General features: G+C 35.3%; 2 protein-coding genes across 3 annotated transcripts in view; one reads left to right on the top strand and one right to left on the bottom strand.

The window, feature by feature from the left end:
• Nucleotides 1-13,705: 13,705 nt before the first annotated feature.
• Nucleotides 13,706-117,666, top strand: LOC134528643 (lachesin-like). Its single transcript, XM_063362440.1, has 8 exons — nucleotides 13,706-13,760; nucleotides 17,160-17,284; nucleotides 31,757-31,964; nucleotides 74,187-74,357; nucleotides 103,139-103,267; nucleotides 107,318-107,456; nucleotides 112,381-112,529; nucleotides 117,588-117,666. The coding sequence occupies exons 1-8, from the start codon at nucleotides 13,706-13,708 to the stop codon at nucleotides 117,656-117,658; spliced, it is 1,047 nt and encodes a 348-aa protein (XP_063218510.1). The 3' UTR covers nucleotides 117,659-117,666.
• An 18,689-nt stretch (nucleotides 117,667-136,355) lies between these two features.
• Nucleotides 136,356-144,179, bottom strand: part of LOC134532737 (small conductance calcium-activated potassium channel protein) — a 768,096-nt gene continuing 760,272 nt past the window's right edge. For both annotated transcript variants that reach the window (XM_063369557.1, XM_063369548.1), the window contains 2 exons: nucleotides 142,450-142,519; nucleotides 136,356-140,701 (listed from right to left, as the gene is read on the bottom strand). In XM_063369557.1, the coding sequence (XP_063225627.1) occupies nucleotides 140,315-140,701; nucleotides 142,450-142,519 (457 nt within the window). In that variant the 3' untranslated portion in view covers nucleotides 136,356-140,314. The remainder of the gene's footprint in view (nucleotides 140,702-142,449; nucleotides 142,520-144,179) is intronic.

Here is a 144,179-nt window from a genome sequence, read left to right on the forward strand (position 1 = left end):
AGACACTCAGTCGAGACGACTCACAAGTCAGCAGCCAATGAACAGTGTCCTGAGTGTGTAGAGTGTAGTAGAGTCTATCCTGGAGGTCACTGAATCCGCGAATTCTGCAGGTCTCTAGTCATGGCGCATGCGAGGTATCGGTGAAAGGCCGGGGTAACTGGGTGCGAGATGAAATACCGGACGCGACCATCTCTTCGCCGATGAGACAAGGTCATCACGGTCAGCTGGCGATGCTATGTGGCCACAGATAACGCTCGATGGTCGGGCTCGAACATCGCTGCTGTTAAACACTCCCCTTTCTCCTCTCTCTCTCTCTCTCGGTATCTTCCGCCCCCTTTGACGGTCATTCCGGAGGGAGGCTTTCGGCACGTCCCAAACCCATCCTCGGCCGAGATGAAGAGGAGCGTAAACAGTTTCAAAATGGCATATCCAGTAATTAGCTGCGGAGGAGCTGCTGACTCATCCAACCCCTCCCTTGGCCGAGGTGGCCCGGACCGCCTGTAATTAGGGCCCGCTGATCAGACACGCTGTCCGCACCCGAGCTACGTGAACAGATTATGGGGGTCCGTCGCCCCTCCGATCACCCCCGCCCCTACCTCTGGACGGGCCCCATCCCTCTCCGCCGACGCCATCCCGAGACCCGGCGCTTCCTTGACGTGACTGCTGCTGCCCCCCATCCGTCCCCCGACCGCCATGCGTCTCCGTCAGCGGCCCCTATTCCCGCGGGGGAGCCAATTAACACCCGCGTCGCGCTCTCGAGGTGCCTCGTCTCGGCGATCGAGGTGCCTTGTCTCTGCGATCTAGATTCCTTGTCACGGTGGTCGAGGTGCCTCGTCTCGGCGGTCGAGGTGTTTCGTTCCGGCGATTGAGATGCCTTGTCCCGGTGGTCGAGGTGCCTCGTCTCGGCGGTCGAGGTGTTTCGTTCCGGCGATTGAGATGCCTTGTCCCGGTGGTCGAGGTGCCTCGTCTCGGCGGTCGAGGTGTTTCGTTCCGGCGATTGAGATGCCTTGTCCCGGTGGTCGAGGTGCCTCGTCTCGGCGGTCGAGGTGTTTCGTTCCGGCGATTGAGATGCCTTGTCCCGGTGGTCGAGGTGCCTCGTCTCGGCGGTCGAGGTGTTTCGTTCCGGCGATTGAGATGCCTTGTCCCGGTGGTCGAGGTACCTCGTCTCGGCGATCGAGGTGCCTAGTCTCGGCGATCGAGATGCCTTGTCTCGGCGATCGAGATGCCTTGTCTCGGCGATAGATTTTCCCCGTCCCAACGAACTAGATGCCTTGTCTCGGCGATCTAGATGCCCCGTCCCAGCGATCTAGATGCCTTGTCTCGGCGATCGAGATGCCTTGTCTCGGCGATCGAGATGCCTTGTCTCGGCGATCGAGATGCCTTGTCTCGGCGATCGAGGTGCTTTGTCTCGGCGATCGAGCCGATCCGAACTGGAGATGCCAACTGTCCTTTAGTTACGTTTTACAAGCTTTTGTGTCTGTTTACAACGTTCTGTCGTCAAACTGGTGTTTCACTTTCGTCGCCTTCAACAAGTTTTTTGGTTTTTTCAAATAACACTGTTTTAATTTAATTATTTCAACAAAACAAGGATTTGTTTCACATACTAAGCGTATACAGAAAAGAAACCTTTAATTCCTGAAGAACAGTTTTGTCAAAATCACAAATTTTTGGATACTTATGCCTCATAATAAGGAAAAAATAAGTAAATATTTAGAACCTAGGTTTAAAACCAATTAAAACGTTTCAATGTTTTTTTGTGGTTTTATGAATAGATATTTAAAGTTTTTAAATAACTTATTTATGTATAACAAGTATTTGTTTCATATACTAGGATAAAGAGAAAAGCCATTAATTATTGAGAACAGTTTTGTCAAAATTACAAATACTAGAACATTTTGTGATAATTTTTTTAGGAACTAAGTTAAAATCCATTAAAAATATTTTACTATTTTGTTGTTATTATTATCAGCAGTTATTTAAAATTGTTAATTTACTTACATGTATATCATGTGCTATCTTCAGTGCGAATAAACGATCTGCAAATATCTTATCTAAATTCTTAAATGCTAAAAATATTTATGTTGCAGAAAAGAAATGTTTCAATTGTTTTACGTGTATATGTTACTGACACGATACTTGATGTTTTTTTTTTTATTTACATATTTTACTTACAAACAAGGTGTTTCAAATCCTGAAGCTACAAGTATATCTTAAAGATTTATGTGACAGATATTAACGTGTTAAAGCTTATTTTATCTTTGCATTCAAAATTTTTAATTTTCCTTTTATACGGTGTACAAGTTTACTAAGAATTGCAGCAATGGATAAATGAACAACCAGTAACTTGTTAAAACGTTTTTACAATATCACGTCAGGTTTTGAATGTTAAATGTCTTGCCTGAAAAAGTAGCAAGAATAAATTAAAGTATTTTAAACTGGCGTTGAGGTATATATATATATACACATATATACATATATAGGTATATATAATTTACCCTGAGGTTATTACGTTTTAAATGGCGTACATTAACATAACTACCACACAATTAAAGGTAAAATTCTACTTAAAAAGCATGTTTTGTGAAATATGAGTCAAGAACGAGATACGTGGTTTTCTTTGTGAAATGCGATGCGGGTAGCTTCGGGAGCCAAGAAAACAAAGAAAGTTCAGCCCTGTTATTCCATCTGACGGCGAAGTATGAGTCAGAGGAAGTTGTTTAATAATTGCGACCGCGCGGCAGACGATGTCGGCCAGAGAGAGAGAGAGAGAGAGAGAGAGAGAGAGTTTCTAGCCCTGCAGCCCACTAAATGATGAGGTAATATCACCAGGGATACAAATGTCTGCGAAGTATATACATAGCGCGCGAGGCATCCCACCCAAGAGGGATTCATGGGCTGCGGCCGAAAGCTCATAATGCGCGGCCATTCTCCGAGGATCATAGCTGAACTCCCCTCCCCTTCACCATTTCACTTTTCCACTTTCTTCAGGAAAAAGCTTTATTATACCTATGTTACACAACACATTCGTGGAAGATACGAGTGTGTGGAGCATGGATTACAACTAATTGTTTTAAATTCTTAAAAATCTCACATCGCTACTACCAATTCAAAATGCCTTGCAGAATCTTACGTATGCAACAAAATTTACAGTGATGACATTTTGTTTTGTACCCAAAAGCTAATTTTTAACAGCTCAGAATTTTTTAATGATGTTCTCAGCATTAATTTATTTTACAAAATCTGAAAACTAAAGGTTCTCAGTTACAAATGTACAAGTGGATTCCCAGTTACGAAGAAAATACTAAATCCAGAATTGACCAACATTCATTCTACTGTGCCCAAATGATGTCCGGAATGGACTTCCCAGCACGTGTTCCTCGGCGGAGGAGGAACGCTACAAGGTGTTCCAACTGATCTGAGTGCATCTGGCCGCATCCGGACGCCACAGGGAGACACGCGTTCATGAGCGCCGCGTGTGTTGATTGAGTGGTTCTGAGCCTTCTGGTTCGTTACCACAACGCCGAAATACCACAACGCCGAACGTACAATAACGCCGAATACCAAATTGACCGCAACGCCGACAGCTAGAAAACTGCTGTGTACCACATCGCCGAAATACAGCAACGCCGAGAAATGTACCACAACCTAGCCTAACCTAGGCTAGCCTAACCTAGCCTAACCTAACCTAACCTGACCTTACCTAACCTAACCTTTGTGGCAGTCCTGCAATGACAGTTTTCGGCGTTATTGTACGTTCGGCGTTGTGGTGCGTGCCCGTTCGGACCCTACTGCGACGTTGGAGGCTGGGAGCGTGCCCAACACAGATCTCCACACTGTCATTTTTTCATGTAATTGGAATTGAAATTATGGTTGTAAAGTTACAGATATTAGTAAATTTTATACATTTACAGGAAATAAACTGTATTGCTAAAAAAAAAAATCTGCATTGCTACTGGGTTCGGATTCTTGCCCGGTAATTTATGGTTTGTGTTGTCCCAGTTCCTTCATTGGTTAAAGTTATATGCAAATCGTTCCCTGAATAGCTTTCCAGTATAAACGTTAGGGCCAATGGTATGGCATGCGATTATCATTCTTGTTTAAAAATGTATAATTATATTTGAAATTAATCGTAATCAACAAATTTTCGTAAGCGCGACTATATACGTGTATTAAGTATTGTTTCCAGAAAAAAGTATTAAGTACTTGTTAATATAACCATAGCAATGTGTTGTACAGCTTAGTTGTCAATTTTTTTTTTGGTAAACCAATCTGACTCCTCACCGCTGATTTGTAATTTTTTTTTTTGGTAAACGAAACTAAATAATAACGTAAAGTTACAGATATTTGTAAATTTGTTCATTTACTTGAAAATAACTCTAAGGCTACAAAAATGTTCGCAGTAAAACAGGGTTCTTATTATTGGTCGGGCAGTTATGGTTTGTGTCGTCCCAGTTCCTACTTTAAAGTTATTCTCAAACCGTGATAACTGGTAACATTAATAAGCATAAAAAAGCATAATAAAGTCCAATTGTTAAATATTCGATTTTTGTTTAAAAATATTATTCTTGTACAAAACATTAATCAAAATTTCAAATTGTGTGACAATTTAGTAAGTCCGACAAGAAATAATCATATTTCAAAAATATATTTAATGTATAGAAAAATAACCATACCTTTATCTTGTACAGATTTACAATATCTTTTCTTTTATTATTAAGGAACTATTTAATTGGCAACAGGTTTCAAATAAATGTTTAAACTATTTTTTTGTAGGACATACCAAATTTACAATATAACGCTTTCAATGGTACATAAGACATACCGATTAGGCTAACGCTAAGAAGAGTTAACAACATTATCTATCTGACTTCGTCGTTGCAGGTATGATCGCTTTATGACTATGGACATAACCGTGCGACCTTATAAAATCTACCAATCTGAGCAAAATTGTTGCAAATTTTCAATGTAAATTATTCTTTTGTAAAACGTTAAGTAGGGGAAGTAATTTAGTTAATATTTTTCCAACATATTTAAATGTAAATCGTTTGAAATGAACAAATTAGCTTCCTTCCAGTTTATGAACAGTAAGTTTATTTCAACGTTCATTTTTCAAGGCTCAAAATAAATGAAGACTGGTTTGTAAATGTACTGCACAGCAGAGTTTTATTACAATAAAAATTTAAAAACGAAGTAAAAAAAAAATCTTGAGGATTCTATTTTTCGTATGTTACTTCCATCGCCAATATTTTAAGTAGTGAATCTTTTCTACATTTAAAAAATAAATATCTTAATTGAATTTCAAGAATATGCTCCAAATGGGTTAAAAATAATTTAATGAAATTTGTATGACACGAACATTCCGTCACGTTCATACACGTAACAGTAATAAATAACATCTCTATTAAATTTAAATTTATTATATAAACTGAAAGCTTAAAGCTATCATTTTTCGTTTGGATTAAAAAAAATTCTTTTAATTAATTAATTAAAAATTACTTTAATTAAGTTGTAAAAAATCCATATCAAGTGTTATTTAATATGTTCTTAATTCAGTGAAATAGGGTTGTTAAAACAAAAGTTATGCCATAAACCCTAATGATAAGAATTTTTAATCGATTAAAAAATGAATTAACAAAAAATAGAAACAATTAAGTTTATTAAAAAATGAACAGATAATTCAATATCTATGAAAATTTATTTTTCTTTTAAATAGTTTTTTTAAATCGTTTTCCCTAGCAGATTTATAAGTTTATAATTAGTTTACTTTTTTAAAAGGATTTTAAATAAAAAAATATTATTTAATTATATATATATATTTATATACCGCTACTGTTATTTAATTTAAATCTTGATAAATGATTTTTGATGTAATTTAAAAAAAATTCTTACAAACTAAATACCTTATTTTATGCGTACCAGGCAATTTAGTACATAATTAACCTAAAGCACAGATTTTTTTCAGATGGTTCTTTTCTTACAAAAGAGCTTAATCACTAATTTGAGTTGTTTCTTTGTGAGCTGCTGGATTTTGTGAATTTCGTTTTTTCGTAATGAAGTGAATTTTCTTTCCATGACACAAGACGTTTAATTTCTTAAAAATTACATTTCTTTTTCAAGAGAAAAAGCTATCCTATGGGTGCAATATGGTAAAATATGCATGCGTAAGCGCTTAGATGTATATAAAAAAGAAATAAAAGTTTATATTTTTTCATTTTTTTTAGATAATTAATAATAAAATCTATGAAAGTTTAAAAAATAACTTTTGATATATATATATATATATATATATATATATATATATATATATATATATATATATATATACACATAATTAGTTTACCGTATTTTCGCTAGTTAAAACTTTGCGAATGATACTGTATACTATGATTTAGCTCATGAAATTTCTTTAAGTATTGCTTGTAAATACCTGTTTAAGACATCATTTAAAGGACACTGTAAAATTAAGCTACTTAAAAGTGTTCTTTAAGAAATCCATTAATTTTTTTACTCTTTTGACCTGTTGGGTACGGTTGTTTAAACAATTTTTTTTAATTTACTATTTCTATTTCTATAGAAATCAATGTTTAAATTTTTGTACGACAAAGGATAAACACATTAATTTAAATACAACATATCTTAAAACTCATTGAAAATATTTAAATGGCCACACATTCATATTTTAACTCAAAATAGAAACATTGTGAAATATGCAGTGAAAAAGTAAAACTTGACTGAAACAAAGACTCGGTTTTAAATAAATTTAGATCAGATTAAACAGTTTTACAGCTAATTGATATATATATAGTTAGAGTTTTTAATATATTTTCAGCCAACTGCAGATTCTATATGAAATCCTCACAAACTATATATATATATATCTTAGCAATGGCGTATGTCCAAAAACTTACATCAAGTCAAACTATAGTTGCATCACGAGAGAGTGTATTCCAAGTATTATTCTTTTATTTTTTTATGGGTGGTAACAAAATGTGTTTTTTGTTTCGTTCATTTAATAGAAATTTTCAGGAATTATTCAGAAACGGACAACAAAATATGTTAATTATTTTTTTTTTTGCAATGAGGAAGATTGCTTTATGATGTTTATTTGGACTCCTGTAATTTCTGGTAACGCTGTATTTCCGTTTTCCGTTACTAAGGTTTCTTATGACATACATTAAACCAGCAATGACGTAGGTACAAACAATCTTAAAAACTTAAAAATGATAGATGACATTTGAGTTTTCAGTGAAAGCCATCGCTCAGGCCTTGCACCCTCATGATGAGCAACGGAAGTGATGACCGGAAATAACATCTGCAGTAGATTTATTGCAACCTGCTGTAAGTAGACAGTCCTCTTCCTTTAAGGCGTATGGTGCAGAATCTAAGCCTAAAATAGGCCCTTAAATATTAACGTATTTACAATGTTACCCTATAAGTACTATTGTTTTTCGTCACACATATTGTTGTACGTCCTTACCGTAACGAGACGTTAACCTTCACGAAAAAAATAAATATTAAAAGATATATTTTTCGCCCAAACACCATATTTTAAACAAAATGTTTGGTAAAAATACAAAAGTTATGAAAATTATATTTAAAATATTGCCTGTTTAATCAATAACGGTTTGGAAACCTCTCGCATAAAAACTGAACTAAATGTTTGAGGGTTTCATCAATGTTCTAATTCAATATTTTCTTTTACGCGTGGAAGATAAAGTGATAAAAAAATGCAAGTATGCCACATATTGTGTCAACAAATTCAACAAGAAATACGTTTGGTCCAATTTATTTTCAAAATAGTCCTGAAATGTTTAAAACTGCATATGAAATATATATTGTTGCGATTTACCGCGTGTTCGTAAAGGATAGCCCAATTAAAGATTTTTATCACACACAGTTTTATTGATGGCCACTACTTATGTCACTTACAAATAATTTAAAATGGCAAATAATTAAATACACTTAAATAAAGGTCTATTCCCCAGTCACTCGTTTCACACGCCTCGCTGGGCCGCACCTCTGGCGCAACTCTCGCCGCAGCACCCCTCGTGGGTCTCCGCCGCGGGACTCCGTCACCGCACTCCGCCGCCGCCGTCACACCTCCCCTTCGCCGAGATCCCACTCGACACCTCACTCGCAACTTCACTCGGGACTCCGCCACACCCGCGGCACTTTCGCCCAGAATCTTCGCCGCGGGAAAACTCCCGACTTCACTCTGAACTCTCCTTGCCCTGGAACCTTCGTCCAAGGACTTCGCCGCTCTGCCGCACCCGCGGCACTATCGCCCCGGAAGCTCCGCCGCGGGAATGCTCCTGCCTGAACTGTCTCTCTGAACTCCACTGACTCTCTCGAGGCCGCCGTCCTCGTTTTATCTATCAGCCGCAATTTCCAGAACTCGCGAGCGCGGCCGGGGCCAGTCGCGTCATTCCGCGCCGACCCGACGGCAGAAATCTCTCGAAACACGTGTCGGCGGCTCGCGTAAGGCCCAGATGTCAGGTTTCAGTTACGTGTCAAAGGCAGGGCGCCGCGCGGGGAGTTTTGGAAATGAGGGGGGAAAGCGACAATCCTGGTTATCTTCCAGGCGCGCGCGGTGCATCTCATGTTGCGGCAGCCGCCAGCCAGCTCTGCACCTGCACGTGTACCGGCCTTGCTCACGTTCGTAACAATATTTTAGCGGTGGCACAACTACACGGTAAAAATATCGGATCCATCCACACTTTCATGTACGTTTCAGTTATTTGAAAGAAATAAAGGCCAATCACTTGCATAAATATGTACTGCAATATTTCAGGTATATGAAACACAAGAATTTTTGCCACTCATTTATATTAAAGACCCTCTATCTTAAAACGAACAATATTGGAAATTAAAAACTATTCAAAAATTCCCTTCATACATCAACTTTTGAATTGTTTTACTTATAATTAATAGATAACCTTAAATTATGCGTGTAGTAAGTAATAAAATATTTTCGACATGCATCATTGCTAAACAATATATACTATAGAAATGGTCATATGATTCGTCATAAAATAACTAAAAAAAAACACTTCGAGGTTTATTTTGACAGAATATTTTGTAACTAAATGACCAAAAAAATTGAACTATAACCTTGCGCTGTTGCTAAATACGTTTCCTATAGAATATCGATAAAAAATTATCAGTTGCGTATGTGCAATATGTTTATTTAAATAAATGCTTTAATTTCATAAGTTTTATTAAGAGAATTTAAGTAATTTTTTATTTTAACTTTTACACATACACAATTTCTAAGGCGAAATATAAATATCGGCATAAAAAGCTACGATTTACTGTTATCATTTGTGGTTAGTACTTAATTTTTAATTTGTTATATATTTTATTATTTCTTAACATTTTTTTATCGTTTATTGGTGTAAGAATGTGTAATCATTCTACAAATATATGAATGTGAAAGATTTAATTTTAAGATATTTGTTAATACAATTCGTTGTACATTCTTCTTTAATAGATTCGGATATATATATATATATATATGTATGTATACATAAATATATATAAACAAAACACACTAAAGACATAGTTACCTAAAATAACAAAAATATGTTTGTAGCTTTTCTATGTTTTTTTTGTCCATATACAATATCATAATTTATCTTGAGAGGCTTTTGAAGTATTATTTTTTATTTGAAAACTAGTCACTTATTTTTCACCTCCTTTCAAAGTTTAAGAAAATTTCACTAAAGTATAAAAGATGTTAGAATATGTATTTTTTTATTCATAAATTTCTTAACCAATATTTCACCTTCAGATCGATTAACCTCAGGGGAATGATTTATTTTTATAAACTTAAATCAACCTTCTTATCATTTACCTAGTTATTGATTAAATAAACTGAAAAAATCTGATGTAACAAATAAAAATTCTGATGTAACTCATCAGATTTTTCCGTAACCCATTAGTAAATACTTTAAAACTAACTTTTAACCATAAACTTGAACCTAACCCTTTTCCCCCTGTAAGTGATGAAATTTTTGACAAGATGATAAAAGCTTTTATTTTTCTTTTATATTCCAAACTGAATACCATTAACTCTTGTGAAGCTGTGGTATAATATAAAAATGGTTGTCATTTGCTTAAAAAATTAATTAAGCATATATAAATGTAAGCTTATTTTAAAATATTTATAAATGAGCTTTTTAGTTTTCAAAACTTCATCCAAATAGGTTTAGTAGTAAAGACATGATTGCGTTGCAAACATCTGACTTCTAAACATTTTTTTCAATTTGAAAATTAGGATTATTAATGTAAGTATATAATTTTAAGTAAATTTAGAAACTACTTAAACGTCCATGTGGACCAAATATCCAACTTTAATTCTTTATAAAGTTAGTAATTTATAGAATTTACGAGATTAGTTTAACACATTTTACCTGTGTCTCATACATAACTATGACGAGTTTTTCAATTTTCTGAAGTTAAATGTATTACAACTGGGTAAAACAGATAGTTTTAAAATTTCATTTAACATTTAAAATGCTAACTTTAGGTTTTGAATTATTGAAGTAAAGCGTTGGAGTCCCTACGCATAAAAATTATACATCGAAAAATAAAGCGTACATAAAACACGTAGCTTACACTTAGCAGGTATCAAAATAATCGGATCGCTCAATGCGGGGAAATCAAATAACTTCCTGAGATTGTCTCTCTCCGTTCGGGGCGCGCGATGCGCACGAAGAATCGGAACGGTCATTAACGGAAATAAAAAAAGAAGTGGGTTTATTACATTACAGCGCGGGGAAAAAAAGGAAATATCCGAGGAGATGTCTCGCAGAATTCCAACACTTCATGAATACTTCTTCTTTTTATTTTTATTTTTTATTTTATCATCATTCGCAGTTCTTCGCCAGAAGCCTCTTCCCTCCAGAGTCGAGACACAGGCAGCCTCCGGGAGGGCGGAAAAAAAAAAAGAAAAACCCCACCCGAACCCTCAATTTCCAACCTTTTCCGCCAGGAAAACTCCCTTAGCCCACCCGCCCACGCTCTTCTTCCTGAACCGCGCCTTTCCCCCGAGTGACGAAGGAATGGGTAATCCTCTCGGAAGGGGAAGCGAAAAGCGGCTGGCCTGGGGGGGGGGGGGGGTAATCTATTCTCGGAGACATTTGCATGTTACAACTTTCAAAAACTGAATGTCGAGGCGCAGGGGCGTAGCAGATCGGGTATTAATTTGCATTATCTCCCCTCGGCCTGCTCCGAACCCTTCCCCTCGGGAGATTCGACGGCAGAGCGACTGTCCTCGGCAGAAGCGCCGAGCCGAGTGGCGCGCCCCACCCGGCTGCTCAGGTGACAAGTCATCTCGTTCCAACCTTCTGCAGCGCGAGTGTAGTCGAGTATTCTTTACTTACCATTTCGGGACTAAAATTGATGGGCATGACTCTTTTTTTTAACTGTTTATTCAAGTGTTATTACTACCGGATTACGATTAGCCTAACATAACTGATCATAAACAACTTGAATAAAAAAAAATATTGTATAAAAAAATTTATAAATTATAAATTTTGCTTAAACATCTGCAGGAACACAATCAGTGTAACGTGATGCAAACAAATACAGTCACTATTTCTATTAATTTATTTATTACAGAAGATAATTAAATAGCATATTTTCGGATTATCGTTGGGTATGAAACATTTTTAAATTTTTATTGAGATACAAAAATTTGTAAGATTTCATTTGAATAGTGTATTGCACGTATATGTCAATCATAAAAATGCAATATTTCCTTGCTCCGTGTCATGTATGTCTCGCACATTACTCTGGTTTCCACGTCACCATAGAGAAATGTCCTCGTGAAGTAAGTCGCACGACACGTTACTCTTTTCTTACACATTGTAAGATTTCTTTGATAGACCTATTCATCCGTCTTTGCAACAAAAATTACATCGTTGGGATACATTTACCTAGACTTGTTTTAAGGCACATCATCAGTATCTTCTATCAGGAGCCTGAAGTAAAGCTGGTGCATTGCCGCTGAATACCTTACTGCTTGTAGTTGTACAGTTAGTCCCGCGCTGCAAGGCGCCTCTCTACAGCCTCTGCGCCTTCCTCGCTGCTCGCCGCAGCTTTTGGAACAGCGACTGAAAGTGCAGAGTCCTGCTCGTCCCTCGCCGACGAATCATGGCACACAGAGGATAACGAAGATGATCGCAGCAACGTATATATTGTTTAAATCTCTTTGGCTGAGTATCTACCCTCTGTCCTATTCGCGTCAGAAACGTTTCACAACAAAGTTTGACGAAAATGTTTCATTAAAATTCGGCCTTGAAATTTTACTCTCTTTGTGCCCAAATAAGTTACACTTCGAAAAGTTTGCAAAATACAAAAAAAAAGAAAAACATAAATTTCAATTTCAGTAAAATGATGAATGTATTGATAAAAAAACTAACCATCTTTTGATTAATTTAACACAGCCACAACCATGGCTGCTTTTAGTCGATCTACCCATAAGCTGGTTCGGATTGCCAGTTATCGCCACGGAGTGTGGAAGACTGGGTGACCAGGACAGAATGGTCGATATGATCCTGCGGTGGTTTGATAATGCCTTCTGGCAACGAAAAACCAAGTCCTGAACCCGAGAAGAAAAAATTTACACAAAAAAAAAACCAGTCACCTTCCTGGTCGGAAATCGAACACAAGACTTTTGGTTTTTCAACGAGCAGTCCTAACCACGAGGACTGAAATAAAGGTAAGACATATGGATGGATGATTATTGTATAAGCACAGGGGAATATGGAATAGAATATTCCATCACATCATCCTTGTAGCCGAGAAATTGAATAGAAAGCAATGTTTGCTTACAATAGTAATAAAAATTGGGAAAAACAACTTTTTAAGACTTAGGATTTAACTTTTATTTTTTCCGATGCGTAATAATTATTTTGTTTTATATTTACACTTTTTGTACAAAAAACGGGATTTCAAGAGGTACACTTTCGTAACTTTTATTTTATATTTCACAAATTGTTGTATGTCACACGCTAATGAATTCAACCGTGTATATGTGTATTTCTTACAGTTCACTATTTCAGGCAACTTGCCATCCTATTATTTAGGTGTTTAAAAAACCTTCTATTATTAATGATTTCGTATTGCGTAATTGAAAGATAAGTAATGATAATGTTTGCATTGCATCATTTTCCACTGGCAGGTTTTTCCTATGTTCGAAATAACTCCATTATAAACTATTAAACAATAACTAAAGTGCCACAATTCCAAGAATTAAAAATAAAATTAATGAACTATCATAGGCTCCTAAATGAACATTTTTGATAAATCTGTGCTGTATTATTTGAACTATATATATTTTCCCTCCTATGCCAAAGACATTTTATCAACATTTTTAACTAGTGGAACATAATCCCAATTACACAAAATTTGAAAATCGATGCAGGGGTTCAGACTGGCTAAATATCTTTGTGGTTTTGAATAATTGATTTCGACTGCAAAACAACGGACACCAAACTTACTTCGGGTTTTTTTTTCACGTGTTTAGGAAATAATCTAATTTCATGATATGGGCATAAAATATTGCATATTCATTCGACAATCATTGAACTCGGTCACCTTTTCTGAGAATAGAAATGAGAAAAAAACAAACAATGAAAATAAAAAATGCACGGCATAGCATTGAATAAAGGTTATTTTCAAACAGCGCACAGATGCATCAATGCGCATGCAAAATTCATCGCAGGCAGCAGAGGGAGTGAGTTGTCGGTCGACAGGTGAGTGTGTGGATCAGGTAAGTTACGTGGAGCATGGAGAATGTGTCACAAAGTTCCACACCGAACGAGTCAGAAAAGTTTATCTGTTAAGGAAAAAAAAAGAGCAACACGTGAAGGTGAGGCACAAAAATTTAATATTTAATGTCTCTTTTTTATTTTGTCAATGATGTGCATTTTTTAGAACCTCACAACGATTTCATTTCCTGCAGTATTAAAAAACAGTAAATTTTTAAAAATACTATCTTTATTTCCCTATTATTGTGAGAGGTTTATTGGGCCTTTAAATATTTAAACTACTCCATTTTCTAACTTTACTATCAAATGTATATAATTTCTTCTCTCCTGTACTCTATTTTATTCCATATTTATACTTCCTCGTAGCGAATAACATCCTTGCATTTGCAACTATCACGATGGTTTTATCTTTCTACTTTTATCTCTTATATATATATATATAATTTCTCATTCTATAGTTGAATTTTTTACTGCTGTTTATGTTTCCGCAATTTGCTATGTGTCACTGTTATAAAAGAAACGCCTAGTAGAACATGGAAAAGAAATTAAATCTAAACGATTTTCACTCTATGATACTCAACTTCATCTTTCAGTTACTTGTATTTTATTTTATACTTCACGTACTGTAGTCCTTAATTTTTTATATATATTATTTAATTAAATTTTATTAGGCTTCTTGAAGCTTGTTTTTTTGGTTATCCGTGCCTTAAAAAATATTCAAATGCAGAAAACCTAGCACTGACCAAAATTGAATTTTCAGCAGGCTGCGCCTCTACATCTTCTGCTAGGCTTCAACGCATCGCGAAGAAATTGATTGTCATGATGGATACCTCGCGGAAGATCGCTTATCCTTATGAGAACTTGACATATCTGTAGCCAATACGCGTGTGTATAGCACAAGGCACCTACCTCACGGATCGAATTTGCATATGCACTGGATTTGCAGTGATTTGGACGCTCCCAGAGTGACCGACATAACAGTTGCACTGTTGTTGTCTTCAGTCAAGATCTGGGTGATTTGATTGCGACCCTATAAGCCAAAAACATTGACTAGAATACAGGCAAAACATGAAGGTAAGAAGTTAAGGATTAGGTCTGCGCAGTCTTTCACATGAAAATAATTATTAAAGGCAAAGTGAAAAAGAACTTCCCCCATGCCCCCTCCCCCACCACACCGCAACGATTTTTGACGTGTGGCTAAAAGAAATATTTTTCAGTTGTTTCAGCGAGCCTGTGCTAGGGAATTATGGTCTTCAACAAGATTCTCACACTGCACTATCTGTGGTTCGACTGTTGTTTTCAAAACCAATAGAATAATCCTTGCTGAAAATATTGTTAAATCTGACAATTGTCACTGAACTGTTAGAGTTCATGAAAAAAAAAATCAGATCCCCTGTAATCCAACCAACTAAATAATTTTGCAAATGCACGTCAAAAAACTGGTATATTTGAGTTACATATATATATGTATATATATGCATATATATATATATATGTATATATATGCATATATATGAGCGAGCATTTTTTAATATCCATGCGTTCAAGTTTTGTAAATGGTTTGCGTTAGATTTTCAATATTTTAGCTTGGTTTAAATATGTATAAGTTGTTTTATTTATTTACCTATATCATTTTTATTTTATTTTGGAATGTATACCTAAAAGCCTTTTTCGTGTTCCCTTTAAAAATCCTAACAATTTCATGAGGTCTGGTAATTTTTTCATTTTCAGTGTCACTTTTATTTAACGAAAACGATTCCGTATGTAAATAATTGTAATACCTGGACTACTGGTGGTAGAAGTAAGTTAAGGTATTAATGGGTAAAATTTAATTTAAAAATATTTACATATTTATTTTACTCAGAAAAATATTAAATATGTCAGAATTTTGCCAAATATGTAAGCAACATTTAAGCATTTTTCAAATTAACTTTGTAATATGAAATAGTCAAAAGCAAGTTTTGAAACTCTTACCTCTGATTCACCCAACCACCAACCTTTTAACCTTTACTTATACCTAATCATTCCAAGTAAAGCTCACGTGCATTTTGAATGGCAAAACTGAGCGAACCTCATAGCTCAGTCTGAGAACGCTATAAAATTTGACAGTTCCTTCTTCCATAGTTATTCTGTCAACAGTATTTGGAAACAACTTCATAAGATTTTTAATTTGTAAACAAACATCGTGTGATTTTTTTGCAAGTGAAAGTTGAGTAATAGGGGTACTTGTTCTACTTTAAAAAACTGAGTTTTAGTTGCAGGCCAAATTCAGATGCAATATAAAGGTGAAATTTGTTACTGTCTGTAGGTGAAATCGTTAGACAAAAATGTTTCCTTCTTGAACAATAAACCGTTTTCAACGTATGAACGTTTTGAAATTAATAACCAGAACTGAGTCTCTAATTTCTGGCCAGAATTGCTGCAGTTATCGCTGGCGAAACACAGATTCAATTTATTGGTGAGACCAGGAAAACTTTGAGTAAGAGTGTTCTAACCAGGGGATGGTCATGTCTGCATGATTACATGCTAACTGGGTGAAGCCATTTTTTTCTTTCAGTTAATTATTGCGCCATATTGGTTAGATGTACAAAACATTGAAGTGTGTTGTTTGCAGTATGGAAACAGTTTTAAATGGCCTTTTTTTTTACGATAGTGACTGTTTTGAACGACGGAGATTATAATTAGTTCTTACTAACCATCATCAGACGTTAACAATTAAAATCTTCAAGGTACAGTGTGGTGTTCCGAGAAAGGCTGTGGAAAGAGCGGGGCACCTGTAGGTTTTTGACGTGACAACGTCTAATAAATCGATGAACGCCGGCTGCACGCACGAAAAAGGATGACTCATTGTCCCGTTACGTTCATTGTACGCTTGCGCCGCATCTATCTCTCTTCCACTCGATTGGAACAACCATCGATTTGACTTTTTCGAGGCACATTAAACTTGAAACACTCCCAATCGTTTCCTACTTATCCTATCATTGTCCTACCCTTAACAGAATAACTCAGATTGGAAGAAGTTAAATAGCAAACATGTATAAAAGTTATAGTAAAAATAATCTCTTCGTTAAAGTAATAAATATATTTGAATTAATGAGTGCAAATAAAATAAAATTTATCAATAAAATTGTAGATTTCATTTCACTCCTTGTTTGTATCCATAGAAAATAGTGATAATTCAATAAAAATGAATCAATTTTATTCATAAAAGTATGCAATCATTTCATCAATGTTTTGTTATGACGTTGTCACGTTAAACTATCGTCCGTGAACCGACTTTACAGAAAACCACTTTTTTTAAGGGTTAGTGTTGAGCGCTGTGTGAGGAGGGGGTGAGAGTGCTCGGATTGCAAATCGATTGTCGTGTGGGGTTTGTGCTCGCAGACCCTCTGTCGGCGCGGCTGCTGGCCGAGGACCCCGAGTTCCGGCTGCCCATCGGCAACATCACCGCGCCCGTGGGGAAGGAGGCGGTGCTCTCCTGCACGGTGGACCACCTGGGGAAGTACAAGGTAGCGAGTCATGGGAGGAATTGAATCACTGGCGCTGTCAGTGGGTAAATTAATAATCGATTCTCATAGAATCACTGGCACTTTCATCGGGAAAAAATAATCGATTTTCATCGTATCACGGCAACTGCCATTGGGGAAAAATAATCGATTTTCATTGAATCACTGGAACTGCCGTTGGGAAAAAAAATCGATTTTTATTGAATCACTGGCACTCTCATCGGAAAAAACTATCGATTTTCATTGTATCACGGGAACTGTCATTGGAAAATAATAATCGATTTTCATTGAATCACTGGGACTGTCAGTGGAAAATTTATCGATTTTCTTTTACCATTCTTTGCATCTTACCAAGCAAAATATCAATATTATTAACTACAAAAAAGCATATAACTTATATATGCTTTAAAAAATTGTTAAATAATCAATGCTACCACGATTTAATCACCATGTAATTATAATTATTAAAAATTAAAAATACTTGGATGTATATTTACCTGGAAGTAAAAGTCATAACTAAATTGTTTTCCCTACATTCCGTGCATAAAAGTTAGTATGGATTACATATGTGTGTTCTCTCCCACTGAACTTCTTAATAGCCAACAAGATATTTTTAAGTCAATGTTTTTTGTACATAATTGGATGTTTCACTCCAGCTGCGATGAATGGTAGCTGTGCGTTGGTTTTTTTTTTTACGAACTACATGTCTCGGTTCTCGAACCCGTGCCTTTTTTTAAGCAACTTCATGTGCGAGTGTACGTATGTGTTGTAGGCGTACACATTTTATGTGTAATGTTAATTAGCTTATTATGCACGGTTAAATAATGAATGGCTTTTAGTTTTTAAAGTGATAGTGTGTATTTTAGAGAGGTTTCCTTTTTTTGTAAATTATAGTTTTTTTTGTTAATTTACATTTGAATTGTGTATTTTTTCTTTGTATGAAATTTGAATACTATTCAAGAGCACATGTTGAAAATAAATTATTAATTAATGATAGTTTTTTCCTCTTAGTTTAAGTGTGAGATATTTTCTAAGTTTAGTAAATTTTAAAGTGAATACTTTTTTGTTTTACTATTTAATGATCATTTTTTAGTAAAAGTTATACAAAAATATTATATTTTTGATCTGTGGTTAAGTATGAGACAAAGCGGTAACCACATGTTAAAAAAATTAGACGAATAAATTAATAAAAAATAAAAAAATCCTTTCCTTCCTGTCTCCGGCGCGTCACGCTCATCTGGCGAGGGTCCTGGGTTCAAGCCCAGCCCCCTGCGATGACTCGACACCACCGGCACTGAATTAGTTCCTCAGTGGTTCGGGACCCACTGCAATGTCACAACTCCCATCGCCTGAAGTGTCTGTGCACACTGTGCGACGTGAAACCCCCATCAAACAAAATACATGCGAGAGCGAGTCTATAAGTGCTCGCCTGTGATGTGTAACATCTTAAATTCCTGACGAGAAAATTTCATGTGTTCTCATGCTGCAAAAAAACTCATACATGATTTTTTAACGTACAATTCTCCAAAATAAACCCGTAAGTTGGTAAATGTACACAAATTATTTTTTCAAATAAATTTCTGGACGCGAATCACACGTAGTTCCTGCAACCGCCGCTAGAATTCGTTGCCGGAGCAATGAGCCGTTATTTACTCTTGGTTCGGTTTACCAAAACTCACCAAGGTAAATCGCGACGGAAGACTCCAGGACCTTAGGCTCAATGGCACGGCACTTTGTTGTATTAAATAAATAATGAGTAGAGAGGAAATATGCCGACTGGGAAAACTACCGAACAAAAGTTGATAACCTGTTAATAAAAAGGTTAGGTAATTGCAACATAAAATACACAGATATCGGGTCAGCCATAACAAAACATATTTATTTAAAACACAATAAAGAGTATTAATTGAGTATTCGTACAGTCAAAACAAAAATGGGGCCCCCCAAAAAAAATATTATTACTAAGTTACATCTTCACAATAATTATTACGTAGTTACATTTTCAAAATAATTATTACTTAGTTACATTTTCAAAATAATTAACGTAAATTTAAGATACAGAAAGAATTAAAATATTGCTCAGGAATTAAATGTAGATTACGATGCCAAAGGGGTAGTTTAATGAAATAGTCGATGAAATTTCAAGATACGCGTGGCCGAAACAGGTTAACTACCCATGCTGCATGCTTAGGATTTAGTCGTCGAAAACATTCCTGGGATATTTTTTGGCGGCTCCCATCGCCGTAGAACCACGGGACAAGCCCTGGGGTGCCCAGATGTTATGGGCGAAGCTTATGGATCACACCTCAGGCATGGGGCAGCGAGAGGTCGCCAACACCCGGACCGCTAATACACAACTTTCGACATGGATGTCGATGGATACGTGACGAGCACAAAATTTTTTGAAGTCTACATTATGGCTGACAAAAACAGAAAGGAAAGTACTACCTTTTCCTTTCCAATATGAAGATGACCATAGATATGACAATATGTAGAGATGAGAAACTTAAAACGTTACACTTTCCTGCACTTAAGTGCAATAACTCAATAATTAATCTTAACCACAATATTAATATAAACAAAAGGAAAAAGGAATTTATGATGTTTAAAGTCTTTTAAAGTCCATATGTTTTTCTTTTAAATCCACAAAGCTTAACAAAGACATAAATATATTTTAACAAAAAAAATATTTTTTTACAACAACAATTATTTCTTACAAATTGATACTTAAAATAATAATAATTTCATTATTCTTCAAATAATCAAAAAGTTAAAAACAATTAGGTATTAAAAAAAAGATAAAAAAAAAGTAGCCTCCCAGTTTGCATTTAATTAAACAACATAAAAGCAATAATGGGCGCATGCCCACACAACAAGTGCACAACGGCACACACTCCCCCCCTCAAAGCACACCACAGCTGGCAGATGGCAATAGTGCACTAACTAAAACTAAAATACCCATGACAAAGGTAACACCCAAAAATAAAGCAAAATTAAGATTACACAAGATACAATTACTCCACGGTGGAGGATGATGCTAAGGGAATCAAGATAGTACCTGCAGGTATAGGAGAGGAAGAGACAGGAGGGTTGGTCGTTTGAGACCGAAACTTGAACCAAAGAGTAAGACTGAGAATAAAAATGGCCAAGCCAACCAGAGCAGATAAGGATACAGCAACAATGTTAAGGTAGGAACTGGATTCAACTTGCTGGTGAGGTCGTAGAAGATTAATCACATCATGAAAGGAGGCACCACTGGGTTGCGATATTAAAAGATTACTGATATCTTTAACAATGGAGTTATTGAAGGTTAAATTAGGGAATGGTGCAAAAGTCAACTTACTTACATTAAAATCTACTTTAGGAATATGTATAGTAGGCAATGTTAAATTGAAAGTCAAGGATGAACTAACAGAACCAAAAGTTCTAAAAAAAGGACTTACAATATCACAATGTGAGGCATTACTGATAAAACCACTACCGATTATTGGTATGGTAAACGGTGAAAAAGATTTGGTGGTCGTTCGCAATAAAAAGGTAACATCAATGGATGTGTTGCTTGCAAAGATCCACAAAGAATTTGTCTTCAGGAAGAAAGGTAGTTGCAGGGAAACAATAGATTTATCACAAAATTCAAAGAAAGGTTTGCCAAAAAAAAGGTTAAATTCACAACTATTGACATGGGAATCAAAAAAAGGAAAAACAGAGGGACATAAAGTTATGCCATGTTTTTTACAACCAGACAGAACATTAGTGTCAACAGTAGCAAAAAGTTTTCTGTCAGGACTAACTAACAGGATATCGTGAACCTTAAGAAACAGGTAATGGTTAAGTTTGTGAAAGAAAAATGGAAAAGCAAAAACACGGTATGACTCAAAACTACTGTCCTTATTGGCAAGAGGTATGTTAATAACAACATTCAATGAACCATTAAAAATTACTGCTTGGACCGAACTAAGACCATAAAACATATATAGATTATCAAAAGAAACTGGAGCAAACATGTGTAAGGGTAAAGAGATTAAATGTTGAACCTTTTCTAGAATGTTGATAAAAACTTTTGGTTGCAACAAAACAGAGCTTAATTTGCCATGTACACTACTTTCAATGGCTTGCCTCAAATCAGAAAGTTCAACACGTGCAGTGGATAGGGCTTCACTAATTCTAAATAAAAGGGTATTCAAATCAACTCGCCAATTCACCAACATGATTTTATCCCAAATCTCATGAATTGTATTATTAAAAAGCTTAAAAAATGCATTGTGGCTATCAAGATAATGTTCAGCTAGATTTCTCACAAGTCTCGTGTTATTAATCAGTCTTTCTTCTAAATGTTGCACAACAAACATATGGTTCACAACACTGGCCGAAATTTCGTCCTGACTAAGTGATACTTCCTTGAGACGTTCTTCCAAACTAATTAAGTCATCATTGTCAAGAGTTCCAAAGACAGTTTTCAAAATTTTTCCACCGAAATTAAGCAAACCGCGTTTAGTGCGCAAATGTTTTCGAGGCAACAAAGAAGTCATTGCACTGGTCTCTGATTTATATGCATTAAAATTATCTTCAAGTTGGTGGATCACAAAAGCAAAGTTTTCATTTCATGAATCGTTTTACATAAGGTGCACATTGTTTACTTTAATTATGTCATTTAACGCCACCTCCAATTGATTACTTTGATTTTCCAATTGTATCAAGTCAAAATTCAACACGACGGAATAGAAATCGTCTGAGAACAACAGTGGATCTTCCTTTTCAAATATAATACCAGAGTTGAGAGGGTTTACCGTAACATCGCTGAGAACCAAATAGAAGAGACACGAAAGAAGACTCCCCGCCCCGAACATGGCGAAGGTGCCCAACATCCCGGAGCAGACGGAAAAAAATACAATAAATCCATAACCAAAAAAATATGTGGTCACAAACATATCGACCCGAGATTCCACATAACAACTGGAAAATATTAACCAAAGAAACAAACAAACAAAAAAATTTACCCTTACTCTTACATGTAAATACAATAACACACTACATTATGCACCCAAACTTGTTCCCACGAAATGACATTAAAAAGAGAATATAAAAAAAAATGTTGCAACAACTTAAAAAACTTGTACCATGGTTTTTTTATTTACTTATTTTTATGACTCGAGTTCAAAAGTTACAAGGGACTCAAAGACTAGGACACTTGGGTGATCAGTCCACGATCAACTGAGTCAAAGACCCAAATAACAAAACAACGCCAACAGTAGGACACAAAGTTAGGCGGCCGTTCCTAAACAATGCACACTTAAACTGAAGGCTGGGAATAATACCTTTTTAAATGGGAAATGTGAGCTCTCGTCACATAAACTCCCGTTTCAGGATTTACTAGACTAGCTGTAACAGGGGTAAGAAAGCGCTGGATCTGGTATGGACCTGACCAACGAAAAGACAATTTAGCCATTCTCTTATCAACTGCTTTGCTGGTAGGGTGTGCTTTGCACAAAACCAGATCACCTGGCCGAAAGGGATTTGCAATACGATTATTGTTATACTTAATAATACTTTTATCATGAGACCGCTTCAGATTCTTGAGGGCAGCTGCCCAAACTTCTTTAACGACTTGTGGATCCTGTGGTAACAAATCATTTAGGCACCAAAGATTTGACAAAGGGTTATTTGGAGCAAAAGTAAACATTAAGTTAAATGGTGTAGATTTATGAGATTCATGGCGGGCATAATTGAAAGCCATTTGTAGCCAAACTAAATTCTTGTCCCAACTAGACTGGTCTTTCGCATGGAAAGCAATTAATGCTGAACGGAGATTACGATTGAATCTTTCCGCATGCGAAGGCGGAGGATAGTATGGAGACAAGGTAATGCGGCGTATGCCGTGGGTGAAACACATATTCTTAAATAATTTTGATGTAAACTGAGATCCGTTGTCAGAAACAATAGTAGATGGAATACCAAAATTTTGAAAAATCTGAGTTTGAAGAGCTTTGATAGTGGAAGGTGCATCAGCTTTTCGAAGTGGAATAAGCCAAACAAATTTGGAAAAGGCGTCAACACAAACTAACAACATATTATGCCCTTGCTTACTCCTTGGCAAAGGGCCAACAAAATCTATGAATACTTTCTGCATTGGTCGTTCAGCGACCTCTGATGCCAATAATCCCAAATGGGTATTTTGAGCAGGTTTGCTAAAAGCACACAAGTAACATTTCTTAACTCGTTCTGAAATTTCACTGTGCATACCTTTCCACACAAAATGTTTTCTTATAGCCTCTATAGTTTTATAAATGCCAAGGTGTCCGCCAATAGGTGAGGAATGAAAATATTCAAATACAACTGGTTTCAGAATTTTAGGTAGCACAATACGTTTCTGGTTATTTCGAATTCTTGAATACAAGATACCTTTAGATAAAAAATATGGGCCCTGGGAAATGCCGGATCTTAAACTTGTTACAATTTTCTGCAGCTCTTCATCCTCTTCCTGATGAGCCTGAATATTTTTGAAAGCTAAGGGAAAATCGGTTAAGAGTACTTTACAAGCAGATTCATCTAGAGGTTTATCAACCTGAGTCTCATTAAACATGCGTGAAAGGGTATCCGCAACTACATTCTGTGTTCCACGGATATGTTGAACTTTAAACTTTAATGAAGAAATTCTCATAACCCAACGACCAATTTTGCCTAGTTGATGTGGGTGAGCCAAAAGCCACGATAATGCTTGGTTATCGGTTTCCAACAAAAATTCTGCATGCTCTAAATAAGGTCTGAATTTATCGATACCAAAAACAACAGCCAAACATTCTAATTCATAAATTGATGATTTCTTCTCCTGAAAAGTGAGTGTTCTGGATGCAAATGCAATAGGGTGTCTAACACCATCGAACTCTTGTGCCAAAACTGCGCCTATGGCTGAACTAGAAGCATCAGTTTGTAAAATAAAGGGTTTTGAAAAATCCGCCATGCGGAGGACAGGTGGACTCATAATATCCTGTTTCAAAGTTTCAAATGCCTTTTGTTGTTCCTCTCCCCATTCAAATTTCACATTCTTTTTTCGTAAGTGATTTAAAGGGACTGCTTTTTCCGCTAAATTAGGGATAAATTTTCCAAAGAAATGAATCATACCGATGAATCTGGCTATACCCTTGACATCACGGGGTGGTGGAAAATCTCTAATTGCTTTGGTACGTTCAGGGTCGATGGAAATGCCTTGAGAAGAAATTTTGTGACCTATAAATGAAATTTCCTGAACTGCAAATTTAACCTTTTGGGGATTCACTGTTAAACCTGCCTTTTCCAAACGAGACAGTACTTCATTCAGGTGTTGGTAATGTTCCTCGAAACTTTCGGAATATACCACCAGATCATCCAAATAGTTGTAAACAAACTTAAATTTGATGTCATGAAAAATCTGATCCAATAATCGTGTGAGAACCTGTGCGCCTGTCGCAAGACCGAAAGGAACACGAGTAAATTGGTATAAATTCCATGGTACGCAAAAACTTGTAATTGGTTTTGACTCCTGTTTCAAAGGAATTTGATGGTATGCTGAATTTAGATCAATGGTGGTAAAATATTTTGCTTTAGAAAACCAATGAAATGCCGAATGCAAATCAGGCAAAGGGACAGACTCAATTTAAATTTTTTGGTTAAGCTTACGAAAATCTACAACCATACGTTGTTTGCCATTAGGTTTAGGGACCAAAAATGCGGGACTCGCATACTGTGAAGTAGATTGTTCAATGACCCCTTTATCCAATAATTGTTGTACTTCCTGTCTCAAAAGATTCATTTGGGGAGGTGCAAGACGGTAAGGTTGACTTTTGACATAACTTTTATCATTAAGTTTGATTTCGTATTCCAACAGTTTGGTAAGCCCTAATTCTGAGGTTAGAACCTTAGAAAATTGTTCACACAAATTTTTGATAGCGATACGCTGTTGATGAGGTAAATGATCCAATGGGTCATGTTCTTTATTACTGTAGCTCTCTGTACTAATTTCTGCAAGGTTATCATGTTGCTGCTTGGTGCCCACAAAACTAATTTTAAGGTTAGGTTGAAACTTAAAAAAAACCATCTTTTCTTGCATATCTAGAACAAGTCCAGATTTGGACATAAAATCCGCTCCTAGAATAAAGTCTAAAATCACCTCTTTAGAAACCAAACATGGAAACATTCAGGTAAAATGTGCAATTTTCAATTTTATAGTCACACGACAAAATATGGGTAACACATCATTAGATGCAGTGTAACACTTGAAATCACCTTTCTCCACAAACTTGACTAGGTTAGCTGCTTTTAACTTAGAAAACAAATCATATGAAATAATGGAACGTGTGGATCCTGAATCTACAAGAGCTTCTTCCTCAAAATTATTGAAACTTACTGGTATACGAGGAACAGGTGCAGGAATTAAACCCACAAAATTAGGAAGACCAAGACTACCAATATGATCTGGGTTTCGCTTATAAGGAATTTGGATTCCAAAGTTACTTTGAAAATGCCGGGCAGATTTTATTTGACGAAATAGGTGAGCATTGTATTGAGAATTATTGGCTTGTTTAGTTTTGCAGTGGAAGCCGCTCACTTTACTTCCCTGCTTTAAGCATTTTTTTGTTTTAGTTCCCTACACTCTTTTATTACATGCCCAGGCTTCTTACAAAAATGGCAGATAGGCCCATGATAAGTTTGATTCTCATTTCTTGTGGTATTATTCTGAAATCGTGAGTTTGAGGTCCTAAATACTGTATTATGGCTGGGATGCATTTCAGTACGCGGGCTAGAATAATACTTGAATAGTTTATTTCCAGGATACTGAGAAAACGACCCGTTTCTTTGATGATCCGCAAAGCGGACATTTTGGGAGTGAATGCACATCCTATCCAATTCAGAAAATGTACAAGGCTTAGTTAGAAAAACTAATCTGGACCGTTCATCAGGTGTGAGCCCATCTAGAATGGTGTTAATCACCTCCTGTTCACTAACTTGCAAACGAAAAATAGCAGCCGCCTCTTTTACCTCATTAACATAGGCTGCAAGATGTTCACCTGGCTTTTGTAATCTGTTGTAATTATTCAACTGTAGTTGGGTCAGTAGCCTAGATGGGATGAAGAAACTAAGTATGTCTTCATGATATTGATTGAACGAAAACATTTGTGTAATGGCCAACTGTGTCCTTTCAGCCAACGGACCAAGCGTAAAAGGGTATATAAACTCTAAAATCTGAGTTTCATGTATACTATTACTTTGTTTCAGTTTGACGATAAGCTTGAGAAAATTCAAAAAGGTAGGAATATGCAGACCATCAGTGGTTGGAAATCCTTTAACATTTTTTCTAGCGGGTGAGTCAATTTACCAAAAACATTGGGCAATGAAGTGTTATGTGTTGTCACTGGGTGTGGTACACATGATGCGTTACTAAACGTGACACGAGAATTTGAACTCGTGGGCGGTGTCACCGTGGTTTAGGTTAGGTTAGGTAGATCAACCACAGGAGGATCGGAATTCACATGAGAAGGACCTGGAATAGGTGCAGTAGTAGGATGCTGCTTAGAGGCAGAGGGCAATGCTAGCCCAGCAAGACGGTCACAGACTTGTGTCATGGATGACACAGGATTCAGGTCTCTTAAAAGGGAAAAATCTAATTCTGATTTACTGACAAGTTCAAGTAGTTTCTTAACTTCTGCAAAAATATTTTTTAATGAGGCAACCTGGACCTCAGACAAAACAAGAGAATGTAACTCTAACAGGGATTGAATGCATCGTTCCAAATGTCTCAACCTATTTCTCACTCTAGGCAAAGTAAGCGCAAAATTCTCATCATCAACAAGATTTGTCACTAACTCTTGTAACACAAGGATTTTACTTGAGACCAAATTAAATTCCTCATTAGGGTCAATGTCCTTTAATTTATCACTAACAACAGGCACATTATTCTGAAGGGCAGTGCGCATAGATTTACGCAAAACGGCAGTTGTGGTGTTTTCACATGGTAGACCACGTGAAAGACACTCAAAAGTAAGTTCATCTTTTAACAAGAACTCAGGCACAATATTAGACGTCATGATAAACAAATAACCTACAAAACTTATACCAAGACAAAATTAACAAAACAAACTATTGCCATCCCCAAGCCATGCAAAACTCTGAGGCAGGGACACATGCAAGGAAAATAAAATATCGTACACATGCACAAGAAACACAACAAAGCAACATGCCAGAAACACACTCTGCTACCATCTTTTTGAGCCGTTATTTACTCTTGGTTCGGTTTACCAAACCTCACCAAGGTAAATCGCGACGGAAGACTCCAGGACCTTAGGCTCAATGGCACGGCACTTTGTTGTATTAAATAAATAATGAGTAGAGAGGAAATATGCCGACTGGGAAAACTACCGAACAAAAGTTGATAACCTGTTAAGAATTTATATAGATAAGAAATTAAATAAAAAGGTTAGGTAATTGCAACATAAAATACACAGATATCGGGTCAGCCATAACAAAACATATTTATTTAAAACACAATAAAGAGTATTAATTGAGTATTCGTACAGTCAAAACAAAAAAGGGGCCCCAAAAAAAAAATATTATTACTTAGTTACATCTTCACAATAATTATTACTTAGTTACATTTTCAAAATAATTATTACTTAGTTACATTTTCAAAATAATTAACGTAAATTTAAGATACAGAAAGAATTAAAATATTGCTCAGGAATTAAATGTAGATTACGATGCCAAAGGGGTAGTTTGATGAAATAGTCGATGAAATTGCAAGATACGCGTGGCCGAAACAGGTTAACTACCCATGCTGCATGCTTAGGATTTAGTCGTCGAAAACTTTCCTGGGATATTTTTTGGCGGCTCCCATCGCCGTAGAACCACGGGACAAGCCCTGGGGTGCCCAGATGTTATGGGCGAAGCTTATGGATCACACCTCAGGCATGGGGCAGCGAGAGGTCGCCAACACCCGGACCGCTAATACACAACTTTCGACATGGATGTCGATGGATACGTGACGAGCACAAAATTTTTTGAAGTCTACATTATGGCTGACAAAAACAGAAAGGAAAGTACTACCTTTTCCTTTCCAATATGAAGATGACCATAGATATGACAATACGTAAAGATGAGAAACTTAAAAAGTTACACTTTCCTGCACTTAAGTGCAATAACTCAATAATTAATCTTAACCACAATATTAATATAAACAAAAGGAAAAAAGGAATTTATGATGTTTAAAGCCTTTTAAAGTCCATATGTTTTTCTTTTAAATCCACAAAGCTTAACAAAGACATAAATATATTTTAACAAAAAAAAGATTTTTATACAACAACAATTATTTCTTACAAATTGATACTTAAAATAATAATAATTTCATTATTCTTCAAATAATCAAAAAGTTAAAAACAATTAGGTATTAAAAAAAAGATATAAAAAAAGTAGCCTCCCAGTTTGCATTTAATTAAACAACATAAAAGCAATAATGGGCGCATGCCCACACAACAAGTGCACAACGGCACAGCAACTACGTCGAATACTGAATTAGTTGATGAGCAAACCGAAAATTTTAAATTATATAACGAAACGGCTCTGATAAATGCGAAAAAAAAATAATTTAAAAAAATCTCGGGTTTGGACCCGATTTTTGACAAGGAATTTTATTAAAATTCTGCCCACCTTTTTAAAATTGATTAAACACTTAGTACTTTAAAGTTTCCTTTTGGCTTTGTGAACTTTGTTTAAAGCCATCGTCCACAGATGGCAGCACAGATGCAACTTCCCTCGCATTCACGAAATTACTCCCACAAAATGCCCTATACTGAGAGATAAGATGTTACACATCAAAAATAATAATTTTGCGTTTGCCGTAAACGACAGACTCCAAAACACTACTCAGTAGGAGGAAGTTGTTGTTAGCAGATTCTAATTTAATACTTTGTCCAAAAATTTGTTTTTATTAAATATTTAGGTTTTGTGGCAGGTAAGTCGTTGTCATGTAGCTTGTGTTATATTTTACAGCTCTTCAAAAGTAATACGAATGGAATACATTCCTTCTTACATTATTGTTCTATGAACTGTGTTAGTAAACAACTTTTATAATATTTTTAGTTTGTAAAAAAACATTTGATGCTTTGCAAACTGTAGTGGAGAATTATTGGCCAACTTTTCTACTTTTAAAAACTGTCAAATTTTAGTTCAGTTGTAGGCCAAATACAAAAGCAATATGAAGGTGAAATATTTACAATCAGTAGGTGACATTTTTAGACAAAAAGGATATTCTTGAACAAATTACCATTTGCAATGCATACACTTTTCAAAAATTTACTACCTAAATAAAAAGTGTCTCTAATTTCTGGCCAGATCGATAGTTACAAATATATCTTCCAATTTTTGCAGTTACCGCTGGCATATTTCTTAATCCGAAACACAGATCCAATTATGTTTGTTTTAAAAATTTTAAGATATAAAGTAGTGCTTTACAAAACTATATAATTAAAAAGATTAAGGGTATCTACAGATATGAGAGATTGTGTTAAATGCTAAGTTTATAATATAAATATAAATATATATTTAAGTATGTATCATAACATTGTACAAAGAGTTAAAATTTTGATTGATTTTAACCCTCAAAAAATTAATGGTAGAATATGGCTTCAGAGTTTTACAAAAGATTTATGCCTACATTCAATTCATATCGCCAATAAGTAAGTTTGCGGAAATTAGATAAACAGACAATCCTCTGATTCCCCAATTAAGTTGTTAATCTCTTCATTAGTCATTAATCCATGTTGCGTGCTCTGGTTAATGCTGACCATGTACAGAGTACAATAGTGGATCTGACTGCAGTCGTGGTGGAATATGTTCTGACGTGACATCACTGGGAGATGTGGTGGCTGAAGATATAGGACCTGACATTCCTTTGTGGGGCACAACCATAAAAATCAATTTCGTGATTATTCAATGCTGCGTGATCCAGTTAATACTGACCGTGTACAGATCAGGTATAACTTTTTGGATCTGTCTGTAGCCGTGGGGTGACGCGACCGGACCTGATGTCGCCGGCAGGTGGGCTGGCTGAAGGCAGATCGTTGCAGTGTGCTCGTGTCACCGGCAGGTGGGCTGGCTGAAGGCAGATCGTTGCAGTGTGCTCGTGTAGCCGGCAGGTGGGCTGGCTGAAGGCAGATCGTTGCAGCGTGCTCGTGTCGCCGGCAGGTGGGCTGGCTGAAGGCAGATCGTTGAAGCGTGCTTGTGTCACCGGCAGGTGGGCTGGTTTAAGGCAGATCGTTGCAGTGTGCTTGTGTCGCCGGCAGGTGGGCTGGCTGAAGGCAGATCGGTGCAGTGTGCTTGTGTCGCCGTCAGGTGGGCTGGCTGAAGGCAGATCGGTGCAGTGTGCTTGTGTCACCGGCAGGTGGGCTGGCTGAAGGCAGATCGTTGCAGCGTGCTCGTGTCGCCGGCAGGTGGGCTGGCTGAAGGCAGATCGGTGCAGCGTGCTTGTGTCACCGGCAGGTGGGCTGGCTGAAGGCAGATCGTTGCAGCGTGCTCGTGTCGCCGGCAGGTGGGCTGGCTGAAGGCAGATCGTTGAAGCGTGCTTGTGTCGCCGGCAGGTGAGCTGGCTGAAGGCAGATCGGTGCAGCGTGCTTGTGTCGCCGGCAGGTGGGCTGGCTGAAGGCAGATCGGTGCAGCGTGCTTGTGTCGCCGGCAGGTGGGCTGGCTGAAGGCAGATCGTTGCAGTGTGCTCGTGTCGCCGGCAGGTGGGCTGGCTGAAGGCAGATCGGTGCAGCGTGCTTGTACGCTATAGGTGGGCTGGCTGAAGGCAGATCGGTGCAGTGTGCTTGTGTCGCCGGCAGGTGGGCTGGCTGAAGGCAGATCGGTGCAGTGTGCTTGTGTCACCGGCAGGTGGGCTGGCTGAAGGCAGATCGGTGCAGTGTGCTTGTGTCACCGGCAGGTGGGCTGGCTGAAGGCAGATCGTTGCAGCGTGCTCGTGTCGCCGGCAGGTGGGCTGGCTGAAGGCAGATCGGTGCAGCGTGCTTGTGTCGCCGGCAGGTGGGCTGGCTGAAGGCAGATCGGTGCAGCGTGCTTATACGCTATAGGTGGGCTGGCTGAAGGCAGATCGGCGCAGTGTGCTTGTGTCGCCGGCAGGTGGGCTGGCTGAAGGCAGATCGTTGCAGCGTGCTCGTGTCGCCGGCAGGTGGGCTGGCTGAAGGCAGATCGTTGCAGCGTGCTCGTGTCGCCGGCAGGTGGGCTGGCTGAAGGCAGATCGGTGCAGCGTGCTTGTACGCTATAGGTGGGCTGGCTGAAGGCAGATCGGTGCAGTGTGCTTGTGTCGCCGGCAGGTGGGCTGGCTGAAGGCAGATCAGTGCAGCGTGCTTGTACGCTACAGGTGGGCTGGCTGAAGGCCGATCGGTGCAGCGTGCTCGTGTCGCCGGCAGGTGGGCTGGCTGAAGGCTGATCGTTGCAGCGTGCTCGTGTCGCCGGCAGGTGGGCTGGCTCAAGGCGGAGGACCAGACCATCCTCACGCTGCACAACAAGGTGGTGACGCACAACTCCCGCGTCAGCGTCACGCACGATGGCCAGCACACCTGGCGCCTGCACATCCGCCAGCTCAAAGAGGCCGACCGCGGCTGCTACATGTGCCAGGTCAACACGGGCGTCATGAAGAAGCAGGTCGGCTGCGTCGACGTGCAAGGTCAGTCCCCGACCTCTTGGTAGCCGCAGCTGTCTCGAGAGCTGTCTTGAAAGCTTGTTTAGTCTAACTTCACTCTTTTCGAGGGCCAGATATAATTCTCAAAACAAATCCTAATCGGTATATCTTAGGCGGTGTATGGTCTCGTCACCATCTTAATTTTGTAAAGTTACGGCCGCCATCTTGGATGACCCTAATTTTGAACCTGGTCGCCATCTTGTTTTACCTTGATCCCGTATACTCTTTTGTATAAAAAATAAATTTAATATGTTTACAAGGGTCATAATTGAATATTGACCTTACATGCATGAGACACAGCGAATAAGAATAGGAATAAAAAAAGCAGAAACAACTATGGCGAACATTACATCATCCAAGATGACCAACTTTTTCAGCAGAAAAAAAAAACATTGTTTAGGAATTACGTAATTAATTAGACGAAAACCTAAATGACGGCTTTTCATCCGAACTTAATAAGGCGGAATCCAGCAGACGAAAACAAGATGGTGTACTACAAGCCAACGAAATGTGTAACTCAGAGGTGGGGGCTGTATGGTGATGCCAACATAACTAAAAGTAGTGCAACGTTCGGGAGTGAGACACTCGATGACAAAGCAACCATTGCGGCTGGGTGCAAGGTAATCCAAGCTGGCGGTCGTGACGTCACAATCAAAGATGGCGGAAACTTCATTTCGACACCACGCGCTGTCACCAGGACTCCAACTACACTACTATTCGAGGTCCCAACATATTAATTAATATTTCATTTTTAAAACAAATTTTTATGTCTCATTCAAGATATTTTCAGCCAAAGAGACTGGTAATTAAAATGTGTGGCATGTAATAAACTAACGGGAAAAAAACCTTAAAAACTTTATTTACCAAAAATATTTTTTTATAAAACATAAAGAAGGATTAATATCGAAGAATAATAATAAATGCATTAAACAACATTTTTTTAGAGTAGTTATGTGAGAATAATGTAGCTTAAAAACCGTCTCCTGAAAACTGTATTGTACATATATGCAAACAAAGATAGCTAATGCACGACAGTTAACCTGGTAATATTTCTTTGTGGGCAGATTCCCTAAAAGGCAATGTAAACGATGCCGACGGCCTCCGGTAGTCTACTAGTAGTCTAAAGAATACTGGTATATGTACTTTAAAAAAAATCAGCTATTTTTGTTCCAAATATTTGCAAGGAAACTAACACTATTGCCGATGCAGCTTTTTGTACAAGGATGATACTTTCGCGTACTTCATGCAACTTTGTGGTCTCTGAGGGTTTTTAGGCTTATAATTTAGGAAATACACTCTTATAACGATATTCTGTTACTTATCTATCCAACGGCTGTCCACACCCTTTTAAGTTTATCTTTAACTGACAAATTATTAACCTCAATGTGCATAATTAGAATGTAACCCGCCTTCCGTCCAACATGGAAGGGGGGGTTGCGTCCCCGACACTCTTACAATTAAAAATATGAAATACCAAAAACATTTTAAGAGCTCAAAAATAAAAACAACCCCTGTATTTACTAAAGTTGTCGAGCAAATAATCGAAATCTTATCAAACAAATTATAGGCTAGTCTTTGGCTAATAGTAATAAAAATGCAGAGTACAAATATGCTGAGTTTTACTGAATCATACTTCATCACGATACTTCGGATGGCAATACAGTTATAGATATAGGCCTATGGCAGTTACTTGATTTTAGTTTCAGCATAGTCATAAATTACAAAGATAATACCAGGTATGCAAAATCTAAATAAAATTTACCCTTGTAAATGGCCGTATAAACAACCACACTGAAACATTATAAGTCAGCACTGAATAATATAAAAATACAATAATAACACATAATGATATAAAAAGATAAATTATATGAAATCCCTATATATATATATATATATATATATATATATATATATATATATATATATATATATAAAGTTTATAAGTCCTACTGGGGCCAGATTTAATCGTCGCCACACGCAAATACGCGATTTCTCGCCTTCCTGGTATATACGGAACAGCTGTGTCCTTGAGCGTCACCAAAATAACATTGTCCAGTCAAAAGCGCCGTGTGCCGCCACAGTATATGCAGGGGGCCGAGACAAAAATATTGAGTTCCGTTGACAAACTCATTTCCAAAGATAAAGTTCAAATTTTAAAGATTCTTGACGTAAATTTAAACTTCGTACGAAATTGCGGGACTGCTTTACTTTGCTCAACGTAATAGACAGTTATGTTTTGCATACAAAATGAGTATGTCTTATTAACATACGCCGGTTAACTAATAGTTCTTCCGAGATGGTAGTTCGTTCAAAAATTTTGCACCAAACTTTTACTTATCATGATAATTAGTTTTGTGCCAAATCCAAACAATACTACTTGTTGCCTCTTTACCTTATCGAAGTATTCTCTTGCAAGGCTTCCTTTTGTACCAGCTCAAGGTACGGGCCCATCCATGCCAACCCAGGCACGGACTGCCTGGCACTGTGTCGAAGCATTATACACCTCTGCCCGCGGCGGAGTTCCTCTGCACGTGCGTCGGCGGCGGCTAGCAGTCCATCACTCCTCGAGACTATCAGTTGACTCCCACCCCCGCACTATGGCGCTGGTGACGTCAGTGTTGAAAGCGACGATACCGCGCACAGTAGCCGGCCATAGAACCAATATCGATATAAAGTATTAAAGAAACTGAATCAAACCAAACAAATGAATAATAAATAAAAGAACTATTCACAAAAATTAAATAATTAAAAATACTGCGACTGACTTTTAAAGATTCAAACGGTAATTTAAAATTGAAATAATTCAGAAAAATCAGAATAGCCAAAATTAAAATTTTAATGGGGCCTGGTGGCCACAAGAAAATTGTTTGAAAATATTGCTTGAATAATTTTTAATCGCATACAAATAAATGTCGAATAAAGTATGTATTGGAATACCTCTGGTTACGTTAATATCAAAATAATTCGGTGATACTTCCACGGCTAGTTTCTCAATGAATGCAACCTTGGAACTAGAGAATTATTTGTTTAAGGACACATTCTAATATACGAAAACATCTGTGTTTGAGTTCTGGTTATAAAATGATAAAGGTGTACGAACAGTTACTTTTCTTTCTCTTGAATACACTTGTTTGCATTGCTTACCATTGATGATATTTCTAAAGTATATTTTGTAGTTTATAAATTGTGTAAAGGGGGCTTGCTTGACAGGTTCCTGTTGACAGGTGTTTATTAATAATACAACAATATTGTAATTAATTACTTTTATAAATTATTGATATTTTAGATGATATCATTTTTTTCATGTATATTTAATAGTGAAATTTTTGGGATCATTTTTTTTTTACCTAATACTAGAAGTATTCCATTTTAATTTATTTGGTTTGTATTCACTTTTCAATGTGCTATTTTTTTGTTAACTGTGTTACACTTAACATTAGATTTTTTCTTATTTATTTTCTATATTTATGTGGTTTTGTATATGTATTTGTTTTATACTTGTATGGTGCTAGTCTAATTTTGACTTTGTCTGATGGCTGACACTTAAAAATATAAAATATATTTAATATATATATTATTTAAAACATTTTGCATAATCATTTGATATAATATAAATATCATTGTATAAATGTATTAAAAAATTCACATTAAATATTGCATAGTTGGCCACTCATGAATATGTCTTACTCGTGTATGTGTGTGGCGTTTTTATAAAGGTACCATATATATAATAATTAAAATAGCAAATGGCCCTCCAAAAAAACCTACAGGCGTAAGAGCAAGTTTTAAGCATATTTGTTACTACGCCGACAGCAAACTTAAAAAAATTAAGTTGTGCATATTTTAAGTAATCATCTTAGTGATGTTTTAAACATTGGCGGATCCAGTTTTGTGTCACTTTGCTAGTCTCCACTCATTCACAATTTTTTTAGTAGTTAACATTGCTGCAATTGATTTATTAATTTTAAAATTTGACAACTCTGTCATCTGACAACTCTATTTATTTGAAAATACTTATATAATAATACATGACATGCATTAATGAACATTTGAAATATGGTGTTAAAAATTGATTTTAATGCCAGAATGTACCAATGCAGTATTTTAAAGCAATGATTAAAGGTACTTTTTTTCCGCCTAACCATGCAGGTTATGCGTGCCAAATTTGGTTACATGATTTCCATGCTTTTAAAATGCAAATGCTTCACTATTTTACGTCTGGGCGTTAAAACTGAGTCGTGGAAGAGGAGCGTGCAAATGGGACTCGGAAGATCAAAGAAAAGCTGTGGGAGAGAAAAAGCAGATCCGTTTCGTGATTACACGTTGGTCCAGGGGTAAACAAGTCCCGGAGAATTTTGACGAAATACTTAAGTGACTCATTTGAAAAACTCTTTGACGCCATCGCCACGAGCAATAAAACCTTTCATCTGCAAACTTTATCACAAGCGCCTGGCTGAGGCTTGAAATTTATTTGGTCAGGTAGACCAAGGTTAGGGATATTTTTTAAATTTTAATTTACGGATGCTTTACGTCCTGTTGTTGACATGGAGGTAATCAGAGACGGACAAACACAGCGATTAAAACGCAGGCTAATTGGATAAGTAATCGCTCATAGCTTGCAGTGAGAAACCGCCACGGAGTGGTTTCAGAAACAAAATCAAAATTAGATATCATGATTGCCGTACTGTGATTCAAACCTAGTTGTCAATGCACTTACAATACGAAACTTTGACACGAAATTTAACATATAATTCTTTTAAATATTGCCGAGCGTGATAAATATAAACGCAAATTGTGTTTTCAAATAAATTTATTGACAAGAATCACACGTATTTTACGCAACTGCTACTAAAATTCGTTGCTGGAGCAGCTAGGTCAACTATTCAATCGTTCGATTAGAGCAGACCAGCTCCAATAAAGAGCGATAAAGATTTTTGAAAATAATAAACCCCGGATTTGGACTTGAATATTCTTGAAGGAAATTGATTGAAATACTCCTAATATTTTTAAAATTAATTAAATGTTTATTATTATAAAGTTTCCCTTTGTCTTTCTCAATTTTAGGTTCGCGCCATTTGCCACAGATGGCAGCACACTTGTTACACATTTCCGTTCTACTGACGAGACTAACTCCAAACCGAATTCCCCATGCCAAGAGCTGAGACGTTCGCGCGTCAGAAACGAACGAACTGGGTACTGGCTGAGTGAATGGTCGGGCTGTTTTTCACAGACGAGAGAGCCACATCTGAAGTTCCCCGAAGGTTGCTTAGCAAATAACTTTTTAATATGTAGCTATCCAGGGCTAGGAAACCGTTTACAAGTTTACATGATTTCACAGTATCTTTAATGTAGCTATCCTAACCACATCAACCGTCCACAATGTTTTAAAGTATTTATAATGTAGCTAACCTAACCTAATTGACTAATTGACCATTAGTTATCATGAGTTGTCCAAAATAAAAATAAAACTGAAGATGGACGATCGGGCGTTTGGCTCTCCCGTCTGTGAAAAAGAAGGCTTCCCGTGCACGTCCCGACCACGAAGCCTCGCGAGCGAGAGGCGAACCTCGGATGTGTTCGGGACTATTCGGGCGCGTGACTCCATTCTAGTGAACCTCGCGCTGCCCGTCTCATCTCGCCTCATGCATTCTTGACGCGAGGACCCGTCCCAGCCTTCATCACACTCGTGTTCAGAGGCGAGGTGTCTCAGAGACCTCGCGGTCCGACCATCGTGATTCCGGTTTCACAAACGTCCTCCGAAATGCTGGCAAGGGTTTCTTACCACAGACCACGACCGATACCTTCCCTAGTTCCCTTGAATCGGGTTTTGTCCAGATAATCCGTCCATAATGAAAATTTCAAAGTGAAACAACGCGATTTAAAAACTGCTCGAGATATCCGAGTATGAGAAGTTCTGTTTCCGTATTTATTTTTGACATGACAATGTCTAATAAATCGATGAACGCCGGCTGCACGCACGAAAAAAATGTCCCGTTACGCACATTGTCCCGTTACGCGGTGTCCCGTTACGCTCATTGTACGCTTGCGCCGCATCTATCTCTCTTCCACTCGATTGGAACAACCGTTGATTTGACTTATTCGAGGCACATTAAACTTGAAACACTCCCATTCGTTTCCTACTTTTCCTATCATCGTCCTTTCCTTAACAGAATAACACAGATTGGAAGAAGTTGAATAGCAAACATGTATAAAAGTTATAGCTAAAATAATCTCTTCGTTAAAGTAATAAACATATTTGAATTAATGAGTGCAAATAAAAGTACATTTATCAATTAAATTGTAGATTTTATTTCATTCCTTCTTTGTATCCATACAAAATAGTGATAATTCAATAAAAATGATTCAATTTTATTCATAAAAGTATGCAATCATTTCATCAATGTTTTGTTATGACGTCACGTTAAACTATCGTCCGTAAACCGACTTTACAGACAACCAATTTTTTTTTTTAATAGAGAGTATGGCTTAAGGCGATTGGTACATGGAAAATATTACGACAAAACTAATTTAACTGTACATATTTATTTTTGATGCTTCTTTTTAAGACATAATATACCTAGGATCTTCTTTAATAAACTTTTTTTACTGAGTTATGTCATTTTAAATGCATTTATTTTTATTCCAAGCCAGAATTATTTAGAAAACACGTAATTAAGTTAAACTTAAGTATAGTTCAAGAAACGAGTGTACGAATAGGTTTCTGCACCTATAAAAGTCAGAAAATATTTTTTTTCATCGTCCAAATTACAGTTTAATATTGACAATTTTCATTGATCATTGCTGGACTACTTCAGGAGCGATTTAAAGAATAAATTTAAATGAAAATGAAAACATAATTGGCAGAACACTATTGAGTTATGTATATATTTTCATATCCTTTTGTTTTTGATACGATCCGACTCAAAACACGCCCTCTGGAGTGGCAGTTCTAGTGCTGCGTGAAAAACTCTCGCCACCGGGAAGAATGTCCCCGCGACGTGGCGCTAAGGGCGGCGCTTGTCGGAACCAGGTGGTCCGGCGGAACTCCAGCCGGCTGGCCCTGCCTGCGGGAGGGGAGGGGGAAGAATGGGGTGTAGAGGGAGGACGAGAGAGCAGGCCGAAGAAACGAAGGGTCTGTCAAGGTCGCGCTTCATAGTGGAGTCTATCTTCGCTCAAGCAATGAAATTGTCTCTGTACAGAAAAATTCGTACAGCGAAATTCTTTTTAGCAGTTATGTTTTGACTTGAAGTTGAATACTGACAGGGTGATTATTCTTTTTGGTGGTGGTTTACACGTATGAATAAATTTTTACCCTCCAGATTCCGGTTAGTTAGGGTATGCTATATGCACACTAGAATGACAGATCTAAATTTAACCAAAAAAATAGATTTTATATTTATTAAAATTTATTTAGAACATCAAATCAACACTAGGCTATTCTCGTTATATGAAATATAAAAAAATTGAAAATGTTAGCTAGCGATGCCAGAATGTCGGGCACACTATTTACAAATGCCTTTTTGTAATATTACATTGCACAGAACACTGAAACCTTAATACTTCAAATGTTTTTTTACAGTTTTATTATTCTGTGCTACGTTATTTAAATTTATATGTTTAATTTATTTTGGGTTTTGAACTATATTTCTGACATTGTTACAGACGTTTGGGCTTTTCTGTATGTAATTATTAAGTAATTGCGGCTTTTGAAATTACGTTTTTCACGGGCAGATATTTCCCGAGGTTTCGGCGGATCTTTCAAAAAGTGCCTCGAGCCTATTGTTGTAAAAGTTACGCTAGTAAAAAGAAGCTTGGTTTTGGCCGTTTTGGTGCGTGCAGCTCCACGTCAGGACGTTCCTGACGCGGGCCTACCATAAGTTATGTTACGTGTGCGGTGATAATAGTATGTATAAAAAGGTTATCATCAGACTGTTGATGGTATGTTAAGTTGCGAACGGGAATACGTGATTTTAAAGTTATTAACGTCACAAGATATCATTAGTCTAGGTATGCCCATTTTGTTATTACTCTATCACTAACGCTGAACTGACGCCCTGCAACTTTTTAACATTGCCGATTGATATTATGACTTTGTTGATGCTGGGATAAACTAAAACCAGCCGCTATTAAATATTATATTTACTAAATTAATTAGCCTCTTAGTATTATTAATGGCACGATCATATGAACATACAATGCACAACTATCTTAGTGGTCTTGAGTATATAGGTCTTATGTTTTATCGGACAATTGATTTAATTTATGAGTTAGTGAATTTTTCGAACCGTAAATCCATTTTTGAACTCTACGTGAAACATTGACATTTTCGTAGTCGTGCCCATGTACCTGGCAACGATAGTTAAAAAAAATCGGCGTGATATTTTGGTCAAATGGAATTACTGTATTGAGGGATACGTGGTATTTGTTTATTCGTGTGTAAGTAATAAATCAGTCTTAAAATCAGTTAATTATTTTGTCTTCCTCTTTCGTATTCTTATTGAGATAAATATCAGATAAGCATGTGTTACTTGTATCACGACATCTAGGTATTGTTTATCAGCAATTAATATTTTATTTTATTGTTAACTAATGTGAATAGGGCAGTGCACTAGACATCACTACCTGTGTGTAGTGTTGCGTTACACTTTTTAACGCATTAGAGTTCACATAAAATGATAAATCCAAAATTTCGTTTAAAATTATAAATATCAGCGATCAATTTAATTAATGTCCTGTATAACTCAGTGAGTAAAACACTCGAAAATATATATAGAACCTGTTAACCTAAATATTTGTTAACAGTTAAACTGAACCAAGATGTGTTACAGTGTTTTTTTTTTTTTTTTTTTCGTATATTAGAGGTATGGGACATCAAAATACGCATCTGTCGCCCATTGACTTTAAATACAGAATTATAAACTACATATTGTGAAAACATTCTGCAACAGTTTTTGCTGAACAGAAAAACACGGATGAGAAGACAGACGAAATGTGTTTGGTAAGTGATTTTTCGTCAAATGAAATGGAACAGGGCAGTGCTTATCAGAATGAAAGTACAGAACAACTTTTGTGCAAGGAAATGCATTTTACAAAGACATTTCAAGAGAAATCACCTTTAAATGAAATAGATCTTGCTGACATGGAAGAAATATACTTAGATTTAGCGGCCAGGCCCCTTTCAAGTGACGAAATTTCTCTTGAAGGACTGAAATATGTTTCTGGCAACATAGCTCACCGTTTCAGAAATAAATATCCTGACCTTGGCACTACGGATTTCAATTCGGAGGACGATAGCTGGATACATGTACAATCAAAGGGTAACTTAAAATGTCCCACTAATGAATTTTTTGAATTAATAAAGATCGCTGAAATGTGTTTTGATAATGTTCATGGCAACAATTTGTGCAAAAAAGAGCGTATTTTTGAATCACTTACTAAAATTATTTGCGGAACTACTGAAAATAAATATCCAGAAGAAGTTATATTCTGTTTTGTCAGGACAAGAACGTATATGCGTATCAAGTATTTGAACATGAAATATTTTAACGAACAAGACTAAAAACGCAAAGAAAGAAATAAGATGAGGAAAACTACCCTCTAAGATTTTTCAGTGTTATAGTGTCCACTTTCCTTCACCATAATATGTATGTTCATAATTTATTTACGACGTTTTTTTAACTACTATATTTAAGAAAAGCATTTATTGTGAATATCGCAGCAATTATGTAGGGCTTAAGGTATTTATTGTATTCCAAATATTGAGTATGTCAATTTTATTGCCTTTATTAAAAATAATATATATGTTAACAATGTAACAAAATTGCGATATTTTTGTATTGCTATTGCAATTTCGTTTCTTGTAAACATTATTGTAGACTTTTTCATATTGAAATTAAATTTGCTATAGGGTTGTTTGTATTTTAATTTTACAGTTATAAGATTTTTTATATGTTGTTTACTGTTTACAAACATTTGAAAAATATTTCCTTAACCATATTTTCATTTCCATGGCAATAGTCTTGTTAGCTTTTCGGGTAACTCTTCTACATGGATGATAAGATGGTGCGACATCTAAAACATAACACACCACCTTTACATAACTATAAAACTAAGAGGTGTTTTCTTTACATAATATTAAAGCACAATGTTTCCTTGTGGCGTAGGTGATTTAGAATTTCCATTTATCTAGAAAAATGCGCTTTCAGAATGTTTTTTAACACACAGTGTTTCGGAAGGTTTTTGAAGGAAAAAATTGACTACCCGTTTTTATTTTTTTGCAGCTCAATTCGGGCACGTGCATGAAATATAATTAATCCGTAGGAAGCGCAATGGTTTAAAGTATTGATGTTGAATATTTGAAAAGATTTATTGAAATAGTGTGAGAGAACGAGCGAGTTGAGTGAGAAGATGTGCGGGAGTGGCAGAGGTTAGCTCTCAGCCACATGTCGTGCGCAGTTGCGAACAAAAAAATAATCCATTCCGCCCTCCCATGGCGAAGGATGAGTGAAAGAGAAGACTGCTAAACCTTCCTCTCCTCCGGGTACTATAGAACCGTATCGGCTGTGTGTTAGAGGGAGAGCGAGATACAACCTACGAGGTTCTGTTAGTTTCTCCTAGATGGCAGGCCACAGAGCGACCGCCAGCAACACCCTTCCCGTATGAAGGCCATCTCGCCACTGACGAGCTGGAACTAAGCTCCTGACCTCCCTACATAGTAACGGTCACCCACATAGGCATCTAGACTCTTTAGTGATCATATGATACAAAATTCATTGTTTTCGGGCCTGTGACCGTTTTTTACCGTGCACCAATCGCCTTAAGCCGGAGTCACCACGCCACGACAGGCCTGACACGCTCAGCAGCCAATGAAATACAAGGTCGCCGTGACGTCAACACGACGAAATACGTGACCCCACGGCGCGCAAGAAAAGTATTCTATTTCTAGTTTCGTCGTGTCGTGCTGCACAACGGAAACATTACAGAACTAAACATCAAAACTATTTTACCTATTTTGTAGATCTTTATGCTGAAAAACGATTTTTTTTTTTTTTTTTTTTTTTTTTTTTTACCTTTTGGCGCACTTTCACATTTTTAGTGTGCCTTGAACAGTTTATTACGCTTTCTACCTTGTATCTTGAATAATTTTTTTCTCACTTACTGCAAAAGACAACTAAATGTCGTATTGATGTTCTTTTCAACTGTCAACAGTAAATAAAAGGGACCTACGCTGTTTTAAGCGATTTCTATGCTGCATTATACTGACACATTTGGCTTGGGAAGACTTGCCGACAGCCACAATTAGAGCATTGTTTTCGTGGTATTGTGACCCTACGATATTAACTCTGTAGTGCTGGAATGCTGTACGATGCCTAGTCGGATTTTTCCAGTCGCATTCGTCCTGGCATTGTGACTTCAGCTTTAAACACATGTTTTCTGAGTATGTTTTACTTATAAAACATTCGGTGGAAATTCTAGAAATCATTCGACGACATTCATTACGCCTTTATCTTAATTTCTCCACCATGTAATGCTAATGGTTACCACTCAGATCTTACAGATTCCCGATGCACGACGAGAAGACTGCGCGCCAGTTCACAGCTCTTTGCGCTTAGAGGCGATGCCGCACTGAAAGCACCAGCGAGATTCGCGCTAATCATCCCGCCTCACTAATGCAGGTGCGCCCCTGTCCAGGCGGGCCCTTTAACCCAAAAGGCAGGGAAGATTTGCAAACACTCATTGCTTCACGTAGGCTAGGCAGTCTAACCTCTCGGTAGTATGCCTTTGCATGAGGCACCTTACAACCGGTAATTTAGCATAGAGGAGTGTGCGGAAACATTGCAAATCGCAAACTATTTTTTGCCCACGTCGTTAGAAAAAAATCGCAATGAGTTCAATATTTAATTCGTTTAATAGAACGTACGTGTGTATCATTAAGTCTACTTTGCATGGAACCGATCAGATTTTGATAGGTTGATTTTATTCTGTACTAAAATAATTTTATGTATTATTATTGTAGCGTAAGTACGGATTACTTTGGTCCTAAGGCATTACTTTGCCCTTAATAAAACAATTCGTAATGAAGCACACTAGCAGCTCATTGCTTCAGAATCGCATAGTTATTGACGACTACACCATGCTTCATGCAAAATTATACTAAGTAAGACTACTTATATGTCTGATATTGTTTTGTATTTTTTTCATACCCTTAAGTTAATTGTTTTCTTGACCAATTTTTAAATCTAAGAACATTTTTCAAAGAAGTGTCAGTGTAAACTAAAGATGAATGAAATATATGTGTGTTGTCACTAATTTGAAAGTAATTTTTAACCTAAACCAGTGTGTTGCTTTACCCTGAACATATTTTACAGTGTTTTAAGATATGAATATTTCACGTGGTATTTAGTTACCCTTATTTATGGTCTTTTTTTAAAAAACGATATCACTATAAAAATAAAATTAGTGAATTAAATACAATTAGAAGTAATGAATGACTATTTTAATGTTACGTTAAAAAATATTCTGTTTATTGTTGGCTATGTCCCAGCAGAATCGAAACCAATAGTTGGTATGGAAGTAGCTCGTGTTTACTCACGTATTTACTCAGGTAATGGTGACGACGGCGTCGTCCGCTGCGTTAACGGTTTCGAGTGATGGATGCCGGACCCCCATTCGGCAGCGCTACAGGCAGGCTGAGATATGCTGCGTCCGTGACAGATGCGCTGTTGGGTTGGCGGGCCGCTCGCGCGCGGCGCTTGATGAATGGGGCAGTGTCCGGGCGCGTTGATTCCCTTCCTCCCCCTCCCCCTCCACTTCATACCCTCCCGGCTCACCGGAGCGCGCGCGTCCAGGCGTCAGCGAGTTGAGGCGTTAGTCCGCCGAAGCGTCGAAAACGCGATGGCCCATCCCTGGGGCGTCCAGGCGTCGCCGATAGCTCGTTGTCCCGCCGCCTCCGTCGGCGATCCTCGTCCGTCCATCGGAGGGCGATCTCCCCCGGGCTGCTGACCACGTGGTCCCCCCTCCACACGGCCGGACGGACTATCCAACGAGTTCCTTGAAAGATATACTTACATTGGCTTGGTAACAAAACAACTTTAAATTTGACTTGATGTAGGCTTTTGGACATACGCCATTGCTTAGCACATGCATGTCTGTAGAAGAAAACTACAAAAAAAAAAACACAAATGACAGAAAACACAAATTAAGCAAAAAATTGCTGTTGTCAGGATTTAACGCCACAAAATACTCCACAACAGGAATATGGTCAACAAACAATTAAAAAACAAAGAAAAATGGACTAACAGAACGAAAAAAAAATATATTTTCAGTCAGCAGAGCATTGAATTAAAAAATATGTGGATCCCTTTGATTAAGAGAGAAACATCTCTGCAACACAAAACAATAGCCAATACTCAACCTACAATAACCAATCCGCTTTAACTCCATGGTGCACAGCCAATGGGGAGTCAGCTTAAGTCCAGTGGACTAGGTACTCCATAGCAAAACTGCAAAGGATCTCTGGGCGGCACTCTTCACGAGTGAAGGCTCAGGGCTTCAAGCAAACAAGTAAAAAAAAAAAGAAAAAGAAAAAAAAAGTCCCTTCTCAGTCGCACCTGTGTTTCCGTACCATGTGCGTCTCTGCCTGAGGACGGGAGCAGATAGCAGTTCCCGAAACGTCGCTTGTTTCTGTTTTAGAAAACTGTTGTGTTTGTTTCGTCTTTTCGTTTGGTTGTGTTTTTGTCTCGTTTTGACTGTTGTGTTGAATTTTTTTGAGTTCACTATTTTTGTGCTGTCATCATTTGTGGGTTATCTTTCGTTTCTCTTTTGTTTTTTTGTTTTTGGAAAACTATTGTGTTTGTTTCGTATTTTCGTTTTACTGTGTTTTTGTCTCGTTTCAACTGTTGTGCTGAATATTTTGGGTTCGGTATTTTTTTGTTCTGTCATCATTTGTGGGGTTTTTTCGTTCTGTTAGTCCATTTTTCTTTGTTTTTTATTTGTTTGTTGACCATATTCCTGTTGTGGAGTATTGTGTGGCGTTAAATCCTGACAACAGAAATATTTGCTTAATTTGTGTTTTTTGTCATTTGTGTTTTTTTTTTGGTTTTCTTGTAAAGACATACATGTGCTAAGCAATGGCGTATGTCCAAAAGCTTACCTCAAGTCATGCACTCCCATTGCACAAATCTTTCAAATATAATAACTTTAAATTTGCATGCAAATAATAGAAATTTAAATAATAAAAGGACTGGAGTGATATTTTAAAAACGGTTGATAAAGTATAAATTCAAAAACTTTAAACTTATACTTAGTATACAATCTTAATATAATAACGTGAATAAATAAATTATTCGATTTATTAAAATAATATAATTAAAATTGTATAAATAATGTAAATCCATAAACATGCAAGATGTTCATTCAATTTTTTTTAAATGTCTATTATTTATTGAATCGTAATGTAGTAATTTATCAATTATAATGCAAATAAATTTAACTTACATGAACACAAACGCACTTATTTAAGTACACTTGAAAACACAATTTATATCACTTATATTTACAAAACATAAATGTTTTAATGAATTAAACCAGAAATTAATATCAATCCCGAATGTAAATGGTTTAAAAACACATATATAATTTTTATTTTTATCTTGTCTTTTTTTAATCATGTAAATTTTTGTTGTATAGTGAGCGCGCATCGTAAAAATGCACTCATGTCTTTTTTTAAGGGGTATAAAGAAGTATAACTTCAAAAACAAATATTTTTTACTAAATTCAAATAACTGAATCTTTGTGGAAACTACGCCATATTTTTACTTAGCCTAGTATACTTCATTCTAAACAAAAGTAAACAGACACTGAACAAGAGTGTTCTTACTGTAGACTTAACCAGTTTTTTAACGTTTTACAAGTATACTAAGAATAATCGTTTGGAATTATTACAAAATAAGTAAACTCTGTGCCTGTGAATTTACGGAGATAGCTGTATTTTTACGAAAGTCCTGGATAATTTTTAACTAGCGCTTTACGTAAATTGAATGTGAAAATTTTTAGCAGTATTGCGATCACTTCCAGTCTTCTGACCCCGGGGTTAGAAATTACAGTGCATTTACGGACGGTTCAATCAAGAAATAACTCAGATAAACAAATAGTTCTTCGTTAATTTTGTGTAACTGAATCTACGTTGAAACTACGACGTTTTTCGACTTCCGAGTTGTTTTGTTTAGTTCTAAACAGAGACGAACACACGCATTGACAAAATAAGAGTGTTTTTCGCGTAGATTTGACCAGTTGTTTTTTTTCATGTTTTGTTAACATACCAAAGAATATTCTTTTGAATTCAGGTTAAAATCCAGTGAACTTAGCGTCCGTAAATTTACGAAGAAAGCCGCGAACTTACGAAGATCCCTGGACAACATGTAACCAGCGATCTTCGTAAATTTAAAGTGATATTTTTCTACAGTCCAGCGAGGCGACGCATTCCGAAACGTCTGGTTTTGAATCCCCGTGAGAATATCCTGATTTCAGTTCCCCCTCCCTCTCTCTCGTGGTTAAATTGTTTATGTACATTCATTAAGTCTCGACGAAACGGGAACTTATCTACAGGTATATTTAAAACAGTGTCGTAAAAAAATTGTCTTTGCTGAAATAAACAAAAAAAGATAACGTAATTGTAGAATAAAGCAATTTTAATAAAAAAAATTCTAGTTTATTTACACAAATAAAATATTTTTGGATACAGATTTTTTTACGGTACCACAAGGGAATCTTTTATATTATTTTTTTATCTAACACAAATCAACGTTACACGATCCTTGTTTCCTAGACTTTTCCCAGAATATAAATAAAGTCTTTGAATAAATAAATACAAACAGCATGAACACAGAGAGCTCAGGTTTTTTCGTGCAGCGTTTTATCTCTTATTTTCTATAAATAACCAGAAAACCAATGCAAAGATAGACAAGCTGACTTCCTCTCTATTGACACTAGCACTCCGGAAAAAAGAGTAACACGGTTTAGTGAATTAAGTAAATTAGGAAACTGGAAGGAGAAAAAGTTTTTTAAATTCTTCAATTAGAAGCATAGTTAAGGTTATTAAAAAGCAAGCTAAACTGTGATACTTGGAATCTAACCTATATAAAAACTAAAATTATACTCCAAATTACCTACTAGAGTTTTACAGTTCATGACTAGTACTAGCTCGAGGCAGGTTTACAATTAAATTATTTTCTAAATTAAACTATCTATTAATATTTCCCACTCTCCAAGACTAACTTATCGTTAGGATAGGTTTCCAATCTTCAAATAACACACTTTACAAATCCTACTTATTTATAATACGCATCTAAAAGAATATAAGAAACCATGATAAAATGTTAATAAAATAATGTAACATGTTTTATGTTACATATCTATATCTTACAAATTATTGATATACTTAATTTTAAGCTCAAATCACTAGCAAATAAATACTTTAAAACATCGCTTCATGATGCTTTAACCTTAAGTCACTGTTCCTTTTTTCGTTTTATTCCAGTTTCCAGTTCAAATCGCTGACTATGCATGTTTCTACCAAGATTAAGTTATTAAAATTCATGAAATGAACAACAAATTATATAAAACTGTTCACATAACATTCTATTTAATATATTAGGCCGGGTATTATAATATGTAATATAAAACAAAACAAAAATTGATTTTGTTTTATGTTTTTATTTGTTTTAAATTATTATAATTATTAAAATATTTATTTTATTTTCAAAGAAACACCTAAATTCTGCGAGTTTACTGCCAAACGCTTAACTATTCCATTTCGAAAAATTATCGGAATTTTCTTAATAAACTAATGTCTTTTAGGCTTCCTCTCATGCGTCATAATCGTTAATTCAGACAATCAGGTAACAGAACCCCAGGAATGAACGAAAAAGCTTCATACATATGTTTATAATATAAACATATTATTAATATTATTAATTATTATTTAACAGGTTATTTTTTGACATTATATTAGTTTATATTATAAACATATGTATGAAGCTTAAGATTTGTCTTATGTCTTATTAATTTAATTTGAAATTATTAATATTTTTAAAATATATATATTAAATCTAACGTTTTTCTAATGTCAAAAAATAACCTGTTAAATAATCATTAATAATATTAATATCTAATTTACTTTACACAAAAAAAATAATTTACGTGCTACGATTTGTTTTTCTATAGCCAAATGCACAGGTCTGATTTTAGTTTACTCGTCCGTAAACAAAAAATGCAACGTTTTCTGGTACAAGTTTCTCTGACAGCGCTTACTAAAAAAAACACCTCAACCTAAAGGTATGGTACTTCTAACAGCTCAATGTTGTCCATATATTGATACCACGGAAAGTTGACGAGTACAGAATTTTTTTTATAAAAAAATTTAACTTTTCTCATTGTAAGTCGTTCGTACAATTACGGGTGAATCAACAAACACTTGGCTTCATAGTGAGACCAGAATACATGATAATGCAGTGGTTAAACTTAACATTCTGCAGTATGAAGACGCAGGAACAACACGCTTACAAGCCCTGGATCCCGACGGAAAAATTTTCCGCAAATGACTTTTCTTAATATGGTTATAAACTACTATCACTTACGTAATGTTCATGTATTTTTCGCACTAAATTTTGGGCCCGTGAACTTTTTTTATGTCCTACTTTCAATCATATCATTCAAAAAAGCCTTAATTTTCTAAATATAACAACACTTGTTCGCACTATAATCGCAAACAAACATGTAAAAAATATATCAATTACTTATTGTATTAAATCAACATAAAAATATATATATTGAAACTAATAACAACGAAATTTATATATTTGTATACATTTAATGTTAAACTTGTAAACGAGGACTTTATATGACAATATGATACATAAATCATTAAAATTTGTGGCTTATAAATCACTTGCAGAAATAAGCAAACAGTTCGTAATGGTAAATTTTCAATGTATAAATGTTTAAGAAATTGTATTTTTCAATTATTACCTGTTAATTTTAATGCAAGTTAACGAAAATGTCTTGTTTAAATCCAACCCAATTAAATTTACATTGTTTAGAGAGTGAATAATTCTAGCTGATCGAATTGTGAAGGATGTAGGCCCTAATCTTGCTATTTACATTACAATGAACTCATACTATTTCATTGTTTTTCATTTTATGTTGTAGTTGAGATAGATTAAAATAAATGTTTACTCTTCGCGGAAAAAACTATAACTGTATGTGAAGTTATTTAATTCAACTGTAATAAAAAAACACTATTGCGTGAGAGTGCAAATTTTCTGCTGCATAAATTTTTATAGTATTGCACAATTTTTATGTAAAGAATACGGGTTACTGAAACATCCGACGACATGGGAGACGGCTCGCTCACTACCTCACTTAATAAACTTACCGTTACAAGTTCGGGATCTTGTTATGAAAATTTTCTTGTCTTACGGAAAAAAAAGAACTTCTCCACTCCACCGCCCTCCACCGAAGAGCGGAATGGAGCGTACAGTATAGAGCCATTAAACCGACAAGCATAAAAAAACACGAACGCTAAAGAACTCTACAAAATGTTTGACGCAACACGGAAGGAACTACTACGTGTTTCCGACTTTTATGAATACTTTTGAAATTAACAATTAAGCTTAGTCACTGACCGTAAACTGGGAGTGGAAAAAAACATGTTTCCATTCTGGTGAACATCCTATTAATGGTTATTGGCAGCTCATCAAGAAAAGTAATTCCTTCACTGGCGTACATTTTTTTAAATCATTATTTCATATACGCACGCCATTGTTGATACATTACCCTGATTGTAATATAAAAACCAAACTAATGTTCAACATAAATGCATGGAGAGCAAGCCAACATTAACTGATGTCAAATGTCACTGAAAAAATTACATCACAAACGAACACAGAGGGCTAAAAACGACGAGACAGTTACAGGGAGAACAGAAAACACAGAAAAAAATGACAACCTTGGACAACAAACAAATTCCAGAAATCGACAACCTTGAATGCGAAGGAAACCAGCTATGAAATTAGACAGATGACTTGAACAACACAAAGACGAAAGCACGGACGAACAAAACAGGCTTTATATGAACAAACAGTTGAACAGTTTACCTCCTGCAATATATACCATGTTTTAAATTGGGTGACTGCTGAAATTGGTTAATTATATTTTACCAATATAAGAGTTAAGATATAGCTTGATAAAAAATAAATTTTGACATAAAAACATCTGTTAAGTTCTGTTTAGTAGCAAAGTAGAAATTCATGACGCAACAAAATTATGATATTTTTTTGGGAAACGAAAACTGTGTAGCGTGAGAAAGCAACTGGCCAAATCAAGTCGTTGCGGCAGCGCGCGTGCAAAAGAGACGGCAATATGGCACTACGGCTAATTATGTGACCACATGAAGCTAAGACGATAGTCCAGGTGTTGATTGATAGCACTAAAGACGTTCACCTAAAACTAAAAAAAAATATCGACTTAAACAACAATCACTATTATTTTATTAATTTGCAGATTTGAAAAATCAACCTTTTGCAAGAATTTTGGTGCATGGGTAACGAAGACACATTCAGAACCAAAGGTAACGGCAAACTGAGAAAAACAGGCTTATCAAAAATAGAAGATCGCAATTTTTTTTTTTTTGCAAAACTCCGTTCCCCCGGAGAAACCCCCGGAATGGCCACCGCATGGGGAGCCCAAGAAAAGAAACGGGCTCCCCATTTGGAAGCCACCTGGAAGGTTTTTTTCTGTTCCACCCACCGTTTCTTTTGGTAGCCTGACTTGTTACAAGGGATTGTATTCCTACCAGAGAAAATGCCACCATTTTGTCTGGGCAATCCGCCTTGGAGGAGCCGGGGCGCGAACCCGGGTCCTACAAGTCACAAGGCAGGCGCTCTACCACCAGAACCAGAGCGGTAGAGCGGATACTTGCAGTCTTCTTAACACTGACATGATTCTATGCCAAGAGTTTATTGTAGTTTCGTGTGTCAATAACACGTACATTACGTGTAGTAACATCTTACCTCGGCAACGAACAAATTTATGTATTCTTATGTTCTTCGTTCAGCATGAATTGTGTAATTTCATAACAGTGAAATATAATTTGTATAACTAGTCTGGCAATTTTTTAGTTGGTTTTCAGCAAAATAACTTACAGTCCCGCTGTATAATAATTATATAGAACAATAGACTAGTAAAAAAAATATGTAAAGAGCTTGCACTGTCGATGACAAAGTTATTTTGAAATAAATGTTAGATATTTAAAGAGTGTGTTTAGTTAAAAATATTTGTGTGCTTACAAGCATTAAGTTATTGTATAACATTTTATTTATTTGGTTTTAAAGCCAAAAAAATTAACCTTGTTATATCACTTTTGGCTTTATTTTAACGTGCTTAATATGCGCAGCTAATACTGGAAAGCTATTAAAACAACTGTTTGCAAATATGCATTTTCAAAATCTTAAATTAAGTACTAAATCAATAATAGTGTTGGAGATGTCAGAATAAAAGATACATTTCATACTGACATCGCCGGAATTTTAGGTAATTATAGTACTTACCTTAAATCGATCAGTTTCTGAAGACTAAGAATTTAGACGACACTATTTTTGTGAGATTTGCTTACTAATTTAGAAATATTTACATTATTTGAACTCAACTATATTTTATTGGAACTTGCTGTACTCCTGAGTACAGAATTCTTGGTAATAGCTTACCTCAGGGTTAAGCAGGAGCATAAATGTTTTATTTTATACAATGAAACCCTCAGAAACTTAATTAAATAATCGGGATTATTAAACATGAACTTCTTTGAGAACACAAATACAGAAAGTTTTTATTTAATATTTTTGCACATAGCTATTTAACTATTTGTAACAAAAATTGGAATTCGGTGTTTTTATTTTGGATGTGTAATATTTCTACGTGTAATAGTATAAAACATGTATTATATTTTAATTGTTACAGTATCAAAAGTTTATTTAATGGTTGTGTATGTATATTTTCGTCCAAAAAAATTGGTTGTCTGTAAAGTCGGTTTATGGACGATAGTTTAACGTGACGTCATAACAAAACATTGATGAAATGATTGATCCAGAAGAAAATGAAATATTATATTCGGCCTGAGACTGAGACGTAATATTTTTTTGAAACCAAACCATTTAGGCATTAAAAATATTATATTCTTTGAGGAAGATTTTTTTTTTAAATTTTTCTATCTTTTGTATGATAAAATCTACCTCTGCATACTTTTATGAATAAAATTGAATCATTTTTATTGAATTATCACTATTTTGTATGGATAGAAAGAATGAGTGAAATGAAATCTACAATTCAATTAATAAATTTACTTATATTTGCATTCATTAATTCAAATATATTTATTACTTTTGAAGTGTCGTGCGCACCGTATTAATTTTTACAAGTACAAAAAAGAAATTCAGCCGCCGGGATTTGATCCGTCAACCTATCGATTGGTCAATTCAATTCAATTCAAAAAGCTTTTTATTATGTCTTTTTCATACATTGGCACTTTTACATGATACACTTGACATGTGCTCTTTTGCCAAAAAATATCTACAATTTAAAAGGTGAACATTGGTTTTACATATTATATACAGATGAACGGAAGTTTCAATTGATTGTCTTTGAAGGAAAAAGTTTAAAAACATTCATTATATGTCTGGAGCCATTGGCTCAATGTTTGTGGTATTTATATGATGTTTGAAATGACATGGTTTTACACTGAGTTATATATATATGTACATCATTTTCTATATTTAAACTTTCATCTATATTTCACTTTCACTTTCATTGTCGCTATGGTTGGCGTTCATTTGGTTCATGGTTGCACTGACTGAAACAAGGTTTACACTAAATTACTAAATTGAATATATTTATTATTTACATGTATATACACTTTCATTGTCGCTGTGGTTGGCGTCCATGTGTGACGTGGTTTTACGGCACTGTGGTGGGCATACGTAGCACTTGGCACTGGGTGGTTTTCCCTTGATATGCCCAGTCAGTGTGGCCTGCCGGGGTGGTAGTCAGTGATGAGTTTATGTGGGTGTGGGTGTGTGATGATGTGTTTACCAATGTTTTGTGTAAGTGTGGACGGGTGTTGTGCTGCTTTCTTGAAGAAATTGTCTGCGTATTGTGTTACAACTGAGCGTGGTGGTGGGGTGTCTGTGAGGGCATGGAGCTGTATGTTAGTTATATATTTGTATTTCCCGAGTGTTAATATGAGTAGTTTATTAAAAAATGTGTTTATTTGGTGGAAGCGGATGTCGGGTACATGAGCAAATATTACGGAGGCATAACGTAAAATAGGGACAATGTACGCCTTGAAGAGGCGTACACGGTCATGGTCTGGTAGGGGGCTGTGGGGGGCGGAGAATTGAGGAGAGCGAATTATATGCGCGGTAGGCGTGGCAGACGAGAAGTGCGGTGAGAAGCGCAGTGTGCGATCCAGTGTCACACCTAGGTATTTCACTGAATCGCTCCAGTTGATCACAGCGCCGCCCACAAACAATGCTGGGGGTAGACGGGGGCGTCGTATGGTAAATAAGATGGCTTCAGTTTTGGAGGGGTTTGGGAGTATGCCCCAGGATGTAAAATAAAATGTAACTGTGCGGATGGCCGAGGTCAGCCTGGCTTTGATTTTAACGGGATCGTGATGTCTTACCATCAGCGCGGTATCGTCCGCGTACATGACAATCGGTGCATTCGGGGGCGTAGGAATGTCATGAGTGTAAAGGGAGAGTAATAGAAGTGAAAGCGTAGACCCTTGTGGGACTCCTGCCGTAATGATTCTGCTTGATGAGATGGACCCTTCCACCCGGACGCGGAACGTGCGGGCTTCTAGGAAAGAGTGGAGAATGAAACGAAGGGCAGGGTTGAATCCCAGAAAGGCTAGCTTGAGGATTAGGGCTTGGTGATGGACAGTATCGAATGCACGACTCAGGTCTAGCAACAGCATGCCGGTATGGGTCCTTTGGGTGAAGTTGAAGGTGATTTGGTCGGTGACGTGAGCCAGGGCATGCTGCGTTGACAGTTTGCGTCTGAATCCAAACTGGAATTCTGGCAGTCGTTGTAGACGAGCTACTTCCGCCTCCAACCTGGCCAGGACTATGCGTTCCGCTACCTTAGAGGTGACAGATAACAGAGATATGGGGCGGTACGACGCTGGCCGGCTGGCGGCGCCCTTCCCCTTGAATATGGGTGCTACCGTGGCCTCATGCCATGAACGTGGGTAGTGACCTGTGATGAGGATGCTGTTAATGATGTTAGTGAGATAAATGAGTGCTTTGCTTGAAATGGATTTGAGAAGGCGTGGGGTGACTTCATCTGGGCCAGGGGCAGCACGAGTTCTTAGGAGGTAAATCTCCTTCCTCACCGGCCTGGGTGTGGTTAGTTTGAGGGAACCAGGCAGGGGGGGTTGAGGAGGATGGTAGTGTGTGGGGAGCTTTGACAGGTGGGGCGGTATGGGTGCTGGGGTGAATGAGTTTGCGAAGTGGTCTGCCAGGCACTCAGCCCTGTCAGTCACCGACTCCGCAGTGCCGTCACCCACCTCAAGAGGTGGGATCGCTGGCCTTGCAGAGCGGAGACCACGAGCAAAGCGCCGTTCGCAAGTGACAGTGCTTGGAGCTTCTTGACTTCGTTTGCCGGCAGCCATTCAGCGACAGCCGCTCTGCACTATCGGAACAGTGCATTGTAGACATCCCTGTCCGGCTGCAGGCGGGTACGTTGCCATCGGCTCCGAGCCTTGTTGCGGGATGATATGAGTGTTTTTATGTTATCTGGGAAGGGGACACCAAGAGGGTGTGGTTTGACTGTGGGAATGTGCAATGAGGCCGCGGTGATGATGGTGTCAGAAAAGTGAAGAACTTGTTGATCAAGTTCTTCCTTTGTGCGGGCTTTACATTGCAGGTCTAGCTGCTGGTCCATTGCTGATCGGTACATTTTCCAGTCAGCTAGTTTGTAATTAAAGATGAGTTTGGTGGTCGTGGGGGTGACTGTGGTGTCTATTGTCCCCATGATGGGGTAGTGATCGGATGTCAGATTGGTGCAGACTGTTAAATCACTGACTCTGGGAAGGCCTGTGCCTATCTCCAGGTCTAGGACACTGGAGCTGCCAGTGTGGGAATGGGGGTGGTATGTAAATGTGTCAGGGGCATGGAGGGTGATAGGGGTTCCCATCAGGTAATTGCGGAGGGCAATACCTCTATAGTTATTTCTGAGGCAGCCCCAGGAGGTGTGCCTGGCATTGAAGACACCCGCCAGGATGACACATGAGTCGAGTATCGATTGGTGGTAAGCGTTGCTAACCGCACAGCCACGAGGCCATATTGGAAACAATTGTTTCAGATGTTATAAATTATTAATATTCCACGCACGATATTTGTTTGAATTTCTTTTAACTAGCATATTCTCTGTTGGACTCGAAATATTTACATGCTCGTGGGCTCATAACTATAATACGGTGTGTGATTTAGTTGATCAAATAATAACTCATGAAAAATAATTACCAATGTCAAACTAAAGCGTGAAAAGTATCATACCAGCAATAAAAATTTAGTTACACAGCTAAAACAATACTCATACAACACTGTTTAAATATACTGATTTACACTAGTAATTAAAATAATACGTACTTGTAAGAACGCCATTTCCTTGAGAATATACTCCCGTGGCGCGGTGCACAACAATAACCTCGAACCCCGCTATGTTGTCGTCTGCCCTAAGCCGTGTGTGGCAACATGCGCAGGCGTGATCCAACCGGCGCAACCCGCCTATCCCTGCAGCATGGCGGGGTGAAACCTGAACAGTACGCCACCACGTGCCGGCCGAGTTCTCTGTACCGTCCACAACATACCAGAGAGATGACACGCATGCGTAAACAGGACACATCCGTAGTGGGAGATCCGTAGTGGGACATCCGTAGTGGGACAATTTTTCGTGCGTGCAGCCAGCGTTCATTGATTTATTAGACGTCACATCAAACGTCCTGTTATAGCAATATATATATATATACATATTTCAAAGCAGTCATGAGGACTGCCGACAGAAGTGAAAACGTTTTCGCAATTTTTACGAAAGAATATTATCACACAAGAAATTTGTTTTATCACGTTAGTAAAATAACTCCTAAATTACTATAAAGTACGCATTGCATAGTAATTGTAGGTATTAAAAAAATAATGATGTTCTTAATTTTTAGTTTTATTGCTACAAAGACTCCATTTTCTTCGTTATTTAAACTATATGAGAATATTAATATATTTTATACTCACTTTTTACTGCACAGCTATCGTATATTTGAGATTTTAAATAAAAATTGAACAAAAACACAATTTAAACAATGTATACACACATTCCATTCACATATGCACAGCACTGATGTACAGGGACTTAAGACGCGTACTGGCTGCGCGCGCACCACTGAGTGACCTTGTCGATGATGATTTACATGAATTTACTCCCTACCCAAACCTTCCCATAGAGGTTTGCACTTTAAAAAAATCAACGGTGGAGGCCTTTTCAACTGCCATGGCTTCCAACGAGCAGTGACGTTTACCAGAAGGACAACTTCAATTTGTGCGATTGTTAAATTGACTGACAAAGACGATGACGTTAACATTTATAACGGTAGTAAATATCTAAACAAAATTATTTTATTAAATTGACTATCTTACGTTGACGGCGTTTCTCGGGATATTCCACCCTTGGGAGCTGATTTTCGAAAAACTTCGTTTCCATTTGAGGTTTATCTAGTGTAAAAAACAAGATTGTTTGGCACATATTTTAAAAACGGAAATTATCATTTTTAACGCCTCCACCAAATTTTAACGGAGATGAATAAGAATGCATGAACATAGCAGCAGCCGTCTCCATGGAAACGAAGAAAGCATTAGCAATGCAGCATACGTTGCCATGGAGATTTTGGGACCAAAAGCGGTAATTTTAATCTTAAACACCCCTGAAACCCTTTAAGAAATGAATTTTTCAAAACTAAGAAACACGTATTTTATTTATTTTGAAGTCTATGATCAAAAAGGAACGCAAGTAAACTGGTAGCAAATATATAATTTAAGGCATTTACATCTGACTGTATATGATACCTTTATCTATTAGGCTATATATATTTTTTTAACAAGCACATGCGCACACTCTGTGTCTTATTCTGTTATTCATATATCTCTCTCGGTTATATATATAATATATATAATATATATATAATATCTATATATAATATATATAATATATATATAATATATAATATATATATATTATATATTATATATAAATATATAATATATATTATATATATAATGTATATATTATATATAATATATATGGGTGGGGATGAACCATCGCACATAGAGGAGAGCGAAAACAAGCTCAGCAAAGCATATAACAGAGTGATCTCATTATATCTCTTTGGCCAAGTACATATCTGTGCTTCTTGCGTAAAGGTGGTTAAGTCCAAAATGGTTAAAAACGAGTTTTTATCACAGGAATGTTTGCGAAATTGATAAGGGAGATTAGAGACCTATTTTAAAACAATTAATGAGTTTCCAAAGTTCTAAAGCGATTAGTAAAGCTAAAACAAATTGACTTCAAGAAACCTGATAATTTTCAATCGCAACTATCTCAAAACTATGATTTTGGACCTAACCCCTTTTACGGAACAAGCACATATATTATCTGTCCTTTTCTCGTAAGAAACGTTTCACAAAGAAATGCTTCACGAAAAAAAAGGTTTGCATTAAAGTTGGGCTTTGAAATGCTAGTCTCATCGCGCCCAATGAGGTTTCACTTCAGAAGAGCTAATTCGGGCGCGCGGATGAAGGATGGCGGAAGCAGATGTGCTCAGGGGTTTGAGTGACGTCTTGGGAGGGTTCTGGACCACCGACTCTTGGAGCGAGCGCGCTGGATGGTCTCGGTTGCCTCGGGCGACGTGGGTCAATGGGCAGCCACGAACCCCCGGCGTGCAGGCTGTTCTCGCCGAGGGCAATTTAGCACGGAAGCGAGAGCCCGCCTCACACACGCACACACATACGACTCCGTGAACGCAACTTTGGTCCAGAGAAACATGTGAAATGTACGAGTCAGTGGGGTCGGCGAAGAGAAAACCGCTCTCTCAACGTTCCCTCGCGAAATGTACCTGAGCGAAAACTAACGTGCGAAGCTGATTGAGTGAACTGAGCTGTCTTGACAGCGACACTTAAGTGATGCCTTCCAGCACTCATTGTGTTAACAGTGTATGTCATGTTCTGGGTCATTATTTTGTATCTACTTACCTTAACTGTTTAGCTTGCCGACTTTTTTAGTCGCTGAACGTTTTCTATGTGTGTATATATATATATATAATCCTTTTTGCATTTTTTGCTGGCAAAGTTGCGTTTTTTTTTTTTACTTTTTTGTACAGTAAAGATAACGAGAATGAAATGTAATATAAAATTAGAAACTTTTAGGCTTTAAAACAATTTTACTGGCTACTATGCGATACAGTTTAGTTTCTTCGGGAAAACGGTTAATTCTATGTAGTTTTTCCAAATACTCCGAAATTTTATGTTTTAGAAATAAAGTAAGATAAAATTAATTTCTTCTAAAAAACTACAAACCGCTGTAGCAACCAGCATTGGCTAAAAACCCCAAAAGTTTCAGTTATTTATTCCATTGGTTTATCATTATCTTATATAAAAACAAAAGTGTAAAAAATTCAACTTCGCCAGGTAATTATGAAAAAAGTATGTGCTATAAATAATATATTATATATATAAGTTCGACCAATCGAAAATTCCACAAATTTAACCGCGTTAACAGTAATTATAAAATGACGTGAAACCGGGCATACAGCGCCTAAAGAGCCATGGGTAAAGCTCGTACAGGTGTTGGAGCCCAGCACAATGTTTCTGAGATTACTAAGAGATTACTAAGATTACGAGGTGATGCTCGTGTCGTCCGGCTGTATGAGTCACGTGTGTGGGAAGGCTAGAGACGTAAAAGAGTTTAAAGGGAAACAGGTTTGCACATCAGATACCTCATTATGCGTTGTAATATTACATATTCCATAATTGTATATTTTATTTATTTAATTAATTTTATTTCACCTTTTAGGAAACATAATATTGGTTAATTTATTTTATCAATTACTCTATGCAATGTGAAATCAATTTATTTAAAATGCAGAAACAAACATTAGGTGTGTGTCATGGGCAGAGCAGTATGATATTTTCTACTTGTAAAAAGAAAAAAAAACAATCTTTTGATCAAAGAAACTTTTATCAAAAAATTTTAAAACAGAGAGAACGTTTGGTGCCACAATTTTAGTGTGGATATGTATGTGCCCGTAGTGGGTTTGAATTAGTATATTTGAGCCAATTAATATTTCAAAAGTGTTTAAATGTTACAAGAAAGAGACTTGTGATTGATGAGTTATATTTTTTATGAAACTACGAAGATTCCGTAAGATAATCTGCGAAGTACTTGTGTGAAAGTGCTATGCTGAACTTGTATGAGCATATAAGTTGAAGGTATGCTATGCTGAATATTTCGACTAGAGAGACATTTTACAGCACAGCCTGTTAGCACATTTGTTAGAGAACTGGTGATTCGACGAGCAGAAGATTTACTGAACATTGGTGAGACACCTAGTTAATGGTGGGGTAATCAAGAGTAACTACGATGAGCCCAGCAGCACGTCAAGAATGATCGTCGGTAGCGGTGTAGAATTCATCGAAGGAGGTGTTGAATGAACTGCCGACTGTGATCCGCGTGTGTTACTGCCGACGTTTGAAGACTTCCCATTCATCATTATTGAAAAGTCATCAGCGGAATCGTCGAGGACTGGACGAATACAATAGAGTCTGCCTATATCCTTTTGATTATTAGTAATTGAGTATAGTCTACATCACGGTATGTACTTTGTAATGATTGGTATTGTATATATAATTTTGTGTAGCTTACTATGTGTCCTTGCTCACCCATAATTATACCGTTCCAAATTGCAGCACCCATACACTTTATTTGCCGTGACTTAAGTTTAGTTTGTTATCTTACATTTGAGTTGAAGTAATTGTTTTGTTTTCATGTTTTTGCTTGGTCTGATACCCATTCATAATGGTTAGTATTTGTGTTGCAATAACTCCCAATGAGTACCTTGGAATAATTAGAGTTTTCCATGATCTACTGACACAGAATTTAGCACGGCGCAATAAGATTTATGTGGATTAGATATTTCACTTGTATACATATATTTGCTGACCTACATTAAAACTATCATGTTTATATGTCTGGCTAAACTCTCAAGTTGGAATTTGGAACGTCAATGTAGTATTTGTTAACTTGAGTACCACAGTGCTAAGTGTGTACCTTAAATAATATTATCACAAATAATTGAAACTAGGAATACACACGTATATGCCTGGTAATATAATTATGCAACTTGATGAATGGTCAAATACAATGTTGTTATCCAGATTCTTGATTAGTTGATGATAACTTTCATTGGTCAGGCAGTAGTCATTAGTATAAGTAAGGTTAGCTGGCGCTCAGGGAAATTTAAATCATGTTGCAATAACGAATATCAAATCAAACTTATTAACTGTTGAAGAATCGGACACAAATAGTATTTATTCAGGATTTGTTCTGATAATTCTTAACAGAATGGAGAATACTAATTCTTACACCAAATAATCAGGCAACTCACACCAACTATTTATATGTGTCATATAAAGTTTGAGCCAGCAAGTTAGGTTGTCACCTTATAGTGTCACACAACGTTTTGGACAGTTTAACCGATTTGAGAGTGTACTGTTATAGTGGCGACTAAATTAGGAATTTGCTATCTAGTAGTACCACTTTTGTCTCGTGTTAGCGTAAAAAAAATAAAGAACTAATATCATATTCCATCATCAAACTTCTTAAGAAATCACTTAAACTATAATCAGTAACGAACATGTGTGAAAGATTGAATGATTAAAGTGTAAGGCATGCAGAGCATGAATGGAGTATGTACAGTTCAAGAAACTAAAACTCACCTGCAAATAATCCCATAAGGTGAATGAACTAACTGGTGAAATCCAACCCATGTCCAAACTAGGAGAGAATTTTTTAATAAAAAAGGTTTTGTCATTAAAAAAAGTGATGCGGGAAGCCTGCACACGGGGGCATTACACAGGGGCAGGTGAAGATTCTTTTGCACACAAAAATCTAACTCTTGTGTTCACACGTCTGACGATGCTCTCCTTGTCACCTGGGGTTGCCGGCGAGCAGCCATGCCTGCCAGGAGTGTGACTCGCGAAGATACCATCAGGTGGGTCGTCACGGGACCTGGGGTGCTACGGTAGTTGCCCCTGTGTGCGGGCATCCCGCTTTCCTCGTCTGCACTGCGGGCAGCCGCCCTTCCAGGCGCGTTACTCACCTGCTCGCTTCGGTAACCCGAGAGACTGGCTGCTGTTGCTGCCGTTGCTGTTCGCTGTACTGACTGTCTTCGAACATGTCGCCGCGGCCGCTTTGTGGGTGACTACTAACGGTCTGTCGTCAAGCTCAAGACAAGGAACTCAAGACTGCCGTTGTCAACTAGTTTAATTCCCAGGCTTCGAACTTCTATGCAGAGAGGTTAAAGAAACTGTTGCAGCATTACGTTAATTTCTTAGAACTGACTGACATTTATGAAAAAAAAAGTATATATGTAGTAAACTAAAACTGACAATAAAATCCTTTTTTTACAAGTTTTGTTTCAATAACCAAAACGATCTTATTTAAAATTCAGACCTTGTAAAATATTTTCGTGAAACCTTATATCAAACCAAAACTAAAGATAGTTTAACTTCAATGTTAATCTGAAGTTAAAGATTTCTTTGACTTTATGAAACGCATTGTACACAAATTAACATACCATTTCGGCTTGTTAATATTCATGGTGATCTACGCTGTGTTATCTAAATGTTATTCTGCTAGGACCAGTATTAGTTGGTTCTGAAATAATCGGTAACTTTCATTACCTTGCAGGAATCCGTGTCAGACAAATAAAAGCAATCGTAAACGTGCAAACTGTATTTATTTATCATAAATAAAATAAAGTTTAATAAATTATTTCATAAAGTACTTCCCTAGTAGACAGTAATAAGGTTTTTCTTTTTCTTTTTTTAGTTTCGACTACTTTAAAAATTGGGTGTACATAAAGTCTTATATCACAAATTTTATAATTTTTCTGTGCATGTTACTAAACTAATTTCAAGCAAAGAATATCAAAGAAAACCAGAAATTTTATCTTTTGAATGTTTATTTTGTAAGTTTCTCTTACAACACATTTTACAATAATTAATTAATTAAAGTGATTTCTTTGTTGGAAATTACACATTTTTATTCATGTATTGAGGGAAGATTTTAGACATTAAGTGGCATTATGTACCGTATTCTAAAAAAAAAATATTTTTACGTTAATAACATCAGAGTGTTCTCAAATGATATTCAAGGTGAATGCCTACATATGATATTTAGGGACAAAATAGTTTTGGTGTTTGCATTATTTATTTTTTAAAGCTCAGTGATGATATATTTTAATTCGTGTACAAAAAACTTAAGGATTTACGTTGTACGTATTAACACCCAAGAATAAAATAAACATAAACAAACCAAAAATAATAATTCTCAATCCTCATATCTAAATATTTAACTGTCTATGGAACATACCGATTTTAAGAATAATGAAATTACTTTATAAGAAAAATATGGGTGGGAATTAATTTTGTGTTTGAAAAAAAATAACCACGTACCTAGGACATTTTTCATAAATATTTGTACTTTTGAGAGTGCTTCGGGCTTTCAGGAATTACCCCCTCCACCATTTTTCTAGTTATGAGTCTCTTATACATTCTTCTCTCAGTGCAGACTTATCGATCAGTAAATGAACTAAAGAGCTACACTTCAAGATCATTACTGGGTAAACAAAAAGTTAAAAAAATTAGCTAGTAATGGTTTTACTAAAGCTAATATCAGCAAAACAATATTATTTTGTTTATCTTATGTTACGCTCTCTTTCTGTATAAAAAAAAATATATTTTTCAAATATTTTTTAGTTTCTATAATTTTTTTGTAGTGAAAACATTTTTATATACATTTATTATCTTTAAACACGTTCTTGGCCGACAACAATTTCTGAACCTTTCATTGAAATACACAATGAAAATAGTGCCTTTTTATTTAAAGCTGAAATAAATCATATATATATATTTATAAATCCCTAAAGTAATTAATATCTGAGCTTTAAACCATATTTTTTTTAGAAAACTAACCACAGCCCATTTAATAGTAATTAACTCTACTATATTTGTTTGTTGTTAGTTCTGATGACATGACATTTAATGAAATCTAAATATAATTGATCTATCCTTAGCTATAACTAAACTGAAACGTTAACTATATAAAAATGACACTCAGGCTCACGTATTCAAGTAACATTAATTTACACATGATGACAAGGTTTCAAAACCAATTTTACAGATGTGTGAACCGGCTACAGGTTAAGTATCACCCCAGTACGTTAAAATAAAATGTCCCCCCCCCCTTTTTTTATGACTTTAGTATTTTTTTTAGAACCAAGGGCCAATTCCGTTGGCCGTGGTGGTTGGGGGGGGGGGGGGAAGGGGCGCGTGTCTTTGCAATAATATTATTTCATCCGCCAGCGGGTCGGAGCCAACGTGGGAATGCAGCACATTCAGCTCTCGAACGTAATGTCGGGGAAGAAGGTCGCAAAAAAATAAAAATAAAAGGTATAGGGAGGAAGAGTGCCGCATTTAATGAAACGAAAACATCGAAAGGAACATAAAGAAACCGTAAAAAAAAATATTTAAATCTTTTAGATGTTGCGTTTATATATGTATACGTCTCGCTGTTTTAATCACGAGCACCTGCGGGCGGGAAGCAACAGGAATTGTAATCCGGCGAAGCAACCCGATTGCAAACGCGGGCAGGTGAAAGTTCAGAGTTCACGCCGCAGTATGAGGGGGAGGGGAGGAAGAGGAGCAGAGATATATGGATGGTTGGTTGGAGAGGAGGAAGGTGTTGGGAGAAGGGGGAATGGTTTGTGTGTGCATTCCACATTTCGTGGCTCGTAAGTGCAACGATGCATTCGCGCGGGAGTTAACAGATGCACCGGGACCGACTCGCCGCGAAGGTTAAAGTTCCCAGAAGTGAAGTGAACTTTGGCTCATCAAAGCAACCTGCTGCGAGCGGTCCCTGGGTCAGCGAAGGTTAAATCTCATAATCCTGTAGAGTGTTGAGCTCAACCTGCACGTTTATTCTGCAAAGGTGCTTTAAGACAGGAATCAAAACACGCCATTTTAGTTCCAACATATTTTTACGCCATACACAGAAAAAAAATTTCCTATACTTTTACGAAATATTTTTTTTTGTTGGATACCAGTTTTCAAGAAATATCTTGTATTACCACAAAAATATATATATTGTAAATTTTCACAACACATACCTAAAGTTATTTTTGCATGCATGGAATAAGTTTTTTTTCCAGATCTTACAGGGTAATCCTTACAAAAATTGGCGCATAATTTTATATTTTAATTAATGTTTCTTTCAAACAAGATTTTTTTGTAATCTTTGTAAAGATATTCGAACGGAAAGCTGTTCAGGGCAATGGTTTACAAATAACTTAATAAATACTGGGACTAAACACAGTATACACACCCGGGTAAGAATCCTAACCCAGTATTAATGCGAACTCCATTTTGTAGTGATAGAATTGTTTTCATGTAAATGTAACAAAAATTACAAATATCTGCCAGATTACATGAATATATCTTATTTATTTACAAAAAAATTACAGTTTATCGATTTGTCCTCTTTAGAGCAAATGATGTATTTTACCAGGAAGCCTCAAGTTAATAGTGACTACTTTCTCCGAATATGTTCTCATGTGAAGTATTTGGCGTTTGGTATTGAACTTAATTTTTTTTTTTTTTGGTGAGGTTGGGGGATACCCTCTTTGAGCTGGTGATGGAGAAGCTTGCTTGGTGACTTCGAACTGCGCCCGCTGGCCTCGATGCCGTCCGTCCAGACGTGTGATGTATATATGTGTATCTATATATGCATAACCCCTTCATCCGTTAGTGTGTGTTACCTAGCGTCCCCTCCGCGCATGCGCAGTGCGCTGGCCCGTCGTTTCCTTTAGTGTTGCGGTGCCTGCAGAAAGTCTTCTTCAAACACGCACTGGACGTGTAAACATGTAGGGAATTGTAAGCTCGGCTTCGCAGATTTTGCTTCTGTATCAGTGAATACAAAGCCGACGTAGTACGTCATGTGTAGTAGTGTTAAAAATCCGTTGACAAACTTTCCATTTTCGAAGCTAAAACTTCTTTGGGTTCGTTACGAAATAATGGTGAGAGGAAATTATCAAATATTTAAAAAAAAAAAAAAAAAAGCTGCACGAGTAGTTTATAATAGCCGAGTCTGGCACAGTGTATTTCTTATGGGACTACGACTTTATGGCTTGAAGTATTTTTTACTTGCCAATCGTGAGGATTCGACTATATTCGGACGTGTCCGCCGCTCGTTGCTTATGATCGGGACCTCGTCGACAATATTCGGTAACATACGCCTTTTTCATCCGCAATCCTGCTCAGTGGATTGCTAGTTGATTAGTTAGTTTCGCCTAAGAGGTGCACTATCATCGTCGATATATTTCATGACTTTTTTTCGGTATTTGTTACTACATCTGTAAAACCAATTTTTGTAAGTCTCTATGATGGTTCCTTAAAATTATTGATGATTAAAAATATCGAATTAAGTGGATGCGAATCCACGACAATTAGATTTTCAATTCAATACTTTGACCACACAGGAACTGGGTCAAACATAATAAATGGTTCTTTTTAAGTGAACAGTAGAAGTAATTTCAAACCTCGACAGCTCAGACATCAAGGTTGGAAAAATATACGCCTTTGAACGCAAGGCCATCGAGAAATTTTCTAGACCGTTAATTAAACAAGGCTAATAAAAAAATTAACACATATTCGGACTTGGATTTTTTTGAAGCAATAATATCATTACCTGCTAGAGAGTGTTGGAGATATATTTTTTTAAGCTTGCTAGTTGGCACACATCGTCTGATAGAGGGCGCTGCCGCCATATTATTTTAAGTATTCCATACAAAGATTGCTAGTGTCACATAGTACATACATTATGTGCTAGAGTGCGCTACAGACATAATAGTTTAATTTTTACCAGCTAGAGTGCTAATCACCAGACCGTCGTAGAATCCGCCACCTTGCCGGCTGTCTTGGCCACTATCATTCATATCTGTAATTATTTAGCTGGGAATTTGGAAAAAAAATACAAAATTCATAACAAATTATCAGCAATTAATTTACTGATCGATTTAATTGTTTCCTGAATTTGGTTCGTTCCCTGCTCGAAGCGAATAATTTTATTTCAGGTAAAAATCATTTATTCATATAAATTTACCATTAGAGTGACAGGTTATATAAAAAACAACAAAACCACAAATATATTTTTATATAAATTCTACATGTACAAAAAAAAACTATATTACCTATTCTTACCAAATGCTGTATACCGAGAGCTGAGATATTTAAACATAGAATAACCATAAATACGTTTCTTGGGGTTTTGTTTATCGGCATGAAACTTTGATACTGAGATGTCAAAAGTTGTTTGCAAGCAACGTAGATGTTGGCAACGAAAATTAGGTACTGTGCCGTACCCTAATTCTATATTCACGTCACGGGCTTTGCAAACCGCTTGAGAGGAGATCAGTGTCAGCTGTCAGACCTGATGGATGGTCCTGAGCTTACCCGGACCGCCTCGTGGCCACGCAGATGGCTATAAGACTCCTCCTCCGCCGATTCGTGTTTACTGCTCTATGTCGCAAGACGTCGCGCACCACTGAGTCCACGCCATTCACCCTTTCCTTGGAATACTCGGGCCGGCGTTCCAAGACACACAAATAAGGATTTAGGTGTTGTATATGCTCCACCTGGAATCTAGCCGTAACATGCTCCCAAACTCTTAGATAGGACATGACCAGTCCCTTATTTTGACGTGACGTCTATAAATCGATGAACGCCGGCTGCACGCACGAAAAAGTGTCCCGTTACGCACATTGTTCCGTTACGATGTGTCCCGTTACGCACATTTTTCCGATACGCTGTGTCCCGTTACGATAATTGTACGCTTGCTCCGCATCTATCTCTCTTCCACTCGACTGTTTATAAAGTGAAGTGAAAAGTTAATGTGTTTTTCATTGCTTATTACAACAACAATTTCGGCAATAATGTTTAATTATTCTTGCATTTTAAAAATCTGATTACTAGTTTAATTTCAAGTATTTATTCTTTTATTATTAAAATAAAAATTATTCAATTTTATTCATAAAGTATGCAATCATTTCATTAATGTTTTGTTATGACGTTGTCACGTTAAAACTATCTTCCGTTAACCGACTTTACAGACAACAAATTTTTTAAGGAACTGATTTCATTGTGGTATCCGTGACCTATCTGTTTTCCAAACATCCGCGCGTGCGTGTTGATTTTGTCCAGATGGCGGACACGCGTCTGGCAAAAACTCGTATAGGCATACTTACATTCGAAAACAGCGGGGAACGTACCAAGGGTGTTGGGTTGTCAAAAGAAACTTAATGGTGACGAAACCATGCCGTAATACATTCTGTGAACTTTAATGGTCATGAAACGAATAAATCGCACCTTCAAATATTACTTGAGAAAATTATAAATGGTGGTTATATTTTTGCGTGGTGGTGCTGCTATCTCTAGGATTTTTTTTCCCCGTTACAATAATTGTGTCTTTAGTTATAAAATGTCCGTTAGAATGCGTTGAAACGAGTTTATAGCCTCGAGCCGGGCACCACTTATTACAACGGTTGCCTATCTGTTTCCTTACTGGGATTCGGTTTGGAAACGTACTGGAATACGGCCAACGAGTTAAGTTACGATTGCGTCCCAACAAGGCAGGTCTTATTCGTTACCTCACCCGCACGTCTTATCACAGTGTCCTTCTCCCAAGCGGAAACAACAATCAGCAACTTTACAATCCGTTGGCCCACATCAAATCAGTTTATTGAAGTAAATAAAATTGAAATTAATCGCAAGTTCACATGCATGTGTAGTTAGTAAAGTGTGTCTGACGTTTATGTTATAAACACGAGAAGTGAAATGTAGCGATTTTTTTTTAATGTTCTGACGTCGTGAAAACAAAAATTACCTTAATACTGTGTTACTCATTTTGTAAGATTAAATATTGTCATTTGGAGCATGGTCACGAGGTAAAGGTTTTGCTATTTTAAGTTGATACGTTTTAGGTAGCTATGCTTGAAAATATTTACTTTATTGAGAAGAAAGTACGCTACTTGTCAGTTACACGGGAATCAATTGTTTACAGTTAGACTCAACCGCAAAGTTTATAACTCGGGATTTATAAAATTGTGAGTGTTTAATTGATTACTTAGTGCCATAATACCACGCAATTATCTCGTATTGCCATTTCCTCCCACAAAAAAATAATTAATTCACATATTTTATTTACATTTTAATTTTCTGCCACTGCGTGACTCGCGTTTGAACATATTTTTAAAAAAAAATTTTGTTTGTTGACGTTTAACCAGCCAATCACAATCAAGCATTCAAGATGTGTCCTTCCAAAGAGTTTGGAAACGTTTTTAGTTTCAGTGAGAAATAACCCTGAATACACGTAACTAGTTGCCGAGTTTAACATATTCCAATGAATTGGTTCAAAATGCCACCTAACCTTGACCGTGAATTGAAATTGTTCATACGTAACTTGCCGCATGAATTTTATATTACGTTTTGTGGCTTTGCGCCACATAGGATCTATACTAGGTCCAATTATAGTTCACTTTTTGTGGCTAGGGTAATCAATTATTTATTTCCTCCCTGCCTGTATAATGGTAGAGCCTGTTTATTATTTAAAGAATTTAACTTCATAAGAAATATGTATTGGAGAGCTTTTATTAGTGCCCAACATAACAATAACTGGAAAACTGAGATTATTTAGAAAAAGAATTAATAATTTCTTTTGATGAGTATCTAATCCTTTAACAAATTTTTGTAAAAACTTTTGATTCTATCCAGGGTTTGAAACAACAAACATTTCATTATGTACACGTGAGTAGCATGGAAAAATCATTAATTAAATACTACCTTACCAAGCATTATGTAGGCATTATCAAACACATTAAAAGGAAAACCTGGTGGGAACTATGGAGATCGAGATTATCGTTTACTAGCTTCAAACCCGCGGCTTTGCTCGCGAAAATTCAGGGTATTGCTAAAATCTTACCATTGAAAGAAAAAATATGTGATTAATTCCAAACATTATTTACAAAATAAATACACACAATAAATTTTCAGGTCCATAATATATTTATTTCATAAAAAAAAACCGTTTTAAGAATGATATTTTGCGTACGCCTTTTTAATTTTTAGTAAAGATTAAGTATATGATTTTAAATCTTCTGTTATAGAGTGATCGAGGATATATTTTACCTTGATAAAAAGCTTACCTACTTTTCATTTCATAAGGTAGACGTCTTAAAAAATTGTTAAACACGCAACTCTTTCATTTTAACTACGGTTATGCCATTGTTTACACGTAGATTTTGCATGTTTAGAAATCATACCACATATCTTAAATAATGCTCAATTAGCTTAAGAGATACTACTTTTATAATAAAAACAATTTACCGCCTTTTCACCCCTATTTGCGTTCGAATATAGAAAAAGTTCAAAGATTAGAACATGATATAATTTATAATTTGGTACATTATTCTTTCTCAGTTTCTTACTTTCATTTTAATTTCCTTGGATATATGATTTATTAGCTGCAGTACCCGGTATTGCCCGGGCTGAACACATGTTGAATGTGACTTTTTTCGAAATCAGATATAGGCAGTATTCGTCTTCTTAATTTGAATGTCAAATGTGCAAAATAATTTCTATCACTAGCAGAATCTGAAAGACGTTGTTCTGCCAGTGTATAGTTATTGACCTATATATATCTAAAAATGGATGGCCTGTGTGTAACCTAAAGCACTATAGAAAAAAGTGTAAAAATTTAAGAATACTGATATTGAAAAGATTTCATTATCTTGCTATTGCTTTTGAATGCGTTGCAATGCCTCATTCAATTTTGTTTTGTAATTTGTTTGAAGTAGGTACACATATACAAAGTATCTCTCTATCTCTCTAAAAATATATATAGAACTCTCTTTATCATTATCTACGTCCTCTCTATCTCTACATATATACATCTATATCTCCCACTAATTTTTACTGAATATCTTTCCTTCAGTTTATTAGTTTTAGAGATATAATTAATTATACTAAAACCATATTTACCCCCTTTTCACCCCCTTAGAGGTAAAATTATGTAATTATGTAAAGCCTGGTTTTTAAGTTAGCTAAAGACCTTTCTAAAATAACAAGGTCGTCAAAATCTGTTAAGTAGTTTTGGATTAATGCTCAAACAAAAAGACAAACAGCCATAAATTTAAAAATAAACTATATTATTGAGTTCTCAGTAATGTAAATAGACATTTCCAATAGTTTTTTTTATTATTTCATCCAATGTTCAGATTTTTTCTCGGATAGTTTTAAAATTAGTATAGACTCATGGAAACAGAAAGAATAATTTTATTAATTAAAGGCCTAAAAACAGTTTGAGAGACTAATAGCTGTTCATTCCAACATACTTTTTTCGTTTCGCTACTGTAAGTTTTAACACAATTTGTACCGTTTTTGAAAGTATTTAGATTGCCTGGCGTGCCTCAATAAATTGTCACATTTTTAAAATGAAGTCCAGACAAATCTCAAAGGTTAATAAAGTATGTTCTGTGATGTTCCAACACTAATATGTATATGATGAATTAGAAAACTTTTGATATAAATAGACTAAAAATCCTGTTTGGACCCATAACCCAGCCCTGCACGGATTATTTCTAACTACAGTTGATTAAAACTACACTTATGTGGTAAAAATTGTAATACGATCAATGAGTATGTTTGATATAATATAAAAAAGGGTTATCACTCACATTAGATTTGCAAGCGTATGCAGAGGGTTAAATATGCGTACCCTTATTTACTTAGTTCATTCACATTTTAAATACCCTTCGTTTTTTGTGAACCAAAATTGGCATTTCAGCAGTCTGTTTATGGAATGTTTTTTGCTAGTTGTCTTTATAAAATAGTAAAGTAGTAATTCATTCTGAGAAACAACAAAAAATAATTTGTTATTAGCAAATACAATTAATGTGCCATGATATACATATATAACTTTCCCCATAAATAAACGTAATTGTTTTGAGAGTTGTTTCCCCTGTATTATTCGTAGTTTCCTTAGGTGCTTTAAGGGGCGCGTAATGTCCGGAATGTAATTTCTGATGGCGATGATTTAGGTGGGAAATACGGAAGGCTGGGGTATGGTCAATTGAAAGAGTTGTTGCGTGAGAATATTTAAAAAAAAGTTCAGGGAAGCGAATTTTCTAAATGAAGTGACTATATCTAAGAGAATGACGGAAAAAAATATTGCAGAACCCCTTAGGGCTTGTATTTCGCAATATGGTAAAATTGTTGTTGGTGGATATTGTTCCGTTCACAACTGATGCCAAGTATTAAACGAAAAATAGGTGCGTGTACTTATGTACGCGCGTTAGAAGTTATACTCACTTATTGGCGTGTTAAAATCATACGTTAACATTGCGTGCAAATAATTAATCTATATTAAATTATAAAATGAATAGAGTGATATTATAAAAACGATTGGTAAAGTATAAAATCAATTAAATTTAAAAAATGAATACGCAATGTTCAATATTAATATGAATACTACTATAAAATAAATTATTTAGTTTAGTAAAATAATCGAAACAAATTTTAAATTATAATTAAAATCAATAAACATGATATGTACTTATTAAATTTATTATTTTTATTAATTATTAAATAATTATATTATAATACATAATTTATAAAGCAAATCAATTAGAAATATGGTAACATAGCCTTTTATCAATAATAAAATTTGAAAACACAATTTGCAAAAGTTTATAAACACACTTTCTATCACTGATATGCACATTAAATAAATGTTTTAAATGACATGGACCAGTATCTAATATCAGTCACTTTAGTTTAACATCTATAATTTTTATAAGTATTTAACCTCTTTTTGTATGTAGCCGTTCTTTTTTCATCCTGTGAAAATTTTGTTGCAAGGTGCGCGCGCATAGTAAAAATTCACTCACGTTAATTTATTCATAATGCTCCTAAAGAAGTATAACTTCAAAAATTAGTTATTGATAGAGCTTTGGTTACAAGCGCACTTCTTTTTTTTGAAGTTTTTACATTCACGGATACGAGAAAATTGCTCAATAAGAGCACCATCTTGCAACTTAAATGTTCCAAAAATTTTCGCGGTGGCAAGTGACAATGTAGATGAACTGTTTTCAGACCAAACTGCTGAAAATGTTTCGGCGCAAACAATACAAATTATATATTTTTTTGACTTGACGACGTCTAATAAATCGATGAAAGCCGGCTGCACGCACGAAAAAGTGTCCCGTTACGCACATTGTCCCGTTACTCTGTGTCCCGTTATGCTCATTGTACGCTTGCGCCGCATCTATCTCTCTTACACTCCATTGAAACAACCATCGATTTGACTTTTTCCAGGCACATTAAACTTGAAACACTCCCATTCGTTTCCTACTTTTACTATCATCGTCCTATCCTTAAACGAATAACACAGATTGGAAGAAGTTAAATAGCAAACATGTATGAACGTTATAGTTAAAATAATCTCTTCGTTAAAGTAATAAACATGTTTGAATTAATGAGTGCAAATAAAAGCAAATTTATCATTTAAATTGTAGATTTCATTTCACTTCTTCTTTGTATCCATACAAAATAGTTATAATTCAATAAAAAATATTCAATTTTATTCATAAAAGTATGCAATCATTTCGTCAATGTTTTTTTATGACGTCACGTTAAACTATCGTCCGTAAACCGACTTTACAGACAACCAATTTTTTTGTAAATAAATAATGGTGTCAATGACGTGTTGTTGTGGGCTCAGTTCCCCCGGACATCCTGTACGAGGAGACGAGTGCAGATCTGTCGGTGCAAGAAGGGGACAACGCCACCTTGGTGTGCAGGGCCAACGGCAACCCCCCGCCCAGGATCACGTGGCGGAGGGAAGACGGTCAGCACATCATCATGAGGAGGGGCCTGCGCGAGCTGACAGCAGGTGAGCTGTGACGTGCGTTCTGCCAGGAGACACAGAGAGGGGCGGTGGATGCGGCCTTAAGGGGCCTCCCTAGTAAAAATGTTTAGCGCGGTGGGCCACTGGCCACGTGCTACGGCCAGTGGTTGGGCGGGGCGATATACCTGAGCCTGTCGCCTGCGCCGCGGTGGAGGGGGGAGAGGGCGTTTCAGCGAGGGGGGCGGAATAATGGGAGGGTTGTCATTGTGTGGAGTCAATTTGCTACTTATACCTGCGTTATCTGCGAACAAGATCGTGGCAAGAAAGGTGACTGTTTTTCCCTTTTGCTACATTCAACCAAAAGATAATGTTCTCATATTGCCTTGCTTGCTTCCTGACAGTGTTTATTAACTTGAAACATTAAATTAGTGTTGCGATCCAGTCCATATCCATTAAATACAAACAATCGTCAATTCTGTTTAAAACATTTATTTTTAATTTTTAATTATGTTCTACATAATTAATAGATTTACATACATTACAAAAAATTGTCACCAAAAATTAATGCGTTAGCTTGTTTTTTCAGAAAAAAAATTGTAAAAATTATTATAATTAAAAAAAAATTTACAACATTATACTTTAGAACTGACATTTGTGTGATGAATGGTTTTGCACGAACATTATGCTTTCAGTCATAAAAGTCTTCCGCACCGCGACGAGAAATCACGTCCTACTAATAGATTGAGTAATAAAACTGGGAATAAAATGATGAAAATAATATTAAATATTTTTACTCTTAGACACAAATCAACTTTTGAAATCGCAATAACGACAAACAAATTTTTAACTTACTTCCTGAAGAAAAAGTGCATGTCAAACTCACTTTAAAATTCTGTAGAGAAAAAAATGTCAGGAACAAACAAGTGATCCCACCAACGACACATCGTCAACTTTGTATTCTAGGGTTCACGTCGTATTTAGGTACACTAAATATTACAGCATATTATTATTTTCTGGCACTTATTACATGTTTAGCATTTTATTTTTTTAAATATTTTTTAATGACTTTAACGTTGCATAATATGATGAATAAATATACACGAATGAACTGGAATCCCGTTCCGAGTTACATACAGACTGTTTACGAGCAGTGTAAATTTCTTAGCTGTTGCAACAGCGGCCTACAGGTGGATTCAGACTGCAGGCTTAGTCAGTCATGCTGAATCCACCTGAGTTCAGATTTTATCGAAGACAAGTGCGGGTGGTATGTAAGAACTCAGTGTGCACTGACTGTTGTGCTCAAGGTTTCAGTGAAATGTATAGCTGGAATCACGGGCGAAAATCTGTAGGATTCCCATGAGGCCCGCGCGATAACGTGAAGATTTTGCAAATCCAAGCGGGCCCCCTCCGATGGGCTTTTTTTATTTCAGGGAGGTTCGGGCCACCCTGAGATTTTCCCCTCCTCCCGGAATGTACACATGCAGCTGGAATTAATTTTTAGCCAAGTACGTCATTTGGTGCTGTATTTAGGCTGTCAAAGAAGATACGAAATATGGCTGCTTTGATAATTGACGATAACTAATTTTTATTGTGAGATAGTACCCATCTACAACGAAATCCCTAAATATATCACCACTACTGTTGGGGATTTTCTATACAAACTATCAAAATAATTTTGGATTCGTCAATGTCACTAGCTGTTATTGTATCATACGAAAACATATTTGTTTTGTGTATTAATTTACGGTATTCATCTCTGTCAAAAAAAAACCTTTTCGATAATAAAGTGTAAGCAAGGTAGAATATAAGGCTAATTTTAAAATAAAAATTGAATAAAGTATTTTTTGCTTGCAGTAGTTCAAATTTTTTAATTAATTTAGTTGTTTGTTAAAAAAACCTTCTAAAATCAAAGAAACTACCTACTTCCTAAATAGATAAATAGTGCTTTAAGAGTTCACACGCTTTTATAAATATTTAAACGCCAACATTTCAAATGTAGGTTTCACATAATGATAAAATCTTATCTATTTTCATGGTTACGCCTAATGGAAATAATACACAACAATACGTCAGATATGTTTTTTATGCTTTTAATAACTACTCTACACATGAGCAAATTTCAATATACATAAAACTAAGGAACTCTGCATTACATTTTAAATCTGTGTACGACACTAACAGAAATTGAAGCATAAAATAACATTTTTATTTTTTAATTAATAAGTATTTCATCAACGTGAGCTATGCTTTCATCTCAATGAAGCCACGCTACATTGAGGAAGTGCACGTGTATTCAGTCATAACAACAGACCCTGCGGATCACCGAGTAAAATAATGAATGGAATTCATAGCATTACCAGGGTTTTAAGACATATTTTCGCTTCTACTCAATCGAAACATCTCACTTGGCATGTATAATGATATGGTTTCAGTAAACATAAGACATATTCGCCCCATGTACAGTAGAGGAAACTAAAATGTTTGGAACACTGTAAACTAATTGTATTGTCATTTCTGTAGTCGCTCGAAGCGGCAAACTATGTATTATTGTTCAATTAAACGAAATATTAAAACAAACAAACAATAACATTACGTTCAGACAATTCGTTACGTGAAGTGAATGTAATAAAATACACAAGACAGTTTCTTAAAAATACACACACCATTACCAAAACACAATCCCATAAAAATCATATAATATTCCATGTCGATTTAAATTATTATCTATTATTCACCATGATAATTTCTTGCGGGTAGCCAGCAGCAAAGGGACACAATTTTTATTCATTTAATTAACTTTGACCAAACTTGTAAAACCTGGCATGAGCAAAGTAAGCTAATTCACAATTTTATTTTGCGTCACAATATTAAACATCAACTAGTAATGAATTAAGAGTTTGCTTCGCTTGGTAGAACATCGAATATAGTCATCTCCAGGTATTAAACTGAATTTTGAAAGAGGGACTCAAGTTTCTGAACAAGTTGTTGACTTTCCTGATGATCCATCGACAGTTCGTAAACGGTCTCATCGTCGGGATGTCGAGCTTGGGACCTTTTTCCTCACCATAGACCCGTGGTCTGTTCTACCATTCGCACAGCTATCCCAACCTATACAAATAGCCGAGTGCTACTTCTCCCGTTGCTTCTATCATGGAGCTCGCCCGCAGTCGTACTTCCCTATCCAGCCTGCGTAATACACGCGTCCTACCTGCTAGCCGCCAAGAACGCGTCCATTTGTGAAAAAGCCTCACCCGCTAACAAATACTAACTCATTAATTATAATATGCAAAACATAAAAACATTACATATGCGATAAAACTAAATTTGCTGCTGTCATAAGCCGAAGAAAAAGAATCAAGTTGAAATACCTATAACATAGACAGATAAATCTAAAATAGAGTTATCGATAGTAATGTTTTAATAAACAGAATAATGTATGTCATATTACACTTAATACGTGTTCTTACTAACAACCGAATTTTAAAATAATATAAATTACTTTTTTTTTTTTTTTCAACCATAACCGCATAGACGAAACAATAATTTTGATAAAAAATTTTGTATAACTATACGACATGACTAAAAGTACATTGTACGTAATAAGTACTTGCTTATAGGAATTAATGCAGCAGAATATACGAATAGATTCAAATGCATAGAATTTAATATATTGTGGAATTTATTTGGCAATATGCATGTACAAAAGATTGAATTTGAAATGAATTAACTGTTTTTAACTACAAATATAATTTTATCATTTCTCACTTTCATTCAAACTTCAGAGTGTCATTTTCAACAACAAAATAGCCACAACTTCACTTAAAAATATTTTAACTTGATACTTATATTGTATAACTTTTGATGAAATTAAATGTTAAGAGTTTCATTTAAGTTCGAAAGGAAACATAAATATAACGTTCAAAATAAATAACAAACGTTTTGTCTAGTTAGGAGTTCCGCGTCATGCAAATAAAGGAAAGTTAAACTTTTCAGTATACGGCTGCAATAATTATAGAGGAAAATACTATTTATTCATTACTTTTAATTCCCGTTTGAAGAAGAATAAATCGAAAAGTGCTATACCGAAAGTATAAAGTTGAAGTTCAATATTGCTTGTCAAGTAAGTTCAAGATCAAAATAAAAAAGAAGAAAATTTGTTTTCTTGAATCTACTTTTTTCAGAAAAGTATACATACATAATATATATTTTTTAAACTAAAATAAACATTTTTAATTCTTGAGTATAAATTTACTGAAATATTTTTTTATTTAATTAATTTTTTCATGCGAAGAAATATTTAATTGTTAAAATCACGAGAACATAATTTATTACGTTTATGTATTCTAAAAGCTTATGTTAAAGATCGACTATATGCTTTTCAATTTGCCCAAGAATTTTACTGCAATAGGAGAGCATTGCAAAAACACAATTTAACTAATAGGTATTATCACAATAAGTTATGTTCATAAACTATATTAAAGGGAAACAAATATTTATCATTTAATGATATGCAACTTTTTCCTTTGAGGTAAAAATTGAGGTTTATTTAATGTAATAAGTAAATCCTCTCATAAAATTTACTGAAACTAATATTCTTCATTGTCCGTCATATTATGATTCCAAACAGTTTAAATCAACTGAAAAATGAAATAAAATAGTAAGGTTAACCATGAGGTGTGGAAGAAATTAGAGATTGCTTTGTAAAAAGTGTTAAAAATTTCTCATGAAATATTGTAATTAGTATGTTCGTACATCATGTAATAAAAAATTCAATACATGAAATTCAACACATAGGAATTTTGTATTGCAAGTTATTAAACATACCTATATTTTAGAAACACATGTGCGTATCTAAGTCGAATTATTATGTAATACATGATGAACAATAACATTACCAACACAACTTCCCTTCCAAATAACTTTCACCCAAAGATAAGGCCGCGGACAAATTATACACACTGGTCGCAAGAGGAGATGAAATAAGTCTTATAAGAAAGCCGGCCGGAGTAATTCTTTTCAAGCCAAAGCTGAAAGTAATGGATGTTGTTTGTCTAAAGCAGGCAGTGAAATGACATACAAGTTTACAGAATAGCCATATAAGATCTTTGACGCTTCTTATCCCGTCAGTGGACTGTACGCGAAGAACCAACTGCATCATGGCCCGCCGCCAGTTATATACTTACGTATGAATACATTTGTAAACGATGGTTTGTATACTTATGTATGTTGCCGACATCGATAAGTATTCTTTGGCAGCTCGATGTGGATTCATTCGAACACGTTTGCGCTAAACACGACATATTTTTACATAAGAGTGACATCGCGCACTGAAAAAAGTTGCAGGTCTGTAACGCAACAGTGATGCAAATATTACATAGTTCGAACATTTTCTGGAGCACGACATTCACTTTGGGTAATGATAAGCTACTTGATAGGTACACTTTACCCGCTTTAAAAGTGATAACTTAAAAAAAAAGTGTACATGGAAGCAGACTCAGCCATATGTTTATTGCTGTTGTGTTTGTCATAAACCTACTAAGTTCAATACGGCCTGTAAGTAGAACTCATGTTTTTTTACGACTTGTGTACAAGCTGTGGTTGTAAAGGGAATTTATATTCTTAGTTAACTAACGTCTATCATAACATATTTGGAATAAGGCTACCTTAATTTATTTTCTAGAATGAAAATATCTGGAAATAAAAATAAAGGAAAAAAGCATGAAAGATTACGGATTTTTTTTTTCAACAACAAATAATTAATGGTTTAACTGCTTTGTGTACTATATAAAAACATAATAAGCTTTCAAAATTTTATATATTTTTTTGATTATCCGTTATAGTTATGTTTTGTTTTAACTCATAAATATTTAAGTTGATTGCCAACGTCACGAGTGTACAATAATTTATGTCACACTGCTCCGGGTTGCAGGTAAAGTAACAGGCGTGAAATTTGATTAGAAACGCGTTCTATTTATTCAGGCCCTTTAATTGGGCGTGACGAAACATGTGCCAAACATGTAACAATTATAAGTAGGTGAAGTATTAAACAAAAAGAACTTGAATGCAAAATAATGCATCTAAAAAAAATAATTTGCAAGGTTCTTTCGTGGATGTTGTAATGTATGGGCAATATTTACTTAATTTTGGTTTTTGGATAAATTAATTGTGGTTTGTAAAATTGTAATAATTTTGTATAATTGCTGTAAAAAATTTATTTCCTGTCCTTATTAATTAATCGAGCTGTAGAAATAAGTTTATCTGAAAATTTACGTCATCTTCATTAAACATTGCCACTATTTATACTTTTTAACTTCCAAATGGTTTTTGAATTTTGTAATTAATAACGTACCATCCATAATTACATATGTGAGCGATCGGTCACTGACCTCATCTTCAATACTCCTCGTGACTCCTGCGCCAGGAGGAACATATATATACTTCTGACTAGCTTATTTAATATAGATCTTCCCTAGTTTTTATTTTTTATTTATCATTCCATGAACATTTTTAAAACAGAGAAGACCATCAGATATCTATCTAACCAAAAAGCATAGAAAAATAACATTTAGTTTTCAAAATATGATTTTTCTTTTATTTTAAGATACATTTCATATAAACCTACATTTTTAAGTATCAAAACTTTTGTAAATAGTTAACCATTTGGTTAATACCAGTATAAATTTTTCTTCAGCGTTGTAAGATGTGTAAAATCATTTTGGAAAACTAAAATAATTTTAAAAAATATTGGGTAGTATAATAATTGTTTTTTGAATATTTATTAAAAATAGAAGGAAAACACTGAAGTGTATGTTCATGTTATAAGTTAAATAAAAATTTTGTCGAATTAGCTAGCGAGACTGTAAAGTCACCAATAAATAGTTTGTACGACAAATTTCAACGTGTTGATTGATCAGTTTCAATACTTTATTTCGTAATACATGATCTAGTATTGTAAACTTTAGGATATTAGTAGTTAAAAAAAAAGCGATGTTTTAGAGATACACGAATATACACACAGAGTAAGTCGAGCACATGGTACTGTGGCGAGGCACACTAAAAGCAATTCTGAGAATTTCTTTCGGTCACGGGATTATCTTTTGTTGCCGGTTGTGGGTTGTCTCCCTCTCACGCACGCACGCACACACAGGTAGCCTGACTCCCCTCCGGGCCCTGGTTCCCTCATCCCGCTACCTGAGCCGTGCGTGGGCTGCGAGCTGGCTTCGCCGAGCGGCAGCACGAGACGGTGGAAAACTTTCAGGATTTGCAGAAATTGTGGAAAAGATATCTCGGAATTCAAAGCGATGACTATATGTTTTAAATACATGAATTTATTCAGAAAAAAATTATCTTTTTTTCTAGACTTGTACTTTTTTTCTGTCATTCTCCTAAGCAGTATAAAATGGCCCCAAAGTTGGACAAGTTGGTGATTTTTTATTTCATATTTTGATAGAAAAAAACATAAATGTAAAAGTATACAGACAATTCGTGTAGTATCTTCTCGTGGGTGAAAAATTTTCAGATTCGTAGTGTCGATCAATAAAGTCCCATCATTATTTAAAAAACATAGTGTTCCGCTAACTTCCGAAGCTACTAGGGAGGCCCCTTAAGGGAAACCCCAAAGATGTCCATCAAGTTCTGTCCCTGCCCTAAAACACCCGAATATTCACCTTTGGCCAACCTCGGGATTTGTTTTATTTTTTTTTGCGCAGGAAAAAATGAATTCAAATATTAAAAGTGGTCGGTTAGGTTATCTACTTAAAACACTATGGACGATTAGTTATGTTTGTAAAGCTACAATAAAATAAACAGAGAAATATAAATATATATAAATAAACCCGAGGTAGGCCGAAGGTGAATATTCGGGCAGGGACAGAACTTGATGTACATCTTAGGCTTCCCGGCCTTAAGCCAGTCTTTGTAGCTGCAAAATCGTCTCCATCTCTCTTACTCGTTGCAGCCTGACTCGAATATTACAATTCCCAAAAACAGGCACGCAGAAAAACATTTCCTGTACTTTTTACAAAAAACATTCCTTTGGAAATCAGTTGCCAAAAAAATTTTTTTGTAAAGATATTGTAACTTTGTTCAACACATTCCTACATGAAACACGTTTTTAGAGATAATACTGAATATAGCTCACGAAAATTAGCTCAAAGTTTTATATTATAATTGAATTGTTTCATTCAAGCATAATTTTTTAACCATTGAAAATATAATATTTTCTGATTTGACTTTATTTTCTTTTCATTATGCTTATTATGTGCGCACTTAATATGTACTGTAAAGCGGTTTAAGAAAACGGTTTACAAACGGTACTGGGACAACACAAAGAATAAATACCTGGGAAAGAATATGTATCCTGAATTACTATCACTCTTTTTAGTCATGCAAATTTACGAATTTGTAAATATCTGTAATTTCACGTGAATATTTCTGTTCCATCAACAAAAAAAATTCGAATGTATTTTGAACGATCTATGTATCCTTTTGCGACTCTTGTTCTGTCGACAGAGCTTGTAAACTACTCGTTGTAGGATTTAGTGTTCGTAAAAATGTCAATGACAGTAGGGAAACAGATACTATAGGTAAATTCTTAAAATGATTCATGCTATGGGTAATTTTGATATAATGCAGTTTTTTGGATGACGGGAACATATGTCAGTTCCCGAAACGTCGCAACTGTTGTCAATGAAAATCATGTGTTCGTCAGTGCTATTGTCGTTGTGTGGTCAGTAGGTGTATTTGGTAGGTCCTGGGACACCGGCTCACGGCTGGGGAGCCGGGGAGCCACGGCGGCCATCTTGGATTACGTCACTTCCGGCGGCCATCTTGGATTACGTCACTTCCGGCGGCCATCTTGGATAACGTCACTTCCGGCGGCCATCTTGGATTACGTCACTTCCGGCGGCCATCTTGGATTACGTCACTTCCGGCGGCCATCTTGGATTACGTCACTTCCAGCCGCCATCTTGGATAACATAACTTCCGGCGGCCATCTTGGATTTGACTTTAACCTTTGACCCCGACAACCATTTTGTTTTCTAGAACATTCCACCTTATTATGACGTCATGTCCGCCATCTTGAAAATCCTTATTTATTATCCGATTTTAATTAAAAAAAAATAAAAATTAATAATTTAATTTTAATTAAATGTTACAATTATCTAGCACCACACTCCTATACATTACGTTTACATCATCGAGCGCCCCACTCTTCTACATTACGATAACATCATCGAACACCCCACTCATCCCTGTCGCAATTTTTCGTAACACCACCATCTTTAAAATAAATTTATTATAATAACAATAATCTAAACCATTATCGTCTGCTGGGGGCAGCCATCCTGGATTCCGCCATATTGATTTCATCCGATGATGTCATCACCATCCTAAAGCACCTTAGTGTATGTAAGGTCGAGTTTCAATTCTCTACCAATGTTGTCATGATCCTTATAGACCATAAAATCCACAGTCATTTCGTTGTTGTAACCACCATTTTTTCTTAAAGTCCTACCATTTATAGGTTTAAACTAAAATATATGTTATCAATACTATCGTTGTGGATGTGATAGTTAAAGAAATGATAATTTTAAAAAAACCTTTATTACTCCATCTTAGCGGACCAGAAATTTTCAGAGTCCTAACCCACAAGTAGATAAGTATCTCTTCTAAGTAGGAACATGTTTGCGTACACGTGTTTAAAGAGCTGCACGGAAGCAAATATTTTAAATGTTTGGGTATACATCCATCCCCCTCCCCTAAAATTTTTAATGACAGAAAAACCACAAGCAGCTTTAATCGTTCACGAGAATATTATGCTACAAACAAAAATACCGAATCAAATTTGTACAGTATTAGATGTTCCCCTATCTTCACGAGAGAGACCACATCCGACACATAACATTTTACGTTTCAACTTAATGTCTGATCGCTATAGTGTACATGATGCAGTTACAACACTCACCTCAGCCATTACCTACTGTCGCTACGAGCAAAGCCATTACCTACTGCCACTACGAGATGCACTTCATATCAAATGAAAATAGTATTTTTTTAAGTCGTGGCAAGAAGTCGAAGTAAATAAAATATAAAAAAAATATTTAACATATTTAATAAAAAAAACACACAATCCTTCGCACCATCTTCTCCCCCTTGTTAACAGAAGGCGTTACCGACCCTCTTCACAACGCCCCGCTCCGCAGTACTTTCCATGCTAGCATCAAATACTTTGCCCACACAACTATACAAGCACCACACAGCTCCAAAGTCGATAATTGAGGAATAAGCGCCTAATATTCCCCCTTCACAGCAGCAATATCCTCCACAGTCAGAGTGGAGGTGTTCACAGGTACATCTGAGATGTCTTCCCTGGACTCTTCGTCTTCATCGCAAGAACTTCTTCCTGGCCGCTAGCCTCCTGACAGCACGCATAGAACATATCCTCAACAATCTTATCATAGGTGGCCCGACACATCTTACTAGCTCTGTTGATAACTACGAATGATACATCCTAAGGCTGCAATTGTTCAACTGTCCCCACCCCTCTACCCTTTCTATTGCAGTCCTGTTCGTGCGTGCCAAGCACACACGTCACTGACGCACGGCCTTTGACGTCAGCAGACCTACCCCCTCCCCCTTCACCCTGAACCATCCACACCCCAAATAGCTGCGTCATTTAGACCTGTCGCCACGCGTCCCCAGCCTCCTAATACCATTTTAAGCACCTTCGACGAACATCCCGACCTCTGGTAACTAGTGAAAAGTTTCAAACAGCACATGAATAAATACATTTTTTATTTATTTTAGACTTGCATTTATTAATATAAAAATTTACAACATTTCAAAACATTATAATTTATATGGCATCAGTAGATTTTATCCAACTGATTATCACATTTATCGAATCCTAGCCACTTCACAAACAAGGCATCATCTTTCTAATCTATCAATTTTTCTACTTAATAATCGCTTGGGTACTTGGTAGGCTGAATTTGTTCCCCATAGAATCCGCCACGTATCACCAAACCTCGTAAATCTTCCAAGTAGTAACATATCGGATGGTAATTATGTGTTTTAACAACACGGAATATTTATGTTAACCATTTATAAATACATACAAAATATTCAATTTTAGCTCTACGTTTTATTACGCCTAGTTTATTTGCATCAAAATAAACTGTTTCCAGGAGTGAGTTATCTTTTACATTAACAGGCACCATGCCAGTTTTTCTGTATTTTCTGTAACATGTAAATCCACATAATATAACTCCCTTTTGCTGCGAACTCCCTTCACATGACTTCCTTTAGAGCAGGAATAAATCATTCATCCACCCATCCTTTATATCGGTGAAAATATGGTTTAATTATTTATTTCGAACAAGGCTACAATACTTCTTGGCTACAAAGCTACAAGCTACAAGGTTCCAATCGGCTACGTGTCTACAATACTACCAGGCTACAAGACCACGAGGCTACAAGAATACATCAAACACATAGAAAAAATCTGGGTATAAAAATACCAACTCAGCAAATTTAAAGCTTACTGTAGAGCCGAAACAGCCCTGAAATATGTATTTTATGCTTCCTACAAGACCAAGGGGTTTTGAACCATTAAATATTCAGCCCTGGCTACAGACTTGACAACAAACATTCAATGAAACGGACACACATTTGGGTAAAACAGTGAACTCAGTAGGATACGATATCTAGGATACATTAGCTAAAATACTAAAGGAAACGATAGAATCCAGCTCAAGCCGGCTACAATGCCTCCATCCACATTTGGCTCCAAATGATTTCAGTTACAATGTAGCACGTAGCCGCCACAATTGCCAGAAATACGTTATTATGACTCTCCATTTTGTTAGTCATTTATTACGAATTTTACATCTTTAAGTTAAAAGTTGTGCTACGAGAACCCAACCTCAGCTAGAAATTAGATTACAATAAATAAAACAAACTTTTTTATCCAAAGTATAATTTGGTTTTTCACTTTTATACACATGCAGACAAAACAAGTTGTTATTGTATGTAGCATACATTTCTTATTTCACGAAGTATAGAGCATAATTGTTTGGTATTGGGTAAATTTTCTTCATTTTTGCGAGACAAGTAGAAGTCTTAACCTATCTACCAATATGTTAGAATATTTCCATGTGACATAATAAATATCTTCGGCTTCTAACATCTTATGTAAATTTTCATTACTAATACTTTTAAGACCTCTAAAGTTCCGTTTTTAATACCAGCCTTAAAGTCATTAAAATTGTAATCGCCCCACCGACCATCATAAGCCTAATCTGAATAATTTAGTTTAATAAGTCGTTTCCATCATTTTGGTCTCAACACTTTATCACAGTATTCGATCTTTTGAGCTTCAAGTTCTTAATCATAGTCTTAGTTCTTGTAAGCTTCAGGTGAATAATCGCAGTCTTCGACATTTTCAGCCTTAGGCTGTTCTAAAGTGCTCTCAATTTCATGGAGGCGACTAGAACTTGGTGTAAAATTTTTTTTAATTACCCATGAAAATGCTACTTTCTTCGTTAACTTTTAATTCCAAATAATTAACAAGACCTGGGATAGTACTATTAGAATCATCATCTTCACATTTCTCGTGATCATTATAGTCGTCTAATATTTCACTTCCTTGCTTTTATAGACACACAATTCTTAACATTAATCAGCCTTGTTTAACCAGACCTCAAGGGGGGAGAGAATCATGTTATAAACGAGTGTTTCTCGGCTGTACTTAGCATATTTAACGAATGAGTAATGGATATTTTTATTCAAGTACCACCTGATTAAAATGCGGAAATTTCTTATTCGGTGTCAGGAATTGACAATACAAACGGATATCTCTCAATATATTCCAAGACCAATACAAAAAAATAAACTCAATAAAATATATATGACTCAAGAAAATCTGGAAGCACATTCCATTAAATTAATTTATTAACTCAGAACCATTCCTCTTAAAGAATACAGACGTGTCTATTACTAATGTGAACACACATTTAAACACTAATACTCCTATTTCAAACACAATTCATCATATTTCAAACACATCTCAGCATATTTCAAAACAATTATCCACACAATTCACAAAAACTGCATATTTCAAGACCAAGAACAGAAGTTTGAAAGATGTTCTTTTCTCTTCTAGAACGACTCATGATGTTACAATCATCTGGTTTTCGTCGATGCTATAGATGTTTATGCAGGCACGAGGATTCTGTTTCTCTAACAGAGGTATCTGGCGAAGTGGATTGGGAAACTCGTTGTTAGTGAAGTTGAACTTCCCCTCCAAGTCATTGTAGCACTGACTAACATGCTCAGATGCTCACCCGCATTTAACTTGACCAGAATTGCACACTAAAACATATGTGCTCATCTAAGTATTTACAGATTGACCACCGCATATTTTTCTTTGATGCAGGTAGGTATTTCGATGTAGGAGCTAGCTCGAAGTGGATCAAGCTTGTTAATGTGTAGTTGTAGTCGCCAGACAAAGACCATCCGGACCCCTTTCATAATTAGTATTCTTCCTCTTTACATATCTTAAATATGTATTCAGTAATGACATCCTCCACTTCACGAACTGCAAAGAGTGGAACATTCGTGGTTTTGAAGGCCTTCTTGTCTTCACACGTACCCATTGGCTTTTCACAATTGCACTCAAGCACGATGTAATACTTGAGTGGACCATCCTCTTCAATTTCCTCTAGAAGTTGGCTTATTAGTTTAACCTTGATAGAGTCCAAGTATGTACATGTGTCCTTGACAGAACTGGTATTATTTTCTACCACACAAGTCTTCAAGTTACCCCAGATTCCCACTTCTGCAATGATGAAGTCGTGGATGTTGGCCAAAACCCGCCTCTGTCACCAGCAATGTTCGGCTGGTGCTTGGCTTAGGTATGACTACAGGCTTAAGCGCGGCCATTCTCTGCTTCTTAGTTGATAGTGGATCAGGACCCTTGCACACTTTGGTATGTGCTTTCAACTTACCAGCCCTGGCGAACACTTTAGCATAGTTCCCACACAAATACATTTTATGGCTAGGTTTGAGACCGCAAGCCGTCTTCTCATGATGTGTGACATGGCTGGAGTTTTCGAAGGTTTTGAAGCAGAAGCTACACCAGGTGACTGAAGTCGTGAGGGCAGCACCAGTACATGTTGTAAGATATTACCACAATTTATCACTGCGAGCAACCATCTTTCCACACAGATGACACTGCTTGAGGTCATGCTGCTGGTTGTCAGCACACTGACGTTCATAACGGTAGCAGATATTAGCTGCCGTATAGGTAGTAGGGAAGAAACGTCATTTCTGCATGGTTGATGTCATCACAACAATCGGTAGTCTGTGCTCAATGCACGGAACACACGAAGGAAGCCCGACGTACGGAGAACTATAACAGAAGTCTTAAGAAAACAATGTAGCTACCCATTACATGAAAATGTTTGCTTAAATAACTTCAAACCTACAAACTACAGCTTCAACAAACCAATCCTTAAGTTAGCAATTCCTTACCCCGAAAAAATCTAAAAATCACTAAAATGTTAAAGTACTGTAACTGACAAGTTACACAGAAGTAGTCAAAAAATATTCAAAGTCCTGGTAAATGGTAACTTTTACAAATTTTTAAGTACAGAGAAGCATTTAGCTGAAAAATATTCAAAGTCCACACAACCCCCTCTCCACACAAAGGTTTAAGTACAGTGAAGCATTACCTGAAAATATTCAAAGCCCTATATAGTTACATTTTCAAACAAAATATTAAGTACACAGCAGAATTTAGCTCGAAAATATTCAAAGTCCACACAACTCCCTCTCCACACAAATGTTTAAGTACAGAGAAGCATTAAACTGAAAAATTTTCAAAAGCCCGCACAGCCACCTTTTCACACAATAGTTTTAAGTACACAGAAGAAGCTAGCAGAAAAAATTTTTCAAAGTTCTGATAGCTAACAAAATTATTTAAAAGATCATATAGATAGCTATCTAAAAAAGGAAATAAAATGAATACACAGCCTCAAATCCACTCATTTACACGAAATTCCAAAATTTAACCCACAAACTACAACTAATCATACTACCCCTCAATATAACAAAGAAGCCCCTTGCTTGAAACCAATCAAACATAAAAATTGTTACAATTTTAGCACAAAACGTAGCTCATGTGCAGGTTTTCATAACTCCTGAGTTCCGGTAGGTATGTGATGTGTGCAGGGGTATGGGGTAAAAACATGTAGCAACCATGCAACAAGTATGATTAACCTCTATAGCTTGGACCAAGTACAACCACTTTTGGCTTTGCCAATTAGAGATGAGGTCGCTAGGTACTTTCGCAATCATGACTCATCTCTCAAAAATGTCTGAGAGCCTGAGCTATCCACAACAGTCTCAAGCAATTCACGGCATCGTGGACCCATGAATCCGTCAACACACAACCATTATCTACACACACAGTTAAACTTCTACATGGCAATACTTGACATGGTAAATGTTATAGTTGTGAAAGGAAATAGTTAGAAACATTGAAATCCAATACTTTTTTTGGATTCAGAACACACACATACATGTGTGAAACTAAGCATGGGACTTGAGCGAAAACACTAGTTGCTCACGAAACATTTTGTGTAAATAACTTCATACCTACAAACCCACATTAAATCCATAATTCATAGTGATAAATTATCAAACCTACCCACAACACCATCAAATTAATCCGCACATTAGCATATTGCAGCTACCCCCACAACTCTTTGAATTCAATCTAACATAAAAATCACTCAAATACCACCAATGTAAAAATTATAAGTCGAAAAATTATGCATGAGTTCAAGTATGGAGGTGATCTCATCCATATCAGTACAGGCTCCTACACAAAAAGAAACAATTAAATGTATCACCCCGGCCACCAAATCATTTAGACCATCCCAAGACACATATAATATCTCTTATGCTGCCATTATTCTGAAAATCACAAGATTCTTTGTTTTTAACACCAGCTACATGGTCATTATCCTCATCATCTTCTCTGATATCATCGACACAGTCATCATCATGATCAACATAATCATCCAGATTACTGTCATATTTCGTAATCTTAGGCGTCGAAGCTTCTTCTTTGTATTGAAACATTCTTTATAAGTGTCCATCAATTCTCCAAGTTCAAAGGCTCCGGAGAAATGGGCTGAAACATATTCTCACTATTCACAATAATGATACTTCCACCATCTTCGGTCTTCCTTAAACCTTCAACATCCGTAATTTAAAGTTCTTTGTCGAGATCAGAAGAGCTACGAACATTCATCCCAAGGAATAACATTCATCAGTGAGCATAACTTTACAAGTCTTAAAATGTCTTTTTAAGCTCTCTTAGAACAAAATACCTGTCACACCGATCAAAACTTAACATTTTATATAGTTAGTTTTTGACATCATTCCTTCTCAGTGTAAAACCCCTGTCACAATAACAACACCAGTGACCTTTTCATGACGTTAATAGCACCGATCCAGAATCCATATTAGTTTCTACGACAAATGTCAGAAGCAACCTGAAAGTTAAACGCAAACACAAAACGTAAATAGAACATTAAAATAAACTATCAGCGAGAGTTAATTCCGTATTTTAAATAATACATGGTTAAGTAGTTCCGCTTGTCACCAACATATTTTGCAACATGCCGATTTAAAGTAACTAATTATTTATTTCTAATGAAGTAAACCTTATACAAAGTACATAATATAAGTTAAGTAAACATAAATGTTACCCACATATGACTACAAATGTAGTAATTCGGCAGCAAATGTAACCAATTTTCTCCATCTGTCTACAAATGTAACCCTGTAGCCTATGTATTCCGATCTTCAACCCACTTCGTTTCAGAGTATGATGGGTGCATTCATACTGTTTATAAAGCTATGTTATTATGTAGCATGCAGGATGTATACTTGGTGTTCTCAAGAGAAGTAAGGATTCGATAGGTCTCAAGGGAAAGAAAATCAAATTTGTGTTATCCTCGTAACAAGCTACCTTTTGCTTATATGTAACAAAATAGTGAATTTTAATCAAGTGTCATCGTTATTTTCATTTGTTTAAACTAACTGAAATTCTCAGCACATAACCAGTCACATGTAGAAATAATCTGACTATGGTGGATTATTACCACAGAATTCGCTGAAAAATGCTATGTGAGAATCAATTTTATTTCTAAATAAGGTCACATTCGCCAGTTCTAAGAGTGAACATTATGGAGGATGTATACTTGGTGTTCGCAAGAGAAGTAAGGATTCGATAGGTATCAAGAGAAAATCATCAAATTCTTGTCAGGTAAAAAAGCATAAGCACACAAAAAAAAAATTCTGACACAGTAAAGTTGAAGCAAACTTAGAAATACATCGAAATTTCACGTGAAAAAATAGGAGCACTCAGAGAAAACCACCAGGGAGAAGATTTAATCCTGCTTAAATAAAGAGTTCTAGCACAAGTCAACTTGTGAACTCTTTGCTTAAGCAACATGAGAGTTCTAGCACAAGTCAACTTGTGAACTCTTTGCTTAAGCAACATGAGAGTTCTGGCACAAGTCATCTTGTGAACTCTTTGTTTAAGCAACATGAGAGTTCTAGCACAAGTCAACTTGTGAACTCTTTGCTTAAGCAACATGAGAGTTCTAGCACAAGTCAACTTGTGAACTCTTTGCTTAAGCAACATGAGAGTTCTGGCACAAGTCAACTTGTGAACTCTTTGCTTAAGCAACATGAGAATTCTGGCACAAGTCAACTTGTGAACTCTTTGCTTAAGCAACATGAGAATTCTGGCACAAGTCATCTTGTGAACTCTTTATTTAAGCAACATGAGAGTTCTGGCACAAGTCATCTTGTGAACTCTTTGCTTAAGCAACATGAGAGTTCTAGCACAAGTCAACTTGTGAACTCTTTGCTTAAGCAACATGAGAGTTCTAGCACAAGTCAGCTTGTGAACTCTGTTTAAGCAGGATTAAATCTTCTCCCTGGTGGTTTTCTCTGAGTGCTCCTATTTTTTCACGTGAAATTTCGATGTATTTCTAAGTTTGCTTCAACTTTACTGTGTCAGAATTTTTTTTTGTGTGCTTATGCTTTTTTACCTGACAAGAATTTGATGATTTTCTCTTGATACCTATCGAATCCTTACTTCTCTTGCGAACACCAAGTATACATCCTCCATAATGTTCACTCTTAGAACTGGCGAATGTGACCTTATTTAGAAATAAAATTGATTCTCACATAGCATTTTTCAGCGAATTCTGTGGTAATAATCCACCATAGTCAGATTATTTCTACATGTGACTGGTTATGTGCTGAGAATTTCAGTTAGTTTAAACAAATGAAAATAACGATGACACTTGATTAAAATTCACTATTTTGTTACATATAAGCAAAAGGTAGCTTGTTACGAGGATAACACAAATTTGATTTTCTTTCCCTTGAGACCTATCGAATCCTTACTTCTCTTGAGAACACCAAGTATACATCCTGCATGCTACATAATAACATAGCTTTATAAACAGTATGAATGCACCCATCATACTCTGAAACGAAGTGGGTTGAAGATCGGAATACATAGGCTACAGGGTTACATTTGTAGACAGATGGAGAAAATTGGTTACATTTGCTGCCGAATTACTACATTTGTAGTCATATGTGGGTAACATTTATGTTTACTTAACTTATATTATGTACTTTGTATAAGGTTTACTTCATTAGAAATAAATAATTAGTTACTTTAAATCGGCATGTTGCAAAATATGTTGGTGACAAGCGGAACTACTTAACCATGTATTATTTAAAATACGGAATTAACTCTCGCTGATAGTTTATTTTAATGTTCTATTTAAGTTTTGTGTTTGCGTTTAACTTTCAGGTTGCTTCTGACATTTGTCGTAGAAACTAATATGGATTCTGGATCGGTGCTATTAACGTCATGAAAAGGTCACTGGTGTTGTTATTGTGACAGGGGTTTTACACTGAGAAGGAATGATGTCAAAAACTAACTATATAAAATGTTAAGTTTTGATCGGTGTGACAGGTATTTTGTTCTAAGAGAGCTTAAAAAGACATTGTAAGACTTGTAAAGTTATGCTCACTGATGAATGTTATTCCTTGGGATGAATGTTCGTAGCTCTTCTGATCTCGACAAAGAACTTTAAATTACGGATGTTGAAGGTTTTAAGGAAGACCGAAGATGGTGGAAGTATCATTATTGTGAATAGTGAGAATATGTTTCAGCCCATTTCTCCGGAGCCTTTGAACTTGGAGAATTGATGGACACTTATAAAGAATGTTTCAATACAAAGAAGAAGCTTCGACGCCTAAGATTACGAAATATGACAGTAATCTGGATGATTATGTTGATCATGATGATGACTGTGTCGATGATATCAGAGAAGATGATGAGGATAATGACCATGTAGCTGGTGTTAAAAACAAAGAATCTTGTGATTTTCAGAATAATGGCAGCATAAGAGATATTATATGTGTCTTGGGATGGTCTAAATGATTTGGTGGCCGGGGTGATACATTTAATTGTTTCTTTTTGTGTAGGAGCCTGTACTGATATGGATGAGATCACCTCCATACTTGAACTCATGCATAATTTTTCGACTTATAATTTTTACATTGGTGGTATTTGAGTGATTTTTATGTTAGATTGAATTCAAAGAGTTGTGGGGGTAGCTGCAATATGCTAATGTGCGGATTAATTTGATGGTGTTGTGGGTTGGTTTGATAATTTATCACTATGAATTATGGATTTAATGTGGGTTTGTAGGTATGAAGTTATTTACACAAAATGTTTCGTGAGCAACTAGTGTTTTCGCTCAAGTCCCATGCTTAGTTTCACACATGTATGTGTGTGTTCTGAATCCAAAAAAAGTATTGGATTTCAATGTTTCTAACTATTTCCTTTCACAACTATAACATTTACCATGTCAAGTATTGCCATGTAGAAGTTTAACTGTGTGTGTAGATAATGGTTGTGTGTTGACGGATTCATGGGTCCACGATGCCGTGAATTGCTTGAGACTGTTGTGGATAGCTCAGGCTCTCAGACATTTTTGAGAGATGAGTCATGATTGCGAAAGTACCTAGCGACCTCATCTCTAATTGGCAAAGCCAAAAAGGGTTGTACTTGGTCCAAGCTATAGAGGTTAATCATACTTGTTGCATGGTTGCTACATGTTTTTACCCCATACCCCTGCACACATCACATACCTACCGGAACTCAGGAGTTATGAAAACCTGCACATGAGCTACGTTTTGTGCTAAAATTGTAACAATTTTTATGTTTGATTGGTTTCAAGCAAGGGGCTTCTTTGTTATATTGAGGGGTAGTATGATTAGTTGTAGTTTGTGGGTTAAATTTTGGAATTTCGTGTAAATGAGTGGATTTGAGGCTGTGTATTCATTTTATTTCCTTTTTTAGATAGCTATCTATATGATCTTTTAAATAATTTTGTTAGCTATCAGAACTTTGAAAATTTTTTTCTGCTAGCTGCTTCTGTGTACTTAAAACTATTGTGTGAAAAGGTGGCTGTGCGGGCTTTTGAAAATTTTTCAGTTTAATGCTTCTCTGTACTTAAACATTTGTGGAGAGGGAGTTGTGTGGACTTTGAATATTTTCGAGCTAAATGCTGCTGTGTACTTAATATTTTGTTTGAAAATGTAACTATATAGGGCTTTGAATATTTTCAGGTAATGCTTCACTGTACTTAAACCTTTGTGTGGAGAGGGGGTTGTGTGGACTTTGAATATTTTTCAGCTAAATGCTTCTCTGTACTTAAAAATTTGTAAAAGTTACCAGTTACCAGGACTTTGAATATTTTTTGACTACTTCTGTGTAACTTGTCAGTTACAGTACTTTAACATTTTAGTGATTTTTAGATTTTTTCGGGGTAAGGAATTGCTAACTTAAGGATTGGTTTGTTGAAGCTGTAGTTTGTAGGTTTGAAGTTATTTAAGCAAACATTTTCATGTAATGGGTAGCTACATTGTTTTCTTAAGACTTCTGTTATAGTTCTCCGTACGTCGGGCTTCCTTCGTGTGTTCCGTGCATTGAGCACAGACTACCGATTGTTGTGATGACATCAACCATGCAGAAATGACGTTTCTTCCCTACTACCTATACGGCAGCTAATATCTGCTACCGTTATGAACGTCAGTGTGCTGACAACCAGCAGCATGACCTCAAGCAGTGTCATCTGTGTGGAAAGATGGTTGCTCGCAGTGATAAATTGTGGTAATATCTTACAACATGTACTGGTGCTGCCCTCACGACTTCAGTCACCTGGTGTAGCTTCTGCTTCAAAACCTTCGAAAACTCCAGCCATGTCACACATCATGAGAAGACGGCTTGCGGTCTCAAACCTAGCCATAAAATGTATTTGTGTGGGAACTATGCTAAAGTGTTCGCCAGGGCTGGTAAGTTGAAAGCACATACCAAAGTGTGCAAGGGTCCTGATCCACTATCAACTAAGAAGCAGAGAATGGCCGCGCTTAAGCCTGTAGTCATACCTAAGCCAAGCACCAGCCGAACATTGCTGGTGACAGAGGCGGGTTTTGGCCAACATCCACGACTTCATCATTGCAGAAGTGGGAATCTGGGGTAACTTGAAGACTTGTGTGGTAGAAAATAATACCAGTTCTGTCAAGGACACATGTACATACTTGGACTCTATCAAGGTTAAACTAATAAGCCAACTTCTAGAGGAAATTGAAGAGGATGGTCCACTCAAGTATTACATCGTGCTTGAGTGCAATTGTGAAAAGCCAATGGGTACGTGTGAAGACAAGAAGGCCTTCAAAACCACGAATGTTCCACTCTTTGCAGTTCGTGAAGTGGAGGATGTCATTACTGAATACATATTTAAGATATGTAAAGAGGAAGAATACTAATTATGAAAGGGGTCCGGATGGTCTTTGTCTGGCGACTACAACTACACATTAACAAGCTTGATCCACTTCGAGCTAGCTCCTACATCGAAATACCTACCTGCATCAAAGAAAAATATGCGGTGGTCAATCTGTAAATACTTAGATGAGCACATATGTTTTAGTGTGCAATTCTGGTCAAGTTAAATGCGGGTGAGCATCTGAGCATGTTAGTCAGTGCTACAATGACTTGGAGGGGAAGTTCAACTTCACTAACAACGAGTTTCCCAATCCACTTCGCCAGATACCTCTGTTAGAGAAACAGAATCCTCGTGCCTGCATAAACATCTATAGCATCGACGAAAACCAGATGATTGTAACATCATGAGTCGTTCTAGAAGAGAAAAGAACATCTTTCAAACTTCTGTTCTTGGTCTTGAAATATGCAGTTTTTGTGAATTGTGTGGATAATTGTTTTGAAATATGCTGAGATGTGTTTGAAATATGATGAATTGTGTTTGAAATAGGAGTATTAGTGTTTAAATGTGTGTTCACATTAGTAATAGACACGTCTGTATTCTTTAAGAGGAATGGTTCTGAGTTAATAAATTAATTTAATGGAATGTGCTTCCAGATTTTCTTGAGTCATATATATTTTATTGAGTTTATTTTTTTGTATTGGTCTTGGAATATATTGAGAGATATCCGTTTGTATTGTCAATTCCTGACACCGAATAAGAAATTTCCGCATTTTAATCAGGTGGTACTTGAATAAAAATATCCATTACTCATTCGTTAAATATGCTAAGTACAGCCGAGAAACACTCGTTTGTAACATGATTCTCTCCCCCCTTGAGGTCTGGTTAAACAAGGCTGATTAATGTTAAGAATTGTGTGTCTATAAAAGCAAGGAAGTGAAATATTAGACGACTATAATGATCACGAGAAATGTGAAGATGATGATTCTAATAGTACTATCCCAGGTCTTGTTAATTATTTGGAATTAAAAGTTAACGAAGAAAGTAGCATTTTCATGGGTAATTAAAAAAAATTTTACACCAAGTTCTAGTCGCCTCCATGAAATTGAGAGCACTTTAGAACAGCCTAAGGCTGAAAATGTCGAAGACTGCGATTATTCACCTGAAGCTTACAAGAACTAAGACTATGATTAAGAACTTGAAGCTCAAAAGATCGAATACTGTGATAAAGTGTTGAGACCAAAATGATGGAAACGACTTATTAAACTAAATTATTCAGATTAGGCTTATGATGGTCGGTGGGGCGATTACAATTTTAATGACTTTAAGGCTGGTATTAAAAACGGAACTTTAGAGGTCTTAAAAGTATTAGTAATGAAAATTTACATAAGATGTTAGAAGCCGAAGATATTTATTATGTCACATGGAAATATTCTAACATATTGGTAGATAGGTTAAGACTTCTACTTGTCTCGCAAAAATGAAGAAAATTTACCCAATACCAAACAATTATGCTCTATACTTCGTGAAATAAGAAATGTATGCTACATACAATAACAACTTGTTTTGTCTGCATGTGTATAAAAGTGAAAAACCAAATTATACTTTGGATAAAAAAGTTTGTTTTATTTATTGTAATCTAATTTCTAGCTGAGGTTGGGTTCTCGTAGCACAACTTTTAACTTAAAGATGTAAAATTCGTAATAAATGACTAACAAAATGGAGAGTCATAATAACGTATTTCTGGCAATTGTGGCGGCTACGTGCTACATTGTAACTGAAATCATTTGGAGCCAAATGTGGATGGAGGCATTGTAGCCGGCTTGAGCTGGATTCTATCGTTTCCTTTAGTATTTTAGCTAATGTATCCTAGATATCGTATCCTACTGAGTTCACTGTTTTACCCAAATGTGTGTCCGTTTCATTGAATGTTTGTTGTCAAGTCTGTAGCCAGGGCTGAATATTTAATGGTTCAAAACCCCTTGGTCTTGTAGGAAGCATAAAATACATATTTCAGGGCTGTTTCGGCTCTACAGTAAGCTTTAAATTTGCTGAGTTGGTATTTTTATACCCAGATTTTTTCTATGTGTTTGATGTATTCTTGTAGCCTCGTGGTCTTGTAGCCTGGTAGTATTGTAGACACGTAGCCGATTGGAACCTTGTAGCTTGTAGCTTTGTAGCCAAGAAGTATTGTAGCCTTGTTCGAAATAAATAATTAAACCATATTTTCACCGATATAAAGGATGGGTGGATGAATGATTTATTCCTGCTCTAAAGGAAGTCATGTGAAGGGAGTTCGCAGCAAAAGGGAGTTATATTATGTGGATTTACATGTTACAGAAAATACAGAAAAACTGGCATGGTGCCTGTTAATGTAAAAGATAACTCACTCCTGGAAACAGTTTATTTTGATGCAAATAAACTAGGCGTAATAAAACTTAGAGCTAAAATTGAATATTTTGTATGTATTTATAAATGGTTAACATAAATATTCCGTGTTGTTAAAACACATAATTACCATCCGATATGTTACTACTTGGAAGATTTACGAGGTTTGGTGATACGTGGCGGATTCTATGGGGAACAAATTCAGCCTACCAAGTACCCAAGCGATTATTAAGTAGAAAAATTGATAGATTAGAAAGATGATGCCTTGTTTGTGAAGTGGCTAGGATTCGATAAATGTGATAATCAGTTGGATAAAATCTACTGATGCCATATAAATTATAATGTTTTGAAATGTTGTAAATTTTTATATTAATAAATGCAAGTCTAAAATAAATAAAAAATGTATTTATTCATGTGCTGTTTGAAACTTTTCACTAGTTACCAGAGGTCGGGATGTTCGTCGAAGGTGCTTAAAATGGTATTAGGAGGCTGGGGACGCGTGGCGACAGGTCTAAATGACGCAGCTATTTGGGGTGTGGATGGTTCAGGGTGAGGGGGGAGGGGGTAGGTCTGCTGACGTCAAAGGCCGTGCGTCAGTGACGTGTGTGCTTGGCACGCACGAACAGGACTGCAATAGAAAGGGTAGAGGGGTGGGGACAGTTGAACAATTGCAGCCTTAGGATGTATCATTCGTAGTTATCAACAGAGCTAGTAAGATGTGTCGGGCCACCTATGATAAGATTGTTGAGGATGAGTTCTATGCGTGCTGTCAGGAGGCTAGCGGCCAGGAAGAAGTTCTTTCGATGAAGACGAAGAGTCCAGGGAAGACATCTCAGATGTACCTGTGAACACCTCCACTCTGACTGTGGAGGATATTGCTGCTGTGAAGGGGGAATATTAGGCGCTTATTCCTCAATTATCGACTTTGGAGCTGTGTGGTGCTTGTATAGTTGTGTGGGCAAAGTATTTGATGCTAGCATGGAAAGTACTGCGGAGCGGGGCGTTGTGAAGAGGGTCGGTAACGCCTTCTGTTAACAAGGGGGAGAAGATGGTGCGAAGGATTGTGTGTTTTTTTTATTAAATATGTTAAATATTTTTTTTATATTTTATTTACTTCGACTTCTTGCCACGACTTAAAAAAATACTATTTTCATTTGATATGAAGTGCATCTCGTAGTGGCAGTAGGTAATGGCTTTGCTCGTAGCGACAGTAGGTAATGGCTGAGGTGAGTGTTGTAACTGCATCATGTACACTATAGCGATCAGACATTAAGTTGAAACGTAAAATGTTATGTGTCGGATGTGGTCTCTCTCGTGAAGATAGGGGAACATCTAATACTGTACAAATTTGATTCGGTATTTTTGTTTGTAGCATAATATTCTCGTGAACGATTAAAGCTGCTTGTGGTTTTTCTGTCATTAAAAATTTTAGGGGAGGGGGATGGATGTATACCCAAACATTTAAAATATTTGCTTCCGTGCAGCTCTTTAAACACGTGTACGCAAACATGTTCCTACTTAGAAGAGATACTTATCTACTTGTGGGTTAGGACTCTGAAAATTTCTGGTCCGCTAAGATGGAGTAATAAAGGTTTTTTTAAAATTATCATTTCTTTAACTATCACATCCACAACGATAGTATTGATAACATATATTTTAGTTTAAACCTATAAATGGTAGGACTTTAAGAAAAAATGGTGGTTACAACAACGAAATGACTGTGGATTTTATGGTCTATAAGGATCATGACAACATTGGTAGAGAATTGAAACTCGACCTTACATACACTAAGGTGCTTTAGGATGGTGATGACATCATCGGATGAAATCAATATGGCGGAATCCAGGATGGCTGCCCCCAGCAGACGATAATGGTTTAGATTATTGTTATTATAATAAATTTATTTTAAAGATGGTGGTGTTACGAAAAATTGCGACAGGGATGAGTGGGGTGTTCGATGATGTAATCGTAATGTAGAAGAGTGGGGCGCTCGATGATGTAAACGTAATGTATAGGAGTGTGGTGCTAGATAATTGTAACATTTAATTGAAATTAAATTATTAATTTTTATTTTTTTAATTAAAATCGGATAATAAATAAGGATTTTCAAGATGGCGGACATGACGTCATAATAAGGTGGAATGTTCTAGAAAACAAAATGGTTGTCAGGGTCAAAGGTTAAAGTCAAATCCAAGATGGCCGCCGGAAGTGACGTAATCCAAGATGGCGGCCGGAAGTGACGTAATCCAAGATGGCCGCCGGAAGTGACGTAATCCAAGATGGCCGCCGGAAGTGACGTAATCCAAGATGACCGCCGGAAGTGACGTAATCCAAGATGGCCGCCGGAAGTGACGTAATCCAAGATGGCCGCCGGAAGTGACGTAATCCAAGATGGCCGCCGTGGCTCCCCGGCTCCCCAGCCGTGAGCCGGTGTCCCAGGACCTACCAAATACACCTACTGTGGTCCATAATACTTGTTTATCTTAATCGCTGTGTTTATATGTTTGCTGCGTTTTCCAGGTTTGTTGTCTGCCTGCATTTAATATGTCTCGTCGTTGTTAGCCAACTGATGTTATATTATTTTTTTCCATGACTAAGTTCCTTCAACGTAATTTTTGTGCTGTATGATATTTCTATGTTGAACATTTTTTGCCCGTGCTGTCGTCGTTGTGCTGTGCATAGTACTTGTTAAGTTTCATCGTTGGTTCCGTTTGTCCGACATCAGCTGATTTTCTGTGAATTTTTTATCTTAGAAATTTTATTTTATTTATTTTTGTTTTTCCATGACAAACAGTGGTAAACTACAATGGCGAATGACCAAAAAACTGTATTAAAACTGTAGGTTATATTTTAAAGAACTGCAAATTTTAAACACAACAAAGATGTTTTGATTATTGTTTTCTCTGTTCGATTCCCTTTTGGACTGATGCATCCATCAATGCGCTTTAGCCCACCACTCTTGTTGACAAATTCCGTAGACCTTGTCTAAGCCCTTGTCTAAGCTAGCTTCACTGATACCACATAAAACCAAAATTTTAATTTCTTGAGTTTAGATATTACTACTTAATCATAACCTATTAAAACAAAAAAAAATAGTGTTCGGTACCTAATAACTGCATATTTATGACAATAGATTACATAATATGTTACATTCTGAATTATGTAGGCATTTAGGACCAATTCTAAAGTGACTGAAAAAAATCACAAACGCAACTTCAAATAAATTATATTATATTACGCTTCTCAACTACAAATGTACCTGAAACTGAACTTTATCAGCAACGCTTTGATGAGGTTGATATCAGGCAAGTTCAACAAGCATTATACAATATTTCTTTAGTTAAATATAATGCTCTTGACCTGCCTCACAACTTTTGAAATCTTTCATTATCCCTCGAGCACCTTATAGAGGCATCCCTTTTGCAGTAGAGCCATGCAGTGTCACGAGGGCATGGAGTCTCAAATAATATTAAATTGTCATTGGTTAAACCTGTTTATTCCACAGAAAAATTGGGCTATTTTCAAAGTGTGATGTCAGCATTGTAGCCAGATTGTTATGAGTGGTCTCCCCATATTCTGCCTCATATTGACATCATGTGAGTACAGTTCTTATAAGGGTAGACCTTAGTAATGCCCTATTAATCTTTTAAAAAGTTTCTTTATTTTCCATTATTTTAAGTGTATTTAGTTCCAAAACTACTTGCATGATGGAACTACCTACTGTGTCTTTTCTAAGTGTTATTCAGTAACTTACACATTAAAATTGATTAAATCTTACAGATTAAATTATTTAGCTCCTAAAATAGGTGAAACCGCATTTGGAAGGCACTCAAATGTAACTAGTGGCAGTGTTTATCGTCTGCCTGACTAACATAATAAAGAAAGTGAAATAAAGGAACTAGATTGGAAATAATTGATTCATAAATATACTCATGTGATTATCTCGTTATTTTCATGGTTTTTCTTCAAAAACTAATACATAAATAACCAGATCTTATAAGTTATTTTGTTGAAAACTAGTGACTAGCACAGTTCAATAATTGAAAGTCTGAAAGTATGAATATTTGTATTTATACTATAACCAACAAACAACTTGATCATTTACCTAATGGAGTCAGCACCACATCATGTCTTATTGCATTTAGATTATCTCAGTTATGAATAAATAAGTTTAGCCAAAACAATGAGACAAAACATCTGGTTGAAAGATTTCAGGTAATAGATGCTGTCTCTGGTAAACATTAATTGGATAGAGTAAAACTGTCAAATTGTGGTAGATGTAGATAGGAATGTAAATTTTACATCAATTATTATTTTGACTTTGTAAAGAAAAATTAAAATACTTCTGTTACTAATTATTTTTAACAAGGGAACTAGTATTGATTTTTCCACGGACTTGACGTGATGTTAACCTTTTGGGGCAGTGGCACATTTTAGTAGCTGGTTGTCGAAAGTGTCGATACGAACGTGCAGGGACCATGCGCCTGGATCAGTTGAGACGAAACGGGAGTGGCCATGCAGGTATGTTTTTCCCTCCGCCCGCAGTGGAGAGCTACAACGGCAGCCTGCTGCACTTCTGGCGGCTGGACCGCCGGCAGATGGGCGCCTACCTCTGCATCGCCTCCAACGACGTGCCTCCGTCCGTCAGCAAGAGGATCATCCTGAGCGTCAACTGTGAGTCCTGCGGGTCGCTCGACCATTGGTCCTGCGCTCTCGGCCTTCATCCAACAAAACACAGCTCGTATGAAACTAACCAGTATCTGGATCCATCTACTTAATAAAACTACAACACTGACTAACAGACAACGAACAGCTTAAACCGGTAGGGCCAGAGATTTTAAATTTGGAGGAAGTGTTCCTTGAGTACCCTAAAGGTTCACTAAGAAAGAATTTAACGGAAATCAGCTTCCAAAGGGGGTTACGGAGGCTTTAAAGATCAAAATTTTCCTTTTCTTTCAATGCTTTTTTTTTATATTGTTGGTACTTTATTTATTCTCTCCTTGCCAACGGCTATTGAAAGGTTTATGCCTTTTTCGTCGCCTGGTGACGGTTATTAAATTTTCATACTTTTTAACTCTATGATCTAAATCAGCTACGAATGGGGATTGCGGGGACGTTAAGAGGCCACTCCAGTGTTTCAGGGGCACTACGCAACCCGCGTTAACCTCATAAGATTCAATGCTATTTTCATTTTTCTTATAACTTATTAACTAATATAGATTTCGAAATGATGCTTGCTTGATATGTAAGACAACGATGCTCTTATCAAAGCCCCTTACTTCAAAAACGTGCATAAATTATGGTTCAAACCTAGACAATACACTTATGCATATTAGTAAAGATTAGAATAAAACCATAATTTATGCACGTTTTTGAAGTAAGGGGCTTTTATAAGAGCATCGTTGTCTTACATATCAAGCAAGCATCATTTCGAAATCTATATTAGTTAATAAGTTATAAGAAAAATGAAAATAGCATTGAATCTTATGAGGTTAACGCAGGTTGCGTAGTGCCCCTGAAACACTGGTTTTTAAATTATTATGTCATACAGACTTGAAACTCAGTAGGGAGGGTCTTTATGTTACATAGTCATCAACCAAAAACTGTTTTCCTAAAACCAGCTACCAAGGTAGACGGGTTTCGGAAGCATTAAGTATAAACTTTTCCCGAATTTTAAGTATATGCCCTAGAAACTTGAAACTTGATACTGAGGTTCCTTATATTGCATTACCATAAACTGAGACCGGGGTTTCTCGAAGAATAGCTACTAAAGTAAAAAAGGGGGGGGGGATTTATCCCGGGCAACACCGGGTACTTCAACTTGTAATCCAATGTGTTTACAACTGCTTTCGAGACTTACTAATCTGCACAAAATCTAATCTATTTCCCGATGAGCAGAAAGATCTATATTTGCCAAAACTCATATCTTTAACCTGATAAATCTAAGCCCAGATTTTATTACTTTATTGTTATTATTGAATTTCCTGTTTGAATGTAATATCGTTAGTAATGTTTCAGAAAGTTCTATGTCTCTATAGCATATAGCACTCTATGTATTCTCTTTCGTCCAGTACATTGTCAATTCGTCTAACCCCGTTAGGTACTATTTAACCGCGCCTATAAACTTTTAATACCGGTTATTTATAAATAAGTTATTTTAAGTACCTATTCCGATTGTATTTTTTAAACAATAATTTTTCACACTTTTTTGTTACTGTTGACATTGTGTTAATGTAACTAGGTTATAAAGTTGCTGTGACAATCTGAACTATCGACCAATCAGAGGTCAGCTTTGGTTTTAAGACCGTTTAAATGAGCAGAACAAATTTGCTTCTTCTGTGATTAAGATTTATTTGCAACAGATGCCAAGACCGGCGTAATGCATATATCCAGTGTTTTAACTCAGATTTAAGCACATCCGAACGTTTAAGGGTGGTTTTCTTATTGTAATTTTCGTTAACTATAGTGTTTGGGGCGGAATTATAACGAATTCCGTTTTAATAGGAGTGAAAGATATGTAATTAACTGATAAAATTTATTCCAAAAGTACACACGCGTTTTGGACTACTCCTGAATCTATTATTGTCATGAAAATTACGTTGGTATTTTATACTTATATTAATGATAGTTTGATTAAGTGTGATTTGACACTACGAACATTGGAATTGGTTAACAATACTTTCTGAGAGGCGTTTTGCAAACAGCCAATTTTACTACGTAAATATTTTATTCTATAGGTACTATTTCAGAACAGCAATAACCTCTATCCTCAGTGATCCTGTTTTATTTAAGAGCTTGTGTTCTGCCACTGAGTATGCTACCCGTGTAACGAAACCTACTTTGAAGTATTCTGTGTGTTACAAGACAGGCTATAATTGTGTTAATTAAGCGTGGAGTCTCACGAGCGAACGTCCGGAACTGCGGAGGTATTCGGGTGTTGTCGTCGGGTGTCGGCTAGTCTCGGGCGGAAGAGCTGCTGGCTCGCTCTCGCTATCGCTCCAGGTGCTGTCTGGCAGCGGAGTGAGTGGCAAGAGTGGCCACTCTTCTCCAGGGGAGGCGAGCGACCCTGGTCATCAATATGAAAGCGGACCACGCGTCAAACATCCCAACCCCCTCTCTGATTATAGACTATGTGCAACTCTTCATCCGTACCATCCTCCGAGTCCTGCATACTCCTACTTATCCTATAAATGTCTGTGCCTAGGGTTATTTTACTGTATTTATTCCCAGGTTTGACCTGGGCCCAACTTAGCATAGTTTTAAGCTATATATATATGTTATCTTTAATAGATTTGTGCAATGGGAGTGCATGACTTGATGTAAGTTTTTGGACACACGCCATTGCTAAGAACTTTTTCTGTTGAAGAAAAACTAATAAATAAAATAAATTAATAAAAATACCCAAAAAAGACAAAAACACACAAAATTAAGCAAACAATTGCTGTTGTCAACAAGGATATGAACACCACAAAATATTCCGAAACAGGAATATGGTCAACAAACAAAGAAAAACAAAGATATATATATATATATATATATATATTCAAAATGTATGGCCAATGGCTGGCCAATCCCAGAACAAAGCCCATGATTCATACGACCCACTCCCTGCATGGCTAATCGCTAGCATGACTAGATGTATTTACTTCGGCCTGAGACGCACCTAGGTCCCTCCCTAACACGGAAAACTCCAACAAATAAACTTTTATATTAATATTGTTAGAAAAAATAGGTCGTGTAACTAAGTACACGTGATAGAGGTGAAATTTTTTTGGAAATTCGAACCTTGAATTGTAAGTATATCGCAGGGGTAAAACGGTAGAGAGAGGTAGAGAGAGAGAGAGAAAGAAAACATTTTTCTAAATAAGTATATCTAACTGTTGAAATACTCACACCATAAAGAAAAACTATGTGTGTAACTGTTACTTCAAACAATTCTGCCATTTGAAACACGCCAAATCTCTGAACGAAATAAGTTATTCATAAGAGGTAGTGCTACATATGCGGAAAATGCAGGGCCTCTCTCAACAGCGCTCTCTACGCTGCTGGTTGAACAAGGAGGCACGCGAGTGCGCTGGTAGCAAATATGAAATTCAAGGTACTCACGACTGACTGTATAGGATACCTATATCTATTTTTTGAAACAAGCGTATGCTCAAACTCTCTGTATTATTCTTTCGTTCATCTAAATTTTTTTTTGTTCAATGCCGTTTGGACGTTTGACGCTGGAGTGTGTATAACGAAAACGAGCCCAGAAACGTATATGGCACAGTGCTCTCTTTATATATATTTGGCCACATAACCTATTATCTGTCGTTTTCGCGCCAATAACGTTTCACAACAATGTTTCATGAATAATGTTCGCAGACTTTCACGGCCAGTGTCTGAAGTAGCTTGGCTTCAGGGTTGCAGCCGTGTCCTTGGCGAATGAATTCACCGATGTTTCGGTGGACATTGCAGTCGCCATCATCAGGGATCAGTTACCTACTCAAATGGAAGCGACAGGTAACTGATCCACGATGATGGCGACTGCAATGTCGAACGAAACATCGGTGAATTATTCGCCAAGGAGACGGCTGCAACCTGGAAGCCAAGCTACTTCAGTGTTCCACGAAAACTTTGCACTGAAATTCGGCCTTGGAATTTTTACTCTGATCGGGGCCCGAGGGAGTTACGTTTCAAAAAAAAAAAAACAATTGCAGGCTGGTGTTTTGCTGTGTGCAGTCGCGCCGGTGGTGAAGGTTCCCAACCAGCTGCTAGGGGCGCCACTGGGCACGGACGTGCCGCTCGAGTGCCAGGTGGAGGCGTTCCCCAACACCATCAACTACTGGGTCAAGAACCGCGGGGAGATGCTGCTGGACGGGTGAGTCTCTTTCCTCCCCAGGAGGTCCGCCGGGTCTTCTGCGTGCCAACGCGGTGCGGGACCCTCCGAGCTCATCGTTCCACCACCATCAAACAATGGTGTATCTACACGGCACTGTTTTTTTTGACGTGACAACGTCTGATGAATCGACGAACGCCGGCTGCGCGCACGAAAAAAGTGTCCCGTTAAGCACATTTGTCCCGTTACGCGGTGTCCCGTTACGCTCATTGTACGCTTGCGCCGCATCTATCTATCTCTCTTCCACTCGATTGGAACAAACATCGATTTGAATTTTTCGAGGCACATTTAAACTTGAAACACTCCCATTCGTTTCCTACTTTTCCTATCATCGTCCTATCCTTAACAGAATAACAAAGATTGGAAGAAGTTAAATAGCAAGCATGTATAAAAGTTATACTTAGTTAAAATAATCTCTTCGTTAAAGTAATAAACATGTTTGAATTAATGAGTGCAAATAAAAGTAAATTTATCAATAAAATTGTAGATTTAATTTCACTCCTTCTTTGTATCTACACAAAATAGTGATAATTTAATAAAAATGATTCAATTTATTTTATAAAAGTATGCAATCATTTCATCAATGTTTTGTTATGACGTTGTCACGTTAAACTATCGTCCGTAAACTGATTTTACAGACAACCAATTTTTTTTTTAAATTAAACAGAAATATGCTATTATTATTTGGTGTAAAGAAATCAGGCCTACTCTCTGTGAATTTCTCTCAGTCCACCGTTCTTAACTAAAGTTATATCCAGAGTAGCAATCTGCAAAATTAAAAATGGCAGATGAAACTTTAAAGTCTAGCATGGAACATGTTTGAAGGTTTATTGCGTTCAAAACGGATTGCACCAGTAGTAACGGATATTGAAAAATTTACATGTTTTGTCCTATCACCATCGTTTTTCTTCTTGTATGGAGATAATAATTAAATGGCTTCTTAGAAAGATGAAAATGTAAGTAATAACTGTAGCTTTGCCACATATTCTTGATTTTTTGACGAAATTATAGTTTAGCAAATGCTTCGTATATTGCTCGTTTTGAACTACACCTTGGATATAACGTTAAATTACAGACATTTATAAATTTCTAATTTTACTGAATCTCCACGGGCTTTTACGCTTTGTGTCGTCCCATTACCTCCAATGGTCAACAATTTTTTACAAACCGTTCCACGAATAATTTTCCTGTATTAACTACGCACAAATTTAAGTGAAATTATTGAATATTCGATTTTTTTTTCAAGGTTAAAATTATCACGCTTAAATAAAACATAATTTAAAATTTAAAATTATGAATATGCAGATACTTATGCAGATATACTCAGTATTGTCTTGAAAAAATTTCTTATATGCAAAAATAAACTTAGCCATGTGTTGGAGAAAGTTTTAATATCTTTCTTGTAGTTTTATAAACAATTTACTGGCAAATGGTTGTCCAAATTTTTTTTTCTGTGTCTGACAAAGCTCAACATGTAACTTAAAGTATAGATATTGATAATTGAGAAATTATTCGGAAGTATTTGGTAATAGAATCATATGCAAGAACGACGAGTCTTTGCAATCTTACATTGAAAATATATATATTTTTTTTTTAGAAATTTATAAGAATTTATAAAAAATTCTTCTTTGACATATGATTAATTAGACACTGGTAAGAACTGCCTAACCAATATCTTCAACGTAATCAACTGCAGAAGATGCAAGTAATACAATATACACAAGATATTATTTTTATTGGACTTTAATTCATATCATGAATATAAAATATCACTCTACGCGGAAACGTTTATATACTTAGACTTGTATATTGTTATATTTTTTTACCTTATTTTTCCTTTGAGTTTAGATGAAAAAGCCATTTTCCATTGGGTATGAATTTTATACCCAAATGTTGTTTACATCTAGTTATGTTAACACATGAACGCTTCGAGTGGTTTCCAAACGAAACATATCCTTTCTTTGAATAATTTCTGCATTGGGTTTTTTAGCCGGGTTGAAACTTAAATTTTTACAATGGTTTTGCTAATATTTCTTCAAAAATTTTTATACACTTATTAAAATTTTAATAAACTATGTTTACGTTATAAAGTGAATAGGGGTTTACAAATCGATGGCAAACATTTACGACGATATTAAAAGTTCTGGGGCGGGTCTCTGGGCGGTTGCATGGCTGCCCTGCCCTGGGTGCAGAGAGGAGTAGTATTTTAATTCTGGATTATTATTTACCATATTTTTTGAATTATTTAAATAACAACGTTTTTTATAAATGTTATCATTCATTATTCACAACGTATTAAAAAAACTCTTTTAAAGGAAGAACGAATAAAAAATTTGTACTTTGATAGATGTTATGATTTATGTTTAGCTGTTGATTAAGGTTATAACGTATTTCTTAAAGCTGATTTATGCGAACATTTAATACTTTATCAGCCCTTTCGTGCATACTCGTGGACAGTAAAATGTTGTTATATTTTACCTCTAGTTCATTAATATGCGTTTTTCATAGTGTTGAGGTTGGAGATCTCAGGCAAATCTGTGGCAAGTTGATGTGCGACAAGTAAGTTAATATTTTAGTATTTTCTTTTCTTTATTGAACGGAGCTTAGATCTCCCGAAATCCTAGTTATTCTACCTCTAAACAAAACTGTGTTATAACATTCCGATCTACCTGGGAAATAAACCCGGGAGCCCTGATCTAAGATCAGTCATTCTAACAATTGGATTCAACAATCGAACAAAGATTGAAATAGTTTATTAAGATTTTAGCTAGTCCTTTTTATTTCGCTGTATTTCAGAAAGAGTAAATACATTTAAGTTTATTTATTTGAAAGTTAAATTTTAATTTTTTCTTAAAAGTCGCAAATCACATAAAGCAAGTATGAAAATTTTCCCATGACGATTTTGCTGAAAGGTAAACAATGGAAATATTTATCGGACTAGGACTGGTTGGCGGTGGATTAGCACAGTTCCGTTAAATGGAGCGTGAATGCGTTCACTGGAGCGTGGGGCATGTTTCCATTTCTGATTTTATGCGAGCATGTGCAACATGGATTTTCTCTCAAGCGGGTTTGGGGAAAGTGTTAAATGGGGCGCGCGCCAAAGAGTACACCATAATTTAGTGAAAATCAGAACGTGGCTGCCATGACTACCATTATATCACCGCATTTCCAGAGTGACGATTGTTTTGCATACTCTTGTCACTCCAGGCTACACACATTTTCCCAGAAATAGTTTGTAATTCTACACGAAATATATTGTAACTTTGCATACATTAAATACGTTTTTCGAGATGATACTGCAAGTATTTCGTACGAAAATTGATGCATAATTTTATATTTTAATTAATGTTTCATTAAAATAAATTTTTTCAAAACCATGGAAAATTTAATTAAATATTCGATAATTGGACTTTATTTCGTTTTTATTATGCTTATTAATGTGCACTGTTAGTATTGGAAAGTAAGTTATTCAGGAAACGGTTTACAAATAACATTAACTACTGTAGGTACTAGAACAAAACACAGTAATAATTATCCGGTAAGAATCCGAACCCAGTATTACTGCAAACTCAATTTTGAAGTGATACAGTTGTTTGCAAGTTAATGCAAAAATTTACAAATATCTGTAATTTTTAAATGAATATTTATGTTACATTTACAAAAAATATATATTTATAGTGTTTAGTAGACATGTTCTACATATCCGAGACAATAGCATGCTCTCATTGGCCGATGCAAAGGCTTGAAGCTTTTTATCCCGTGGCCTGGGTTGCAAATAATTCCGTCGCACTCTTCTGTGTTCATGACTTGCTCAAGGCCGTGCCAGACATTTCAAATCAAGCAAGTACTACTCGCGAACATAAAGGACGTGTAAGAACATGTACTGCATTTCTACTTTTCTGCTGAATTGATAGGCAATATCACCATGCTTCTACTGTAACTTAATGTTTTCCTGACCGTTTCGCTGTAAAAACATTTTTACATTAAATTTATGAAGACAACATGTTACATATTATCCCGATATATTGGAAATAAAATATATCGTAAATATATTATTCACTTTGATCATTAACTCAAAAGAATAATCTTGTTATGGTAACGAAACATTCGGAAACTAAATAAGTACACAAAAAAATTGGTTGACTGTAAAGTCGGTTTACGGACGATAGTTTAACGTGACGTCATAAAAAACATTGACGAAATGATTGCATACTTTTATGAATAAAATTGAATCATTAATATTGAATTATCACTATTTTGTATGGATACAAAGAAGGAGTGAAATGAAATATACAATTTAAATGATAAATTTGCTTTTATTTGCACTCATTAATTCAAACATGTTTATTACTTTAACGAAGAGATTATTTTAACTATAACTTTTACACATGTTTGCTATTTAACTTCTTCCAATCTGTGTTATTCGGTTAAGGATAGGACGATGATAGTAAAAGTAGGAAACGAATGGGAGTGTTTCAAGTTTAATGTGCCTGGAAAAAGTCACATCGATGGTTGTTCCAATCGAGTGGAAGAGAGATAGATGCGGCACAAGCGTACAATGAGCCAAACGGGACACAGCGTAACGGGACACTTTTTCTTGCGTGCAGCCGGCGTTCATCGATTTATTAGACGTTGTCACGTCAAAAAAAACTTTTCTGGCTTCACGTCCCTTTGTTTCCACTATTTGGAATTGGACACAAAACCTGGAAATCAATACCCTGCTTAGTTTTTTTGAAGATCCTGTTATCTACAACTACATAAAACAATTCGTTTATTTAAGGTGGATTCTTCGTTAAAAGTCCGTAATTTTAATGCAGTAGCTAAGTATTGAGTGCCTACCCATGGCACACTGTTTTTAATACTATGATAAGTAGCATTAGTCAACGTGTAATTTTGTTTTACGCAGGCCAAAGTATTCCATACAGGAGAACAGATCGGTCTACAAGATGTTCATGTGGCTGGTCATCAAAGCTTTCAACAAGTCGGACATCGGAACCTACAACTGTGTGTCCACAAATAGCCTCGGGCGAGCGGAAGGTACTTTGAGGTTGTATGGTAAGTGATTGGTGAGTGATTCCTAACGAATTGTCACATTAAATTTCTTATATAAATGTTTCATTAGTGATTATGATGGCTATTTTGGTTGGACAGTTTAATATTTCAGACAATCATATCTTTATAACCAAACGAGTGGAGTTTATTTACTTTAAAGAAATACGAGAGTTAAGGTAAAAGTAAACAACTTTTCTATATGAGGAGCCAAGAGCCCCCCCCCCCCCCCCCCTTTTTTTCCCGTAAAAACACCGGGTCATGGACCTTTCCATTTCTTCGCCAGTCTGATGCTAACAGCGAGCCGAAAGGGTCGATCACTGTTCATAGCGTCAATTTGAAATGCGTGACAAAATTAAATAAGGTTCGTAGTGTAATACACGCCTTTCGAATGCAAAAAAAAATTCCGCCATATCGCGTTTCACAGACGGATAAACGTGGTTTATGCTAATGTGACGATTCAAAGCTTTAGTCGGAAATTGGTGCGCCATATTTAATGGTGGGCGAACGAATGTTCATTCACACTCGAGGCGACCTTCAGTTGTGGCTGACGAACTGAAATAGAGAATCGGGGGAATAAATTCTGCAGGATAGATAAGAAGTGACAACGAACTGAAAGAGGAAGTTAATGATTGGTTTAAAAACTTGGCGGTAACTGAGCACGCAGAAGGCATAGGAAATATGGTGAAACGCTAAATTAAATTTGTATAGACAAGGTATCATATGTTTTAAAATAAGTTTTGTTTCATTGTCTTAGATGAAATAATATTTAAAGAAACAAACATTCTTTACTTTTATACTTTGATGTAGAAGCTAACATGTTTAATGTGATATAATTGGTAGGACTTTCGTGGAGCAGGAATGTCCCATCCTTAAAATGAATTGCAGTTGATTCAACATTGGCTTTTGATGAAAATTTTATTTTGAGAATTTTGTTTGCATGAGTTTCAACACTTAAGTCTCACGTTTACCTTAGATACACATTTTCTTTTACAAATAGATTAGCTTAACTGGCTATAGGAAAGAATTTATTTGAATATTAATAAAAAAATATTCAAGACCTTCAAAATTAATTATTTATCTTCGCTCACTTTTATGGAGCCTGTGAACTTAAAAAATTCTCCCATTAAAATCCATCATACGCAATCATTCCAAGTTGGAGCTTTAACCCATGACGCAGCAAGTGATTTACATATTCCTTTGTTAAATTTAATCATCGCCTAACCAACATAAATATCATGTTAACCATCATAACAATATTTCTATATTGACAAGATCTGCATGGAGAGTTCAGCAGTTAAAAATGTGAGGCACAGCGGTTAATGTACAATAGCAAATGCGAACCATCATGTCAAAAATAATTCCGCTTTAATATTTCTGATATAAATAATAATAACCTTTAAACTTTTTTCTTTAGAAGAGAATATTAGTGAAGTGAAACTTGTTTGCTGAGGGGACTACAATTTTCGAGCGTTACGAAAATTCCGATCACATGAGGGAAATAGTAAGGTATGTGGTGGGGGAACGGGTAGAGGAGGAGAGTGCGTGTGGTGACGCCACTCCAACGCATGCACTAGCGGTCGAATGGGAAGACTGCGATGAGGAGGTATAGGTACCTAGTGGAGTATGCTATATGCTAGATGTAACGGCTGGAAGGAGAGAGGTAGCAATGACGCAGCAATAATACTACGGAATTCTCGTAACGCGGCTTGTGTTTGTCTACTCTTCAGTTTTCATACCGGCTGACGATTGACGCTACCATATTTATTTTATTGAAAGTATATATACAATTTAATTATTTTTGTGGAACAGAGTTATTGATTCTTGCGATTAACTTTAAAAGTAATATTAATTTTTATGTAAATAGCGTGATTGAAAATGTAAAAAAAAAATACGTATAGAATTATGATGTCAACTTTGTAAGTATAATTTATTTTTGGTATGGGAACAATGAGATTTTAAATGTCAAAAAGACTTATGGACTTGTGAGAGAGACTATATGAGCGTAATTTTGTTCGATTGGAGAGATTTGTTTTGTTCTTTTATTTTATTCAGCTGTTTGTTGTGATTTAACGTCGAGTCTGAAAATAATAAAAAGGCAGAAGCAGATAAGAGGTATTATGAAAGGCAACGTGGGAATAAACAGCCAATAGAGGCGCCGAAAAGTGTCAGTGAACGGATGCGAGAGTACAGGGTGCAGAAAAAGGTTTTTTTTTTTTTAAATTTCAGATCATACCCGCATCCTTATATTTCTACATTTTTATATCTTGTTCAGTACAAAATTACTTATAATTTATTTATATCCATACCAAATAATCACGAAGTTTCTGCGTCTCTGCCTGAGGACGGGAGCAGATAGCAGTTCCCGAAACGTAGCTTGTTTCTGTTTTAGAAAACTATTGTGTTTGTTTCATCTTTTCGTTTTGTCGTTTTCTTGTCTAGTTTCAACTGTTGTGCTGAATTTTTTTGGGTTCAATATTTTTGTGCTATCATCATTTGTGGGGTTTTTTACGTTCTGTTAGTCCATTTTTCTTTGTTTTTCTTTGTTTGTTGACCATATTCCTGTTATGGAATATTATGTGGTGTTTATATCCTGTTGACAACAGAAATTGTTTTTGCTTAATTTGTGTTTTTGTCTTTTGTGTTTTTGTGTAGTTTTCTTCTACAGACATACATGTGCTTAGCAATGGCGTATGTCAAAAAGATTACATCAAGTCAAGTTTCACGTCTGTCTCGCGTGGACCCCACGCACACAAATTTGTTTGTGCTATCGTTCTTTGAGAATAATTACCTAATGAACGAATAAACTGCAACCCTCGATGTTATTACGAACGTTGTTTTTTGCTATTTACTCGTTCCCGTTGACTAGGTTTCATTTATTCGTAGTTTGTCTGGTGATAAAAAAAACGCTATCAGGAAATAGCATTTTATTTCAAATAAGCTGACGATCATCATCTTGCACGTACGCATCTCTGCCAATTAGGCTCATTTGCTTCCCAATCAGGTTACCGTAATGAACGTGCAGAACCATTGTGATGAAATTACCATGGCGGGTAATGTGCTTGGGTAGATAACGTTACCCAGTTGAGCGTGTGTGACTATCATATTTCATTTCCAGAAGCTCGCCTCAGTTACTGCACGGGGAAATATCCACTTCAGACATAGCTTAACTTAAATAAGTAACTTCTAATCTTAAAGAAAGAATGAAAAAGGTGTTACGTACATATTTGCTAGGTTTATTTTTAAAGTGCTAAAATAATATTAGATATTTTTTTCCTCTTATAAAAAATACTCTATGTTTTAAAATTTCTTAGAGAATTTTAAATGCTATTGAATGAACAATCCTTGTGTGTGTGCACATATATTATTTATTTATATTGTTCCCTAAAACAGCTTTAAATGTTCCAATAATTTTACGTAAAAGTGTTTTCGGGATCCCTATTTACAATTATTAGATCCCATTGTAGTGAAAAATCCATTTAATGTATATTAAAGTATTAAAATATGCAAAGGCAACTGTAAACCAATATTTAACCGAAGAGATATAAATATGGTTGAAAACCCAATACTGCACCATGGACATGTTTGTTAATGCGTGTGTCAACTTAAACAAAGAGAACCGATTAAATTACATACACGCAAATTGAACACACATTCACATTAACAATATTTTATTTTAATTGTAGCTAAATAAATGGGATACACTTTCACTTGCAGCCTCACTGTCTGTATGAATGTGAGAATTTATGTACGATGTGGTCTATGATGTGATAATTTTTTGAGAGTATGGAGTTATGTGCTGGGGACAAAGGTGTATATTGCAGCAACAGATCTATTTTATTTAGTTAAAAAAAACACAGTTATCTGTAATTTATTATCTTTAAAGCTCACAAAATGTTGATTTTTTTTTTAATTTTCCGTCATTGCTTTCATTAAAAAGCCATTTTTACAATTTTGATATATACCTCTCTCACATTTGTTATTCCGTCACTAATATTTTCAACAGATATTCACTCAGTGTAACACAATATTTGTAAAAGTTTACGTAATTATTTGTACTTATTTTCACTTGTGTGTCTTTTAAAGCCCGTTATATTACAGTATATGGATATCTGTAGAAAATAATATTGACAGAACAACATATTCAAGTTATGTAAAAATTCAAATCAATATACATGGTGTGTGAGACGAAGTCTTAAGTGAGATCACTAAAGACAAAGCTTTTTATGATAGTGTTTCCATTCATTTTCTTCATTGCCGAGATAATACATTCTTTGGTACATAGGCATAAGTTTAGGTACCTTTTAAGTTTATATTTACAGAAACTATTTTTGTTTGAACAATGCGTTTTTTTTTCAGTTATATATGTAAGTAAAAATGGTTAATTTTTAATGCACATATTGCCACAGAGTTTTTATGCATGTAAGTAGTAATACAGTAAAATAATTGTATTATTCCAAGTGGCAGTCGGACTCACAGTTATTTTATAAATAAAAAAGTACTAAAATCTCACCTTTGTTCACAATATTATGCTAGCAGGCACTTACAGATATTTTAATAATTAGTGTGTTTTAATAAATGTCCATCTTTAATCATAAAATCAACATACAATGAAATATAATTTTTTATCTATTTTACTATGTGTATATTTCTACTTCATTTGTAATTTCGTCTTAATAAACCATAATGTTGCTGTCTTTCGAATTATAGCTGTACTTTTTTTACATTTTGCATTTGTAAAGCGTTAAATTAATGAATACAGTATAATGCTATTAAAGTAATATTGTTATTTTATAATTATAGGAAGTTAGGAATTGCTGAGTTATAAATTTTAATTAAAACAATTTTTTATTCTTTGTTTACACTGTTTTTTATAATATATGTTTGTTTATGTCTATTTGTTAAAACCTACAGTATCACTTTCATATAATGTTTCGTAAATTCTTCTCTATGTTTTATTATATATGCTAGATCTTTTGTGAATGTCAGTCTTGTGTGGTTATTATATATTTATTTAGTACATACAGTCTCATCTCTACTTTATACTTTTTTTTTAATTTACAGAAATTAAAACATATACAGGCGTGAATCACGGAACATCTAATGATCGTGGAACCATTGTCGGAGGTAAGTGAAAGTTATTCAATCCACACTTTACGTAAATGCTTTAAATTCATAACTAGTGAAGAATGTTCCAATATTTGCTACATGCAGCTTATAAAAAATATAAACTAAAAATAAAAATATATCTCCTGGCAGTTGGAAAAAAATAAACAAGTGTAAAAAATCAAAACGCTGAAACTGAAGCATGATTTTTGTAGCGACGTTTTATTCCCATGAATATAATATAGTTACCTCTTAACTATTAGAGTATTTTATTACAATTTTTGTTAGTACTGGTGTTTACAAAAGAGAAAATTGTATGGATAACATAAATTTCAAATGTCATATTAAGTATATTTAAGATAACAGTTATAAAAGTACTGTCTTAAATTTAAAACTTAGGCGGCCTCTCAAGTCATTTAAAATAATTCGAAGAAAAAGTTGCTGTAAGTATTTTAACAATCTTTTTTCATTTAATTCTTTACATACTTGATTAAAGTATTTTTTACTTTTAATTGCGTATTTAAAGTAATTTTTATAAAATATTACAATATTTTTTTTCAGTTTTCTGCCAAAATAATTTAAAATCATGGTACTTAAAAATTTCCATCATAACCCATTTATGAACAGAACGCCTGTGGTATACAAGCACACATACATATAAATAAATATGTATTGCTAGAAATTGTAAAATACGCTGTAAAAATAGGAAAACATAAAGGAATAAATGAAAAAAATCAATAAAACATCAGACATAAAATGTTTTTTTTTTTTTTCAAATAGTATTGCATTACCTATTTCAATTAACACTTCGGTGAACCTCCCTCTTACTGATACTTAAAGAAACCTATTTGCTTGAATAATTTCATGAAATGATTCTTATGAAAAAAATTTGTCGTTATATATTTTCCTGCATTTAAGATATTTAAATCAACAAAATTAAACTCGTTATATTACTGTACTATGTAAAGTGCTAAAAAATAACACCTAAAATTATTAAACAACACAATTTAATAATCAACAATAATTCAACTGTACAAAAATATTAATAATTTAATTAAAAGATTAATAAAAGCGTAATTCGAAATTTAAAAGATAAATTTTAAATGCTTTCAATTCGTATGGAAAAATCTATGGAAATGCTTGAAGACTCTAAAGGTATGTGTCGTAAGAAATGTAATTTATTAAATATTAGTTAGAGCATTATTTTCCAAGAAATTGCTTAGTGACGGTTTAAATTTTATTCAAAATACCAAACAATTACTTTTTTCTCGTATTTCTTAAGAGATGTATTTATTAAATGAAAGTATTTTTTTTTGTTTATAAAAATTGTGTTCCTGATAATAAGAAAAAAAGAGGTTTAAAAATGACGTTGTTTTCTTGGGAAAACCAACACATTTTTAAAAAACAATATGGAGGGAGTAAAGAGTAAGAGAAAGCAAAAAACGCGATGGCCTATCACGTGTGTATGTATATATATATACATATATATACATATACGTATCAGAGAGACGGAGCTAACGAATGCACGAAACGGACGTAGGCCTACGCACACGGCCAGCCAATCGCGAGTTTCCGCTACACTAAGCCGGGTATTCTGCGCACGAACTGAATAATAACTACAAAGATTCTCCGCGCTGGAGCGAGAAGGATGACGTTCACGAGGGAAAAGAGGGGTGGGGGAAGGAGAGACGGTACATTTGAGCATACAACCCATCAGCAGCTCGTCCTGTTCTGCCATCGAGCCACTGCGAGATGAGGGAAAATAGACTCAATTGAGATGATTAAGAAAAAAAAGGGGGTTGTCTGTAAAGTCGTTTTACGGACGATAGTTTTACGTGATAACGTCTTACGAAAACATTAATGAAAAATTGCATACTTTTTTTTAATTTTCAAATATTATTTACAGTTTTTGCAAATTTAATTTAAATAATTTGTTTAAATATAATCACGAACAATTAGTTAAAAAGCCCACCTTAACCTGTTTGATATTATAGAAGATTTTCTCGCACGGTGGTTGGCCGGTTCTTGCACGCTCGGCTCAGGCGGAACGTGACAATATTTCGTGCGTGCAGCCGGCGTTCATCGATTTATAAGACGTTATCACGTCAAAAATACCTTTTCACGTATATGATAGGAGTAAGAGGTTTGAAGCATATGTAATCTCAAATGGTCCATGCGTAGCTTCTCTGCGCTTTCCTTTCTAATAATATGTGCAACAGTAACTTTTCATTTACTTACTATTCATTTGCGTTATTTTCATAGGTATACTAACCGTGCACCTTTCAAACGACTTTTATTTATTCGTAATTATTTTTTTAACCAGTACTTCCCCAAATACCAACAGAGTTTAAAATGTAAATTATAAATAACTCATAAAATAACTATTTTTTTATTTAGCAAGTATTATTGAATATTTGGTTTGTCATTATCGCTCGACTTAATCTCGTTCTTCAGGTTGGTCGGAAAGGAATGCCACCTGTCTTTAAGGTCGTGCGACCATCTTCCACGTGCAGGCACCATCAGGGTCGTTACCACAACGCCGAAATACCACAACGCCGAACGTACAATAACGCCGAAAAACCATAACGCCGAATGCCAAATATACCGCAACGCCGACAGCTAGAAAACTGCTTTGTACCACAACGCCGAAATACAGTAACGCCGAAAAATGTTTCTGCGGTGACAGGGGGCCACAGGAGCAAAATGAAAATAACTGAATGAATTTGTGTGCTAACCTTACCTAACCTAACCTTTGTGGCAGTCCTGCAATGACATTTTTCGGGGGTAATGTATTTCGGCATTATGGTAATTCGGCGTTGTGATACACAGCAGTTTTTCTAACTGTCGGCGTTGTAGTCAATTTGGCATTCGGCGTTATGGTTTTCGGCATTATTGTACGTTCCGCGTTGTGGTATTTCGGCGTTGTGGTGCGTCCCCGCACCATCTCAGTACCCAAAATGTCGGCGCCCACTACAGTTACCGAGTGCCATCACCACTTCAGTGTTGTAAACATGTTGTTAGGAATCGTCAGGAGGTGACATGCATTCACGAAATTCAAGTCACTTTTAGCATCACCGTCGCCATATTGCAACACCCAGAACTTTGCGGAAGTGGTGTTTGAGACCCCTCCCCCCCTTCCCCACTTGATGATGGTAAACGAGCTAAGTTAGAACTATCGTTATTACAAACAATTATTTCCTTAAAAAATATCCTTTCAAAACCGTTTCCACATTGCAAGCAATACACTTGCGTGGCACAGACCTTGAGATTGACAAAATAAATGACTTCACACATAATTTAAGTGTTGATGCAGTAGATTTACGGACTTCTCAGTGAATCAGGCTGCATTAAAAAAAGATGATTTTTTTTGGTATTTATTAATTTATAAAGCTCCAGCCTACAAACATAATCCAAAATAGGTTGGCACTATACAAATACAAAAAAAGCAAATACTAAGACAAACAAAATAAAAATGGAAGGAATATGAAGAAGAAGAAAAATGATATGTGAATGGCAGAAGAGGATATCCAAGTTTCAGCCACCACAATCACAAAATTAATACAGTATAAAATTAACTTTAAAAAATAAATAGAATTAAAATAATATGTACAAAGTAATACACGATTAAAATTTAATCGCAATATTCTTCAATGATATAATTTGTAGATATTAATAAATATTATTACTTAAACTGAAAAATACAATATTGTAATATAATTATGTACTTCGGCTACACTACGGGCTGATAAGAGTAGGACTTTCCATTCCTACCCTGAACACTTCACCAGTCATCCATGCTGCCTTTTTTCTGCATACTGTTAGGCACTATTGACAATGAAAAAACACACAGGCTACTGTATTACACCTTCAAGACACAACTGGTGAGTGTTTATGATGACCCGTTGCACCATCCTGCTTTTTGATCTGTGATCCAGTGATCTTAGCCCAAGAATGAACTAAGGATCATTCCTCTAAGAGTTGTGCCAACACATTTTGGGATTACATAATCTCTTTGTTCGCGTGAAGCGAACTTCATACTTTTCCAATCTGCGACGAAGACAACAGCAGTATCGAGGAAATGTTAGGTCCATTTCTATCGCTGGGCTGGAACGATATGTAATCTCTAAAATCGATTGTGACTCGGTGAACAAATGGTTGATGCGGTTGACACAAGATAGCAGCACATTTATTTACTTGCGTCATCTTTGGAATTTTAATAACTGAAAATACTACAGGTATTTAAAAGATAATACAAAACGAACAATCGAAGATATGAACATGGTTTGATAAAAATGAACTTTTTTATTTAATATAGAAAGTAACCACGACTAAATAAAATATTGAAACATAAATATTACATAATAGGCATTTCAAACATGGTTACTTCTCGTTAAAAGAGGTTTATACACTAAAAAAAGTATTACATATTATCTGAAGTTTTGTAAAGAATAATCTAATAATTATCATCTGATTGAATTAATGTGCACTAAGTCCATGAAAATGCCGGCATATCTGCTCGCGCTGTATCGATCCGAGATCTTTGCTATGAACCCACCCGAGAGTCGGTTCAAATCGCAGTTCCCAGTGATCTTCGCTCAGCGTTCACAACAACACAATGGTGAAACAGAACATGTGGTCAAACGATGATCAGGCCATAGCTTATGACTCGTGATCACGTCTGAACTCTAGTGGTGCAACTAGTCATAAAAGAATCAGACGATAGTAAAATAATTATTGGTACGGGCAAAACAGTGTAAAGGAAATTTACATGACCGTGGTGAGTATAATATTTCGTTGTTTCTGCGGCTGTAGTCTTGGAACCTTTTGTATAATCCTTGTATGAACTACGACGCTTCACAACGTCTTCAAAGTTCTGTGTTCCATTTTCAAACTGTGTTCAACTTATTGCCTTGTACAAGGACTAGACGAGTTTTAAAACGTTCTCTCATTTCTGCACAAAGAGCTTTAAATTCCATGTAAAAAAAGGAGTAAATTCAGTGTACCCGTGAATTTACGAGGACGCGGAGATCCCTTGATAATTTGAGTCCAGTTTAAATTCTCGGCGTCAAAATCATAACGGCTGTATTCATTACATGAATATCATTTAATTAATTTTTTTTAATATTCATTACTGTAGCTTTCTTGCAATTTTTGTTGCGACATAAAAAAATTTCATTAATGAAGTGTTATCTAATAGCGGTAAAAATCCAAGCAAGATATTGTGTTTATTATCACTAAGTAAGAACTGGCATATAACAATGAGTAAATATATCGTAAGAGTATTTGTGATAAAAAAATTGTGAGCGATTATTTCAGTACTCGCCAGTGATGTGTAAAAATCTAACCTCGTTAACGAGCTAACCAAGCAAACTCGTGTTTTCTCATGTTATTCATGTTGCATATAAACTTATAATACAAAAATTGGACACAAAATTCAACATAGAATTATTCAATATAATGCCTAGTGTGATAATCCAACTGTTAAATAATATATATTAAATTGTAAAATACCAAAATTTCTGGTTGCAAAACAAACACATACTTTCTGCTCCGGCCGGTAGAATTTTCTGCCTGAATCGTCAACTTAGCTTGAAGCTAACTAACGCGGATAGAAGAGCAGCATGAAACAACCGAAAATTTTGAAACTTTTAGAAACTTCTCTAATGAAACCCTGGTTGTGGACCTGATTTCGACTAAGAATTTTATTAAAATACTGCCCATCTTGTTAAAATGCACTAAACTATTAATATAATAAAGTTTACGCACACGTTAAAAGTTACACTTCTATGGCCTTAGTAAAATATTAACCTGTTACATTTGAAAACACATATCATAACACTAAGTACACGTTTGTACGTATATTTTTGCTTACACGACTGAAATCAGTCTGCGAACAGTTCCTACAAACAAACTTTAACCTTATTGAGCTGATTGAACATTATAACAATATAACTTAATAAAAAATATATAAAATAGTTCCAGTGACAAGATTAAAACCTCGCCCCTTCAGGTTGCCAAGCAGGCTTTCTACCTCTGTGCCGGTAAACCTATTGGAAATTGAGAAGAATATTTATTCTAATCATTGTAATGCTAGTTTTCATGCGTATTTTAAAACTCGTGATTACTTCTTTTTACTAAATAACAAACATATTCCAGTGTAGTTTCACCAACACATACCAACACGTGGGTCTGATATCTAGAGACAGGAAAAATTCGCGAGATCATTTCACGATGGGTTAAAACACAAATAGTTATACCTCAGTACTGCCTCTGCCATTGGCTCACAACTCACCTGGATGACTCTGGACCAAATGTGAAAACACCCAACCAAATGCTTTATCGAATGCTACTACGTTGGGACGTCTCACAAGACAGCAGCAGGCAACGAGCGGGTGACATTTGACCGAGTTTACGTAGAACTATGGAGTTCATCCTGCAGGTCATTGAACCCGCGAATTTTTCCGGTCCCTACTGATATCTTTGTGTCACATTTCAGCTCATCGACTTCCACGGAACGACCAGAATGCGGTGCAAGGAGATGCGAGTCGAACTGAAGTGTCCGTGATGCTGCGGCGGTGGGTGGTTGTTGTCCGCAGGCCTGGCGGAGGCGGCGCGCGGCGGCGGCGGCGCGCGGACCCCGGCCCGCGGCCCCGGAGAGGCGAGCCGCTCGCGGGAGGCGGCGCCCCCGGCGGCGGCGGTGCTGGGCCTCGCGGCGGGGGCCTCGCTGCTCGCCGGCCGCAGGTGACGAGGCCCCCAAGGAGGGACCCCCGCACGCCCCCGGCCTGGCGGCGACGCCGACGGAGCCACGACACGTGCCAAATGTTGTGTCGCAATGTGTCCTCGTGTGCAGCAGGGTCGTAGCCAGCATCTCGCGAAGAAGCGGGGTTCCGTTTCGACCTTCGAATAATAATTTTTTTTTCAGTAACTTTTCTTTTTAAGTGAATTGCCATGCTAAAATCCCAGGGAACAGCGAACTTTAGAATTCCGACGTTTGCACGAAGAGAACTGAACTTTTTAAATTTTAAATTTTTTTTTAATGAATTGTGTTTAATTACTTTGTTCTCAATTCAGTTATTTGAAGAATCCGTTAAAATTATTATTAAATACATGAAACACACATGTCAAATTTGAATGAATGAAATGTTTAAAAAAAATAATCAAGCTTGCATACCAGAAACTTGTATAAAAAACGATTCCTGCCGCTTCTGGGTATGAGGCATTTCGGTCTACAATGGGAAAGGATACACATTATTTCAGCCCAGTAGGTGTATAAAAAAAATCGTTCCAAATTGATATATCTGTAATCTTATTTAGCTAGCTTGCTTTAATTGTGTTATTCTAATTTAACTTTTTTTTTTATCCTAGAAGGGAGGGGTTCAGAAACCCTGGCTACGTCCCTAAGTCGTTAATGATTCCAAGGTGTGTTCTCATTTGTGTTTCCATTTTTTGCTGTGTAACATCCTTGGGCAAAGCTTCAAGACAAATGTCCTAAACCCCAAGATCTCCGTGACTCTTGTTTGAAAAATAAAAAAAAATATGATTGTATCAATCAAAGGTAAAATGTTTTCAAGAGCGTGAAATGTGTAGTGCTGTACTAGGACAACGCCTGTGAGAACTTTTCTCAAAACTTTACATTATACAGGTATACTTCCTACTTCCGTATTTGGTCTTACAATGAAATATTATCCATGTGAAATTTTTTAGTTTCCTGTTTGAAAACCTACATCAAAAGTGAAAAAAATAATTGAAACGATGGACTTCATCAACGTGTACATATCACTTGTTACTTATGTTGAGCAGTGTCTCTTCTCACGGAAATGGTAAAGACTTTATTCCAGACGCGTTTGATTTATTCTCATGTTTATTGTAATGAATCATTTGTCAATAAATAATGTGATTTGTGTAAATACAATCAATGTTGTTCAAATTACTTTCACCTGCTCTTGTTTATTAAAACTTTGAAGGTGTTTCGAAACTTATTTAAATTTGCTGGCTTTTAAAAAAACTCAATCATATTCATTTTGGTAACGATTGTGTTCCATAATTCCAACTGATTGGAGAAATATATTACAGATTGAATTTTTCTATACCTATTCGAAACATGTGTTTTATAATTTTGGAAGTGTTGTTATTACAAATCCTCACACAGCTCTCATGAGTTATTTGTGTAGGCCTACCAGGTGTACCTAAATAGTGGCTAAATTTCAATTAACTAGGCGGCACCATGTGTAGGGCCCACGGTGACATTATCATCGCTGAACCTAACAAAAAATCAGCCTCTTAAAATTAAGTAGCAAGTTTCTTATAATACAGCCACGATAATGGCAACATCCGCCACGTTCCCCAAGTTATTTCTTAGGGCACTATGAGAATCCATCCCAGCCCACTACTGTTGGAGGCGCTATGGAATATCCTCTCCAGCTTACGTTTACCCTCATGTGTAAAAACATGGGGAAATGTGTTACCAAATATTTTTAAAAATCCCTCTTAAAATAATAAAATTAATATCTAAGATTAATCTTGGATGTTATTCAATATATTAATTTTTTAAGGTAAAGCTAAGTAGCAATAATACGCAAATATGCAAAAAAATATAAGCTTGTTAAAATACCTCATTAATTTTAATAAAAAATATTTATTCATTTATTTTGGCTAAGGCTCTTATTTGTAAAAGTTACCAAAAAATAATTTTTAAATGAAAATAATTAGCACATATATAAAAAAAATATTTAAATAAAACTCGTTTGCGGGTAAAGTTTATTAAGTCATTCAAACATATCTTATAGTTCCAGTTATAATTATAATTGGGGAAATATCACATTTATAAATATGCTATGTTTCAGTTCTTCCATACACGACTATTCATTAGTTGGTTCTATTGAAGCTGCTGAGTTACCGAAGATTGGAATTCTTTGTTTACCACATTTCTGTAGCATTATTAAGACCCTGCTTCAACTGTTTCAGTGTTTTTATGCCATCCGACATATTTCGCCCTAACGTCTAAATGAAAATCCACCGATAAAAAAGCAATGATTAAAAAACTAGGCTATTAAATACTTACATTTAAATAATAAATATTAATAATCACCAAATTTAATTTCAAATTGTTAATTAGGATCATTATATTACATAATATGTTATAAACAAGAAGGAATGGTTATGTTTGATCTACCTTTAAGATAAGGCTATATATAAAAATTATAAAAAGGTTTTATAAAGTCATAAAGATTTTTTGATCCGACTTACCTTTTTTATGTAAAGTATTGCGGAGTATGTAATTAAGGGCTTAAGCAAAGTTCTGATGTTACAGTTCAAATTTGTCTTAACATATAAGCAAAATAAAGAAGCTGAAAAGATCTTTGTAGTAAGTTAGATAGTTAATAGAAAACATTTAAATCGAAGCAATGACTGTAATGCCATACACAACTTAACATAAATTCCCGCTCATATTTATATAGACAAGAATGTGATCTATTTACAGGCTAAGAATATGACCAAGTTACGTTCTCTGCAGAATAATGTTATAGTTACCTCAATTAATAATGTAAATGATTTCAAAATTTTTTTTTAATAAAGAAACCTTTTTTTTAAATCCATAAACGTTAATAACTTGCGACTGCATGATTACATATTTACAGTGGATCTATTATTAAAGAATTTACCATTAAGTTAATAATACTTAAAATAAACATAAGTATACCACTTCGTTGAATTTTTAAAGTTTTAATGCTGAAATGAAAAACTAAAACATAAATTGTACGATGAATATTTTACAGGGAAACAAAAATAAATTATTTTGTTTGAATTTTCATTTGCATTCGGTTTGTTTTATTTAACAATATATACGAGAAATTTTTAAATCATTCATTTCGTTGGTTAATATCTTATACTTCAGATAAAAGTTTTAGCACTGCGATGTAGGGAAATTGAGAAAGTTTCGATGCGAAACATAAACTTTAATTACTACGAGTAGTTTCATAAAAATTCTTTCAATTGATTTACTGGAAAAGGATTTGTATGAATACTTCTCCGATCTGATGTTATGTTATGTTTTATCAAACATTAGCCAAAAATCAAGATCAAACGATGGAAAGGACCCCATTAGCAAAATAAAAAATCATCTAAGGAACAACAAAGACTATGAAAAGACATATAAATCAAAAAAAATTTTGAAAACAAAAAACTAGTTGATAAAAACCCGAGGGAAACCGTACGAATAAAAATAATACTGATAACTTATTATCCGTAGTAAAAAAATAAATAATATATTTTATGGCTTCCACATGAACGGCATTAAATGAATCGGATACAAAAAAAACATACTGTAAAATGTAGTATGAACAGCAGGGATACGAAGGAATCGATAATGCAGATTACATAAATTATATTTAACAATGCGGTGGACAAAGTCCCCTTCTTTAGTGAGACACAATGTATAAAACCAGAATTCTGTGTAGTCAACTGTGTTTGTGTAATTTATGTTTTTATTTGCTTGACACTTCTTTATTTTCTCTATTTTATAGATCGGAGAAATTTATTTCACTACGAGTGTTATTTATCTCACCTGTTGTTCAATCATTTCCTTTCTTCCAAATTTTGTTCATGAATCTTTCAGTTTTTATGGTCAACTGCTTAATAACCTTTTCGTAATTTTTTTTCAGTTTTATTTAAATAAATAGGTACTAAACGTGTTTTAAAAATGTTTGACTTCATTTGCAACTTATTTTTATACCCTTTTTTTTGCATTTTAAAATTGACATTTGATTCCTAATACTAGGTAAAATTATTGTCTATTTTTTTTACCAAATATGCGAACTAGCACCGCTTTCACACAGCAAATATATGCGCTTCCGCAGAATGGTATAAAGCCTATATTACAAACGCTAAGTGAAAAACATAATACAGAGATAATAACTGGTGCTAAATTATCAATATAGTTGATATTCCCTTAGTTTTAAAACTTAACAATTGTAAAACTGGTTGAAAAAAGCTTAATTACTTTCAGCATATTTATTAATTGCTTAAAATGATGCCGAATATTTTCTTCTCTTTTAATCAGTATAATAATAGTAGTAAAGCAATCGTTATTTGAGTGTTAAAATTTGGAATATATATATATACATATATATGTGTATATATATATAAATATTGCAACGGAAAAGTTTAACCTTGAATTTAAACATCAATTCTAACTGAACATGATTTCAACCATCTTGGGATATATTAACTCTTTGTTACGAATTTTAAATAAAATTCTATGGTGCTGCAAAATATTATTAGTAGGGACCGGAAAAATTCGCGGGTTCAATGACCTCTAGGATGAACTTTATAGTTCTACGTACACTCGGTCAAATGTCACCCTCTCATTGGCTGCTGTCTTGTGGAGGTGTCCCAACGTAGCGGCCTGTGATTCGACACAGCTTCGATTGAGTGTTTCTCACTGGCCCAGAGTCGTCCAGGTGAGTTGTGAGCCAATAGCAGAGGCAGCACTGAGGTATAACTATTTGAATTTCAAGCTGTCGTGAAATGAATCCGCGATTTTTTCCGGTCTCTAATTATTAGCCTTTGTAAAAAATTCTCATATATTCATATTGGGGTAATAAAAGCATTAATTAAATCATTAAAATACTGATAAAATTTCACTTTTAATATCTGATTTAACTTTCATCCATAGCCGGCATATTACAAATATGTACTAAAATAAATACTAATCGTATTTTTTAAAATGTGTATGACATAATTTGCTGAATATTATGCTAGTTTGTACAAACAATTTAGAAGAGATGAAATCTACGATACACATCAATTGTAGAGTTGATAATAGATAAATCAAATTACAAACATAGCAAACAACTAAATCTACAATTTTAAAATACCAATCAATTAAATGGAGTTCAATTTGACCAATTTGACCATATTAAACACAAATAATTTTTTATTAAATATGTTCAGATAATGTTTCAGAAGCTTTACAAAATATAACATTCTATTAATACTTAAGCCGCCTTCGAAATATATTTCCTTGGATCTATTTAAAGTCACATCTGTTAACTAGACATATTCATTTGTAATTCACAGCAACCAAATTAATGGAAAATAAGTTAATAAGAAATGTTTGTAGATACAAGCATATGAAAGGAGACAAAGAAAACCAAAAACATACACATTAAAAGCCTATATTACACAATATATTGCCCTCCTTCGAAATTATGGTTATTAGATTCTGATTCACCGAATGTGTATGTAGATCATATTCTCCAATTAAATTGTATTAGCAAGATGCCATAGCACAGTAATAAATGAAGTGACTTTTGACAAGATATTTTTTTTCCGAATACATAACCAAAATTATTTTAATGTCAACTTAATTTCATTGGTACTCATTTCAAAACATTTTAAAAGATATTTTAGATTACAAGAGGCAGGTTTTTAAAAACTGAGAACTAATTTTTTTGTACGGATAATTAACAATAACTAAGGCCACATTTCAATAAATTAAATGATTTTAGCAATAATGTTTTGAAATATTAACACATAAATTAATGAATAATATTTAACTGTTGTTTTGTAAGAAAAACAAATCATTAATGTTAATGTTACAATGACAATAAATACAGAAAATATTTTTTCGATAAAAAGTTACAACGTTAGTGATTAAGATCTAATTTATAGTACCAAAAAAAAAAAATAATTTTCGTTGATATTCAATCTTTTTCTGAAAATTATTATCCAACCATTGGTGTTCTAAAAATTTCCAAAAAAAAAAAAAAAATTATTTTTTACTTAACTTTTTGATGAAATATATTATGAAATTTTGGATATTTGCTAACGCAAAATGTACCAACTAACAATAATTTACATGATAACACAAAATTTTTGCAAAATAAAAACTGAATGCTCTATTTATCTGGGGGAGGATACAGAAAGCAAAATAAAAAAGCCAATAAATTTTTATCTATATTTTTTCAGGACACAAAAACATTATCCGTAGATACGAAAAATGTCATAACGATAAACTTAAATTGTATGCAAATTTCAAATAAATAGTTGCAATTTAAGCGAATGAAGCAAAATATCTTACCTAAAATCATAGTATTATAGCATCTAAGATTTTTTCCATAAATGTTTCGCTGGACTAATCCATTTTTATGTTTCAAATTGAAATAGGTTTCTTTTAATTTTTGATAACTATTGAAGTACGGTAATGTTATTTTTAAAATTATCAATGGGATACAAATAATTTATAAATGTAATTTATAAATTATATTATTATTTATAACCAACTTAAAGTTATTATAACATGTTTATGCATGTGGTTTATGTTGGTTTCTGAAACATGATTCTGTTATCAATATTCTGTTTGTATATTTTACTTGGTAAATAATTCGTGTTTGTTTGCATACTAAAATACAATGGCGATCTACTTCTGCAGTATATGTGAACATATTTAAATTAATGAATAACCGTAACAAATAATTTTATAAACCATTAATTACACATTTAGTGTGAGTTGTACATATATAATTTTAAGATCAAACATTTCAATTTTGTAAAATGTCTCACAACCTATACACAACTAAAAAAATCAGCACTTTTTACAGTGTCCAACATTATTAAGAACACTTACTTATTCTCTGAGAAACCAAAAACATTTCGGATAACATTGTAAGTAACTCACATTGAAACCAAATTGACTGATGAAGTTCATAGGACTTTTATTTTTTTTTTCATACTAGTCTTTTTCACTGTCACTCAAACAACAGTAAAAAATTCATAAACCAAACAATGAAAATTACTTTTGTATATCTTATGATAAACATTTCTTTATAAGAAAGCAATACGATATTAATTTAACTAATGTAAATTATTTATAAAAAAAACACTATAGCCTTATTGTGTACACATTTGGATATTCATAAACTTATTAATGAATTTTCACACTATTCTAAGTCATTTTATCTTTATTTAAATGTACAATTCTTTCCCTGGTGTATAGTGAGTTTTCAAAAATTTTGATATGCAAGAATTTTTTCTGTAAATCCTTTACGATACAAACTACTTAACAGTTTTTATATACATAACTATGTATCATATACAATAGTATATACAAATTTTAGTGTATATAATCACTTTCATTCTCTTCTAAGATACTGCATTAGTTTTAATTATAGAGTATAAAGGTATTAATATAATTCTAACTTTTCTTAATACCATAATCTACATAATATTAATACATTTTTAATATTTGGTCTTTTCTTTAAATAGTAATTTTTTCAATCTCTAGCAATATTATTAAATACTTCCTTAAATGTAGTAAGTCAATGTGGTGTATATAGTTTGTAGAAAGTTTAGACATTGTTGTGACAATGCCGCATGATTTATTAACATTTCAATGGCAGACAAAGTCTTATAATCTTGAAGAAGAATCGATAATATATATACAGACAAATATTTCATTTGGAATCGCGCTTAAGATTTATTATAAAAATCGGGATATTCAGGTTTTAGATAAGAAGAAATTATTACGAAATATACTCTAACATTTGGATAGTTGACGATTTACTTCATCTTGCAATTCGACGCGTTAAAAAACTTTAACGTTTAAAATCGTTTGAAAAGTAAACATGCTGTTTATAAAAGCCTGTGCAATAGAACATATCGATTATCAATGTTATTCATAGTTTGACACATCTTAAGCTTTTCTTAATTTTGAAACATTTAATTGTCACCACATGATCACTAAATTAGATGATGACATTCAAGATTAAGAAGAAAAGACAAGAAAATGTCTTTATGGGAGATTTTTGTACATGTTACGATTTTATGTCTAAAACGCAGTGCAACCCTTTAAGGTTTATAAATGGACTAAAATTTTGTAACAAAAAAGGTTTCCATGTTTATAAATAAATATTTAGCCTTCGACTTTCAGAATATTTTTATATATGTAAACATAAAAGTAACCATTAATTAATAAACTGTTATGTTTCACCTTGATAGTTGACTTTTTCATACAAGTTAAGTCTTTTCATTTTTAAAACCATCCTTTTAATAAATAAGTGTTAGTACAGACTTCTTAAAACAACAGTTTTTAGTGGTGGGATTAATACAAAGGGTTTTAGAAGTTCAAGAATAAAAAATTCAACCAATAGGCGAAAATTCTTGAAAAATATAATTGTTAGTACAAGTAATTTAACATAATAATACAAAGATTTTAAGTCTGATTGAGTAAATAAGCCTCATTGAAATTATGAACGACAGATGATCAAAACATTTTTTTAAAGAAAGATATCACAGAACTGAAATTTTTTAAAAATGAATTTAGTGATCACGTGTTTTGAAAAAGGATTTGTTTTAAAGTTATTGTTTGAATAAAAATATATTAAAACATTTCCTATGCTTTACCAATTTTAAGATCTCTGAACCCCAGACACCACACAAAAAATTGTCATTTTAAGAGTAAGTAGTACTCGAATAATCCTGTATGTTTTTTTTAACTAATACATAAATTTTACTAAAACTTGTTTTAAATTTAACATAAGTGTCTAATGTCTATGAATAATTTGTTTTGGTACACATTTATGAGAAAACTTAATGCCACAAATACAAAAATAATGAAATGCGTAAGCTGAATTTGCTTCATTTAAAAATAAAATTTTAAAAGTAATATCTTACTAGATATTGATTTATTTAAAAAACAAATTTTAAATGATATTAATTTATTTATAACAAATTTTTATTACAATAATACTGTTCATGGGTTAGTTTAAGGTTTCTATACAGAATTAGAATTTTTTTAATTAATACTTTTATTAATCTGCGGAAGAGAATAAAAACCTAACACAATAGAAAAAAATATTATAGGCCTATACAGAAATGAAAACACCTCCATAAAAGTTTGTAAAGTCTTATAACCATTTATAATGAATGTAATCAATTCTAAATGTTAAACAAGCTGTAACATTGCAGGTTCATAGTTATAAATATGTTTAAACAGGCAAGGATAAAACATATTCTAATGAGGATATATATATATATATATATATATATATATATATATATATATATATATATATCATATCTTACTACTGCTTAGGCTAATACATTATTTATGTTGATAATAAACATTTTATTCTCAAAAGAGAAAAATAGAAACAATATTATTTACTTTTAATGTACATTTACATACCAGATTATATTAAATTAAAATTTTTCCAAGTTATGAATTTACATATATTTCTTTTTTGTTACTTTCGGAATTTGTCTTGCGGAAAACTCTATAAAGAGGTTAGATGACATAGTTTAATACAGTGCGGTTACACTTTACAGCCAAAAATAACCTAAATCCATTCTCATAAACGGCAGCAGGTCGTGCAAAATTGTTGCAAATAAAGTGTCCTGCTATAACCGTTCTAGCGAGTATTCACAAACCATTTTCTTTCAATCTGATAAGAATACTTTGTACCAACATAAAAAGTTTTAATTAGAAGACTTTTTTTCTAAATGCTACCTCTTTTAAATAAAATAGGTGAGAAAACTTTCACATTATGTTCATTTACAGAAGTTTAATTTTTCTATTTTGAAACAAAATTAAGACACGACAAAAATCCGTAAGTAATTAAAATATCTTTAAAACTTTTCTCCACTTATAAACATTAATAGGATACACAGTCAGGGACGAGAAATATGTTTTATGTATGGACGTAAATACTGGAGCTAGATTATAATATGTTAACAACATGAGTTTTGATGATATTATACCGTATATTTTAAACCTATTTTGTAATAAATAGAATTTGTTACGTTTAAAAATTTATTTAGATAATACTGTTTTAGAAGCAATGGAAAATAATTTCTACAGAATAAGAAAAAAGGTAATTTAAGATATTTTCAAAAGCCTGTCCGTTTATTTGCAGTTTGTATACTCATGACATTTGCTATAAATAACAGAAACATTATTAAATATTGAACAGTAAACAAAGCAATTCTATTCTGCAGGTATTTTTCAATGTATTGTGTTAATTACTATTATGTAATATTTTATAAGCTCTATATTTTCTGGCTTTGTGGATAGACTAATTTTTATTATTTATATTTTCGACTGTAATTGATTGACGTATTTGTTGCTTTGCAAGAACATTAAAAATTACGTGATATAAATAATTTCATCTAACGAAACATTTTGCAGTACATGATTTTTGGTCATAGTACCAAATTTCTAATATATTTATGACATTTTAAAACCAAAAATTAATATCAGGTAATGTCTTATAAAGTTTAATTTTCAAATACGAAACTAACAAACTTATGAATATTGTAATGTTAGAGATCGGAAAAATTCTCGGGTTCAACGACCTTCAGGATGGACTCCAATATCCTCTAGACACTCGGGCAAATACCAACTGTTCATTGGCTGCTGACTTGTGAGTCGTCTCGACTGGTTGGTCTGTAATTCGACACTTCTATGAGTGAGGGTCTCTAATTGGCCCTCAGTCCTCCAGATTAACAGTAAACCAATTGCAGAAGCAGCACTAAGGTATAATTATTTGAATTTTAGCAAAACACGAAATTAACCCGCGAATTTTTCAGGTCTCTATGTATTGTAAAGACTTGGTTCAACTTAAGAGATTGTAGGCTCTAACATCACACTCCGTAGACAGCTTCATTAGGAATTCTAATTAAAATACTTATTTAACTCCTCGTAAGAAGATTTTTGTTCAATTTTGACCTAGATTTTTATGCCTACTTATGTGATCTTGGATTGTAAATAACACAACAATTCCTAGGAAAATTGGAGTAATAATTAAAGGGTTTCTAATATTTCCCAAAAAAAATAAATTTTTAACTTTATAATTAAATACCAAACAAGAAAACTTATTTTTGTTAACATTTTGAAACATCTGAGTAGATAACATATCTTAAACTGCACAAATATTTTAATTTTTTTATTGGATTTAAATACCCAATAAATATAAGAAAAATGGAATGTGTTTACAGCTTTAATTGAAATGTGTATATAATTTATTTAGATTTATTAGTGTATGACATAAGCATTTTAAACCAAATCAATAAATCTAATAACTATAAACATTTAAAACAACTAAGTATATCAAATTATTTTAAGCTCAATAATCCTAAAAAAAATTAATACAACAAAATTGATCACTTTTTAGGATTTGTAAAGAAAAAAGGTAATTAATAATTCTAATTGAGTTTTTACATTATGTAATTGGAGAACATAATTTTTTTACCTATACTACAAATAACTGTAAATGTAGTACAAACAAAGTATTCGTAATTAATTAAATGTAATTTAAATTTAAAAAAAATAAAATTATGTATTTAATTTATCCAACATAAGCAGTTAAGCAAACAATCATATGCAATAATTCTCATAATCAGTAATTTAAAAAGGCGGATAATAATATGTAAAGCTAACCAAATATTTCTAATATTTTATAAAGTGAATTTCAGTGTGGTAAATTGATTGATTTATTTAAACTATTAAAATTTTTGAATTCTATTTAGAAGCTTACATAAAACAGAATGCAAATCAGTTATACAGTTCCTAATGGCATTTAGTATTATGTTATTTCATTACAATTTTTCAGCAACACAAACCATTTAATTAATTTAATGTGATAAAAATAAACATATTTAAAATTTAGGTTAATTCAGATTTTTAAAACATAATGTGGCAAATAAAATGTTTATTTACAGCATGTAAAAGACAAAATAATGTAATAATAACAACAACGTACTATTCAAAAAGAATTTTCGAAACAAAGTTGTGAAGTAAAACTTCTTGTATGGTATTTTTAGATTTAAAAACACAAAAAATTTGTAAAGTTTTGTAAAAAAATTGATTTTTCACAAATCAGAACATATACCTACATAAAGTTTATATTTAAGGAATATTTATTTTAAATATGTGGATAAATTTTTACCAGCAGTTTTTTTATTTTCATCGTGAAATGTTTTGCGCATCGTAAAATATATTTTCCCGAATTCACTCGCAGTATCCAATAAAATAGATAGTCTCTCTTGAATTTGTATATATACATCAGGGCAATGTTCCCGTAACATCCTAGGGCAGAGCCCATCAGCACAGCACAACAGAAGGCCCCCAATAAGTGAACAGCGAAACAGGTTAAACCACAGTCGAGTGGGGCGGGAAAGTGTTCAGTTTCAAAACTCTTCTTCACGAACATTTGCACAGAAAGGCAAACAAACTTCGTGTCCAGCACTGCGTGAGTTGCGAACAGTTTGTACAAACGTTAGGTCGCGACGAAAACACAGAACAGTCGCAAGCGGATGGAGAGGTTTCAACTAGCCTTACAAACGTGATAGATCAACATTAAAATAAATGAACATCTAAAACTTGTTTTTAAATAAATTCTATCACAAACAAAATTCCACTTAAAATTCGTCGGTAGATATTTTACCACAATTTTTTGTACTCGAATAACAAGAAAATGATTTGTAAGGGCGAGTGTATAGTAATGTCTGCGCCTAGCTAATGAGCCACTGTGCTGCATTGGGTTTCAGCGGATATGTGGTCATGCCTTCCTCTAAATGGGTCGATCATAAACCTCAGGCAGCAACACAGAAGGTCACAGATGTCAAAAATCTATAAAAAAAATGTAACTGATTGTGCGGAATAGAACCTTGCTTCCACACGTTACGATTGCTCGCCTCAATTGCTGCTTAAATTTAAAAACAAATAGGAGCACGAATGTTGAAATAGCAACCAAACGCTCGAATGAGAACAATTAAATGGCCAAATACAAAAAAACAACTTTAAAATATACAATAAATATAAGTGAACCTATTTTCGTGTTTACCCATGATCATTATACAAATTACGAACCTTTGTATTCTTATAAGTAGCTAAACATGATTATAAAACCAATAGAGTGAGACTTTCAATGTAAACTTGGACATAACAGACATTACGGCCCTCAACGATGAGAATTAAGTTTTATGGATTTTTACGATGTGAAAATGGAAAGACAATGGTTTTGTGAGATTTTGCTTTAAATAAATAACCATGTATAGAATGGATTTTCTTATAAAGTGTAAAAAAATATATGATTTTATTAGATTCCCAATGATATTCACCAAGTGCAAGTAATTGAAGTATTGTGAGATGAAGTATCTATAAGCCAGTGAACATGTCCATTTTATAACTATGTAATAAAATTAAGTAGACATCGAACATAATTATAATTTCCAATGCTGAATCACAATCCGAATCAATGATTACTTTGGAATTTTGTGTCATCTTATGACTAATTGAAAAAGTTCTTAAACTATAGAATATTTCCGCCTTAGTTATAAAGACCAAAAACGTAGTGATATGCAAATGAATAATATGTCATTCAAGTTAAAATAAAATAGCATCATTAGCCAGTATCTGACCACAAAATATAATCGTGCTGGAAGCCGCGTGAGACCTACATTTCTAACGAGGACTGGGGATGGTAAATGGTATTGATTTTTATATGCATTGCCTGCTTCAGTAGTGTGTAGCTATCAATGTCAACATTTTTCCTCTTTTCCCTGCTCCAGAGTAAAAGGAGACATCTCCCGCACCCGGCCCAAGTTTGCGTCTATTTTGCACAACATTGCTAATACCAAAAATTATTTCAATCGCGCAAAATACCTGACTTAAAAGTCATTATATCAGGGTGTAGTCAAATATTAAAAAAATCATATACCATTTAAAATTACTTTAAAAATGTACTTTCACAAAAGGCAATGTAGGTGGTTTCGAAGCAGCAAATATTAATGACTTTATTTTGCACTTTGTTTTTAGACTGATATCTTATCTTTTTTACAAACGCATTAGAAAAATCTTATATTCAAATGGAGAACCGTGAGACAGGTTTCCTGCAAAAATATATGTATCCAAACATTCATTAAAATTGTATATAAAAATCCATAAACACTCGGACTAAGTATTCAAATCTTTGCATTATGTCTACGAGCTTGGACTGCGAGATTTATTTTTGACAAACTTCAAACACACAATTGTGCACTACAACCTGTTCGATCAGTTTGTTTTATCACCGCGCTACCGACCCCGGGACCCAAACAACCATTGGGCTCCGAACTTTGAGTTCGCCGATGGCCGTCAAAGGGCGTGACGTGAGCGGTGGTTGACCGCGGCAGTACGGACAGTGATGGCTGTGCCGGCGAGCAGGTTGCGACGCGCCGTTACGCATGCGTTTCGGTCGTGTTTAGAGCACCGGGTGCAGACGCAACGTCAAGTAAAAGTATTTAACACAATGAAACACTTTTTAAAAAAAGATCGTTCATAAGACAAGTATCAAAACTTGTACTTATTATATTGTTACAACCACTTCTCAAGTGATATACCGTATTTTAAGTGTTCGAAATAATTACTATTTTGTTTAATGCTTTTATTAGGCTTTTCATTTCAACATTATTTCTTTATAAATTAACTAGAGGCTATTTTCGAATTAAAAAAAAACAAATTAAATTTGTAACCTGCTTTGCTTTATATTAACTTTTAAATAACAGTATGTATTAGTCGTTATTAAAATAGAGTCAGCGGCTAGAAATGATGCTATTTGTGTGAAAATCATCCTAATAGGCTAGCCGTGACACAATCGATTGTAGCGACTCATATAGTCCCGAAGCAGCAATATTAATGCACCTAACATTTCTTCGACACTACTGCTACCTGTTGTCACAGATTGGAAATGTTTGAACTTCAGTTCACGCAAGAGACGATGCAACGGGTTTTTAAAAGAAACGATAATGAAGAGTCTAGGTAAGTTTGGCGGGGTTTCGTGTATTTATGACCCTACACTATTCCCTCCAAAATGCAGACAGTGGCCCATTAAATTCCCGTAAGTTCCACAGATTCAAAAAGTTTGCCAGACAAAAAAAATAAGACGCCAAAACGACGCCTCTGCTCCTAATAAATAATATTTGTTCTATTTAAGGCTCGTTCTCACACGCCATGTTGATTTTTTTTGTTTTTATTTGAAAGTCTATTTTTTTTTTAAATTTTACTCGATACATCCCTTGAATTTATTTTGCTACAAACATTTTCAAACAGATATTCACTTAGTGTAGGCCTTTTAACACCCGTGATACAATACTTAATGAATATCTGTTTGAAGAAACGTGTGGCGGAACAACAAATGCATTGGACGTAGCGAGTTAAAATTTTATGAAGAGCCCTAAAAAAATTTGGCCTGATGAAACAAAAAAAAAATCGAAAAAAAAAATTCAACATGGCTTGTGAGACCGAGATATAATTCAGAGCAGTCGGCAAACAAGTATATCTATATTTTTTTCTTTTACGAGCTGTAATAAGCGGTGCCGATCATATGAAACTTGATGTCGTGCACGCTAGCTTCAACCTACCACCATCCCACGAGAGCTGGTTGGAGAAGCATGGGCCGAGAGGCACAGCTGAAGACCTACCCGCCAGATTGATTTTCTAACGTTGTACCGCGCGATCGTGGCCGTGACACGCACACTCAGGCTAGAAGCAAACCAACCCGCGGGGAAGTTTGCGAGCCGACGGAACGCGGGGAACCCGAACGAGCCCAGCCGGTCGGCCGGGAGTGTTCAGCCAGGAGGAGGCAGAGCGACCCCAGCGCGGCGGCCGCGCGCTTGTACAGACTGGTCTGCACGGAGGACGGCCGCCTTCAGCTGGAGGAGGAGGCCGCCGACGGCCGCAGCGTCTCGGGCACCAGGTGCGGCGTGCGGCTGCTGATGGGCGGCAGGATGGGCGACGGCGGCCAGGGGTTGGGCACGCTGCGCGAGTGCGGCAGCAGCAGCGACCCCGCCGCCGCCGGAGGCAGCGAGGAGGAGGGGGTTGCGGGCGGCTGCAGCGCCGACTCGGGGTGCAGGAAGTTGCGCCGCTGGTCCAGCTTGTCGGCGTGCTGGCTGAGGCAGCGCGCCAAGGTGTCGGGAAGCAGCTCCAGCTGCTCCTGGATGGCCGCCAGCTTGTCCTCCATGCCGGACAGCCGCTCCTCCATGGCGTCCTGCCGGCTGCTCATGTCCGACACGATCTCGTACACGGTGTTCTGCGTCTGCGAGCCGACACCGACACAGTCACCCACACGCTCCTGTCTTCCCGCTCACTCGCGTCTAGTGAACCACAACTGTACAACGCTAGAATTTTTTACACCTAGGCGCGTTACGTGAGTGAATTGTTACGATGCGCGCGCAAACATGCAAAAAAAAAAAATTTCACAGAATGAAAAAAAAAAATAATAATGCTCGCAGGCTTTCGCGCCCGTTGTCTGAAGCAGCTTGGCTTCTGGGTTGTGGCCGCGTCCTTTGCTGAATAATTCACCGACGTTTCGGTCGACATTGCAGTCGCCATCATCTCCCTGACGATGGCGACTGCAATGTTGACCGAAACGTCGGAACCCAGAAGCCGAGCTACTTCAGGATGAAAAAAAAATGCAACGTATAAATAAAATTCATACACGTGCTTTAAAATGATTGATAATAAATACTGGTCAATTTCATTAAAAAAAAAATTTTTAATTGTGAATATTAATTATACGAATTGTGTTCGTAAACATTTACAAGTTTATTTCCAAGTGTAATTTTATAAGCGAGTTTATGTTCCCGTACGTATAACATGTCAGGTTGCTTGAATGCTTCCACTGTCTCTGACAGAGATAGTTTAGTGTCTTCTGGTCGTTTTCATTGGAGTGTTTGTAAGTATTTGTTTCCGTATGTATAATTTAATTTAATTTTAAATTATTATTTAATAAATAATTAGAATTAATAAATGAGAATTAAAATTCAGAATGTATGTGATTTTCATTATTAATAAAATTATACCTCAATTATTTAACTGGATTAAATAGTTAATATTATACACATGTTCATGTTAATAATGAATACTGAGTATTTATTTAATTTCTTTTTGATAGAGATTTTACTTTACCAACATTATTTATAATATCACTCCAGTCATTTATTATTTTATTCAGATTAATTAATTGCATCCAAACTTCAAGTAATTTTGCTACTATGCCAAGTAATTATAAATTATAACGCCCATTTTTACCTGGTTTAAGAAGTAATTTTAAAGGTAGGGCTTGAAATAATAAATTAAATACCATGGTCTTCATACCCTAAATATAAACATATATAAATTTATATTTGCCTGGTTTTTGGTTAGTATAAATTCTGGGTACCTATCAAAATGAAGTGATAAGAAAAGTAATAAAAATGTATATGAATGTATGAAACATAGATAATTTACGTCTTCACATTTAGAAGTAAAAAAGAAATAACATCGTAAAATCTGTAAAAAATTAATTTTTACGTACATGGAAAAAATTATATCTCTTAACGACTCTTATCGCTAAATGATTTCGGTGCCACTCTGACTGTACTTCCTATGTGTTTTAAACCGGGCACATCCTTCCAAATGCCTATGAACCGGGATAAACTCGAAAAGCTGTAAGTACGAGCAGTTAGCATTTCAGTTATTTAGGTAATTGTTGCAAACTCAGTGATGTTTGAAGTAAATTAACAAGCGAATTTTCGCACCTGTACTAAAACCTATGTTTCGAAATTAAAAATTAAGCATTTTAAAGGGCCCTGTTTATAAAAAATTTTATTAGTTCAGATTTAAATCACTTTTTTTCCGCTGTGCATATGTTATTTCATAAAAAAAATAAGAATTACAAACCACTTTAAAAAAATTTTAATCAATTTTGATGAATAAATAATAAATAAATAAATGCTACTTGAAATTGTTAAAGGAAAATAGAGCAATAATTCATTTGTTTCAGCGCTAGTAAAGTGGATTTACCTTCGCCATGTCGGTTATTGTGTTGGCATTGTCCATGAGTTTCCGTTGGTCCATTTTCACCTTCCTCAAGCTAAAAAAAAAATAGAACCAATAAAATTAAAGGCATGAATGTTACCTGCAGACCACCACTTTATATCTGCATACTTAACATAAGTACTTGTTTTTAGAATATTATCCCCCGTAGGAAGACCCAGCATTCGAAGCATAAATATAAATTTCTGAGTTTCCCGTAGATATAATCTTAAAGAATGAAAAGTAGGACAAAATATGATAAATGGCTCTGAAAACAAGACTTAAAAAGTTTTTAGAAAAAGTGGTCTAAAAGCGTTCACCACATGTTTTTTCGCCTCTACTCGTAAAACTTTCTTTTCTGTGGTATCACACTGCTATGAGGTTATCTTTGAAAGATTTGTGCAATGGGAGTGCATGACTTGATGTAAGTTTTTGGACATACGCCAATGCTTAGCACATGTATGTCTGTAGAAGAAAACTACAAAAAAACACAAATTAAGCAAAAAAATTGCTGTTGTCAGGACTTAACGCCACAAAATATTCCACAACAGGAATATGGTCAACAAACAAAGAAAAAACAAATAAAAACGGACAGAACGAAAAAACCCCCACAAATAATGACAGCACAAAAATACCGAAACCAAAAAAAAAATTCTGCACAACAGTTGAAACGAGACAAAAACACAGCAAAACGAAAAGACGTAACAAACACAATAGTTTTCCAAAAAATTAAAACAACAGAGAAACCTGTGTTTCCGTACCATATGCGTCTCTGCCTGAGGACGAAAGCAGATAGCAGTTACCGAAACGTCGCCTGTTTCTGTTTTAGAAAACTGTTGTGTTTTGTTTCGTCTTTTCGTTTGGTCGTGTTTTTTGTCTCATTTTGACTGTTGTGCTGAATTTTTTTGGTTTCGGTATTTTTGTGCTGTCATCATTTGTGGGGATTTTTTCGTTCTGTTAGTCCATTTTTTTTTGTTTTTTCTTTGTTTGTTGACTATATTCCTGTTGTGGAATATTTTGTGGCGTTAAATCCTGACAACAGCAATTTTTTGCTTAATTTGTGTCTTTGTCATTTGTGTTTTTTGTAGTTTTCTTCTACAGACATACATGTGCTAAGCAATGGCGTATGTCCAAATACTTACATCAAGTCACTGCTATGAGGCTTTGCTTTGTGCATATTTCGTGACAAGATCCAAGACCAGGTAAAAGTCAAAACATTCCAGCATATTCTGTGTTTCGTGATTGGGTGAGTTTCTCCCAGGCACATGCCGATCGTTACAGCACCAATCACTAGGGACTGGAAAAATTCGCGGGTTAAATGACCTGTAGGATGAACTCCATAGTTCTACGTACACTCGGTCAAATGCCACCCACTCATTGGCTGCTGTCTTGTGAGACGTCCCAACGTAGCAGCCTGTGATTCGATAAAGCTTTGGTTGGGTATTTCTCATTGGCTCAGTGTGATCCAGGTGAGTTGTGAGCCAATAGCAGAGGCAGCACTGAGGTATAACTATTTGTATTTTAGCATATCGCGAAATGAATTCGCGAATTTTTCCGGTCTCTACAATCACAGTAATTGAGTGCGGAAGCAAACGCATCCTAAGCTTCTGCTCTCTCGGACGGTCAACAATCACAAGGGGGAAACCGCTGGTGCGGGTATACGTTTTTGCAGTCTAATGGATGTTCAAGATTTTTTCGCGAAAAATACTTTCCCCTAC

Source organism: Bacillus rossius, chromosome 1, assembly GCF_032445375.1.
Source record: "Bacillus rossius redtenbacheri isolate Brsri chromosome 1, Brsri_v3, whole genome shotgun sequence".
NCBI lineage: Eukaryota > Metazoa > Arthropoda > Insecta > Phasmatodea > Bacillidae > Bacillus > Bacillus rossius.

Coding starts and splice junctions, on each gene's coding strand:
- LOC134528643 (XM_063362440.1), top strand. CDS start 13,706: ATGCGCATGCAAAATTCATCGCAGGCAGCAGAGGGAGTGAGTTGTCGG. Junction 103,268..107,317: donor GATCATCCTGAGCGTCAACT/GTGAGTCCTGCG, acceptor TGCTGTGTGCAG/TCGCGCCGGTGGTGAAGGTT. Junction 107,457..112,380: donor GGGGAGATGCTGCTGGACGG/GTGAGTCTCTTT, acceptor TGTTTTACGCAG/GCCAAAGTATTCCATACAGG.